The sequence below is a fragment of the Wyeomyia smithii genome, chromosome 3 (genome assembly GCF_029784165.1).
Source record: "Wyeomyia smithii strain HCP4-BCI-WySm-NY-G18 chromosome 3, ASM2978416v1, whole genome shotgun sequence".
NCBI lineage: Eukaryota > Metazoa > Arthropoda > Insecta > Diptera > Culicidae > Wyeomyia > Wyeomyia smithii.
This window is the reverse complement of record NC_073696.1, coordinates 117,057,628-117,201,806: the sequence shown is the minus strand read 5'-3', so window position 1 is coordinate 117,201,806 and position 144,179 is coordinate 117,057,628. Positions and strand designations below refer to the sequence as shown.

General features: G+C 38.7%; 9 protein-coding genes across 13 annotated transcripts in view; 6 read left to right on the top strand and 3 right to left on the bottom strand.

Annotated features, from left to right (window-relative positions):
* LOC129730344 (gastrula zinc finger protein XlCGF48.2-like) overlaps window positions 1–10,604 on the top strand; it is a 15,633-nt gene extending 5,029 nt beyond the window's left edge. The window contains exon 3 of the mRNA XM_055689625.1: window positions 9,203–10,604. The gene's annotated coding sequence lies outside the window, so the exon portion shown is untranslated. The remainder of the gene's footprint in view (window positions 1–9,202) is intronic.
* A 15,654-nt stretch (window positions 10,605–26,258) lies between these two features.
* On the bottom strand, window positions 26,259–31,467 carry LOC129730343 (protein Gawky-like). The gene is made up of 7 exons (XM_055689624.1): window positions 28,896–31,467; window positions 28,370–28,741; window positions 27,775–28,310; window positions 27,574–27,712; window positions 27,058–27,519; window positions 26,638–27,001; window positions 26,259–26,410 (listed from the first exon to the last, which is right to left on the bottom strand). Exons 1-7 carry the CDS (start codon window positions 31,401–31,403, stop codon window positions 26,271–26,273), a joined length of 4,521 nt encoding a protein of 1,506 aa, XP_055545599.1. The 5' UTR covers window positions 31,404–31,467; the 3' UTR covers window positions 26,259–26,270.
* Window positions 31,468–50,095: 18,628 nt separating this feature from the next.
* LOC129730342 (zinc finger protein OZF-like) lies at window positions 50,096–52,212 on the top strand. Of its 2 annotated transcripts, none has more exons than XM_055689622.1 (3): window positions 50,096–50,369; window positions 50,435–50,565; window positions 50,653–52,212. In XM_055689622.1, exons 1-3 carry the CDS (start codon window positions 50,253–50,255, stop codon window positions 52,106–52,108), a joined length of 1,704 nt encoding a protein of 567 aa, XP_055545597.1. In that variant the 5' UTR covers window positions 50,096–50,252; the 3' UTR covers window positions 52,109–52,212. The 2 variants fall into 2 exon arrangements, with proteins under 2 accessions (XP_055545597.1, XP_055545598.1); XM_055689623.1 differs by having other exon boundaries at window positions 50,229–50,369; window positions 50,661–52,212.
* A 4,916-nt stretch (window positions 52,213–57,128) lies between these two features.
* Window positions 57,129–76,298, bottom strand: LOC129730341 (protein Gawky-like). 3 transcript variants are annotated; one of them, XM_055689621.1, is made up of 12 exons: window positions 75,780–76,298; window positions 66,902–67,122; window positions 66,786–66,837; window positions 62,396–63,396; window positions 60,542–62,185; window positions 60,173–60,484; window positions 59,521–60,104; window positions 59,328–59,460; window positions 59,045–59,231; window positions 58,773–58,987; window positions 58,058–58,415; window positions 57,129–57,986 (listed from the first exon to the last, which is right to left on the bottom strand). In XM_055689621.1, exons 4-12 carry the CDS (start codon window positions 63,377–63,379, stop codon window positions 57,835–57,837), a joined length of 4,569 nt encoding a protein of 1,522 aa, XP_055545596.1. In that variant the 5' UTR covers window positions 63,380–63,396; window positions 66,786–66,837; window positions 66,902–67,122; window positions 75,780–76,298; the 3' UTR covers window positions 57,129–57,834. The 3 variants fall into 3 exon arrangements, with proteins under 3 accessions (XP_055545596.1, XP_055545594.1, XP_055545595.1); XM_055689619.1 differs by having other exon boundaries at window positions 58,773–59,231; XM_055689620.1 differs by having other exon boundaries at window positions 58,773–59,231; window positions 59,334–59,460.
* A 3,224-nt stretch (window positions 76,299–79,522) lies between these two features.
* LOC129728506 (uncharacterized) lies at window positions 79,523–80,636 on the top strand. Its single transcript, XM_055686951.1, is given in 3 exon segments — window positions 79,523–80,042; window positions 80,045–80,326; window positions 80,329–80,636. Coding segments are annotated over 3 exon segments (1,110 nt in total).
* Window positions 80,637–87,100: 6,464 nt separating this feature from the next.
* On the bottom strand, window positions 87,101–88,390 carry LOC129730340 (uncharacterized). Its single transcript, XM_055689618.1, has 2 exons — window positions 88,256–88,390; window positions 87,101–88,187 (listed from the first exon to the last, which is right to left on the bottom strand). Exons 1-2 carry the CDS (start codon window positions 88,261–88,263, stop codon window positions 87,881–87,883), a joined length of 315 nt encoding a protein of 104 aa, XP_055545593.1. The 5' UTR covers window positions 88,264–88,390; the 3' UTR covers window positions 87,101–87,880.
* Window positions 88,391–88,887: 497 nt separating this feature from the next.
* Window positions 88,888–121,966, top strand: LOC129730339 (protein Gawky-like). Of its 2 annotated transcripts, none has more exons than XM_055689616.1 (11): window positions 88,888–89,257; window positions 89,696–90,408; window positions 91,722–91,774; window positions 91,840–94,732; window positions 94,787–95,080; window positions 95,150–95,622; window positions 95,688–95,823; window positions 95,884–96,348; window positions 111,550–111,862; window positions 111,932–112,124; window positions 112,202–121,966. In XM_055689616.1, exons 4-10 carry the CDS (start codon window positions 91,922–91,924, stop codon window positions 112,036–112,038), a joined length of 4,599 nt encoding a protein of 1,532 aa, XP_055545591.1. In that variant the 5' UTR covers window positions 88,888–89,257; window positions 89,696–90,408; window positions 91,722–91,774; window positions 91,840–91,921; the 3' UTR covers window positions 112,039–112,124; window positions 112,202–121,966. The 2 variants fall into 2 exon arrangements, with proteins under 2 accessions (XP_055545591.1, XP_055545590.1); XM_055689615.1 differs by having other exon boundaries at window positions 111,926–112,124.
* Window positions 121,967–125,251: 3,285 nt separating this feature from the next.
* LOC129730338 (uncharacterized) lies at window positions 125,252–126,843 on the top strand. The gene is made up of 3 exons (XM_055689614.1): window positions 125,252–125,474; window positions 125,529–126,264; window positions 126,330–126,843. Exons 2-3 carry the CDS (start codon window positions 125,818–125,820, stop codon window positions 126,744–126,746), a joined length of 864 nt encoding a protein of 287 aa, XP_055545589.1. The 5' UTR covers window positions 125,252–125,474; window positions 125,529–125,817; the 3' UTR covers window positions 126,747–126,843.
* Window positions 126,844–135,408: 8,565 nt separating this feature from the next.
* Window positions 135,409–139,417, top strand: LOC129730337 (DDB1- and CUL4-associated factor 11). Its single transcript, XM_055689613.1, has 9 exons — window positions 135,409–135,689; window positions 136,223–136,430; window positions 136,498–136,585; window positions 137,193–137,610; window positions 137,666–137,949; window positions 138,006–138,252; window positions 138,319–138,474; window positions 138,531–138,637; window positions 138,702–139,417. The coding sequence occupies exons 2-9, from the start codon at window positions 136,267–136,269 to the stop codon at window positions 138,876–138,878; spliced, it is 1,641 nt and encodes a 546-aa protein (XP_055545588.1). The 5' UTR covers window positions 135,409–135,689; window positions 136,223–136,266; the 3' UTR covers window positions 138,879–139,417.
* The last annotated feature ends 4,762 nt before the right edge of the window (window positions 139,418–144,179 follow it).

Genomic DNA, 144,179 nt, shown 5'->3' with positions numbered 1-144,179 from the left:
TTTTTTTTTGAAATAGAATACTTCTCTCAGGAAGTTAGGCTACATAGGGATGTGAAATGAAAATTTAAAACCGAAAAAAGTGAAAAATATGTCCAATTTCAAATGCTAATAAATCGGTTAGTATTTGATGGATTTCCTTCGTTCTTATAACAATAGATTGGAAAATCTTCTAAGATTCTTCCCAAAAGAAGATAATTGCAATTTCATTATTCGCACTATTGTACTATTGAAAATAGTCAAGCCTTGTCAAAACGAAAAATTCGATTTCTGATTGGTCGTTATATGATTGCTTCCCAAGCACGGTTGACAGAATCATATACCTTGCAATTGAAAACATGCTATTTGGCCTATATAAGAGCCTGTTTCAGCCGAAGCCACTCATAATAGTTCAAGACAGCGACGACAACAGTCGTCCTCCCTTAGCAGCAGCACTAGCCCTGTGGTTGGTCATCACGTCTCAGGAGCAGCGCGGTTTTTCTCAGCGTGTGTCGCCAGACTGCCATTATTCCCCCCGTATTGGAGCAGCATGAAGATTGCCATCAGGAAATCCAATTTTGAAAATCAAAATGCCTTTTTCAAGGCAAATAAACAAGTCATTAAAAGTTAATAATTTTTGACAACGCAAGCAAGCCATTCTGTTTTGGATCCTAGCAATTTGAATCTGTGGCACCCGTCTAATTTACTGAATGTGAAATAGCTTCCACAGTCCATGTTGTCCGTGTATCTCAATTCCCCCACTGTTGAGGCAGCTCAAAAGTTGCGATCAGCAACCGATTTTGAACCGCAAAATGCCTTTCTCAAGGCAAATAAACAAATAATTGAAGTTTAATAATTTTCTGGCACACAATCAACACAAGCGGACATTCTGTGCGGGATGCAATCAAATTCTGTTGTAGTTGTCTAATTTTTACTTTATTTAGTAAACCCCCCACGGTAGGGGCAGCGCAAAGGCTGCGATCAGCATAACCGACTTTGAATAATGAACTGCCCTGTTAGAACGCAGAAACGGGTTAAAATCGTTGCGTGTGTGAGAGCACCATCGGTGTTTATTAGCTGGATACAAAAATCATATGCGAATTGTGGAATAATTTGTCTGAAGAACATTAGGGAATGGAACAACTGAACTGAAAGGCGTGGCCTATTTCGTAGCACCCTTCGGCTATAAAAGAGTGTTTCTGGGAAAACTAGCTACATTCATTAGTCGGAAGGTAAGCTGGATGGACCGTCCGGGTTGCGCCTGTGGCTGCCTTCAAATTCAACAAATCACTTGCCCTGTGGTTGGTCACCACGTCTCAGGCCTCTGCCTGAGAACGAACGCCAACGCGAGCGATCGGGCGAGATTTTTGCCGTACATCAGCCGGCACTTCCTCTAATGAAAAAGTTGGATCATTTTGTTCAGAAGAATATTACTGTCGGTAATATTACAGAGATGCGATTGCATTATATTCATTATGGAATTGTTCTTTTGAGGACAAATAAAACACTTTATTTGAAAAGTTAATAGTTTTGGGTACCAGTAGCAGTATGGTAACAGCCTCAGCGGTAGGTGCAGCCGGTACTTCCATGAGGCGGATGTTATCAGGAAGTAAATGGAAGCGGCACGGCGAAATAGTTCGGGTGTGCTTAGACGCGCGTCATTTTTCGTTGTTGATATTATTCCCCACATGAAACGACACGCTTTCGTACAATAGCGGCGGTATTAGCGGTAGATGCATTTGCCAACACTTACTCCAGTAAAGCCGTGTCTAATTTTCAATGTGAAAACATCTTTCTATTGTGTTGGCCGTGCGCATTAGGCCCCTGCCAGGCTAAACGCGAAAAGCGGCGTGAACCGATTCGCCCGGCCGTAGGTTAATGTACAGCCGTAAGTAGAGCTGTGAAAAAGTATTCTACTTCAACCTTGCGGTCGTGCACACAACCATCCTGTGATTTTTTTATTTTCGAGGAGTTCAGCTCGACTTCAACCTAATTGATACTTCATCTCACGGATCGGATGTTACCCTTTCGGCGGACCGCCCCATTCGCCCCCCACGATACGCCAGTGTCCAGTACATTCACGGTCTAACACACTCAGATATTCGGGCTACCGGTCAGCTTATCGCAGATCGATTCGTCTGGAAAAGTATGAATCAAGACATCAAGTTCTATGTGCAAGATTACCAACAGTATCAGAGATCGAAAATTCACCAGCTTTTTTTCAAGGTCGTCGGACCACTGCTACCGTTTAATGCGTATCGTTACTTATTGACCATCGTTGATCGTTTTACACGATGGGCCGAGGCAGTGCCGCTGGCGGATATGACGGCTGGCACCGTTGCGCGTGCAATGTGCGAAGTTTGGTTTTCCAGTTTTGGCGCACCTGAAACTATAACCACGGATCAAAGGCGGTAGTTTGAGTCCGAACTATTCCGGGAGTTAGCGAAGATGACTGAGTCCGAGCATATACGAACTACAGCATTCCATCCTCAATCCAACGGTTTGGTTGAAAGGTTCCATAGAACTATGAAGGCAGCGATAATGGTAGGCGACAATGGTGTGAACGATTTCCGAAAATAATACTCGGACTGCGAGCTGTTACCGGCCTGATATAAACTGTTCAGTTGCGGAGTTGGTATACGGGCAAACCGGTTAACCGGGGAATTTTTGAAAACCCCCAAAGAAGTTACCAATAGAACAGATTTTGCAAAGCAATTGCGAGATATCATCAACAGTCTGAAGCCCTGTACAGATCAGACACCTACCATTCGATTTCTGAGACTTTTTTACTCAAAATAAGATATAATTTGACTACCACTTAAAGATATTAGCGAATTAATACTCAGAAATAATCGATATTATTTTGCTTTGTGAAATATACTAAAACTATGCCAAAACCGGTTTCGTAGAATCACCGTTTTGAGCTCAGTTTTTGCCCGATTTTAGATCTGTTTTTTTCAAAAGATGGGTAAAATGATGCTAATATGTGGACAAACTCTTAGAATTTTGATATTTGGCCTTAAAACAAAATGGCGTCGAAAAAACCACAAAAATTACCGGTTTCTCAAAAGTTCAAAATGGCGCCATTGTTGCCCCTTAAATTGAAATATGTTCAAACTCAGGGAAATTTATTTTCGCAACAAACTTCATCAGAAAATCATACATAGGAGCCAAGGCAAAAAATTATTATTGGTTACTACAAAAAACCTGTTGATATAGAACAAAAAATCATGTTTTTCATCACAGTAAATAACTAATTACTTTATTGGGATTATACATAGCTCTGTTTTGTCCTCGGCAAAGTTATTCCACAACAAATTTACCATCTTTTGATAATACTAAACTTAATATAGCTCAATACCCACTTTAAACGATTCAATGCCCAAATGTTCCAAAAAATCAACTAACAACTAACTAAAAATATTAATTCATGTTTGGGACCCTTAATTGATCTGTATGAATCTGGTTCAAAGGTTTGAACTATAAAGAATCGGTTGAGATTTTTCGAACATAAAATTTTATTAAAATTTGGTTCAATGATCCAGGAGTATCCGGAACACAACCGGGACAAGCCTGCTTGTGGTTCTAAGTACTGCATTGATCATGACCATTATATTACAGGAATATGTTCCGACCATAAATTCGAAACCGGTTGACCAATAGCGGTTGTCCTCATCGGCAACGAAAAACCATAACTTCTTGCTTTCGGAGGTTGTTGAGTAAAGCAGGTATAGACGACGCAAACATTTGCTATTTTTGGTACGATTTTTATTTGCACAAAATAAAATCTGTATTAAAAAATAGCAAATATTTGCTTCGTCTAATACCTGCTTAAGAATTGGTTGAAGGAACAACGAGAAAACTGCCAAAAGCGAACTGCCGGGACTTGTACCGTTACAATTTGAACAACCCTGAACCTCCCAAGAAGTAGACATAGATGAGGAGAGATATCCTGTCATTGATGGGTTTTACAATTTCAGTAATGTGTTAGTGTAAAAATATATATTAGAAGAACAAGACATTCATACATACATACATACACATAAAAAGAAACACATATACTATACATAGATATAAACATAAAAACACATATTACCATAAAGGACCAAAATAGTGGTCGCAGTGGTCTTACAAAATCTTACACAATCTTACAAATCATATCTAAGAACTCATATACACACACAAACACATAAGAGTAGGGTGTCGTTACGTGGGAAAAACTAAACTTGATAGCAGAAGGCCAAAACTAAGCTCTCCCCGCTCTATCGCATCGGAAGTCGATCGAATTTATTTGTTCTTACGAAGTTCATGACATTTTCCAATGCGTACTTGGAGTCATGCGAAGTTAAATCTGACTTACTAGAACTGTTCAAATAAAATAAAACATTCGCAGCTGGTTGCCGGGTTTACTGCTTTTCTCTTTGCGCACCGCACCTTACAACACAGACTCTTGTTTCTACTACTACGCTACCGCTCATAGCAAGTCCGTCCCATTTGCGTTTTCGTGCTGATGAGAAAACAGCAATTAAAAATCGCAACGCTTTAGGAGCAATATTGCACTCTTATGCTGTTTTAAACAAGTCCATCAACAGAAATTCTTACTGCAATGTCAATTAAATACTTTAGCGTTATAACCCGTTTATAAACACCAAAATTTGATTAAATTATGTTGCAAACCATAAGCTGGGACCCATATGCGATTACTTTTTTGATGCCTAGCCAGAATGATAGCAAACCAGTCCCATAGCCACCTACGACTGGTGATGAAAAGGAAACTACTGCAAAGCGATTCCGGTGATAGCTTGCATTTGAAACAAATCAGCTGCTGGGCGATCACCTTCTCGCGTGCTTCCACAGAATCATTAAACGATTTTGTAGTGAGAAATGTATTACAATGTGGTTGTATAACTTGCCCACTTGTTTCTTCATCTAATACTATGATTAAATTCTAAATCAGTTCAAGTGAAGGAACTTGTTCTAAAATTTTTCGAAAGCGGTCAATGCAAGACGGCGGCGGACAACTTCCACGCATTAGGCAGGGAAACCAATATAACAAAGACCCTTCTATTACTCATTAAGATTTTACTACGTTGTGAAAAAGCTAAGAAGCGTGCTGAAGTATTCGGTATGACTGTTGACACGTTGTTCAAAAAATAAACCACCGTTTCTCAATTGTTATCCACGGCCCAACATGGATTAAATTCGCGGGTAGTATTATTTTATATTGATTGGATGCTCTAATTAACAGTACAGTGACACACCTAACGGCGATGGCAGAAATGCTGTTCATTCAAAAAAAATAGATAAAAGAAACAACAGCGAGATCCACACGGTCATAAATAGGCGCACGATCATGAAAGGAGACTGAAGGCAATCTTCCAGTTATAAACGCCGAGAAGAAGTATTTTTGGAATAGTCTTCCAGTAAAAACTTAGCAATCATAAATTTTTGTAGCTTTTTCTTTGTATAATTCTAAAAATACAAAGACATTGCCAATCAACTGCCAAACAATGAGGTTTTAATTTTTATCCCATCCTCAAATACACACATATGTAATTAGCTTTGTTCTCTCGTGATTACCTACAACAAGATATCGGCACAACAACTAACGATTTCAACAGATTCTAGAAATCAGGTTTCTCTTATAGGAAACTAAATGTTCTATTTTTCCAATTTTAAATGCGAAACTACGGTAAAATTCGATCGAACCGCCTATTGAATTTTACTTGGTCAACTGGTACATCAAATTATAAACCTGAAGACCATGAACTATGTTGAACATAACATGCTTCATAATTATTTTTGACTGTGGGACTGATGATTGTGATGATTTGTTCTATAGGACCGGCTTGCGATCATTTTTGCTATGGGACAAACCGACTTGCTATTTTTTCATAGTTCCTCAGAACAAAGTATTCAAAATTATCTGTTCTATCGAAAGTAGATGTGAAAAGGTGATGATTCCACCAATAAAGTCAAAATTGATAAAAATGCAATTGGGACGGGCTTGCCATGAGGGGCAGTACGGCTCCCGATCAGAAAACAAAACAAAAATATGACAGAGGCTGTTAGTTTGTTATGTGAAAAACCTTTCAGGTTGTGTTTCAAATTTGATCCCGTTAGGTGTTAAAATAAAAGAAATTATAACAAAAAATATTGGTTTCATCAAAGTTTCATAGCGCTTTTTTGGCTGTATTGAGCGCTATAAAACTTTGATGAAACCAATATTTTTACTTTGGTAATGAGTTATAATGTCTACTAATAAAAGGTTGTGAATTTCGTGAACCGGATTCAGCAGTTAGCAGAACGTGCCGAGTTAAAATCATACACAGCACACACACACAAAACATACCATATCATAGACACACACACACAGACACACACACACATATGATATACAGACACATATACACATCACACCATATCATACACACACAGCAAGCAAACGACCAATCAGAGGACGTTATTTTTATTCCAACAAGGTTTGACGATTTTCAATAGTGCAATAGTTCGTAGATTCAAACAACATTTTTCATTTTTCAACATTTGGGCAGATGCGTGTATAATTTTCCAATCGATTGCTGCAAGAATGAAGAAAATCGGTTGAAAACCAACCGACCTATAAGCATTTGAAAAGGGACAAATTTCGTCCCAGTTTTTCAGTTTGCATCCCTGTGTGGTATGCTAAAGTAAAACGTAGTTCTACGTCAAAAATATTCTACTAATATCAAACCCATATCAAACTTTGTTACTAACGGATCAGTTTTCTAACAAAATTAGATAACATATAGAACACTATAATAACAACCATTGTTATAAACAACAGGTTTTGATAGACGAAAAAAATGTCAGATTTGTCTCAGAACAACATCATTTTAGGATTTGTTTTTATAACTCTTTCAAATACAATTTTGTTATCAAAAGCATATGGGAAAATATACAATCGTATAAAATTATTTTTTCAAGGGGAGAATTTGCTAGTTGCTTAAGTATTTATGATAAATATTAGTAAGTAATGAGTATGTGTGTCCAATCACAAATGGTGACTCCTCAACATTGTTAAAAATTTGTAATTTTAATTGTTAGGATTTGTTTCTTTCGCAATTAGGACTTATCGTTCGTAGGGATTTAAACCTACTTGTCAGAAAGCGGAAAGTAACTTATAACTAACTTAATTGCTAACTTATTGGCTATAAAGAGAGCTTATTGTAGCAATAGAGGATTGCAACGATTTTTTGTCGAAAATTGTTAATAATTTTATTTGACATAGCTTCTAATGGTTCAACACCAGTAGGTCTATGTAATGCGAGTGTACCAAACCAAGAAAGACGCTTCAGAATCATTTTCAGAATTTTATTCTGAATCCTTTGGAGCGTTTTCTTCCTTGTTGAACAGCAACTTGACTAGATCGGTACAGCATAAAGCATTGCTGGTCTTAAAATTTGTTTGTAAATCAAAAGTTTGTTCTTTAAACAAAGTTTAGAATCCCTGTTAATGAGAGGATATAAACATCTCGTATATTTGATGCACTTGGCTTGTATATTCTCAATGTGCTCTTTGAAAATAAGTTTTTTATCGTAAATTAGTCACAAGTACTTAACCTTGTCAGACCAACTTAAAATAACCCCATTCATCTTGACAACGTAATTATTGTTTGGCTTGATGAAAGAAGCCCTAGGCTTATGCGGAAAAATTATCATTTGCGTTTTAGAAGCATTGGGAGACATTTTCCACTTCTGCAGGTAGGAAGAAAAAATATCTAAACTTTTCTGCAATCGACTGCATATGACACGAATACTTTTTCCTTTTACGAAAATGCTTGTGTCATCGCAGAACAATGACTTTGTGCATTCTGGAGGCAAATCAGGAAGATCTGATGTGAATATGTTGTACAGGGCTAGACCCAAGACTAAACCTTGAGGTACACCTGCTCTGACAGGAAATCTATCAGATTTGCAATTCTGATAGACAACCTGCAGAGTTGGATCAGTAAGATAATGTTTTAAAATTTTGACTAGGAAAATTGGAAAATTAAAAGTTCGCAATTTCGCAATCAAACCTTTATGCCAAACACTGTCGAATGCTTTTTCTATGTCTAAAAGAGCAGCTCCAGTGGAATAACCTTCAGATTTGTTAGCTCGTATCATATTAGTAACTCTGAGCAATTAAATTTTAGGTTATTAACCTCACTGAGGTTAAAATGAATTAAATAATTAACAAGGGAAATTCCAGTTCGCTGACTGTTTTCGCCTCGTGGTTTTTGTTTCATTACTTGGGTAGGGGCTATGCCAAGTAATTCTGTTAAAGTTAGTTTGATCTCATCAACGGTTTGATCGTTGGTGAGACCTTTCAATACGACCTTGAACGGCTTGGCGTTCTTGGTGTCATATGTAAAAAATTTGTACATCTTGTCAGTTAAATACTAAACAAGACGATCACGACCCTTTATTGAGTCGGCTTATAAGCGGCATTCACCTCTACGGCCAATTTGATAGGTAACTTTAACGTCAGAAACAAACGTTGAAAGTTCCTTTTTGAAAATATTGAATTCAGAAGAAATAGTTACCACAATAGGTGGAACTTTCTCCTTTTTTAAAGATTTTACATTTTGTATAGTTTCATTACTAATAACTTCCATTTCACCAGCTTCTTGCTCAGGCAAAATATCAAAAGGATTGTCACTACAGACACTCGAAGTATCAGAAAGAGATGCGTGGTTTTTTTTTTCGTCCAGCCATTTCAGGTGATACGAAAAAAGTTAAAACAAATGTTAAATTCAAAAGTAGGTAGTCTTGAGAAAGACTGATGGGAAATAACTTTCAGGTAGTCTTTTAAAGACACACTGACAAAACACAAACTTTGAAGCTATAGGCAGTCAAAGACCAGTCCACAAGCAACCGAAAATACGTCTGATCTGTAGGACAGTTCAAGACGCACTGATCGTATCAAATTATGTAATTTGTATCTCGTGTTGATAGAGTTTTGTAATCTTTCAGTTATGCTCTTCTGATCGGGCTACTACAACTGCACAGAATTAAGAAGTATGGGTTTGTCACTTTCTAGATGAGAACAGAGCTTGCACAATGTGGTCTGGTCCACGTGTGAAGAGAATTCACCAAAACTTTTAACAATTAATATTGTCATGAATCCTCCCTAATAATGGACTGCCGAGATCAGAGTAGGAAGAACTAAAACATAGGTATCTGACTCTCATGATTTCCCTTAGCTCCCATCCGCCACCCGGAAGCACGCGCCCTTAGGTTGTCAAAGCTGAAACTACTTTTTGGCTCTATCTTGAATTTGGTTCTATAAAGCTATAAGATTGGAGCTCAACCACCAAGCCCAGGGGGATTCATCCCATGTAGGTATTTCGGATCTAAAAGAAGTTTTTCAGGTTGGTCTTTAAATGTTTACTTTTATTTAACGAATACAATTACGGTTACACTGATATTCATAATGTTTATTCACTAAGGTTCATATTGTTATCCTTTATAGTTGTGTTTCAATTTTACCTACTATAATCGGTAGAATAATAATTTATCTTTCAAGTATTGTAAACTTACAGATATCTTTCATTCAGTTAATTTTAACACATCACATGGATACTTTTTTCGTTTGTTTTGCGTTTTGCGCTGTATCATGTCAAACTCTTTGTTTTTTTTCGCTCCCATTATTAGCATGTTCTTATCAAATGATTTCTGTGTGTCACCAGTTGCTTCATCGATTGTGTGCACTTCACTCGGTTATACTTCTATTCATAAAGAATTCATCTCAAAATTACTGCTTTGCGCAAATGTTTTGTTTCATCTCTATTCCGATCCCATTCCGTCTTGTAATAGTTAAAGCATTTTTGTGTATGTTTTTTTTTTTATTTCATGTAGTTAGATTGATTCTGTATGTTGAAGACTGTGTCTACAAATGGGTCAAAGTTCAAACATTTGCCGAAAGGCAAAATAAGAAAATATATCGTCTCATCTATACTTATTACACTTAGCTGCTACTTCAATGTTGTTTCATTTTGATTGGTCACATTTGAATGTATTTGCTTGATTTTCATGTTCCATTCCATGTGTAATTGTTTGATATATTGTGTATGAGAAAAAGTTGCCACCTACCCAGCAGTCTAGGTTTTGATCTAATTAATCAAACACACTCATGTATTTGCTGAAACTGAAGTACGTTTAGGATATACCAAGTTCGCGTTAGTGGTAGGTATGATGTGTTTGGCTATTTTTTTTTTTCTTACTGTTGTTGTTGTTATGGAAAATGCATTGATCGGAGTGTCTTGTTCGAAACGCAATCCTTATTTTCAAAAGAAGCGTTCAACATCGTTGAATATAGTAGTATATATATGTACGTGTTTTTATATGTCAGCGTTATAAGGTACAACCATTTAATCAGAACATTGTAGTCTTTCGTATATTAATTTCTTTATTACATCACTACCCATTTTGGCGAAGATTTAAAGTTATGGTGGAAAAGACTGGTTCATTCGTATGCTTAATATCGGTTTCAATGTGAGGGAAGATAAAAGACACGTATAATAAGACGTAGAATAAACGGTTGTCAAGAGGAACATGAAGCAATAGGAGATAAATTGGACAATTTTGTTGCTTTGCAATACATTTCTGTGTCGGAAATCTTAAAATCTCACATCAATATCAATTACTTAGTTTAGTACGGTTGTTTCTGGTTTAATATTTGATGTTCACTATGTTTTTTAAATTCATTTTGTTTTTTTTTTTTTTTGTTTTTAATTGTGTTCAATGCTTTATTGTTTCATCTTATTATATATCTATTGATCTCGGTGTTTAGATGTCTGTTACGTCTAGTAACTTTTAGCAGTATTTGTGGTTTATTCTTATTCGTTCTAAATAAAATACATTACAATTGATTCTAAAATACATCATCAATAAGTTACTTGTCCCATAGAGTTGTTTTCCATAAAAGAATGGCTTACACGTATTGTTGTCCTTTATTCCCTTTTTTCATCGCATGTAAATGATATTTTCTCTATCATTTAGGTGTTTGAATATAGAATGTGTTGTTCATTTGTTTATATTATTTTATTGAGTTTCTCCGCCGACGAAAACGACCGCATTTGGGAACTTCCCTATACCTACTTCACTACTGATTCGCCACCGAATTCAAAACTTCGAGCTTCCACATTTCATCAAATTCCACCATACTTCGCTCAATCGCTGATATTGTTCCACAATTTGGCTATCTTTTTTGTGTGTGTTGGTTTTTTCGTACACAATTTGATTAGTGTTCAAATCAGTCTTAAGGTAATATTTCTGTTCGAATTTTCCTCAACACAATTGAGACTACTTGTCGTAATATTTACTACACTTTTTGTTTCGTGGAACACAATTTAAAGCAGACGACTGAGCGTCATTATCAGCCTTTTTTCACTGCTCGTCGTCTGATTTCTTTTGTTTGCTGATAGAACCCGGATTTCGATTGCTACACAATTTTTACAGTGTTTCCCATCCTCGCACTTGTCTTGCATCGTCCGTTTACTAAGCTGTAAAAATTTAGAATTTCTATCTCCTTGGCCTAATTTTATGCAAGTAACTCTTTGATGGTTTTTAAGTTTAAGTGTAAGGAATCTCCTTTTAGCATTTATTTGGTACTTATCCTATGTCAACGTATGCGTTAATCTGTGCATAAATTCGCCGACGCTCAATTTAGCTAAAATACACGGCATGCTTATTGTTTAAAAACGTCCCTTTTTCAGAAATGACTACCGTTAAAAAGTGTATTGTTTGATTTGTTTTTTTTTCTCGTCGGTTATTACTTCATTTATGAACACACAGTGAATTTTATATCAAATTCTTAAGTATGCACTGTTGAGAATTCTACTCTGCTACACTGTTTCATAATTATACCTGTAAAACTGCAAAGTCACGACTGACTCTTCGTACTTCTACTCAATGAACTATTACATTCCGTTCTGTCGTTACCTTTGCTTCATCCAATTCGACATGATTGATCACCTGAACTTAGTTATTATTGCATTTCATCTAGTAATGTTCTAAGGTTGAGATATTCTTCTCAATACTTATTATATATTTAATAATAAATATTTTTTATTTCATTGTGTCTTGTACTAATAATCATTTTTTCTATATAATTTACGTCTCTGATGAATATCTTTGATATTTAGTTGTTGTGTTCCACTTTTTTTTTGTTTTGGTAGTTATAATCATTAAGGCTAAATTCAAGCAGTTTTATTACTTTTCTTCTGCCTGTTTGTGTGTATGTTTGTTGTGTGTAATATTTATATTATAGTAAATACTGGTTAAAAAATTGTAGGTGGATTTTCATTTTTTTTTTATAAAGTTTATTTGTGTTTGCTTATTTTTTGTAACATATGCGCCGTCACATGTACCCACACATTAGGTGTCGTTAAGATTCGTGTTGAGTTGTGTGCGTATCAACAAGACGTCTCCTGGTGTGCGCTCTGTAGAATAATGGACCGCACGATTTATCACACTAGCTAATTCTACCGTCACTATCACTACCATTCGTATTGGCGACAATGAGGCAGAAAAAGAAGCGATAGCTTTTGTTGTCGTTTTAGTAAACATTCGATTTCAACATTGCAGCAGTCAGTCTGCTCAGTTTTGGTTTGTCTAATTGATCATCTAGTATACAAGTGCGGACACACTACTGGTTAGTGGTGTGTGCGCACAAGATTATGCCTGTCTAGTGTTCATTTTCATTTAATTACATTTCTCTAATCGGTCGTAGCCTCTATAACCAGGTATGGTTAATACACATTTCTCAATAATACACATTTATAGTAAAGTATGCAGTGATAATCATGACTACTACTTGTTTTGACCACTGTTGTCATCCCCTCCTTTTCGGCTAAACTCGGCTATTAAATTATGTTATTACTTATATGTTTCTTACAAAATTTGTTTTAAAAGCAAATTAATCTTAGTCGTAACTTTAGATTTCTTTAGCACCAAATTCTCAATCAACGATATTATGGCAATTTGTTAACGTATAATGTCCATTTACGTTGGCGGAGGGGTTTTTTATCCCATTTTTTTTGCTATTTACCCGCACCCTTGAGAGGACTTTGGATCCTTGTTATTTCGCTTAGTCAGGTTTATCGTGGTTTAGTATTATGCTCAGCCTGGAATAACAAAATGAAAAATTGCTGCAATATTGTAGTTAGCCTACTTTGCCACGCCATAATCTTGACGAGATCGAAGTGTAGACTTGTTTTTTTTTCACCTAAGATTTGATTTATTTCTTCGATTTGCAGGTACTTTTAGAACTCGTTTGCTAGGAGCATTTCCTCAGAATTAAATGTCACACATGTTTTTAATTGATTAGGGCCCTTGATGCTGATCAGCCACGAATGTTGATCGAACGCAATGATTGTAAACCTCGGTTGTTTTACCGCTCACATATATATTGGCAAGTCTGTGGATTGCACATTGTGTTCAACCAGCTCCATTTACGTCTTAATGTATTGGATATCGCGTTGGATAACCAGCTTCTTTATCGTGAGTTGATCACTGTTGTAGTTGAGTCTCTGGAATGATGATAACTACTGGGCAACCCAGGCCATAGATATATTTTGCGATTCGTTTTTATGATGGCACGATACTAGCGATTGCACTCTATTGATGATTTGTATAAGGAGCGGTGCGTTTGCAAAACACCAGTAGAACAAGATCCAACTCGGGTACAAAAAAGTACATATCCAGTTCTATATTAGCCTCATATAAGGACACCCACTTTTTGAAGCATAATTCGTTCAATTAGCTACTTCAAAGGTTAAAGTTAAATTCAATCTTCCATCCATCACTATGGTTGTACTACTGGCATGACTCTAATGTTTTCACTTGGTACCTTAATCATAACACAAATTTGGAAACCCAACCTTCGAATTTCACAAAAGAAATTATAAAAAATGTTTGTTTTATTGAGAATAGCCTCTATACAATTTTCAGCTCAATTTGACAAGCTCACGCAGGCTTGAAAAAAAGTTTTGATCATTTTTCTATGGACTTTAAAATGGCGTTAAAATGGCAGTAAATAAACCCTAACTAACACAGAGAGAATCCTGAGTGAGAATTTTCAGAATACATTTAACTTGGTGACGAAATCGTGAGTGGAATCGTTTTTCAATGTTAGTTGGAGAAGTGTTCTTCAAAATCTCCGGGAACCAGCTAAAGCGAGTCTACTATTAGATCAGCTCAGTTTTTTTTTTTTCATAAGAACTACAGAAGATTACCCAAACATTGAAAACTGGCGGATAATGGAAAAATTTCAAAAATAGTTGATTTTTTGAAAAAAAAAATTTTTTTTTAATTTTTTGCCACTTTGGACACTTCTATAACCATTTTTGGCTGTAAACATGTTTTTAATCTCCAACAGAGCACTCTATGGGGAATTAAAAATATTTTTACAGTCAAAACGATTTGTTTGATTGGCATAGTGTCTTTAGCAAAGTTGTAGATAATAGTTTTGTCCTTTTTAGAAAAAATATGCCCTGTGGATTTTTTTTTTCAAAAGATCATAACTTTTTTTTCTGATTTCTCCATGACCGGACAGTCTCCATTGTTTAGACAATCTTTTTTAGATTTTATAAAAATAAATTAGATTTTTTTAAAAAGTGCTTTTGTAGAAAATTAATTTTAATTTTTTTTTTCAGAAAAACACAAGTTTTTTGGAGTGTATGTTTTTTCGGAAAGACAAAATTATTATCTACTACATTGCCGAAGACGTCAGACCGATCAAACAAACCGGTTTTGGCTCTAAAACATTTGTAATCATCAATACCTTCCCGAAATAGCATTTTTAATTAAAAGTCGTCCACATTCCACGTAGACACACAAATCGTCATTTTAAACACCCCCATCCCCCCTCGTGGACAAGCGTAAACATTCATTAAACCACCTCCCCACCCCTCTTTGTCCACGTGGACATTCAGCCTGAGAGAGTCGAGAAATGCACTAAATATACAGAGAAGGACAAAGCAAACGCCTTTAGGCGACATCCATAAATTACGTAACGCACAAAACCCAAGTTTCAGATCCCCACCCCCCCCTGTGTATCAAAACGTAACGCCAACACCTACCCCCCCTAAAAATTACGTAACGCTGTAGAAAACTTTGCTGGATAAAAATGCTCGTTTTTGGAGTCTCTCCAGAAATTTTTTATTACGTAACGCTGGTCTTACCTCCCCCCCTCCCCTATGTAACAAATCGTAACGCTCAAGGATACTCCCCATCCCTCCTATGACCGTTACGTAATTTATGGATGCTGCCTTATAATTCAGAAGAAACCGAAAGAAATATAATCACAAATTATGGTCCCTATTACAAAAGACAAGGCGAGCGGCAGTTACTCGCCTACCCAATTTTTGTATTGCAGATGGCGAGTCATCTGGATTTTAGACAAGTAGTTCATCTGTCACTCAGCTGTCACCAGCCAAATTTCTCTCGCGTTCCCTAATACAATACTTTGCTCGCCTCGTTTGCTGTAAGAGGGACTTATGCTTTGAATGATTGTAACACGTTTAAACGCCAGGAAAAAAAACCAACACAATAGATTTAAAAATCCACTCTAAAGAGATTTTGATTTCCGCAATTGTTGTAAACTGCTCAAAAAAAAAACAAACAAACCAATAAGTGACGAAAAACAAAACGAATTCAATATGGCAGAAGCTTTTGTAGAAGCTGGAAAGATAAAATCTTTTCTAAAAGGTACAAGAGTTGAAAAAACGCAGCAAACTGATTGAAAACATTTTAACCTGAAAATAGGAAATATAATCGTAATTTCAGGTAAACAGATAAATTTAAAAAAGAAAAAAACAGGAAAACCCAAACAAAGTGACTGAAAACACGTTAAGGAAAACAAAACAAAAATCTTAAAAACGTATGTGAAGGTAAGAAAAAAATTAAAGCTAAAGGAATTATAATTTTCAAACCTTTTCTGAACAAAACAAATATCTAAATGTAGTCCAATAAACGAAAATTACTTTTAAAAACAGTTGAGACCAGAAACGAACATAATAACGAAGAATAAAATTTGCATGTAATTAACAAATGGAAGTCGATTGTCATGTACAAAATTTTCATGCATATAATCGCACGCATATGGCTCCAAACGCGCTACTGACACTAACAGTCTCTCCCGAGTCAAGACTCGAACCTACGACGACTGGCTTGTTGGGCCAGCATCGTACCTCGGGACCAGCTGAGGAGGCGCCAAACGTGGCCTAAGCAGCATGAAAATAAAATCATCTCGAACATATCTCCAATTTCTAGAAGTCAGAACGGTCAGAAATTTACATGATCCAAACTCAGCCGAAATTCCTAAAAATTCATTAGAAAACTGTTCGAATAAGCCGAAAAACACCTCTAAAATAAAAAAAAAAAACAGCTTAGAAATTGATCTCAAACTAGTATCTAATAACTTAAAAGAGCAACTTTAAACCAAAAAATTACCAGATTCAAGGAATACAGTTTTATAGAGTTTAATTTAAAATGCATAAAAACTCTAGTAAATGTAACTTCCTTTAATCTGGAACGCTTCTTTGAAGATGGTTACTGAATTTAGTTCAAAATATCTAAAAAAGGTCACTGGTGCCTAGAAAAAGCCAATAATGGAAATACTGGTTTGAGGCGCTCTACTTTGACAAAAAAGATTAAAATAAATTATGATCATAAATTAACCAAAAAGGGCTGTGAAACGTTGCGCAGGTAAAGAAGAAACAAAAGAAAAAAATCGTCCTAATTCATGTTAAAAAAGCCTTTAGAAAACGGATAAAGCAAATCAGGTATTTCGTACTGACTTAAAATAGTTAGGGACGCTCCTGAAATGCAAAAAAAAAAGAAACTGATACTACACTTTACACTTTTTATTTTTTTTCACTATTTAATTCTATCACTTTTCACTTTTCACTTGCATATACGTATTTCAACACTTACATAGTGCCTTCGTCAGTGCTTATTTGGACTGTGAAGAAAATAGCGAAACCCCAAAAATTTTATACCTAAGTAGGTAAACGAATGGGGCAAATTTTATCTCAGAGAACGTAAACAACGTGAGTTAGGTAGAGAAATGTGCGGCCTGGTGATCCATGCCGTGTCGGGGAGTTTTCGGTAGAAATTTAAAAAGCCCAGAGGTTACCCAGGTCCCTGTTAAGGAGGGTAGCTGGGTTTTGTTTGAAAATTTCTAAACTTTCTGCGACATCTAATTTCCAAGGAGATGTTACTGATCGAACTAGACTAATGTTGTCGTAGCGTGATCTTCATGAAATATATGTTCGGCTATTTTGGATCTGAAATGGTGAGTTATTCCTTTTCTGAGTCTTTTTTAGCCTTTACAAGTTGTGAAGTATGTTCCTTAAACCGGATGTCTAAATTTCTTTTAGTTTGGCCAATGTAAACCTTATCACAATGTGGACATGTAACTTTATAAACACCCGCCCTATGCAATTTGTCAATAGTGTCTTTAGTAGACCCCAACTTTATTTTAATTTGATTATTTCTACTACTGTAGATAATATCGATACCAAATTTTCTAAATTTTTTACGAAGTTGACGTGTAAAATTGACGTCATATTCAACCACTACTCTTTTCCGATCTTCTGTTAGCGGTGTGAGTGTTGTGTGAGATTTCCTATGTTGGATTCGTTTCTTTTTATAATAAATGGCTTGTATGGTTCTTCTATTATATCCATTCTGCTCACCTATATCAAAAATATATTCCATTTCGTTTTTCTTACCTTCATTACTGAGAGGCAAAGATTCCATACGGCGGATCATATGGTAGAAAGAAGCCATTTTATGCTGGGAGGAGGGGTTAGAAGTGTTAGGTATTACCCGCTTAGTATGTGTGGGTTTCCTAAAGATTTCGAATTCAAAGTAGTTGGAGTTTTTAACAACGACTACATCTAAAAATGGAAGCCTGTTGTTTTGTTTAATTTCCAAAGTGAACTGGATATTTTTATGAATACCATTCAAAATTCCCAAAAAACTTTCCAAGTCCTCCTGTTGTAAAATACAAAAAATATCGTCAACATACCTCCACCAACGATCTGGTAAGCAGTCTTTTTCATTTAGTTTATTTTCCAAATGTGCCATAAAAAGCTCACATAAGAAAGGTGAAAGGGGATTCCCCATCGGTGCTCCTTTTGTTTGTTGGTAAAATTTCCCACGAAATGAAAAATAATTGTCTTCCATGCAAAGTCGAGTTAACTTCAAGTAACTGCGTACTTTAGTTTTCCAAGGGTTGTCACATTGTTGGGAGAGAAGCCAATCTTCCAAAAGATTTATAGCTTCTTTCACTGGAACACTCGGAAAAAGTGCTGTGACATCGAAAGAAACCATTATCTCGCCAGTTTTGATGCCCCCCGATGATTTTAACAGATCGACTAGGAAATTTGTTCGGCATTGATTGGAATTCCTTGACTAACCATTTTGCCAATTTTTCTGTTGGTGCCCCCACGGCAGAAACGATTTCTCTCATTTCATTACCAGGTTTATGTACTTTAGGGAGACTCTTTATTCTAGGAAGAGAAGAGTTCGAAACACGAAGATTTTTTAAAGCGTCATCAAAATAGGTTGGCATTCTTTAATAGTTTTTTCTAAATTTTTCACCATATCGGCAAGGGGGTTGACTCTCTGTTGCCTGCATGGGCCATTATTAATTATTAACAGAAGTGAATAAAAAAGAAACTGATGTTAAATTTGGTTAAATTAATAAATTATTTCTATGGAGAGGAAAAGGTCAAAAAGAAAATGATTTAAATTCAGCCAAATGGTTGAATAAGAGAAGTGTTCTGGAAAAAAAGGACAAAGCAGAAAATGATTTCAAATTCAGTGGAAAGTGCATTGACAGATGGATGAAATTAAAGACAAAACTTATTTCAAATTGAGCTTAGTTAAAAGTGCCCCAAAGACCTTTGCTAAGAAAGACAATGATTAGAAAAGAAATATATCTCACAAGCCAAATTTATCACAAATGCAGCTGACAACGACTCTGAAACCAGAACGTTACTAGCGTATCGTGTCCACGTGGACATTATCGTTATCCCCTCCCCCTCCCCTCTACCATGGACAAGCGTAAACATTTGTGTATCCCCTGACACCCCCCTCTCCCCTTCCTCTATGTTGACCACGTGGAATGTGAACAGCCCCATAAATTAAACCATAGCCCCCAAAAAATTAAACCATACACAAAATGGCATCTTCTACCTATAGATACGTCTATGCTAAATTTCTGAATTTCAGCCAAATCAAAAATGACAATTAAAAAAAATATTGAAACTGGGACATTTTTTGTGGAATTGCTTATTAACATAATTTTTCGTCCTATTATAATACTTATAAATTTGGGTAATTGCTGTCACTGTTCGTGTCAAAATCTATTCTGAAAATGCACTTGAATTACATTCACATTTTGCAATGTACACTTCAAAGAATATGATATACAAGCTTTTTTTGTTTTTATTTTCAATGAGTCGAGCCGCCTATGAGTAGATTCCGTAGATGGTGCCCTAGCTGATTACTGTCCGATTGAACTGAAGAGGATTTTAACAAGATCGTAACACAATCATTTTCCATTGGTTTTTTTTTTCTTAACTCAAAAGTACCATTTATACATCACTGTGTGTCAGGTCGCTGACAGGGAATCGATGCTGCACTTTTGTTTCATCGTTTTCCGAAAAAGGCCCTCATAAGGACTCAAATACTATGGTTTAGTAGCTGTTTTTTGGATTCGCTATCTGGTATGTTTTATTAGAAGTGGTAGGATGGATGGTCCTTCTGCCTGAACTTCTCCAAGACTGGTTGGATCTTTCTAATTTAGTAGTATTTTATAAATAAATAAAATCTTTGCAGAAACAAAACAACTAATACAGTAAATAGTGACGCTCCCATATATTTCAAATGTTTTAGTAGTCTGGGGCTAAGTGTATGACTCGAGCAACAGGATAATCATACTCAGAAAAAGATGAGTACAAATCTAGAAACCAATAGATTCCATTTTAGAAATTTTCGTCCCGATGGGTACGTCCTGCCTTCGAGAAGTACACAAACGTTAACTTCCATTATACACCAGTAACAAAGAGACTTAAAAAAAGAAAAATAGCTCAAATTTTCTGCATTCATTGTATAAAGAATTAGGGCGTTCCAGAGATCAACAAAATATGGCCTGTGAATGGAGTATGAAAAGGCAAACTCAAATATAAATTTTGGTACCAAAAATAATAGGTGCTACAAGCCAGTTGAATTTATTCTAGTTAAACATCCACCAGCAGATCCCTTCTTCCGAAGAAAAACAGTTAGAGACAGTTTGTCGCTTTTTCGATCGTTATATTGTTAGTTGCTCTTCCCCTTCTAGATTACTTGGGCTGAATTGTTGTAACGTTTTCCATGTTACACTTCGCCGCTGCTAACGTGCTACCGAAGTACTGAGTATACCTAACTAAACAAATTCTGCAACTTACTTAAATAGAGCATAAAAATAAAACATTTTAGGTGCGCTTATCTTACCTAACTTACCGCCCAACTTTTCATATACCTAATATGTGTTTTATATAAGTAATAATAGTCAGAAGGAAGATGTGATCACAGAAAATTGTTATCTTTTTTTTTCTCAAAACGGGTCATCTTCAGACAAGACTCATTGTCGCGTTGTGCTTCATGGTTTCATACCGGAACAAACTAACAGCTACTGAGCTACAGATGCGATTTAAACTAAATTATCAAAGAAAAACGTCTAGCAAGTGTGCATATCAATGTTGGTAAATTATGTTTCGAATTCAGATCGTTTTTTTTTTCGCTCATTACGTAGATGATTAGTGAGACGACGGACGCTTCACAGCCATCGCTTGGGATTGCATTACGACTATCTCAATTCTAGAGGAAGGATCTACACGCATTTGAACGTTTGTGCACTCGCAGTTTAGGACATAACCAAACACGGTAATAAATATAGAAACACGAAACTATTTACGTTAGCACATACGGTAGTGCGCTGATCACGCCACCTTACGATTTTTTTTGGTAATGTAGGAAGTCTGAAAACAAATGCATTTCGGAGTAAGTGGCAATCAGCAGGATTGTACCTAATTACTGAACAGAAAATAATATTGAAATGGCATTCATGATATGTAAGTATACCGTCATATTTCAGTTTTGTTCTTCCAATGTGCCGATTGATTCATTTTGGTTTATAATTTAATTTTTTTCTGGGATCTAGGCACAATATGTAAACGATATATCTAAAATATGTAATTTATTGAGCTTGAGTTACTCCACGAATTCTTTGGTTTGCTTTATTAAATCGTCATTAGTATATTATTAGGGGAGGCCGGTTCTGTATCAGGAACACCGATTACCGGTTTCTTATAGCTGACTTTGTTTGCTTTTTGTCGGTTGTTTTGATTATTCCTTGTTTGCAGGTATGGGTTTTCTTGACGCTAAACGTAGTAATGCTTATATGTATTATCATTCGTTGTGATTGAAGATGTTCAACTTTGATTTTGTCGTGATACTTAGTGGCTATCAATAAAGTATGATCGAGCAGCATAGTCGTTATATACAAATATCTGTGGGAATTCATTAGTTTGCTTTCAGTGTATACTTGTAAGAGATTTGACAGCAATATTTCCGTGGTAAATTAAAAGAGGTAAATTGAGTAACATCTACTTGTGATTTCTAGCTAACAAAAAATGTCAATTTTCGTTGTGATTTGAAACTACGCCAAATGCGAGAGACTAGACGTTTTGATAAATGGGAAAAAACACTTGTCTGAATAAGTACATTGGATAAAATTTGTTTGCGGATTGACATCTATAACACTGTATCTATTACTTGACATACACTCAATCAATGTCAGTATGAAAATTAGAATTGAAAAGTTCGAAACCTTGACTTTTCATCCATGGCTTAAAGTACATTAATACATTTATTTCAACAGGTTAAGTTTACATTGGAAAGTACATCTTTCCACGTGCCTCAGAACCAAAAATTTATGACATGTTCATGAAAATACAAACAAAACTATTGTTCTTACTATCTCACTAGTTCGTGACCGTACGGTTTTGCGACACAATAATTAATACCGGTTTATGTTTCAAAATTTGAGTTTTTCGACCCATTGTCGTCTAACAAAAAAAACAGCTATGGTGGTAAAGAATAACACCTCAAAATTTGAACCTAACTAAACTGATAATTTGGTTCTTGAGTTTTTCACACAAACAATTGTTCAAACATTTTTCAAAAAACAATCGAGTTTTGAAAAACTTATTTGAAGTTTTTGAACTAGTGTAATTATTACCACAACTGCTACCAAAGCCTTAATGCAAACGATCATCATGGTAAGAGCAGTATAGAAAACAGCCCTAAAAAATTGTTGAATTATTGATGATGCAAATTTCGAACCTAATTCTCTTCAATACAATTTATTTAGATACATCTCATAACATGGAATAATAGTTGAAACTTGTACACAGTTTATATAACAATAACAAAAGAACAATATAGACAATTAGGTGTATGGCAGTACCAAAATAGATACAATGTTACAGTACTTATCACACGTTCTCTAGTGTTAATACAAAAAAAAACAAAAATTGTGTGCTAATAACATTACTAAATAATTCGAAACAATAATAAAACTTATCGGAACTACACTATGCTCCGAAGTGAACGAATAATTTTATAAGTCTTCTTTTGCGAACGCTTTGACAGTGGAGTATCGTTTGTGGTGAATTATTTCGTACAAAGGGGCAACAAAATAAATTATACGGTGTTAGTTCTAATATAACAATTAAACATAATTTAACGAAATAAATTATAACTGTGGGACAGTGTAGTACGGCTTATTACGTATGGAATTTATGGAACTTGCTATTCTAATCATCTATTAAACATACATGTACTTAACTTAAAGAACTTTGTTGATTACTCAAGTCTATTTTACCGCACACTGCGGGAAGTGTGCGCTTTTTTGTAATTCTATCAGGAAAAAATAATATGACTAAAAACCTGCACCATGTTTTTTTCGTATATTCCTAATTTGTCGTTTAGTTTTGTTCTATGAAACTGGTTAAGAGATTTGTTAAATTTTTGGTTACCAAAAATTAATCAAAGTAACACAATATGTATGGCTGGTACATTAATTTATGAAATTTCGACACCAAACACAGTGATTGCCGAATCTCGACTGCTTTTGTTTTATATTACAATTGTCAATAAACAGGAAGGTGTATTATATATGTTTTTACGTTACCTGTCAAATTTAATCATGACTTTGTTCTAACAACAACATGTGACTAAAATGGTAAATTACCTAAACTAAAGCAATTAAGACGTAAGATTTCTATTCATATGTTTTAAAAATAAAAATCGGCATTCACCAGGCTATCTTCTTACGAGAGCACCTTCGATTTTAATTGTAAGCTTCTGATGTTTTGTTTTATTGGTTTTGCACAGTGTTGTTCTGTGTGAATGTTGTGTTTTCTGCATTCGCTAGTAGATGGATCTCACACACCGTCCAAGGCAAGACTACTAATTCAGACGCTGAAGTGGTGTTTGATCACTCGGAAAACCGGTCTCATCGGTTACACATTTCTCAGTTTTTAATTTCAAGTCAACATGAATTACAAAATATGAAATAAACGCACCGCGATGCAGAGAAGAAACATTAGGTTCGAAGTAAAAAGTATGAGGGAAACAGAAACCTAATATTCACGGGAGTAGAGATTCCGACATGTTTTTATGTTCCAGGATAACCTACTGTTCAGCAAATAAAAATACTTGATGGTCGACTAGAATTGCGAATGACGCAACTTATCTTCCCTGCAACGTGGTCCATTGTTTTTCGCTCTTCATTTTGTTTGAACTTATTTCTAATCAATGGCGAAATGATTTGCTTTCCTATCTCAGGTAGTTTAGGTTGCATGTCTACACGAATGCTACCGACAAATGAGATTTGTTAAGTTCCTCTACTGTAGGCAGGTAACTTCCACGCTGAGCGCTATCCTCTACGAAAAGACAACATTTAAATTACCTCAGTCAATCCATGCATGTTGTTCTGCTAGTTAGTTTGTTCCACAAAGTTTCATGAATCAGAATTTATTCATCTGAAACGATTGTATTTTAGAATAAAACATGATTGCATCTGAACGTCTCTACGTTTAATCCACACGTACATCTCGGTGCAGCTAATATCAAATGCATGCTACGTTGAATATTGTCATGACATCCCATCGTCTGCCTTTTTAGCGTTATAAAATATTTCTTCTCAATTTTGTGGATTGAAATGAATAACTGATGATGTCGTTGAAGCGTTTCTAATGTGGAAACGAATTCCCTCCCAATGGCTCTAGCTTTACACTGTTTAATAGTACATTTTTTTCTTCCGATGAAAATTTTAGGGTATTACATTGATTCCACACTTTCACTAAATCTAAAACACTGGAAAAAGTTCTTCTACATATTGGAGATTTTTTAAATAGTTTCATTCATATGGTTCGTGTATATAAATATTTGTGTTATTTGCTTACAAACTAAGAATGTTTGCCTCTATCCAAGTGAATTAACTGCTTTTGTTTTGTATGTATGTTACAATTTTTTGCAAGATAACTTTGTTCATTTCACTTTTGGCTCATCGCGTATCGCTCAACCTTAAATTCTATGGAGATAAATACTTATATAATTCCCGTTCTGGATGTACTTAGCTCCAAATATACATTTACGATTATGATCAATAAAAATATATATATTTTATATAGATATATATACTTTTGATTTTCCCTCTTTAATAGTTATTTGTTCACTTACAACCTAGCTGCATCTCGTATTTACCCAGTTATATTTGAAGTATAGCGAAAGATTGTAATAATTAATGCTTTGATTAGTCACTTTTACTGTGTGTAGAGAGAGGTAAAACAAACGGAAACAATGCTGCATTTTCATGTTTTTAATTATTAATATATATTATTAAACACTAAAGGCTGTTTGAGTGATTGGTTTTCAACCAAGCGTTTTATCACATATTTGGCCAATGATTTATAGATTACTTTTCATTTGTTTTTTTTTATATATATATATACTAAAAATAAATAACATTTCGTTCTTACGCTGTTACACTTAGTATTGATTTTGTTTGTATGTTTTTTTTTATTATTTATATTGCTTTAGGATTATCAATATCGATAAGTAGCTATTAGTTGCGAATGTACAAATATTTGATTTTACATTATTCGCCACTTTGTAATAGTTGACAGAAACACAGTTCAATGGAATGCAATATGCATTGAGTACAAACTAAAAAACAAAACCATACTATTAACCAATCCCAGTTAGAAAATATTCAAGGTAAAACATAATCCTTGATATGAAGATATTTTGCCATCGCACTAATATTTAGTTCGAAACAAATGTAATCTCCATCTTGATATGTGTTATATGTGACTATAAGCGGTAATAAAAAACGAAACGACCCTGTTTCCAGATATCCCACCAGCAAAATTGTGAGTTGGGTTACATCTGTACGATTTACTTCTTGGCTAAAGCTGGTGTTTCATTGTGACTCCAGTTCAAAATCACAACCACAACTCGTATTCACGCGTGGCTTATTATTACAAAAGTGGCCTTCTGTAGGTTTTTTTTTGCTTTGTTTCGGTTGGCCCCTTGACATTGAGATCGCTGTTAATGATTCCCTGTGCTTTCGTGTTCAGTGTTTATTTATGAAAAAATGTAAAAATGCCGAATAAAAACGTAATAATTCTATCATTATGACGATAGTTGCAATCTTCTTTGCTGTTTATGCTTATTCATTCACTTATTCACGAACTAACTAAGCAGATTCATAGGTGAAATAATTATTCAAAAATGCATTCATATAAAACATAAATTACATTACAACAAAAAATAGTTCAGGTAATAAAGTCTCATTCACTATAGCATTATTCATGTCTACGCTAATAGTCTAAGAACTATTGTATTCAAATATTTAGCAAAAAAAAATTGTACAAAATATCTTTCTCTCAGCATCACACAGACTACATATACTATTCCTGATATTGTACACCCTTGGAGCAATGACCTGTGTGTATCTCATGTTGAATCTGCGATGTTGAGCATGTTTTTAAAACACACATTTTCTGTTTAAATTCTAATAGTACGGGCGCACATCAACTCTGGACAATCACGATTAGTATTAGTTTCGCCTTGCATATTAAACGCGTACTGTGTTTCGATAGTTCAATAATGATAAACGAGTTTTACTCACTTGGCTCTGTTTACTCAGTTCAGCTCCCCACCAAGCAGATTTTCCGGCAAAAATGAGTTCAAGTTGGATGGTGTTCCGCGCTCGGTTGGACCATCTAGCGGAGTCCACAAGTTGGAACCACCACCTGATGAAGGCCAGCCAGAGCCCCAGGTATCTGTTAATAACAATAATACATGTTTAAAGTGAAATTAGTGATTGTGAACTGGATATATTAATCTCTTCAAATTAATCATATATTTCTAACTGAAAAGTGAAGTTAGTTTCAATCTTCAATACCAAAACAAATTGAGTTTAAAAATTTTACATAATATTAACAACCACATTTCTTTTAGAAAATTTTAAATGGTTATGGTACTGTTACCCTATTGCACATGCACTTACCTGTCGTACGAACAACTGACTGCTGAGATCCCGGGCGCCAGGTTTGCACATTGCCGTTGTTACCAACGCCAACACCAGAACCGACATTCATATTATTATTGTTGTTGTTGTTGTTGTTATTATTATTATTATTTCCTCCTGGCACACCCAAATGCTGTAAAATGGCATGCACATCACTTTCCGTCGTTGATTCAGCACAGATGGTGGTGTTGCCCAGCACACAGTTGTTCAGTGCTTGTTGAGCTTTGCTAGCCTCCTCACGAGACATATATTTGCACAAAGCGATCGAATGATTCAAGTAGAGATGAAAATTCTGCAAAGGTCCATGTTGCATACACAAGGTACGTAGTGTTGAACCGTCAATCTGAAATAAATGACCGTTAATACTCCCAATAAGTTTTTTATGCTATACTCCTTCACCTGCGCTGTGAGATTCTTCAGAAGGACCCATGTTGAATACCATCCTGGTCCACCTCCACCAGAAGGCCAGTTGCCAGTTTGCCCTGGACGTTGTGTCCACCCATTGGATGCAAAACCTCCAGCATTTTTGCCAGCAGATAACCCTGGAGGAGGACCGCGAGGAGTTTTACCAGTTGCATTACCAGCTCCCAGTCCAGTGCCCCAGAGATCCGATGAAGCCGAGTCAGACCAAGTATTTTTGGTACCCCCAATTTTTGAAATAGAGCCGGAAAAGTTATTATTACTCGGATTAAAGCTCCAGGTTGAAGAAGACAAACTAATGGAATCAGTCGGTGACGGTTTACTGTTTGTAGCAAACAAATCAGAATCTTTGGCAGATCCGATAGAAATAGACGCAATAGGACTACGAGCAATACTGCCGGGTGTAATGGTTGGATCTTCTTCAATTTTCATCTGTGTACCCTATGAACAAAACAACGTTACAACACGACCTTTTGAATGACATACAAATCGTACCTTCCAGGGTTTACCAGGTTCAAATTCTGGTACCAGATCTGTAAACGACTCCTGATTCGACGGCCAATCTTTGGTGGTACTATCTCCAGCTGAGTCTGGCCATCCGTCAGTAATACTACCGCGTCCTGTTGACCAAGTGCTGCATAGTGACAACATAAATTTTAAAATTACTCTGTGTTTCGAAAACATGTTAGTACTCACTTATCGCCTTGCAACCCACCAAGCCCTGCCATAGTCGAACCACTCGTGGATAACGTAGATTTGGCAGTAGTTCCTGGAGCCCTTGAGAAATCGGTCAGCTCATGCATAGTGTCCTTCTCCATAGTAGGCAGCTTCCACTGATTCAAGCGGGATTGTTGACTAGTGGAGCCACCAGTACTACCACCACCAGAACCAACGCCACCAGCAGCACTTCCGGCACCACTGCCGCTACCTCCACCATGATGATAAGGACCAGTTGGTTCCTTACCGAGACCTATTTCTGAGAGACTGTTTTGCAATGTAGTCAAATCGTTCGGCTCCCTGTGGAAATTTCCCCCCAAGTGTCCAATACTGGAAGTGTTTCCTCCATGTTGTTGTTGGTGCTGCTGTTGCTGCTGCTGTTTTACATAAATTGCTTGCTGTGTAGCAATTTGATTTTGTAACCCGGCTATTTGCTGCTTGATCTTAGGTATCACAGACATTTGATTGTTGCCGGCAGCACCACCCCGCAGGTTATTCTGAGTAACTTGAAGTTGCTACATGTGAAATGTTAAACATTTTAGTATGTTCTCAAATGAAAAAAATAATTTATCACCTTTATATTATTCAGCAATTGATTCAATAGGAACAATGTCTGCGGTGCTAATGGTTGATTGAGTATTTGATGATTCAAATAACCGGCTTGCACAGCCATTTGGATTTGTTGAACAAGCATGCGCAACTGTTGGGTAGACGGCTGAGCAGATGGGTTTTGACCAGAACCACCCCCACCAAGCACATTTCCATGTCCTACTCCACCATTACCGCCACCGACACCATTCGGACCTTGATTGAACGGTCCGGGGCCCGACGGTGGAGCTTGATTCAAATAGTTCTGAAGAGGTTTGTTGAGACTATTTATATTAGCCAAGTTCGGATTACCGCCTCCCATAGAACCGGGAATATTGTTAGGTCCATTTTGTGCATTCTAGAAATGAAGAAACATATCAGATACAACCATTAGTTTATTGAATAAATCTTCACTTCTTCATAATATGTAGTGGGTACATAACAAAATTACGTAAATTTTTGACAAAATAAGCAATATGCGATAAACAATTGTTAAAATAATCAGAACTAACCTGCTGAAATGGCATGGATGGGCCTGAATTAACGCCACTGCCTCCACCGCCACCTGGGTAGCGTCCCCCGGAAAACGGTGGCTCGAAATTTACCGGATGTTCATCGTGGCGCCTCCAGTCCGGCATGTTATTGTTGCCGTTATTACGCTGCAACATTTCCATCGCTTCCTCCAAACTCATATTGGCCTGGCGAAGAGCCTGCTCAATGTCCTCTTTTTTGAATCCCATTTCATACAAAATACGGAACTGTTTGCTGCTGCGAATTAGATCCTGTGGATTGTGTTTATTAGGTTGTTTTCCTACACCGACACCAGTGGTCCAGTCTCCTGCACCCATTATGTCTGACGATTCAGGCCAAACATTAGAGCCTCCAATAATTGGCTTCTTCGCATTCCATGTCGCAGGATTATTAGGTCCCTCATTCCATGATGATCCACCTCCACCTGCTGCTGTCCCTAGCGGGCCAGGTCCTTTTTCCTCCCAATTGCTAATATTTCCTGAATCATCCCAGGAAGCATTTCGAGACATTGCACCAGGCCCACCGTGTCCCCACATATTATCCGCTTTCATTTGATTTCCGCCAGGTCCGCCTAGACGTGGACCTCCAAGACCACCTGGTCCACCGATTGGCCCTGAATTTGCTGCAAGAGGATTTCTAGCACTGCGAATCATAGGATCGGGACCATTGGAACGATTAGGATTACCTGATCCACCCCATAGTGTTGTTCCATCGTCCAAATTGGACATATTTCGGCGACTTGCTGGAGGTGATGATTCATCCCACCCAGTTTGAGGCTTAGTTGGGGGAATATTTTGTGGCCCACCCGCGCCAACTGGCCATTGATTACCAGTAGCTGCGTTTAGTATTGGTGCTTGTGGAGGCATCTTATTCAGCGGTGTGTTGGGTATTTGGTGTTGATCCCACATTCCTGAACTACCATTCAATCGACCTGAAATTCCACGAGGATCTCCTCTAAACTCACGACTAGGTTCTATATTACCCGGTGGGCGCATATTTCGCAAATCAACGTTGCTCATATCTATCTGAGGAGTTGGTATATGTGGCGGCGGCGGAGCTGCAGCTCCACGATTTTCCCAGTTATTTCCACTCGATCCACTAACGCCAACATTATTTGTCCATTCGGGTTCTTTTTTCGGTGGAGCATTAGCAACATTTGGTGGCCATATAGTATTGTTATTTTGATTCCAACCAGGTTGTCCGGATACCGGAGGATTTGCTCCCCCAGTGGCACCACCTGTCCAGACGCTATTATTTTCGGCATTACTGTCGTCATCGACACCCCATGTTCCGCCTATGTTACTAGAGGGACCCCATGGTGTCTTTTGGGTAGGTTGTTGTGTCGGTTGCCCACCGTTACGCAAATTAGTTTCCCAAAGTTCAGTTCCATTGTTCATATTGATTTTGAGCGCATCCTTAACTGGTTCTGGCGAAGCCGGAACGTCCCATTGAGTGTCTTGGTTAACATGCTGACAACCCCAGCCATCTTGACTAAATAATGCTTCACGCATGGAGTTAAGATGTTCGAGTTTTGACGAAGAACTTTGTGCAGTAATACCTTGTTGTGACACCAGCTGAGAATTGTTGCCCGGTCCGGGCATTGGTTGTTGCTGCTGTTGTGCTTGTTGTTGAGGTGTAGGAGGTTGATTTGTGCTATTACCTGGATTTCCTAATGGGAGTGGCTGATTTGGCTGTTGTTGTGGTGGTGGTTGTTGCTGTTGTTGTTGCTGCTGCTGCTGTTGCTGAGGTGGCGGTTGAAGTGGTGGTTTATTTGGGTTGACAACCTGATTCCAGCTGTTATTTCCAGTGTTGTTCGGGCCTACCAGAGGACCACCACCGGATCCTGCTACTTGAGAAGACTGCATTGCTTTGTTCAAATCCGGTCTTTGGTTTACATTCGGTGCCGCATTACCCCATCCTTGCTGTTGTTGAGGAGCAACTGCACCCCAAGAGCCTGCATTAGGGTTACTCGGGGGCGAACCCCAAGCGCTTGTTCCATTATTCAATGAACCTTCGCCTCCACCACAAAGACGAAGTAAGTGAGAAACAGTTTTGCCTGATGCTTCCAGCTGTTGCTGCCGTTCAGTTAATCTCAAAAGCTCGTCAAACGATGTGTATTCAGATGATTTGCGCTTATCGCTAAGTGTAACAGTAATTGTAGCTGGTACATTCGTCACAAGTTGGTTATCGCTTTCGGTTAAATGGAGTATGGCCTTATCAACTATGTTTTGGTCATTTGTTGTGTGTTGTTTTTGATGATGTAATAAAACGATTCTTTCTACACTTAAGCTATGATCAACATTAAGTTTAATCAGGTAATCAATAAAATCACATATCATATTCACAGTGTAATAATTATTCACTTTCATCGCTTTATGGCTGTTGTTGTTTTTGTTGTTGTTGTTACTGTTATTGTTGTAGTTGTTTATGATAATGATGGTATATTCAGACGACTGGCGATCATTGATCGCTTTTATTATTGCACCCATGATGATGTTTTGATAGAAAATTCTCCACACGTTGTACTAAACTTGTTTCACAACTGCAATTTTGTCAGTTGAGTTTGTTCTCCATTTGAAAAAAACACAATTGTCTACACATTTGTCTATTATTCTTTTAACTTCACACTATTCCTCTTGAAGCGTAATCAGACTTGTTCGTGAATCAGATTGAGTAATTGCGAACTGACATTGTGATATCCTTTCTCGATAATCCTTCTTTAGGTTTTAACTCACGCAAAAGCTGCACCCGTGTGTGTTCTTTGCTTATATTGTAGTCGATTATTTGGAATGTTTTCAAACCACACAAAATTGGTATCTAGGAACAGTTCTGCTTCTTCACATTAAATCACCTCTTCTGGGAGCTCGTTAAACAATAACTGAATGTCTGATTGATTTTAACGTCTACAAAAATATCCGCAATCCTTTTTAACCGGAAACAGTCTTTTCTTCTCGCGACGCCGAAGAGAATCCTTCTTTCAGACGCTGCGATGTAAAGTAGTATTAATTAAGTCTGAGTTTTGTTTTTACATCAAACACTTCTCTAAAGCTTTTTCTTCTTTATTTTCTGATGATGTGGAACACAATAATGATTAAAGTCATTTTTTTCTCCTCTCCAAAGTCACATTGTTCAAAATTGAAATTATTATCATTCACATGCTTCACTTACATTGTTACTGTACTTATAGCTCTAGATTACGCTTAAACCACAGATAAAAGCAGACGAAACGTTGATAACACACTCATCTAACCGCTGCTGTTAGTAGTGAATAGTTGGAATCGAAACACTTTTTACGCTAAACTAATTCATTTCACTCACAGATATTTGCATTTATGCCTTCCACAGAAAAATGACTTGATCCGGTGACTGTAAATTTTACTTCGTTTCTTCTTTGAAGATATATAGATTCTTGGTACTTGGTATGCACTTTGCTGGCGGTTGGAATTTAAAGTTTAATGTAGATTTTCACGTGGGATAGATTATATCGTCCTTCACTTACAAGTAAGTAATATTTGTGTCCACACTATTTGTATTAAAACTGACAATTTCATTTAAATATTTCGGTAGATTATTGCATTTCTGTTATATATATATATTCAAACTGTGATTGTAGTTTACGTGTTCTAACTTCAGTGTTCAAACTTTGTCAGTCATGCATGTGGAAGATGACCATTTGCTGGCACAAGGTTCGATTCTAATATTCCTAGTTCATACACATGAGCACACACTGGTAAATATGCTGCATTCCGCAACGCACTGCCGTCGATACTAACAAATGTGAAGCCCTAGGCTGTTGTCACTCATGCTGTTGTTATATTGTTCATCTGGTTACAACAAACAGGACACGTTCCTGTTCCTCCAACTTGGCGTATTACGAACTTAACTTCAACTATCTCGCTGTGTTGACTGTTGGCCGAAGAGGGATATAGCACCTTCACCCTATAGGATTATTGGAGAAGAAAAAAGTATTAATTAGTGCTATTCACGTAAGGTAAGCAAAAAACTAAATCATAATCAATGAATAAATAAAATAAATTAATCAATTGAGTTCAAACTTGTTTTGCTGTGTATTTTTTTCAATAAACTGACAACGCTTCAACAGAACACATCCCTGGTGATCCTTTCTAGCATAAATTTGTTTATTCTACGATATTAGTGTCAACTTTCATTATAAATTTTGAATCAAAACACCGTTCAAAATACCGTACTCAGTGTCTTTAATACTATTAAGGAGGAGCCCTACTCTAGGAGGTCGAAAAATAATGAATTTTTCGTGATTTTATTTCGGTGGTTTAGAGTAAAGTGGGTATTCTGGCTATTGATTAATTCAAATTTGGTATTGTACTATTTGAACGTTCCTGATATTGCTCGTGAATAAAGTGTTTGAATAAGGAGTTTTTATCTATGTCGCTATCTCTTTAGCACAAATATTACGTCAAATTTCACCGGGTTCAATTTGGCAATTTAGGGATGCTTTCCTTTCGGTTTCTAGTCACAAAATCGGGTTTCAAAATGAAGCATAGAGTTGACTCCCGGCCTCTGAGCATTATCCCGATTCCAGAAAAAATTTCATTGGGTAATGTTTGTCCTTTTTAGGCCGTAAACCAAAAGCTACTATCTAGAAATTAGAAATGGCGTCTGAAGTTGATTTTGGCCCTTTGGTGTAATACTGTTCCACAAATACTTATACTGGATAATATTTAATCACTTTAGGCTGTTGTTCAGAAACTGAATGTTGCCATCGAAATACCCAGATTAGGCAATAGTTGCCCATTTTAAGATGTATTCAGGCAACCAGAAGTAGTCATCTTGATTTAAAATGGTGTTTGAGTTTGAAAATATTTTACCTTTACTTTTGTTTTATTTTTTTAAACAAATAATTCGAATGAGAAAAGCTGGGCCTCCCGCGAGGTGGATTAATTTGAGTTTTTTTTTCTCTTCTGAATTCCAATAGGATTCTTTACATCTATGGCGTTTCTGGTCTAAGTGATTTTAAGCTGATCTGAAACTATTTTCGCCACAAACGTTTTTCAATTTTTCGTTGTAAAGAAATGTTCATATGGAAAAAGAGGGGAGGCGGAGGTTGTTTTATCAATGTCCACGGTTATCGTATAAAATTTTACACATGTTGGGAACTCAGCTTGGACGTCTGTTGGCGTTATGTAATTTTAGGGGGGGGGCGAATCATTTCAACGTTATTTATTGTTATATAAATGAGGGGAGGGGATTGAAATTGAGATTTTGAGCGTTACATAATTTGTGTAAGACGCCTGAATATAGTATAATTTCGACGAATATGTGGGGAGTTTATGAATTTTACAATCTTTTACGTATATTCTTTACTTTTTTATATTCTTATTCAGAAGTAGAGCCGAGTTGGCAGTAATTTGCCGGCAATCGTAAACACGGCAGTCATTTTTTGCGAAACACCATTCTGTGATAATCGCGTATAAAGTTTCAAGTTTAGCTTATGGAGCACGCTTCAAATCACATTAAGGTAAAACGGAATTGAATCTACAAACGGCCGACTGCGAGTCACCACTTCGAATTTTCAGAAGCAAAACACTCAGACATAGATAATGTGTTCCCTGTGAAAACGCTATTTTATGTTTACTTCACCACAGCAAACATAAAATAGCGTTTTCACGGGTGACGCATTAACTGTTATTGAGTCTTGTTCTTCTGAAAATTCGAAGTGGTGGCTCGAAATCGGCCATTTGTGAATTCAATACCGTGTGGCTTTAACTTTCTCCCTATTGCTCGTATCTCTATGAAAATTTGGGAAAATTTGTGAATTCAATACCGTGTGGCTTTAACTTTCTCCCTATTGCTCGTATCTCTATGAAAATTTGGGGAAATATTTCAGGAAATTGTACTCCAAGATAGAGCAATAGAAGCAATTTGATTTTTGAAAAAAGGTATAGAACCCCATAAGGTAACTGTGAGCCACAAATTACCGAGTTCGAATTTACAAAGGCACAATACCCGGAAATACTTAATGCTTACACGCAAAAGTTGGAATGTGCGTAACCAGATCACTTATGAGCGAAATTAGCGCATTTACTGATTAAGTTTGGAACCAGTACAACAAATGTGTGCTGGGCATAACGCATTTCATGCTCTAGCGTATTTTGAATATATTTAGCACTTCCAAATCACTATACTCCAAAAGTTTCAACCGGTGTTGGTATCGTCATGATGATTTGTACTGCTATTGGTAATGTTCTTTAGAAGCCTGCTATCATTAAAGTAGTGCAACCAACAACAAACACTGATGATTTTGGTCATGAATGAATTGATGAAAATATTAACTGATTGTTTCTTTTTCTTGAATCCGGACATTTAAAAACATCATCGAATCAATAACAAACAAAAAGACATTGGGTTTGTTCAAAACATTTCGAATTTCATCACGACGGTTTATTTCATATGCATTCAGTTCCACGTTACTGGCACCAGCGCTGCAGCGTCAGTAAATCCTGTTGCAATAAGGCTCGCTATTGGCTGTTTCATTTGCTGATAGTGATTAGGGATGCACTAGCCTTTGATACGCACCGGTTCGCGAAAGTAAGCAGCGGTTTTTGAGCGCCTCAAAACAGATCGTTAGGCCAAAGACGAAGTTTACCGATCACGATACCATCACAATTTTGTGTGTATGATACATATTCTGATTCTGAGCTTCGGCCATGTATTCATTGTACAACTGATGCGTTATGCATTTCACACATTTTTTGTACGAAATCAGAGCAATCATTGTGCGTTTTGAAAGGACTCATTTGAAGATTAAAGCTTGAACTTTTGCGTGTACCTATGAAAAAACTACTTCATCTTGCTGTAGTAATACAAACATAACAGTTCGGTCCTGTCTATTCTGCGCTTCTCCCTTCGATGAGGGATTCGAAAACATTCTCTTGCATAGAACTTTCATGATGGAATAGTCAACAAACTACAAACTTATGAGAAGTGACTTTCAATACGGCAATGGTTGTTTTTACTCAATTTTAGCTTAAATAGTGACTCGAGTGACCATTCCACCATAATAACCATAAAGTAGTAATTTATAGCGTCCATAGTGATTTTTAAGTACCTCAGAATAACGACTAAGTTACTGAAAAGTGGCTCGCTACTAGTCCTGCTATAATAAAAAGTTATATGTCACCCACCCGTTTGACAACTCTGCATACGTCGGTTACCAGCCTTTTGGACAACAATACATTTGGTAATATTTGCGTTGCCAAATGGTGCCCATACCACGTACACGCATGATAGTGACCGCCATCATGGGGCGAAAAAACTGCATATAATTCGAAAAAAAACGCAATTACCTTTGAGGACGGAGTCAAATCCCTCGTATGAATACTCGTTACGTCAAATGAATCGAGTAACAATATCACAGATAAATTAGATGATAACAACGACAACAGCCTGTTTCAGACGCCACACGACTACCTTAATTGGCCAGTATCGGAACCTGCTTCACGATGAAATGCTCAAGACCTGCAAAACAAACAAAAAAAAACAAAACAAAAAAGGTTGAGATTATTTTGATAGTAATATAATATACAATATTTTTTTAAATGGGTAAATTTATAAACAACAAGTCTAATAATTATCTGTACAAAACCTTACATACATAAGTGAGAGATCCTGATATCGTTATCTTGCAAACAAAAATATATAGGAGAGTAATAATATTTCAATAAATACATTCCAAAATGTATATATTGGAACTCATATACTAGTTTCAATTATGTGAGAAATTACACCTCAAAAAATCACACATCATACCAGGTTTTCAAAATATTTTTTTCTCTTCATACATTAATGTTCGTTTGGAGGAACATTCTTCAAAAAAAAAATAAAATAAAATAAAAAATAAAATAAATTAGTCATTCGTCAGGCGCAGTGAAAGCATGTTCGTTTAGTATTCACTGTTTCAAATCTTCAGAGAATTTTTTATTCTAAGTTTCATTATGTAAACTGTAATGTTGTAAACTCGGTTTGTGTACTGTACAGTAACATTACGCGACCACAATAGATCTACTACCTATGGTCGCAGTGGTTCAGTCTCCTACAGGAACATTACGCGACTAGTGATGGATAAGAGAAATGCTGACGTTGATAACTTCATTTTCGTTTTACCAAAGGAACGGTGAATATCATTTGTTTGGATTTTCATAAGATTTTATTTCGAAGTGTGACAACTCGTTTCGATGATGAAATTCTAGTATATTCGGAGGGGCGCTGCGTTCATTGGAAGTGAAGATTGAAAAAGATTGGCTGTAATTTCCACAGAATTCCCGTAGTGAAAATGATTTTTATCAGCCCTAATCCGGATACACAGTACGTTACCCATTTACTAAATTTATTTGGAATATGTACTACAAATAAGAGTTAATTTTTTTTTTCAAACAAAATCAAACACTTTATTGACAGCTTACAAATGAATTCTTAAAACCAGCAAAGGTTTGGAATAAAGTCGATCTTTGATTCGACTTTGTGGTGTTTCAAAACAACGGTTAATGCGAAACCACCATGAGAAGTATCCCTCTAGAAATGATACAACCATAACCCGTAGATTTGATCAGACCGAGCAAATTTCACGTTTCGCGTTCACTTCGCATCATTACTCTTTTTCCGGGTTAACCAAAACCCTCTAACAGAAAACTTGCCCACTACTCGAGAATGTAGATGACCGAAACTCTTCTTGCACTTCTTACATAACAGTTTATTGAACCGTTTGTTTATTTTTATTTTCGCGTGCCTCCACCGGGGAGCTGCTGCTATATAACTATTGCAGCGAACCTTTAAACAGGAGCAACAATAGACGAAGCAGCACTGCATGAAGAAAAAAAAGTGGTTGGCATTCGCGCTCACCATTTGGTTGCTTTTCAGCCTCTACCGGAGTCCGGTTGGCTCGTGTTAGTTTACATTCAATGTAGGAACTAGATACACACATACTTCGGTGGCAAATGTGGATCAAGTGGCCAAACTACATGTACAACACTTCATACCGCGCAGTTAATACACCCGTCCCATGAAAACTTGCGAGTTTGCATTCCATGAGACTGGAAATATTCGAAAACTGTACTATTTTAATGCAACCTGAAAATGTTGAAATTTCAAGCGTTGGCTGTCTTTGCGGATACTTGAGACCTTATATTAGATGAATTTCAACAGTCTATCATCAACAACATTCGAACATACGATGATTTGCTCGTTAGACCAGTAAAATTTGGTGCTACCAAGACTTTCTCAGATTTGCTAAAACTTCTTGAAAAATTTGACGGGAAAAGCATGCTAAATATGTAGATATGCTGAATACAAACTTGAAATAACTGTTTTAATCAATATATCTTTCCCAATACTCAAAAGAAAACTTGCAAAAATACTAGCACTGAATTAAACAACGACATTCCAGATGATTAATGAACATCAACATGAAAAGAAAGTGTATGAAACCTAACTGCTATTTCCACTTGCGTACAGTTCGTTTTGGCTTCGCAATCACATCTAGCAACGATATCAGCAGCAGTCCAAAAGCATTCCTACATGCAATTCGAAAAATACTGTACAACACGATCATTAGCATCGTGCATAGCATGTTTGATCGTACACCAAACTGTGTAAAAAAATTATATGTGTTTAATCTGTGTATGGTAGCCTGGTTGCATCGTTTTGATACTGAATATTGTACCTGTATATATCATAAAAATAATCAAAATAAACATATACATGCAAGCCACACAAGGTAAGAGCAAGGGTTGTACTTCGTAGTGACATATTAGACCGCGAACGCTCGGTGCAATAGGGAACATTATGCATGGTTAATCCATAATTGAACATATGGCACATCGTACGTAAGTCCTTCAGGATGAATTATAAGAGCAAACGCTGTTACAGTTGCATTTTGATTAGCCCATACACATTTTAAATGGTGGAAGCGGCTACCTGAACTAAATGATCGAGTTCTCTGTAAGTGCAGGCTATAGACTGACCGAAAATTATAAATACATCTTCTCTCTTGAATAAAAAAAAATACAGGATTTTTCGAGTCATTTTATTCTGAAATATAGATAATAAGTGTTTCCTTTCCTGTTTCAATTCAAGTTGGGATTATTTTTCGTAGGATACGCGAGTTCTCTAACTTTTCTCTTAACACTTCTCATAAGCTTTTGCACAGTGTGTTCTACGACCATTTTTACCACTTTAAGCCAATCTTTTTTAAATTTTTCAATATTGTCCGCTGGTTTGACATATTTCCTCAACTTTGCCTTGGTCAAAGCCCAAAAAGTTTCAATAGGGCGAATTTCAGGGCAGTTTGGAGGATTCATCTCCTTTGGGACACATGTGACATTATTTGTTTTATACCACCCTAGTGCATCCTTAGAGTAATGGCAGGAAGCAAGATCGGGCCAAAAGATTGGAGGATTGTTATGCTGCTTAACCATGGGTAACATGATAACACACCCCATTTTTTGGTCAGAAGTTTGTCATAAAGCTTCCGAGCTCTCGGTTTCACAGATTCAGATTGTTTTGGCTGCTTCTGCTTCCGACGGGTCTGCAGACCCATTCTTCCCTTGGCACGCATAACGTTACTCGCCGAGGTTCCAAGCTTTCTCGCCACATCTCGTACTGATACTGAAGGATGCCGCTTGTAGTATTCCTTAACCTTTTTGTCCATTGTGGGATCAACAGGCCCGGGTTTTCTACCACGTCTTGGGCCATCAGTAAATGTGCACTCTTCACAATACTTCCGCAATGCGGTTTAAACTGCTCCGACACTTATACCTTCTTCTCTGGCTAATTTTCTTATAGAAAGACCACTTACGGTGCCCCATTTGTGCACAATTCGCTTTCTTTGCTCGGGAGAAAGGCCACGCATTTTCAAAATTTCGCACTAAATGTTAGAAAAAATGACAGCATCTGTTTCTTTTGGATGTAAACAACAGGACGCAGCCAACGTTTGGTTGAGTACTGCACGTTATTTGAAATGACGGTTGATCGTAAGTGTATTTATAATTATCGGAACGGTCTATATTGCCGTCAACATTCCATTTTCTGCGTTAGTGAAAATATCATCAGGAACTTAGAGGAAGATATTCTTTGGGAATTTGTTGTACATTCTCATGGAGAAACCCCGGTTATCTACCATCCACGAGTGCCTTTGCTTATTGGTTAGGAGCATTCTAACAAGTTGTTATAATTACCCAGTTATTTTTCCAACTGCATTCCCCTTTTACCCACTACGTCACCAGCGTTTATTCTGAGACCGATGTTATACAGAAGGCGGTGCGGTGCGATAGGCGCCATTTCTTATGAGGATAATGATATTAACAATGAGAAATGACGCGCGTCAAAACACATGCCGAACTGTTTCGCCGCATGAACGCTTTCATTCGCTTTCTGTATAGCACCGGCCTTAGAAATCAACGCACACCACAGCAACTGCGACCTGCATGAATCTTAAATGACACTGGATTACCATTTCCGCAATAAAAACTTTGATTTTTAGTTTTAAATTAGTGTACATTTTGTGTGTGAAACCTATGAATTTGATTAAAAGGCTATAGCACAGACAAACAGATGTGCCTCTTCGAAGAAAAATCTTGAAAAATCTTCGTCCTTATTCGAAACGTTTGTTTGATCGGTGTGATGTCTTCGGCAAAGAGTAATAAAAGATTACCTAAACAATGCAACCGGTCCGATCATGGAGAAATCAGGAAAGAAAGTTGATTTTGGAAAAAAAATTTTTTGAGGGGCATATTTTATTTGGAAGGACAAAATTGTTGTTCACAACTTTGCCGAAGACACTATGCCAATCATTGAAACCGTTTTGGCTGTAGAAATATTTCCCATAGAGCATTCTATGGGAATTCAAAATATTTTTACAGTCAAAACGGTTTGTTTGATTGGCATAGTCATCTTCGTCCTTATTCGAAACGTTACACTCATGCGCCACCATGTGAGCTTTTTGCCTACTAACTTATTTTCGTGGAATGGTTCTTGTCTTCGCTAATGGGTGTGCACGCTTGCTTAAATCAACACTAGCGGCATTACTGACGGTTTTTGTCTTTGATAATAAATGTACACGCTTGCTTCACTAGCTGCAACACTAGCGGCATTACTGCCCACTAAGTAAAATTTCAAAATAATTGTTATTTTTCTGGTAGATGAAATCGTCATCGAGTGGCACGTCTGTTTGTCTGTGGCTCTAGGTTTGCTGTTTTTTAAAGGTTTATATGTAATGTAGAGCTACCTAAATACCAAAATCATCAAGAAATAATATAAATCCATGAGAATTTAGGGTACATAAACTATAGTCGACATATTTTTTTCAAGACTGAATGAATCGCAATATTGATAGCAATTAACAACATTTAGTCATGATTTTTTTATTCCTTTATGTAAAATGTACAGAACGCGTTTTTGAGCGTCTGTTAAAATTACCAAATGACAAAAATGTTGTTGATGAATTTTCGACATTAGTATGGGCCTAGAACGGCTCTGTCAAGTACTTTCAGGCAATAATATTAATATTTTCGTATTTTGTAATCTGTATAAGACCCTATCCAGCAAATTTTTTCGATGTGTCCTCCATTTTTAGCAATGACAGCCATTTTGGGCTATTGGTTTAAGTTTTTTTTGAACACGACTCATTTTCGAGAGGCTCTTGAAAAATGCTGAAATTTTCGGAAGGTATTGATGATTACAAGGTCGGGCAGGAGAACTTCTTCCGCCCCGTGATTGGTAGAGAAAGCCTCCACTCTACTATTAACGACAACGGCCTGAGGCTTGTCAATTTCGCTGCAGCCAGAGTTATGGCTATCTGAAGCACTTATTTTGCGCGCCGGAATATACGTAAGCACACCTGGAGACACTCAAATGGAGAGGCATGTTCCCAGATCGACCATGTTCTGATAGATGGTCGGCACTTTTCAGACGTTACAGACGTGAGGTCGTTTAGAGGACCAAACGTTGACTCGGATCATTATCTCGAGTATACAGTTGAACATCCAGCGGCTATCAACTGGAGAAGTGGCTACAGAGTACCTGCGAAAGGTTGATGAGCGGATCGAGGATCAAGTTGAAGGTAGCCTGAATGAACAGTGGAGGCATATTCACAGTGCAATCAGCACCACTGCGGGAGAAGTGTTGGGTACATCTGCGACAGCCACGTCCAATGAGTGGTTTGACGCTGAGTGTCAGTGAGCGACGGATGAAAAGAACCGCGCTAGAGTTCACATGTTAGCCACGGCTGTGACTCGTCAGAGCGTAGGAAGATACCGGGAAGTTAGAGCTGCTGAAAAACAGACTCCATCGCCGGAAAAAAACGACAGCATTGGGAGTAGGGTTTGCAATATTCCCGGGAATCGATTTCCCGGGAAACGGGAATGAAAAATCGCATTTCCCGGGAATTCCCGGGAACCAGGAACTGACAAATTCTTTAGCAAAATGATATTTTAAATGAAGTTCATCAGTAAAAGGTAACAAAAAATTGTTTAAAATTTCATTCTCAATCCGCATGAAAAACAAAAAAAAAAAACAAATCAAATACAAAACATTTTCAAGTTAACATAAAAATTCGTGATCGATTTTTGTAGCATATAATTGCAGAAGAGGAGAGTTAAGGGTATTCATGTCGTCAGACAATCGCTTCAGATCCGCTGACAATTTTCCGTTAAGCTCAAAAATTTTATTTCCTTCTGTAAAACTTTGCTCAAGTCTGCTGAATCACCGCTAATGTTTCAATTCTAGGATACTTTCAAATCACCGAATACAGCTTTTGCTACACTTAAATGAAAACTGGTGTCCAATTCTTTCAGTTTGTTGAAGAGAAAACTGAGTGTTAAGGCCTAAACACAATGGATACGTTGCGGCTGCGTTTGAGGCAATTTGACAGTTAGCCCATACATTTTCTGTCAAATTAACGTCAACGCAACGCAAACGTATCTATTGTGTTTGGGACTTTGGGCAGGCATTAGACGCAGAAAATATTTACTATATTCGGTACGGACTTTTAGGGAAAATTGTTTTTTACACTACAGTAAATATTTACTGTTTATTTGAGCGGTAGCAAACCTATTCGCTTTTTTTTTTTCATTTTAATATATTCGCTATGCCATTGAGATTTATTTTAAATAAACTGCGTCTCAAATCTAGTTTTCATTGACAGAACAACATTTTAAACCTTTTTTGAGTTTATATCATTATTGATTTCAACGCAAGATTCCAAGGAAGATTTTTGGTTAATAACTGCGTTATTTCGTTATTCCGCCGTTTTCTGTGACCGAGACAAACCGGAAGGAAACGATAGAATACTAAATAATCAGTTCAATACGACTCAAAATAAGTCAGTCTTAGAGCATTTGAAGGCTTACCAATTAACATACAAAGATGATTTTTACGTTGAAATACTATACTGACTTTGAGTTTTATTGAATGATTTTTTTCAGGTCGCACCAGTTTGACGTATTTAATTTTATTGCAATATTGCATATGAAACTATAGTGGATCATACAAAATTTTTCGCGGAGCTCGGGAATCCCGGGAATCAATATTTCTGTTCCCGGGATCCGGGAATCCCGGGAAATGGTATTTCCCGGGAAATCGTTCCCGGGATTGCAAACCGTAATTGGGAGCGGATTCTCGCGGAGGCGGAAGGTTTTAACACTGTTTACAAAATTCTCTCCCGTATTCTGTTCCATAGACTGAGGCCGTTGTCGGAGACCGTTGTTGGCGATTACCAATGTGGTTTTCGAGGGGGACGCTCCACTACGGACCAAATGTTTACCCTGCGTCAGATCCTCGATAAATTTCGAGAATTTAATCTGCAGACGCACCATCTGTTCGTTGACTTCAAGGCAGCGTACGATACAGTGAAGAGAAATGAGTTATGGCGAATTATGGTCGAACATGGTTTCCCAACAAAACGAGTTAGGCTGATACGCGCCACCCTTGAAGGCTCCACATCATGCGTCAGGATAGCCGGTGAGATATCGGACTCCTTCGTGACGTTAGATGGTTTGAAGCAGGGACGCGGGCTGTCAAACTTATTGTTCAATTTCGCATTGGAGGGTGCCATACGGAGGGCCGGCGTGGAAAGAAGCGGCATAATCATTACGAAGTCTCACATGCTTCTCGGTTTTGCGGACGATATCGACATTATTGGTATCAACCGTAGAGCTGTGGAAGAGGCCTTCGGACCTCTCAGGAGGGAAGCTGCGAGAGTAGGGCTCATCATTAACTCTGCCAAAACGAAATACATGGTGGCTGGTATAGAGCGTGGTAGTCCGACGGATGTTGGTGCTGAGGTGGTGTTAGATGGGGAAACTTTTTTTTGTGACAACGAGGTTAGCCGTGAGATGAAAAGGCGGATAGCAGCTGCAAACAGGGCCTTCTACGGATTGCGTAACCAGCTGAGGTCCCGTAGTCTGCAAACCCGTACTAAACTTGCACTCTACAAAACACTTATTCTTCCCGTGGCCCTCTACGGCCATGAAGCATGGACGTTGAAAGAGGCCGATCGGCGAGCTTTTGGTGTTTTTGAGCGTAGGGTTTTGCGTTCAATCCTTGGCGGCAAACTAGAAAATGGTGTTTGGCGCAGACGCATTAACCATGAAGTGTACTAGGTGTACGAATCGGCGGATATAGTTAAGCGGATAAAACACGGCAGGTTGCAGTGGGCTGGACATGTAGCTAGAATGCCGGAAGAACGACCAGCGAAGACTATATTTAGCAGAAATCCCGATAGAGGCCGTCGACTTTGAGGTAGGCCTCGCACCCGTTGGATGCTTGCTGTCGACGAGGATGCCCGCGAAATGGGTGTTAGGGGAGATTGGAGGATAGCAGCCCAAGGCCGAGTGACATGGCGACGTATTCTGGATTCGGCATTGGATCGATAATCGGTCTGTCGCCATAAAAGTAAAGTAAAGTAAGTAATTGATGATTACAAATATTATTAGAGCCAAAACTGTTTGTTTGATCGGTGTGATGTCTTCGGCAAAGTTGTAGATAATATTTTTGTCAGGCAAACTAGAATCAGGCAATCAGGAAAAAAGTTGATTTTGAAAAAAAAATTTTTTTTTTGAGGGGCTTATTTTATTTGGAAGGACAAAATTGTTGTTTACAACTTTGCCGAAGACCCTATCCCAATCATTCAAACCGTTTTGGCTGTAGAAATATTTCTAATTGCCCATAGAGCATTCTATGGGAATTAAAAATATTTTTACAGTCGAAACGGTTTGTTTGATTGGCATAGTCTCTTTGGCAAAGTTGTAGATAATAATTTTGTCCTTTCATCAAAAAATGTACCCTGTGAAAAAAAAAAATTTTTTTTAAATCTTAATTTTTTTTCTTGATTTCTCCATGATCGGATCGGTTGTATTGTTTAGTTGGTAATCTTTTGTAGTTTTTATACAAAAATTATATTTTTTTAAAATGAGCTTTTTTAGATAATTAATTTTAAATTTTTCTTTTACCTTTTTTTTTCAAAACATAAATAATTTTTTTTGGAGTGTATATTTTCTCAGAAATACAAAATTATTATCTACAACTTTGCCGAAGGCGTCACACCGATCAAACAAACCGTTTATGTCCTATAAATATTTTTAATCATCAATACCTTCCCAATACACTCGCTTTTTACGCGGGGGATACGTGCCGCGTAAAAAGAAACCGCGTAAAAAAACCGCGTAAATTCCGGAATCCGCGTAAAAAAAACCGCGTAAATTCCGGAATCCGCGTAAAAAAATCATCGTTAATTTTGCATTCCGAGTGAAGGGGAACCGAAATCCGGGCAAAAAAAAATACCGCGTAAATTCCGGAATCCGCGAAAAAAAACGGGGAAAATCCCGAAATCCGCGTAAAAAAAGCCGCGTAAAAAAACCCGCGTAAAAAAACCGCGTAAAAAGCGACCTTAGTGTATAGCATTTTTCAAAAGCTTCTCAAAAAAGTCATGTTCCAAAAAATTAAACCAATAGTACAAAATGGCATCTTTCGCCTATAGAAACGTCTTTGCAAAGTTTTAACCAAATCAGAAATGACAATTTAAAAAAAAATATTAAAACTGGGACATTTTTTGTGGAACTGCTCCGACATCAACTGCGCGCTATGTTAGACTTATTGTTTCTTAGGTTAAATGAACCGGTCTGTGCGGCTGTTGGACACAGCATCGATGCTGAACTGCTTTTCGTTGGAGAAATGGATTACCATTTTTTTCTTTTGCAGCAAACAAAGCAATTTCTTCAAACGAGCCACGAACGAGTGAGTAGTTCTTTTAGCCGCTCCGTGATCAAGTGGCGTTCCACCCTAGCTCTGGAACATGCGTGCAAGTCTTTTTTGATGATTCTTCGGATTTCATACATGTCAGGAAGCATCAGTCCCGTCCATTGGTCTTGGCAATAACGCGGCGACAGTAGCTGAATAAGATGGTCGTGTCGATTCACAAGTCTTGAATCAAGACTTAGCAGTGGTGATGAACGACGAGAACTGGATACCCCGTTAAAGGCAAACATAACCGAAAACTGAGAGAAGTGAATAACTCTCCAGTAGTATTTTGGCCATATGCGTAGACGGATTTTGACGTAGAACTACGTTTTACTTTAGCATACCACACAGGGATGCAAACTGAAAAACTGGGACGAAATTTGTCCCTTTTCAAATGCTTATAGGGCAGTTGGTTTTCAACCGATTTTCTTCATTCTTGCAGCAATCGATTGGAAAATTATACACGCATCTGCTCAAATGCAGAAAAATGTTGTTTGAATCTACGAACTATTGCACTATTGAAAATTGTCAAGCCTTGTTGAAATAAAAATAACGTCCTCTGATTGGTCGCTTGCTTGCTGTGAGTGTATGATATGGTATGATGTGTGTATGTGTGTATGATATGGTATGATGTGTGTATGGTGTGATGATATGGTATGATGTGTGTGTATATGATATGTGTGTGTGTGTGTGTGTGTGTGTGTGTGTGTGTGTGTGTGTGTGTGTGTGTGTGTGTGTCTGTATGATATGGTATGATGTGTACTACTTTTCCAAGCATAGTTGTCCTAGCGTGCATAAGGTTTGTGTAGAACATGGGACTACTATGATTGGAACGGCAGTGTATGTGTCTGTATGATATGGTATGATGTGCGTGTGTCTATGATATAGTATGATTTGTGTGTGTGTGCCTGTGCTGTGTATGGTTTTTAACTCGGCACGTTCTGCTAACTGCTGAATCCGGTTCACGAAATTCACAACCCTTCATTAGTAGACATTATAACTCATTACCCAAGTAAAAATATTGATTTTATCAAAGTTTTATAGCGCTCAATGCAGCCAAAAAAGCGCTATAAAACTTCGATAAAACCAGTTGTGTTACTAGGGTAATGAAACACTCAATGCATTTTATAATAGTGTACGTAGTTCAACGTCATTTATGTGGTCGTGTCTTGGATACAACCTCCTACTTTTTTTTCATCAAATAGGGTCCTCTATCAGGATTTAAAGGATTTGAAGACAGTTCCCTAACACCATGTAGTCGATGATAATTCGATAATAAGCATAGAATAAAATGTTGCGCAATCATATAAAATGTGGTAAATATTTTCGGTTACGGCGCATCTCTCAGATTTGTTGTATCCTCCCAAGGGTAATATATGAGCCGTTGCGGAACAGAGTGGTCTAAAGAGCATTTTTTTCGAAAATGAGTTTTTTGCATAAACTGCATCTACTCTGAAACTGAAGGGAGATCAAGAAAATTTCGAAAAATCGAACTTTAAAGCTGATTTATATCGTGTTGAAATCAGCTGTGGAGTGGTCTATGTACATTGGTGAGATAAAATCACCGATTTCGCAAATAAACTGTTAATTTTTTGTACCCCAATGTTAAACCACTTCATAACCTTTATATTAGAACATTTTGTTTGAAAGAATCCGTTGAACAGAATTTTATTCAGAGATTTTTCGAAAATTGCTTCTCCTGAACAATTTGCTCGATGGCGTATAGACCACTCTGTTCCGCAACGGCTCATATTGCGTGAGCACCCAGATTCATTTCTTTAAACCACGGTTTATTTGAGATATATTTTGCGTGTTCGTAATGGAACATCCCTTGTTCTAATGAATTGCGCGAGTATTAGTCTTATTACTTGGTAAGTACATGTTTCATTTTTAAATATGTTTAAAGTGTTTTTGATGAAAATTAGAGTCTGAAATTGTAGTTTTAGTTGTTACTAATTTTGTTACCGAGTCTGCTTTACCATTTGCGGTGTGTAGTATTATGGTATTCATTGTGTTCTAATTTCCGCTTTATTTGTTTCATATAAATATTTCATTCAAGAGTTTAATCTTTAGCTCATTGTCATGTCTATAGCAATTCGTTAGTAACGTACAGGCACTTTTTGAGTCCGTGAATATTGCTAGTTTTTGTATATCTTGAGTTTTTGCATACAGGATTGCTTCTCTAATGATTTTTATTCCTGCATTCATCAAACCTGCTTTTACTTTTTCACTATACGCCATTTTTTCTTGAGCGTCGCAAAAGCCGAACGCTGCATTTTTTTCCAATTATTGATCCATCTGTGAATATTTTATAAAAAGTTGTATATTTGTTCTCAATTAGTTCATTAACAGATGGTTAAATTTTAAACTAATTGGTAAATTTTAAACAAAAACTTGCATTTAAAATGATTTAAAACTCCTGTATCATTTTAAGGCCAGAATAAGATTCTTTTCAGGGTTATTTTTTTCTTTATTCTTGCTTCATTGTTCATCTTTCCTAGACTCCTAAAGCATTTTCAGAATTTTATCTAAAATCCACAAGTATATAAGTCAATATTTTGGTCGTAATTTTGTAGGAAAACCTATCTATACAAGCAGTAGAAAATAGGCGAATGGGTAGTTATCACGAATCAAAAACTATTAGACAGTCATGCTGTGTATCAACAGTCTTGGTTCGAAGCGCACTGCCATTATTTACTCTTTTCAGGTGTTACAACTAATCTATGTAAAACACAATCTTCCGGTGCACGAAATGAACAGTAATGTTTTGGTCGCTACGATATTGACATTTGCAAAATGACACTGTGTGTGTAACTTGTTTTGCTACAGATTCATATACCATTCGCACACTTTCGAAAATGAATAAACCAACACAGCCTCACGGGCGAATGAAAGGTGTACGAAAAGAATCCATTTATATTTTTTTTTGCTTTCAATCTCTGCTGCGAATGAAAATTTACACGCAAAAAAAACTAGCTTACCTTTCCCATTAACGTAAAGAAAATCCAACGAGATGTTTTCACCACTAGGATTTTCTATCGAATTCGACAAAAACCCTTATGGGAAACTTAACTTGTTGCCAACGGTAATAAAAACTTGCTGGCACTTCTCCACCCAACGCAATCGAGGTGCGATGCCGTGTTTTCTGCCGTGGCAAAAAAAACTGCTGATGTGGATCGATTGAGACACGAAAATTTTTTGTTCCGTTCACTACTGAAAATTCAGCAATTTGACACAGAATACGTTTTCAGAATTTGGCAAGACCTAATCTAGCTCGTTTTTTATCACTCAGCAATTTTTCATTCGTGCCTCGAAAACCAGAATATTCGCGTTCCATCAAAACTGGTTCGATGCCATTTCTCACACACCGCTGTTACTGCTGCCCACCATTGCTTCATGAAGTAGAGGTATCAGACATGCGAATTTAAGGACATTTTGTTCTTTTCAACACGCAGCAGAGCTGAAAAATGTAGAAGCTTAACTTTTCACTCACTTTTCAGCACTTTTTCACACGATTTTCGATTGTATTCCTAGGTCCTTCGATTGTTGCATTCAATTTCTTCCCTTTGGATTAGTCGATTTCACCGTAAAAGCCACTTTTCACTTGTCCCGAGAGGCTAGAAATGCATTGCAGAACGGCGTATAAGAATCTCGCTCTTCGACTGACGACTGCGATTTTTCCACCTGCAAGACTCGAATATGAATGAAATTAATTGTGCAGAGCTGCTCCCACTCATACATCCGCACGTTTATTCCAGTTTCGCTGCTTCGTTTCGTTCGCTTTCACAATTTTATTCTCGTTATGCGCGTTATTCTGTGGTTCATGTAAAGGATAACTTATCTAGATGAATTTTTAAACCAGTAATGTAACGAATGTCACTAGTGTAACCAGTGTGACTCTTTAATCTAGCTGACATTTTATTAAGGCCAGATAATCCTTAGGGCAACGTAAACAATAAACATTGGGTGAATTTTTACAGCAAGACCTTTTTTAAACTGCCGTCCAAACGATACAAATAAAAACTCAAATTTGTTTCCGTTTCTGTGCTGATGCTAGAGAATTGGTAGATATGCCTTCAAAAGAGTGCCGCCTTTGTCTGCGGCATGAAGAAAATTGCGTTTCCTTGTTTAAGCAGCGACGCGGTACCAAGCTTGCTGAAATTGTAAAATTTTGTGCAAGAATCGAGGTGAATATACATAATGGCTTTTATATCAAAGCTTTCGAGTTGTAAAATAAAACTACACGTTATAGATTTCGGAAGATGACGGTTTACCGAGTGATGCATGTCCGCGATGCATTGATGAAGCACTTAACGCATATTTATTCGTTAACAAATGTCGCAGATCTGACGCAGAGCTGCGAACAGCTCAAACATACTACAGGTATGACCGGACATTCAAATTATTATGATTACTATCCATTATTTTCATCATGTTTTTTTTTTGTTTTTTCTTTATATCTTCAATTAGTAATAAAGATGAAACACCAAGCAAAACGATAGATTATGACACGAAAGAGAATGCAAATCAGGCATACAAGACAAGTGAAAATATTGAATTTCACTCGAAATCTATAATCGATCCATCTATGCAATCTACTTTGGTTGAACCAAATCGATCGGCTGGATCCGACGCCTGTGTAACCAATGAAGTCGAGCCTGTAATTTTCGATCCTGCGATTACAACAAAACCGCACCATTTATCGAACGATGACATTACCTGCGAGATAAGAACCGATGTGAAACTAGAACTAATGCAGCATTCGGATGAAGAAGACGACGGTTTTTTCGTTGAATACTTGGACGATGATTTCAGAACAGATGTACTGGGAGATGAAAGCATAAGCGAAGACCATCTACTGGAATTCAATCAGGATAAACAAGCAATTGAGCCTTCAGCTTCTACGATTAACACCGAACTAAAGAAGGTTTTTATTTGTTGTGGAACTCGTTGCAGAGCCGTCATGGACACCGAACAACAACTAGCCGATCACACAGTTCAAGTACATCTACCCCATCGAGAGTCAACCTGCCAGGCAAAACCCTTCGAATGTAACCGGTGCTACGCGCGATTCCAGTCAGAAAAGAGTTTATCATTACACACGAGAAAATCCTCACATTGCCCAGTTTGTCTAGCAGTATGTTTCTCCCAAAGCGAAAAACGGTTACACATGCACCAGGTTCACGGTCATATAAGCTCAACCAAGATGGTAAAAACATCGGAAAAAATTTGCTGCGGCTGTTACAAATCATTCGCCAACGAGGCAGATCTTCGTGCACATAGTCTAGAACAACATGAAATCCGCAAGAATGCAGTAGATGAATCCCGTCCCCTGCAGTGTGACATATGTTTCAAACTGTTTAGAACACTGGAAAGCCTTCGCATCCATCAGCGTTTTGTGTACAGACCGAAAAATTTCGTTTGTTCGACGTGCAACAGAGCCTTCGATACACGTTCTAAATTAGTAAATCATTCATTAGTGCACTCAGAGCAACGCAGCTATCAGTGCGATAAATGTGACAAAGCTTTCAAAAAGGCAGTCGATCTTAAAAGTCACCAGTTGTTGCACAACGAAAAGCAAGAAGAATGTACAATTTGTGGACTTCGGTTCCATCGAAAATCCAATCTGAAAATGCACATGCGAAAACATAAAAATACTTTCTTCTACGCATGTCCCGATTGTCCAAAACAGTTCAAGAACAATTCGCACCTCAAAGAACATTACAAGGTGCATACCAAGCAAAAACCATATAATTGCCGTTTCTGTGAGCGAAGGTTTGCCTACTGTAGCGATCGAAAACGGCACGAAATGACTCACACTGGAGACTACCCATTCGAATGCCAGTGCTTGAAAAAGTTTGCCCGCAAAACAACTTACGATAAGCATGTTTCGGTTTGTCTCGAACGAGCGGAAAACAGCATGTAAGGTTTCTCAGTACACCAAATGAATTACGTGACTTTGTACAAATGATAGCAATAATTTACGGCGATTTAAAATATAATAAATTGTTTTAGGTACTCAACAGGCCACCAGAGAAATATTTTAAGTTACGGTCCGAACATATGTTAGCTGCCCTTATTCTGATTATAATCACTTTTCTAATCCGAAAGCTGCATTAATGTCTTCTCTGGCAAAGTTGTACACGTACTTATTTTACTTTGTTAGCTAACGGTTCGTTCACCGGCCTGGGGCCGAACGAATTAGAGATGTCCAGCTTCTTCTGTCTTGGGTAACCGTTCTCCAGTCTCATCGTACACCAGCAGATCGTGCATCTTCTTCCACCGCGTGCGAGGCCAAGCAATTGAGCCTTCAGCTTCTACGATTAAAACCGAACTAAAGAAGGTTTTTATTTGTTGTGGAACTCGTTGCAGAGCCGTCATGGACACCGAACAACAACTAGCCGATCACACAGTTCAAGTACATCTACCCCATCGAGAGTCAACCTGCCAGGCAAAACCCTTCGAATGTAACCGGTGCTACGCGCGATTCCAGTCAGAAAAGAGTTTATCATTACACACGAGAAAATCCTCACATTGCCCAGTTTGTCTAGCAGTATGTTTCTCCCAAAGCGAAAAACGGTTACACATGCACCAGGTTCACGGTCATATAAGCTCAACCAAGATGGTAAAAACATCGGAAAAAATTTGCTGCGGCTGTTACAAATCATTCGCCAACGAGGCAGATCTTCGTGCACATAGTCTAGAACAACATGAAATCCGCAAGAATGCAGTAGATGAATCCCGTCCGAATCCCACGGAGTCGACGACCTCTTCCTGGTTCTCTGCTGAAGATAGTTTTTACGGCTCTCTCATCAGGCATTCTGGCTACATGTCCAGCCCACTGAAGCCCGCCCCGTTGTATTACATTCACTATATAAACATGTTTGTATACCTGGTACAACTCGTGATTCATGCGTCTGCGCCACACTCCATCTTCCAATTCACCGCCAAGTATCGATCGCAGAGTTTTACGCTCAAAAACTCCGAGCACTCGCGGATCAGCTTCTTTCAGCGTTCATGCTTCATGTTCGTAAAGGGCCACCAGAGGTATCAGCGTCCTATACAGTTTTGTTTTGTAGTTTTATGCGAGTTTGCAAACTACGGGACCTTAGTTGGTCCTGTTTGCAGCTGCAACTCGTCGTTTCACTTCACGGCTCATATCGTAGTCCCATGTCACACGCGTACCAAGATAAACGAATTCGTCAACCACTTCAAATCGTTCCCCATCCATCTCCACCTCCCACCAACTCCCTGCCAGCTACCAGGTACTTCGTTTTAGCAGAGTTAAAGACAAGTCCCAATCTCGTTGCTTTCCTCTTACGAAGGCCTCCTCCACGGCCCTACGATCGATACCGTGGATATCGATGTCACCCGCAAAACCGAGAAGTATTTCGTGATGATCGTACCGTTTCTTTGCACGTTTGCTCTTCGTACTGCACCTTCAAGGGCGATGTTGAATAGTATGTTAGAGAGCGCATCTCCCTGCTTCAGTGCATCCAACGTTACGAATGAGGCTGATATCTCGCCAGCTATACGCACGCATGATTTCGATCTTTCCAGCGTCATACGACTCAGCTTGATTAGTTTCGTTGGAAAACCGTGTTCCAGCATGATCTGCCTCAGCTCGTTTCTTTTCACTCAGTCGTATGCCGCCTTGAAATCCACAAACAGATGGTGCGTCTGCAGGTTATATTCCAGGAACTTATCGAGGATCTGTCGCAGGGTGAAGATTTGATCCGTCGTGGAACGCCCCAAAGGATTCCGTTCTCAATCTGAAGAACAGGATACGGGATTGCACTTTATATGCGGAGTTGAGCAACGTAATGCCTCGATAGTTGCAACAATCCAATCGACGACCCTTCTTATAGATAGGGCATATGAGGCCTTCCAACCAATCGTATTTGGCTTTGGCTTTGGTATAATCGCTTTCCAACCAAACGTATTTGGCTTATTAAAAGAAGCGTTTTCTATGGGTGAAAAATAATTGTGAGATTTAGAAGTTGTTTTCTAGAAGAGTGTTTTATTACAAATTCAAAGTAAACATCACATTTTAAATAACAAAACGCAACTTACCTTACCCAACAGTCCCAAGCCGTGGTGTGGCCTTTGCTGTACGTAAGAGTCGTCTACATTCCACTCGGTCCATGACTGCAGTTCGCCAGCTCTGCAGTCTGCGTAGGGTCCGCAGGTCGTCTTCCACCTGATCGATCCACCTTGCCCGCTGTGCACCTCTCCGTCTCGTCCCTGACGGATTGGTTTCTAGAATTATCTTTACCGGGATGTCGTCTGACATCCTTACAACATGCCCAGCTCACCGCAACCTGCCTATCTTAGCGGTGTGGACGGTAGATGGCTCCCCAAGCAGCTCCTGCAGTTCGTGGTTCATTCACCTTCTCCACACTCCGTTCTCCATCTGCAGTCCACCGAAGATGGTACGCAACACCTTCCGCTCGAAGACCGCAAGGGCGCGTTGGTCCTCCACAAGCATAGTCCCTGTCTCATGCCTGTAGAGGACAACCGGTCTGATCAGCGTCTTGTAGATGGTTAACATGGTGCGGCGACGAATTCTACTCGATCGGACCCAGCAAACCAGAAGTCGTATAAGGATGTTAATTTCAAGTCGCTCAAATGTGCATGTCAGGTTTGAAATTACATAAAATGCAAAATTAAATTTGTTTATATCGTTTAAAACTTAAATCCTATAAAACGCAATATTAGGTTATATATGAAGCCATTTAACGTGTCATACGAAATTGTAAAATGCGTCAATCCTCTAAGTCGTATAGAATGCAATTTAAAGTTACGAATGAGGCCATTTAAGAGAGCATGCGAAGTTATAAAAAATCGTAACCAATTTTTTCTTACAATGTACGTATATGGCCTCCAGATTTGTACACATAGACGCATTTCATGCATCTTATATGGTCATTTTTTACCAAATAAGGGTTCACTTAACAGAGTTGAGCGCGAGTTATATGAACCAATTTGTTTGCTGGGGAGCGTCCTCCGGAGACCAAAGTATGCACGATTTCCTGCCATAATGCGCCGTTGAATTTCTCTGCTGGTATCGTTGTCGGCAGTTACCAGTGAGCCCAGATTCACGAACTCATCAACCACCTCGATTTCATCACCACTAATTTGAACTGGAGGTAGGAGGTTAGCACTGTCCTCTCGTAAACCCCTTCCTTTCATGTACTTCGTCTTCGATGCATTGATGACCAGTCCAATCCGTTTGGCTTCAGCCTTTAGTCCGATATACGTATCCGCCATCTTCACAAAGGTCCGAGCCACAATGTCAATATCGTCGGCGAAACCAAACAGTTGAACCGACTTTTGGAATATCGTGCCACTCGTGTTAATCCCCGCTCTTCTAATGACACCTTCCAGGGCAATGTTAAACGGTAGGCACGAGAGACCATCACCTTGCCTTAGACCTCTTCGGGTTTCGAAGGGGTTCGAGAGTGCCCCCGAAACTCGAACTACACACATCACTCGATCCATCGTCGCTTTGACCAACCGCGTCAGTTTGTCTGGAAATTTTAACAAAACGCAAACGCATAACTTTACCGAAGACGTCACACCGATCAAACAATCCGTTTTGGCTCTAAAAATATTTGTAATCATCAATACCTTCCCAACATAGGGACCTTTTCTAAACCACGTGGTCAAGAAGAGGGGGACGGGGGGGTTTTTCAAAAGACAACGAAAGACCAAGCACGGTGGTGGAAGGGTTAACGAAATGACCACGTGGTCTTTTTTCCTTACTTATTGCTGCCACCAAATCAAGAATGAAGCTTTTGCACTTTAGAAATATAGAATGTACTGAAAGTTCAATAATGAAAATGTAAAAATTTAAGTGAATTTTTGGCACTTGACAAATGAAAAGACCACGTGGTTAAAGTCGCAAGGAGGGGGATGGGATTGGCCAAAAGGCCACGAGAGGGTACGGAGGGTATGAAAAGTGAGTAAAATATGACCACGTGGTTTAGGAACGGCCCCATAGCATTTTGAAATAACTTCACAACAATAAGTCGTTTTTCAAAAAATAAAACCAATAGCACCGAATGGCATCTTTTGCCCATAAGAACGTTTATGCAATGTTTTAGCCAAGTCAAAAATAATTGAAATATAAAAGAAACTAGGATATTTTTAGCTAAGTAAAGCTGTTCAACACCTACTTCACAGTCAAAACTCGAATCGACAGAAGGTGGAAAAAGATTCAACACGGAATTGTCAGTGCCTCCGGCAATAGGAGAGGGAAAAAAGGCATCACAAAAAAGCCGTCGTGTGGAATGGAGAGCACGATGCGTTTACACGGAAGGCGATCAAGTGCGCAGTAGGAGGCTTCTTCGCTGGAAGGTGAAGTTGAAAGGTTCAGGTTAGTAGTCGTCCCATCGGAAAATGCCTTTTAACTGTATTGCCGTGTGTGTATCTGGGCCTTTACAACGTCAACGTTTACAATCACAACGTTTACGACAAAGAAAGTCCTTCGCAATTGCGCGGTGCTACCAGTAAGACACAAAATACAATACTACTTTGAATCTCTATCCTTGCAAGAACTGGCTTTAATAAAGTCCATTAAAACTTCTACGTGTGTCTTAATCCGACCTTTCATTTATCAATACATAACCCAAAGCTGTATCGTAAAGTAAAGTAGTAGAAAAAAATATGTCTAGTTTTTTGCTTTTTTATATCTAGTTTTTTGTTTTATATCTGTCATACTCGCACATAAGCATACGGGGTCCTAGTCCTCGGACAAACATGCCTTTGCTCAGGTTTCGGAACTGAGTCGATTGACATATGTGATACTAAAAGATGATCACAAAGGACTATCGTAACCAAAGCCTTCACAATAATTAAGAATTGGAATAGAACAAATCTTCAATAACATTTTAAGACACCGACAGACATACAGAATACATCTTCTTTCCAGCGAAACATGAACCTTTAATGCTTAATTATGCTTGTTTATTCCGATATCTAAATAATTTTTAAAAATAATTCAATAATAACATTTATGTATATTTCTCATATACATACAGTAAATTTAATGTTCTTGCCTTGATGTATATTAAAATTAATAAATATAGATCAAATTTTCTTATATACTTCAAATTTCTATACCTCTGTTGTCGTTCACTACTAGTTTGTCTTAAAATCTAAAAAACTGACTTAGACAGCTATTATATCCGTTAATACTAGGTTTTATGTCTCATTGTTTGCATTATTATAATCAATCATCTCAAACTGCTTTTGCTCTAATAAAGTTAAAACGTTTGTTTCTATTCATACAAAATTATCTTCCACTTGTTGTACAGTTTCATGCCGGAACTTGGCAATTGATGCGCCCCTCTTTCGAACTGTTCAATGCCGAGCAAAAACTCTTTCCAGTTGTTCAAACACAGGTGCGTAGGAGATGTCTGTTTTTCGATTACCAACTAAGGTTTGTAGCATTCAATTAAAACGAAATTGCATAGCGTTTACTTGATAACGTTTCTTTTGTTATTTTATTTCAGCAAGAGAAGAAAAACAATAAATAGTACTCTTTAAAAATATATATGTAAAACACAACCTTTTATCAAAAGAGGATAAGTAAGTTAACGAAAACTGTTATAGCTTTATCAGTGCTCGAGACCATGCGGAGTTGCTACTCTAATTTAGCTCAGGGCCTAGTAAGCTTTCTGGCAAAAATGAGTTCAAATTGGAAGGAGTGCCTCGCTCAGCTCCTCCCTCAAGTGGAGCCCACAAGTTGCCTGCACCGCCTGTATTGGAAGGTGGCCACCCAGAACCCCAAGTGTCTGCCCCTGCAAAAAAGAACACAAATGCTGTTGTTAGTAATATGTTTTCAGTAACAGCACCATGTGTCAACACTAACCAGACCCTCTTGGGGTTTGACGCCAGGATTGCGCAACACTAGTCACGCTGCCACTGCTGCTTGGTGGAACGACGCTACCACTGCTGTTGATTCCACCACCAGTGTTACCTATACCAATAGGAATATTGCCTGTCGGCGCACCTAGTTGTTGCAAATATGTTTGAACTTCCGCTTCGCTAGGGCACTCTGCCCCGATGGTAGTGCTGCCTAATGGGCAATTGTTCAGTGCCTGTTGGGCTTTATTTGCTTCATCACGGGAAGAGTATTTACACAGTGCTAAACCATGATTCAAATATAACTGCAAATTTTGTAACGGTCCGTGTTGCATGCATAGAGTACGTAGCGTGGCACCATCAATCTAAAATAGAGACGATAATGGTAAGATACCTACTTCACTTTTATTCGCACACTCTAATGTTGAAATTTTTAGTGTAGTGTGGAGCAATTTCAGTTAAATTATTAAAATCAGCACATCATACAGTACAAATCATTAGGTACAATGTAACAGAAATATAAAATATATAAAATTCAAAGTAAATCATAAATTGAAGTGGGTAGATCCAAACAGTTATCTATGCTACGAAAACTTCGTTAGTCAATTTTAGAAAAAAAAAAATATTAGCAAAAAAATGAAGTGACATTTTCAAGCTTCGTAGGGAATGATACAAGAATATTTCCGCAGAAGAATGTTCTTCAAGGATTACGGCACACGTACCTGTGAAGTAAGATTTTTCAACAAAAGCCACGATGATCCCCAGTTATTGCCACCTGACCAATTGCCACCTGCTCCGGGACGCTGGGTTCCGCTGCCTCCACCAGTCCAACCATTAGCTGCTGCAGCTGTATTTTTACTAGCACCTAGCCCAGGTGGTGGCCCCCGGGTAGTTTTTCCCATTGTGGTTCCCCAAAGATCCGAGCCCGTACTGGCAGCTGTGGATGAAATACTTTCTGGCCATACATTTTTTCCTGCGTTGGTAACCATCTTACCGGTTGCTCCTGGCTGTGATGGATTGAAGCTCCACGTTGAAGACGTCAAGCCCATTGTATCAGTTGGAGACGATTTACCACCTGTACCAAACAAATCAGCCTCTTTGACTGCCGAAATCGACAATGGACTACGTGCCACACTGCCTGGTGTAATACTGGGATCTTCATCAATTTTCATCTGTGCTCCCTAGGCGTTTGCGATAAATATTATGAAATAAGATACATTATCAATAATTCTACAAAGCGAAAGACAAATTTGCGATTTCACACGCATTGTGATCACCTTTACCTTCCATGGCTTGCCTGGTTCGAACTCAGGGACCAAAGTTCCCCAGTCTTTATTTTCCGGTTCAACACCAGCAGAAGATGGGTCTGGCCACCCATCGGCTAAATTCGATCGTCCTGATGACCAAGTTCTGTAACATGAGAAATATGTTTAGCCTATCAATTAAACATAGTCGACGTTTTCATCCTACCCATCTTGCAGACCGAGGGAACTAATGTTGGAGCTTACGGTCGATAGCGTCGGTTTGGCGGTCGTGCCTGGTGCACGAGAGAAGTCGGTGAGATCATTGGCACCACCAACACCTCCATCTTTATCGATCGATGGCAGTTTCCACTGATTCAAGCGAGACTGTTGACTAGTAACACCAGCGGTGTTGGCTGTCATGCCGGCATTAACTGGATTGTTGCTATTAACAGTAGCATTTGGAGGAAAGCCAACACCTGGAGTAACAGGATCTTTATTAAGCCCCATATCCGCGAAGTTATTTTGCAGTGACACCAATTCCTGCTGGCGCAAAAAATCTGCCGTTCCTAAACCGGGATTCATCGATCCAGGTGTTCCAGGAGGTTGGTGAGGACCGCCTGGCTGGTGTGGTTGTTGCTGCTGCTGTTGCTGTTGCTGCTGTTTTACATAAATAGCTTGCTGTGCTGCAATTTGCTGCTGAAGTTGCGAGATCTGTTGCTTGTGTTTATTAATTTGCATTGTCAGCTGTACGGTGCTAACACCAGTTGCCCCACCGCTTCGAGCCAAGTTACTTTGAATGTGTTGCATTTGCTAAAAAACGCCAAAAAATAAGAAAAAAACGTTCACATTTTTTTGCGTTGTTCTATGATAAAACTTACTCTAATATGGTTGAGCAACTGATTCAACAATAACAAAGTTTGCGGAGCTAACGGTTGATTTAATATTTGATGATTGAGGAACCCAGCATGAACAGCCATTTGGATCTGCTGGACGAGCATTCGCAGTTGTTGAGTGGAAGGTTGTGCTTGCGGATTCTGTTGATTGCCAGCAACAGCTGCGGCTGCCAATGGATTTGGGCCTTGAGTGAAAGATGAATGCGCTGTTGCTGGACCTTGAGAAAGATATTTCAAAGCCGCATGATTCGGGTTGGCACCGCCAACCCCAGGTAAGCTGTTAAGCAAATTTTGGTTCTGTAAAATAAGAAATCGATAAGCTTATTCGTAGATACTAAGTAATCAAACTACAACCTGCGAAAACGGCATTCCAGTTCCAGGACCTGCCGGAAATCTACTTGAAAACTGAGCTTCAAAAGCAGTTCCCGGATGCTCGTCAGGACGTCTCCAATCTCCCAAACCGCCTACAGCGCTATGTCGCTGCAATATGTCCAAAGATTCTTCAAAGTTCATATTTGTGTTACGCAGAGCATACTCCACATCCTCCTTCTTAAAACCGTTTTCACACAGCATGCGGTAATGTTTGCTACTGCGTATGAACTCTGCTGGACTCATTTTGTTCGGTGGCTTATTCATTGTCCAATCGGCTCCAGAACCTCCGGCAATTAAATCATTCGGATCCGGCCATCCTCCTGTTTGCTTGCCTTTATTCCACATAGTATTTTGTCCGAAATCATTCCAAGGGGCATTATTACTCATGCTCTTATCGTCCCAGCCACCACTAGCGCTACATTCATCCCATGAACTATTCAACGGTAGACCTTGATTTTGACCCCACAAACTATTATCCGTTTTTATTCCAGAATTAATTCCTCTTAATCCAACACCTCTAGTGGCTGGTCCAAGTGGTAAATTGGCGCCTCCTGCAAGAGGAGCGCGCGGAATTGGGTTTCGAATTATGTTATCCGGTATATCCTTCCAGTTTGAAACATTGGAATTTTGACGAGATAGAGTTCCCTGGTTCCAAATTGTGCCAGAATTTTCTTCTAGTGTCGGACGTGTATTCATTGGTGACGACGGATCATCCCAGCTACTGGGTAGTTTGTTTGGAACCTGTGCATTCCATTGACTATTAACTCCGGCAACCGCTGCTGGAAGTGTGCCTTGTACAATTTTTGTAGCGGCGGAAAGATTCTGGACATTGGGCTGATCCCACATACCAACATTGCCGTTCAACCGTCCTGATATTCCTCGAGGATCTCCTCGAATTTCACGGGTTGCCTCGACGGGTACTGACTGCCCTATAGGACCAGATAAATTCACAGCAGGTGCTGTTCCTCCCCTATTTTCCCAACCCGCAACAGCCGGCGGGACGTTAACCGCAGCCCCAGTACTATTACCAATAACTCCAGACCAATCGCTCTCCTTCTTTACAGCAACTGGATTGGGACCTGCTGCTGTTCCCGGAGGCCACATAGCGGGATTGTTTTGACCCCAAGCAGGTGGCGCAGCAGCTGGTTGATTTGCACCGGCAGCACTGCCATTCCAAACACTTGCTTCGACAGAATCATCGTCTTCACCCCAAGTTCCACCGATATTGGTGGACGGTCCCCATGGAGCTTTCTGAACCGGTTGTGGTGGCGGTGGAGCGCCCCCATTACGAAGATTAGCCTCCCACAGTTCTGTGCCATTATTTTGATTACATGGTTTCCACCCGGAAGCAGCAGGATTAGGTGCACCACCACCTCCTGCTCCACCTTGTCCTTGCCCTTGTCCTCCTCCAGCCGCTCCACCGGTTGCATTATTATTATTGGGAGTATCCATTTTTCCTGGCTCAGGCGATCCTGGTACTTCCCAATTAGTGTCCTGGTTAACATGTTGATAGCCCCAGCCATCTTGACTAAACAAAGCCTCACGCATGTTGCTCAGCATTTCTAACTGACTTTTGGTAGCAACAGTTCCATTGTTTCCCATCACCAGTTGCTGTTGTGGAGGTTGCTGGTAGATAGAATAACGATACATTTCATTACTTTTTGTAAACCAACAAAAAAGATTTAATTCACTATCTCTCGTTACTCAACATGATCAACATGATATGTTGAAATGTGGAGAAGTTATTTTGCTAACATAACTAAATTGAAACAAATTGAACAAACAAATACTTTACATACCTATGTAGTCTAAAGATTATCTAGCATTGTTTCTTACCTGTTGCTGCTGCGATTGAGCTTGCTGTTGATTATTGTTGGCAATGTTCGGATTGGGACCAGATGGTTGCGATGGATTACGATTCCAGGCATTCGGGGTGCCACCGTTGCTACTGCTGTTGTTTACATTGGGAATCTGTTGTGGTGCTTTATTTGCGTTCTGGTCTTGCGGTTGTGATGGTTGACGTTGTGGTTGACTCGTTGCCGCTTGATTATTGTTGTTTACAGTGTTACCGCCATTAGCCGCAGCCGCTGCCCACGCCTGTGGTGGTTGTTGGTTAGCTAAACCCCAAGCACTAGTGCCGTTTGTAGCACCGGGAGGTGTTCCCCAAGCACTGGTACCATTATTGATAGAATCTTCTCCACCCCCGCACAACCGCAAACGTGGCAGTGACCATCCTGGAGATTCAAAAAAGGCACGCTTCATCAGCGTTCTTTCATTAGCAACCATCACCAACAGGTCATCAAATTTCGTATACGAGCTCTGCCGACGACTGGATGTCTCGTCGATAGTTTGGCGCTCGTTGACTACTTGCACCGGACCTTGGTTTAAAGTAGTGCATGCGTGTAGGGCTAGATTACGACTAATACTAACATTATTCAGGTAAGCATTAAAATCACATTTCAAAGTCACAGTATTAGTGTTTCGCATCAACTCAGTAATATGGCTAAAGAGCGCCCGAGTGGCGTCCAAGTCATCCAATGGAAATCTTATTGAGATCAGCATTTCTCTGCTGTCGCAGCTGCTGCCAATTGATTGTGTCAAGTAGATATAGTCAGACTTGTTTGCGTAAGGGATAGTTGCTTCCGTGATTTGTCGTGGTTCGGAAGGAACGCAGCTCCAAACGATGGTAGTAGCATGCTTCACCAACGATTTTTCACCGTTTAATTGACGGTGTAACACTATTGGAATGTAGCAGCCGAGCATTTTTTGATCCGATCGTAATCGGAACACTGTGATGGTAGGACTTTTATTCGTTATCATTATAGCAGACTCAGTATCTGAAAGTAAAATCGTTACAAAATCTTTTAAAAACATCATTCGGAAAGGTTTCAGTTACTATTTCTAAATCCTTAACCCTCTCTCTACCATGGTTACTCTAGAGCACCACAGGTTTGGATGCAAAAAACCTGTCGAAATATTGACCAATACTACTCAAAATGCATAAATATATTCTTGAACAATTATTATTTCGTTCAAGAATATATTTATGCATTCTGAGTAGCATTGGTAAATATTTCGAAAGGCTTTTGCGCTTCCAAACCTGTGGTGCTCTAGAGTAACCATGGTAAAGAGAGGGTTAAACCAATGGAACTTTATTTGATATTAAAATTTAGTTCTAATTAGACGACTACTAAATGTGAAAACACCGAATCAAATTCCTTGTTGTTTTATTTTCGCAAAACAATAGCAGAACCTAAAGCAAAACAGTATTCAATAATAACGTATCCAAGCTTCAGGCTATTTCGGTTGAAATAAATAAATGTTTATAAAATGTTCTCAATAAAACAGCTGTGATTTGGTCATCTACATTTCAATTCTCAGAAAAAAAATACAGCTTGATATTCCTGTAGCACAGACTAACAGACATAACACGTCGAACAAACTTCCAATAAAATCATCGTTTGGATGATTCTAGTACTTTACGTTAGTAACACTAGCACCATCTGCTGTCGTGTTCGCGCTGCACCATGTATTTCGACATCAGCGCCAGCGTTACTGCATGTGTCAAATGGGGTATGAGATTGCATGACAGCGCCCCAGACGACGTTTTCGCGCGATAACTGTTATTCGATTGAAAATTTTAATTGAACGTTTTTTGTGGCGATGGAGCTAGGTTCCAGTGTTACGTCTGTTAGTCTGTGCCTGTAGCATTTATTTTCCGCTCCAAATAATATTCTTTGACAGCCAGCAGCGCAACTGTATCAAACGTTTACAATTAGAATTGTCCGATTGGTTATACAAACGACCATACATATTTTTATTCACTAGTTGTCAATTCCAGAATGAGTAACTTTTCTTTAAAAATATATTTTTGCAGGTCAAGAAATCAATTTTCCACAAATTATCCATATACAAAACTTTGGTAGATATTGAAAATATTTAGAAGCAATTTTTCAAAGATTTGACCTGCTAAAACTCATACGTCCTTATCTCATAAAAATATCGCTTCACTCGGACAAACACATACGATTCACATAGATTCTCTAGTATTCCTCACATTGGATTCGTGAGCGTCTTTGAAAAGGATTCCTGAAAAAGAAATCCTCAGGAATGCCCTGTATATGGCTCTAGGATTCTTGAATGAGAACCCTGAGTGGGAATCCTCCGGATCGTGTTTGCGATTCCGTTACCGAGTTAAAGGTATCCTGGAGATTCTTACTCAGGATTCTCTGCGTGTTAGTAAGGGTAGTCAAAATGATCCGAATACCTATTAAAAAGTTATCTGTCTCCTAGTCGAAAACATTTACAAAGTTGCGTTTAAATCAAAAAGACCATTTTTTTATAGTAATACTAGCACCATCTGCTGCCGTGTTCGCGCTGCGTCTTGTTTTTCGACATCAGCGCTAGCGTACGTGCATGTGTCACATTAGGAACCACAAAACATGTATGAGATTGCAAGACAGCGCCCCAGACGGTGTTACCGCGCAATGATTGTTATTCGATTGGAAATTTAAAATGATCGTTTTTTGTGGCGATGGAGCTAGGTTCCAGTGCTACGTCTGTTAGTATGTATGTATAGAGTCACTTTTTGAGTAAAGTAATTTTGAAACATATGATTTTACAGGAATTTTTATTACGTTTTTCCTCGCAACTTTGTTTTTCTAGTAATTTCATTGGTTGAAAGTAGAGATGCTGGATGTATTTGAAAAATGTCTGCAACTGCTCGAAGATCCGGAAAAATTTACTCGGAATTTCAAAAAAAATGTATCCGTGATTCTAAAAAAAAATCACTCGCGCAGGCAAGTTTGCAAAAATCTGCACACATTTTAAGAAATCCTACGCAAACATAAGAAGACTCTGACAAAAATCTGCAGATTCAATAGTTGCGGTTATGAAGAAACGTGCTTACGAGAATTGCTTTATTCATTGGATTAGCAAGAGGTGAAGAAGCACGTGTAACTGACCCAAGAGTACTGCCTATAATGGCATACCAGTCCCTAATGGATTTTCATCGTTTTTGAGTTAAATATCAGATTCCATCTATTTCTTGCTTCACTATCGAATAAGAAAACAAAAAAGTATGTTTTATTTGAAAAGGTCAGAAAAAAATGTGAGGTCAAATTGTCTTTATCTTAAGAATAATCGCATATCAGTCCCACCAAATGTTTGTTTCTGAGTATGGGCAATTTTTTCCTCAATCCATATAACAAATACTTGGTGCTGTGTTTCAAGCTTTTTACTGTTAAAAAAACATCAAATAAATAATAAATGCAAGGTTGTTTTAAATAAATTCTACGCAAAAATAATTTTAAATAGACACTGAAACTGCAACTTTTTCCGAAAGTTCGTTCCCGAAAGGTTATTGGTTTCGTCAATCAGAGGGATAATAACCTTGAGCAATGCTGCTTTTTGTTAGGGGTTAAATTCCTGTGGATGATCTGCTCACTTCAAATGATCATTCAAGTTGAAAGTGGCAGAACTCAGAAGAAATAGTCGCTTAGCTTAAAACAGCTTGTATCTCTTTTCAAATTGGAAACTTCCCTTTCTCAATACCACTTTTTCAATGCACGGGCTAATGCGGAATAATACTATTCAGCACGTATTGCGAAACACTGAAGACGTAAGGAAGGAAATTATTCAGTAGCAAATCCAAGACTTCAACCTCATATTTTGCTTTTTCAACGACGACCTTAAAATCGGGGTGAGTAATGGGTGGACGTCTCTATCAGTCTCTTCCTTATTTTTCATTGAAATTTTCACGAAAAGGCAATTCTTTAATGAAGAAGTTATGATTAAGGTCTTTTTCATTACATTATGTCGAAAAAATAAGAATAACCCATCCCAAACAGGTGAAATACCCAAAACGAGAAAAATATCTTCAAGCGCTGTTTTCTCAACTTGTTGATTTTCCAGATGGGACTGATATGCGATTATAGGCAGAGTAGGCCTATCAAATCCCATGAGCCGATGGCCATGTAGAAATCCAACCACAGTGTTTTACTGTATGCTAGCGCAGAAACTTTAGACATTCGAACGTTTGCATCATGTTCGAAAGTCAAGCAGCTTAAAATGTTTTAAAACTTGTGACGTGTACAAGAAAAAATGTTTGGTATTGTGTTCAATTACTTTAAAAACTGGCTTGGGAAAAAAATCTTCACTGTTTGCGATATTGTATTAAATAGTATACCGTATTTAAATAGTAATAATATTATTCTAAATCACAAACCTTAACAACATTCGGTCTCGCCAATAATCCAGGGAAATAGAGCACTGACGCTCTGTGAAGAAAGAGAAACATACGTTGGAGCTTGTTTTAAGTTTTAGTTTAAAGTGCAGTAATACCTTATCTTTCTCGGTGGACGGACTTCAAATTTTCCAGACGATGAACATCAGGATGTTACTTAGCCGAAATATCACAGATTGAACACTAGGCTGTGTAAAGTTGTGTGTTGAGAATAATATCCTGTATCCGGTGGATATGACTGCCTTTTCGCAGCTCCGAAAGCTTGCAACTTTGTTATACTTAAACGTATACGACAAACGTTCACTTCAGCACTTTTCGTCTGTAAATAAAAATCATAGTTTTAAGGAGTCATTGGCGAGGGATTTAAAATAAATAAATGCAGAGAACTTCGTTTTTTTGCGCAAGTATGCACTGCCCTAAAATGGCGAACTTCTTGGAAACCTGTAGTAATTTAGATTGGGATTTTTTGCATAGTCACTAAACATGTTTATTATTTGTAGTTGTTCAACTGTTGAGGTTCAACGAACGGTCTTTGCCATATTTCTTTCTTCATGTTGTCTTATTGCAGGAGAGTCATTGGATGTCATTTAGCGAATCGTTTTCCTCCAGCTGATTACATATGGCGAAGCAAGTCTTGTGAGAAAAGTGCTGTTATTTGATAAATATTTGTAGTTTTTCGCGACGTTTCATCAGAATGATCTTGAAGAATGACGCAGCATTCAAAAATGTGGAAAAATAACACATGCCACATTGGGGTGGGACAAAAAATAAATGTTAGCTCCCATGCACTTTTCGTGTTCCTTATGGGTCCCATAACAACTGTGTAACTTTTCAGATCGATCGGTGAAACGCCCGATTTGCGCCCGATTTTCAAAGTTTCCATACGATTTTATATGGGAAAATCCACTTTTTAAATACTTATTCTCTAGAGATGTCTAGTTGGCTGTTGTCCTAGCAAAAACTCTTCTGAAAACCGTAAGGCGCTACGATGCTTGTAGAAACAGCTATTCACCCCAAACTGATTGAATGTCTGACGGACGGCTCACCATTGAAATTTTCCAGCAACACTGCTACAGCATGCTGCTATTTCAAACTTGCTTAAGTATGAGAAATAATTTCGCGTGGAATTAATTTTAAAAGTGTGATTTTTGCTCATAGTATCTTCGAAGAAGCCTCTAAGATAAATTTAAGCGATATCATTACTTATCACATGGTTGAATTTGCTACAGCAGCACGCCGCAGCAGTATTGCTAGTAAAATTCAATGGTGAGCCGTTCGTCAGGTATTCATTCAGTCTGGGGTCAATATCTTTTTTCACAAGCAAAGTAGCGCCTTGCGGTCTTCGCAAGAGTTTTTCCCAGGAAAATTTCCTATAAATATCATGCCTATTGATATATTTTTAGGAGCCAACTGGACATCTCTATAGAAAAAGTATTGAAAAAGTGGTCTTTCCCATATAAAATCGTATGGAAGCTTCAAAAATCGGGCGCAAATCGGGCGTTGCACCGATCAATCTGAAAAAAGTTACACAGTCATTATAGGACCCATAAGGAACACGAAAAGTGCATGGGAGCGAAAAAATAACACCATCGCTTTTTTCCCATATAACCGTGTCCCAGTCTAATGCCATATGCTGTGCTTTTTGTTTGTTAGGCATTTTTATCTTGACTAATTCACAATATTTCATAAGAATCACTCGAAAAGTTATTAACAATTTGTTTCAAAATTTAAGTAGAGTGAGTCGTTACTCACCAGTCCAGTCCTTCATTTATAGACCATTGAAAATATTCCCACACATGAACATAAATCTTTATATTATTACCGAAAGAATTTTCTCTTACATTACAACATTATTCACTTAAAAAAAATATAAAATCGGATTATTCTGCAGTTTCTTCGTGAATTCACGCAAAAGCATGATCCCTAAATTGAAAGATAATTCTATTTATAGTATTTTTGTAGAACATTCTGACTTTCCAAAAAATGACTTTTTTAAGCTACTAAAGCACTCTTTTGCACTTTTTGTAGTTCTGTTCGATTCCCAATTTTTTCCATATATTTTTTTATTTTCGTATGGTTAATTCTGAATATTTCACGTGGTTTGGTTCAGCATCGCATTCAGTTATTTGAGCCCATTAAACGTCGCAAACAAGTTGATTTTTATCATAATTTTCAGAAAAAAAAAACTCTTGAAAACACATACAAAAAAAATTTCAGTCAGGACTGAAATTTTTACTGGAAAGCGGGAATGCTTAGTTTTCCATCACATGTAAAAATGTCAACATCTCAGCTCCCCGATAAGATATCAAGAATCATTTTTTATGTAAATTTTGGTCATAAATCCCGCTTTCCAGTAAAAATTTCGGTTCCCGATTGATTTTTTGTACGTGTTTTAAAGGTTTTTTTAAGAAAATATGAGAAAAATTCCCTTTTTTGAAATTTTTAATGGGTTCTGTGAGTCAAATAACTGAATGGGATGTTAAACCAAACCACGTAATAAAAAAATATATGGAAGAATGCGGGAATCGAACAGAATTGCAAATAGTGCAAGAGTGGTTCAGTAGCCTAAACATTCATTTCTTTATAAATCATATTTGGGTCAGAATTCGTAAGACGGATCACTAAAAATCGCGATGTCTGATTTTTTCAAATAAGTATTAAAAACTTCAAGAGTTTCACTCGGGAAGTTGATTTTCATATTTATATTGAATTTGAGTAAGTTTTCAAGTTGTTATTGTCATTTGAAATTCAGATCAAAACTGTTTTTAAATAGACATAGCTTTGAAAATATTGCATCGAATTTGATGACATTTTCACAGCAGATGCATCCTAAGTTATAGTTTAGGAAAATATTATTTTTGGAGAAAAAATATTTTTTTAATAGTAACTATTTAAAACAATATGTTGAAAATCTATGTTCTGGGGCACTGAAAAATCTGAAAAAAAAAGTATTTCTGACGAAATTTCGAAACTTCCCTGAAAATTTCGCGGTGGTGTTATTTTTTGATCAAAAGATATGGGCTTTCAAAGTTGATACCGCAACGCATTTCAAGTTTGTAAAATACCATTTCGAAACGGTGCACAGTGCGTTGAATGTAGGGTAAGACGGGATAAAAATCAAAACTACACGATTTTGTCGATAAAACATGTTGATGCAACAAGGAAAGTTGTTCGTTACCTTCAGAGCTACTAAATGCATAAAGGTCTTATGTGATACACTAAATCACAAAACTGTCCCAAACGCCAAAGCACTCATCCTATACCAGAAACCGTTAATCTCTTTGTAAAAGTTGTACATTGTAACGAAAACTGCGGATTTTATGTTTTACTTACTTTTACATAATTGCAAAAGTGACTTATGCGCAATTATAACGAAAAAAAAAGATTTTTTTGGGTATTCTTTTACGTATAATTTTTATAATTTTTTATATATTTAATTACCAGAGTAACAAACAATTTAAAATTCTTCATGATGCATATTATATTATCAAGTCAAGTTTTGATCCGTTTCTCTTGAATTTCCAGCAGGATGGTTTTTTTTTCATTTGAAGCAAAAAAATGGCCGGTACTGGTTTTGTACGACTCTGAAGAATTCATGGCTGTCAAATTTGGCATTGTGAAGTTGAAAATACGATATACTGAAGGAATTGAGTGTTGATTATATATTTGATAAAATTGTAGCGAAGGTACCTCATGAAAATTTTCTAAAAATTTCTGACAATTTATTGTTAAGTTTTCAAAGATAAATAAAGGTTCTAACTGTATAAAGTATTATTGGCTCCCCACATAAGACTGGGCCCGGGCCATCACAATCGTAAATTTGACTCTGGTAGTGTATATTACTCAGTTGTTTAATTATTGCTAGTAACTGAGTGGGGACTTTGACTTTAGATCTATTCACAAATTACGTAAAGCAAAAAATCATATCTTTGACCCCTTTTCTCTTCATTCACATTGTTTATTCCTATACAAAATTTATGAAAAATAGAGCAGCTTCACACACCCTCTCTCCCCGTAGATCATTGCGTACTCTCGTGCCTAAGCGGCTGATTAGAGAAGCACAACTAGCTTATCTATTTTTGGTACTAATTAGAACAACAAACAGGGAGAATGCTGTTGGGGCTGCGCACAAGTGTGTGTAGTTTATTGCACTACAGCACAAAACAGTGTGAAATCCTGAATCCTGGCAAAATACAGGTGTGTGTGGTACATTTCAGTGAAATGCAGAATGCTGCACGATGTGGATTCGATTCAAACTAACATATCGTAGGAAGGACGTTGGGGTCACGTGCGAATGTGTAGGGTTTACTTGGAAGAAACGCAGAAGTTTTATTTTTATTGTTGAACGTGATCGAACCAACAAACAACACTGATATTGTTGGGACCATGTACGAGCACGAGTGTGCGTGTTTTGTTTAGTAAATATCAAAAGTTAATATATTTCATGATTTGTCTGAACTCGTGTGGTGTTAAACGAAATTTCGTTCAAAAAACCATCAAAAGGTACAACGAGACATCCTCTTTGGGGGACCGTAGAAGATCCGGTCGGCCACGATCTGAAAGCATGCTTGTCTTTTCTCCTTAGAAAACCTCTAGACTGCAGGAGAACATCTTGCACTGCGAAAACAACTGTTCTCACACTAAAGAGCAAATCAACACACATGCTAGAAGAGAGCGACAGACGATTTTTATCTGCTGAATTTCCTGAAGGCACCGCGGTGAAATCTGAAATCTCTATCTTGCGAGACAATGAACTATGGTGTCCTTTCTCACACGTATGGACATCACGCACAATAATTACACAGCAGAGCTATCTGCGGTGCGTTTTACAGTTTGTTTGTTGAGCGTGGTAGAAGTGGAAAAGAGATTGGAAGAGAAAAAATAGACTGCGTTGCTCGTGCCAGTCGACTTTACTATGGTCGAATTTGTTTTCGCGGTGTAGCTATACGAGGACTACACTTTTGCCCGCTAGGTTTTTTTTCACTTTCCAGACAACTCGCCAGTGGACTCTGCGGTGTATTTCTGCGTTTTCCCTTTAGAGTGATTCACCCCTCTTGTTTCTATCAGATGTGGGATGAGCTGGAATTGTGTTTGTCTCTCTGTAAGTTGGTTGAGACTCTTTGAAGTGGAGGAAGAAGCAGTGTGGTGAAAGCATTTGCTACACGCAGGCACATACTGAAAGGGAAGTGCGCGGTGAATTTTTTCTCCGCTCTTCCCACATACTGAGGAGAATGACAAGCATGTCTGAAAGGACATCACAAGTCGTTAAAGTTATGGAAGAGCATATCCATTACGACCAATCTGAATATATCTACTGGATCTATCCAAAATATTTCGGCAACTGACCTTGGATGTGAGGAATACAACCAGTGTAAAGTTTACGCCGTTTCCGAGTTCTTTCAGAAAAAAAAAATCGATAAAACGAAAATAATACTTTTACGGCATGCTGGTCACTAGACTGGGACACGGTTATATGGGAAAAAAGCGATGGTGTTATTTTTTCGCTCTCATGCACTTTTCGTGTTCCTTATGGGTCCCATAACAACTGTGTAACTTTTCAGATCGATCGGTGAAACGCCCGATTTGCGCCCGATTTTTGAAGCTTCCATACGATTTTATATGGGAAAGACCACTTTTTCAAAACTTGTTCTATAGATATGTCCAGTTGGCTCCTAGAAATATATCAATACATGATACTTATAGGAAATTTTCCTGGGAAAAACTCTTCTGAAGACCGCAACGCGCTACCTTGCTTGTGAAAAAAGATACCCCAGACTGATTGAATATCTGACGAACGGCTCACCATTGAATTTTACTAGCAATACTGCTGCAGCATGTTGCTGTTGCAAATTCAACCATGTGATGAGAAATGATATCGCTTGAATTTATCTTGGAGGCTTTCCCGAAGAAACTATGAGCAAAAATCACACTTTGAAAATTAATTCCACGCGAAATTATTTCTCATACTTAAGCAAGTTTGCAATAGCAGCATGCTGTAGCAGTGTTGCTGTAAAATTTCAATGGTGAGCCGTCCGTCAGACATTCAATCAGTTTGGGGTGAATAGCTGTTTCTACAAGCATCGTAGCGCCTTACGGTTTTCAGAAGAGTTTTTCCCAGGAAAATTTCCTATAAGTATCATGTATTGATATATTTCTAGGAGCCAACTGGACATTTGTATAGAAAAAGTTTTGAAAAAGTGGATTTTCCCATATAAAATCGTATGGAACACGAAAAGTGCATGGGAGCTAACATTTATTTTTTGTCCCACCCTACTGGTCACGTGATCAATTTTCTGATGAGAAACTATTTATACTAGAGCAGTCACACAATACACAAAATGATCGATTGTGAGCAGCAGCAAGAGACAATATTGAGGAGTCCTAAAAAAGTGTTCCTCGTTTTTAAAGTGCAGCTTCAGTGATGTTACGGAAAGCAGTTTGTAAGCGAGATAAACTTCCACTTCTTTTCGTCAACAAAGACATCAAAGTCAATGCTGTTAATTGTAAAAAAAATAAAGAAAATCGTTGCCCTGATTCTTAAAAAATCCCTTCGAAACCCAGATTTGAACCAAATGCTCTTTTCTGTCTGGTTCTACATGATATTGAGATCTCCAGCTTGAAGCAGTTTCAAGCGGGTTACTGCCGTGGATAGCTTCGAAAAGCGTTTGAAGTTGATGCAACTAACTAAGAGAGACATAATTCCAAAACATTTGCTATAAATGTTCACTATGAAAAAAAACTTTCAATAAAGAATACTTAGAAATTTATGTGTTATATTTACATATTTATATTTATATTTGTGTCCGAATTTCTTGATCACGGTGTAGAACACAATGCGAGTTAGTTTGAAAATTATATGCAATGTCATTTGAATTTAGTTGATTCTGCGTAAACCACGATTTTCTTTGGAAATTAGTGCAATATCATTTAAATTTGTGCGGAATATTATGGAATTTTCTATCATAAGCGATGGATCCTTTACATGCGATTCGACATAGTTTTCTTACTGTGTAGTTGGTATTGTTGTCAAATCAACTAACTTGATTGCTAACTGACTATAAAAAGAGCTTAACGTAGCAACTAAGACTTGTAACGATTTTCGTCGAAAGTAGATGATAATTTCATTCGTCCGAGCTTCTAATGTTTCGACACCTCTGAAGTCTATGTAATTCAAATGTTCAGAATCAAGGAGGGCACTTCAAAATAATTTTCAAAATTTTATTTTAAATTCTTTGACATGTTTTCTTCCTTGTTAAACAACAGCTGATTCAGATCGGCACATTGCTTATTCTTTTAATAATAGGTTATGAAGCTTTTAATAAAAGGTTATAAACGTTACAATGTGCTCTTCGAAAACAAGTATTGTCGTTGTAAATTAATCTCGAGTGCTTAATCTTGTTTTACCAAATAAAAATAACTCTATTCATCTACATAATGTGATTATTATTTGGCTTGAGAGAAGCTCTAGGCTCATGAGAAAAAAAAATAAAAAATTAAAATTAAAAAAAAACGCACATCACCTCTTCACCAGGTGTTATAATTTTTCTGATTCCTCTATTGATTGATCTAATCTTTTAAGTTAGTTTCAATTACTTATTTAGGCGAAATTTGTTTTATGGATATTTCAATATTTTGACGAATGACTTCATCTTCAACGGGACTCACGAAACATAATTTTGAATTATGAACACTCTCAAACTACTCTAGCAAGCTTCTTGCACTGAAATATTATCTTACTACGTTAATAACGAACATTAAAAAAGAGACGAAGAAAATCGGTTAAGATTTCTTCCGGTAATCGATAACACGGCTGTAATTTTTCGAGAAGCTTTATTCCGAGATAATCGCGTATAAAGTATCAGGTTTAGCTTATGAGGCCATAGCTAGGAGCGCCCCAAAGTGCTCTAACCTTTTCTCTACTACTCAAAGGTCTATTCAAATTTGAAAAAATGTTTTCAAATAATTGTACTTCAGTAGACAATAGATACGCAATAAATTGGGACACTATTCTATGTACTGTGTTGTTTATTGCGCTATTAGTAATGAAAAACAGTGTAAACAATTAGTAATGAAAAACAGTGTAAAAGTGTAGTGAAATACATTGAGATTTTCTAGTTACACTAAAAAAGAGAAAAAAGTACTTTAAATTAGATTTCCCTCCCTGCTGGTGACTGAAGGACTCGGATCGTAACGCTAGTCCTGTACATTAGTAGTTGGCCGCGAACAGTGTCAAATGCACAGAACAGCGTGAGCTACATCGCTACTAAACCTAGATAAAAAGAAGAAGACCTTTGAAATTAATTTGCACTGAATACCTCTATTCACGTTTTGTTTTTTTTTTTTTATTGTTTGAGGGTAAAAGTTTAATTAGGCAATTTAAAATGACACTACTAAAATATTATACCATATTTTTCAATTATTCATACAAAAAAATTGCAAACAGTCTCAAGGCTTCAATTGAAATTTTGTGCTTTTACATGTATACACAATTCAGTATACAAACATTGCACTTAACTTGTTTTGCTAAAATTTTAAAATCATAGACCACACCATATGAATTTTATTTAAGTGACCGAATATGCGATCCACTAAATATTATTATTAACCAAATAATGCTACTCGTGGCAACTATAGTTAATAAAAAACATTCGTATGCACTATACCTAATCAAATGTATAAACACGGTAACATGTAGTGTCTCAAAATGTTTGCGTGATAGGTACACAATAAAACCTATACTAAAAGTGCTGTAATCGATACATATTTTTATATATATTTTAAATAAAGCGAATAAGTTTTCTGTCGTTTTGGAGCCTCGCCAGAGAACTGTAAATATATGTACAATAAAACAAGTGGTTTAATTTTTATCCTTCCAAGATAATTCAAAATACTTCTTAGACCCCCGGAACCCTGCAAGCCATTGCGGAACGCTGCCGGACAACAAACTATACCGCAAAATTAGGTTATTTAGCTTACCTTTGGCAGAAAACTGTATTTTCGTGCGGTAGAAAAACAGCTTGACGACGTCAATTTTTACTGCTACCATTTTGTGGAAGTGGTTCTCGATGCCCGAACATCACTTTGCACAACACCGAGATACTCAATCTTAATGAAAACACTGTCTTGCGGCACTTGTACTGGAAGATCTTAATCCCTTCCAGGGCACAGATAGCGAAAACCACTCTAGTCCACTTAGGGTTGTCGCCAATCGTGTACCGAAAAATAGGATTTTCTTATAAGGTCATTTCGTTCACGACGAAAATCCTTCACTTTCTTCTGCACAGAGTATTCCTTTTTTCAGTTTAAAAATGCAACATCAATACGGACACTACCTATTCAGTTTTGACAATATCCAATTGCACGTTGGTAAAAGACTTTCAGAAATCACTTTTTATCTGTTTTATAGAATGAAAAATAACTTTTCGATCAAAAATTGACAAAAATATGTGACATCAAATGATATTCCAGACTCGCCATTGTGTAGCTTTTTTCATGCACTTTGTGTGTGTGTGTATTTTCGTTGCGCTCCTATCGGAAGCAAATAAGCTTTTTATCGTGTTTGTCGAGAAAGCTTTAGAATGGCTGTTTATATTTCGTTTGCCTTGACATGTATCAAACAAGGTTTTACATGCTCTTCAATTTTGTCGTCAAGCTTGAGTAATGTCAATTTCGTTCCGGCGGTGATGCTACACATTTTTACTACACAAAGCAAAGCTACTAACATTTCGTTGTCGAAACACATCAGGACAATTGCGGGGCTACACAATTAATTTATCTCAGCAAACTTCCCAACAACTTTACCGAGCTCGGCGAAGTTTTTACCAAATGGCAGCAATATATTTTGACGAACATTCAGCAAATGTATCGATCTACCGTAAACCAGCAAGTATTGACATTTCGTTTGCCGAAGTTCTTAAAAGTTCTGCCGAAAACTTGCAGATCATTTCGCTGAATTTATCAGTTGTTGAGTTCTCGGCAATAAAGTCTAAGTGTGTACACAATTATTCTCGTTTTAATTGTTCAGTAAATTTTATTACGGTCATGTTCAGTAAATTTGAAAAAATACTTAAAAATAACTGATGTCGGTTAAAGTTTTTACCGAATTACCGTTATACAAAAGGCACTTGACGAGCTCAGCAAAAAACATTGCTGACCTTTTTTGTAAACTAAAGTATGTTCGCAATTTCATAAAGTTCAGTTAATATTTGACGATCTGTCAGCACCTACCTAGGTGTTGCTGAAAACCCTTCAATTCATTTACTGAACTCTTGATGTTTGTTACTATACTGTTCGGCAGTTTTTCAAAGAGTTTCGAAGCTGAGTTCGTTAAGTGTTTCCTGTGGTGGAAATTTTTCCACCACAGGAGAGCAGTTTACTAGAAGCCTGCAATAAAAAACCTATATTCATCATAACATTGAACGTAATATCAAGTTTTTACTTGAATATGCTAGGAAAACCAGTATAATCGATCCAAACAATCCGAAATACCTTTATAAAATTATTCAACGGTTGTAATAGCACTTTTCACAATGGTCGTATTTATTTTTCTCTTTCCGCTGTACGTTTACAGAACGCTCGGTAATTTTTGACGAATTGTCAGCTTTGTAAATTTTCAAAACGCTCGGTAATTCGCGACGAATAGTCAGCATTGTAAATACCGACTTATGCAGCAATTTTTGATGAACACTTTGTAAATTTTTACTGAGCTATCTTCTATGTTTGACGTTACAGCGAGAATGGAAAATTACCGAACACTCGTCTAGCAAATAAATTACAGAACAGATTGCTGATGGCTCAACTGTTGAGAACTCGTTAAAAAAATTGCTGAGTTCGGTAAAAGAAACTAAGTGTGTAGCGCTAGCGCTATTCTCGTTTTAATTGTTCAGTAATTTTTATTAAGGTCATGTATACGACCCTCTTGGTACTAACAGTCTTCCAGGGCCGAAATTCGAACATACGACGACTGGCTTGTTAGGCCAGCATTATACCTGAAGTGAAGACCTCTGAAAACCAGCTTGGTTGGAAGGCGTACAACAGAAAACAGACTTTCATGTCCATATAGACCTATTTACGTACGAATGTGTTAGTGCCACTCATTGAGAAAAATATTTACAAATCGCTGTTTTGTTTGCAATGCTATGTTTTTAGCAGCTGGACAAATAATTAGTTGAACACTTATTATAAGTTCTAAACCTGTTTCTGAATAAATTGTTCATCCGTGATCATGAATCGGAAGAAGCTGCTAAACATAACCGACAAAAAATGGTAAAAAGCAGTGGTGGGCATCATTCCGCTAATTCGCTAATTCGCTAATTAGCGACGCTAAAATTCAGATAGCGATTTCGCTAGTCTATGAGCTGGTTAGCGAAACTGTTAGCGTCGCTAAAATTTTGGCCTTCGAAACGCTAATCGCTAATTCGATAAATTTTGTAGAGAAGCGACAATAGAAATATTTAGAAAAACTGTGAATTGCTGATGGCGTACTTAAATTGCTTCGAAAGAATGGAGCTCCAGTTATCGTACAAGCCACAGCATTTTGAAGAACAAGCACAAGGTCTAGATTGAATTTTTGGCACACCAAGAACTTTGGTAAATTGCAATGCGCTTGAAATTATGGCAACTTTGGTTCTACTTTTTCGATTCAGATAACAATTGAATTTTAATAAAAACATTCCTAAGAGTATCTATTTTCAATGCAAGCTAAATAACTTTTGTTATTTTACGAAATCAAATATGAATACCGTTTCGTGAACCTCTTACTGTAAATAGCTGTAAAAAGTAATTGTTTTCGTTTGTTTAACCAAAACAGATCAAAGTGGTCCAAATCTTACAAAACACGAGCAACAAATAGGGTTTAGCGTTTAGCGTTTGCAACGAAGAAGCAATGCAACGATAAATACTTTGTAATATTGAATATTGGAAATATTTCGCAATATACCAATAGTGTCTTGCCCCAAAGTCAGACCCCTGCATTATCGTTGAAGGATGTCAATTGACAGATATCAGTTATATCAAAATATATCTACCAATATCGTGTAATATTATCAAAATATTTTTCATGAAAATAAAGGTGTCTACACATTTAATTTATCTCGGCAAACTTCCAAACAGCTGATCGAGCTCGGCAAAGTTTTTAACAAATGTCAGCAATATATTTTGACGAACATTCAGCAAATATATCGATTTACTGTAAACGAGCATGTATTGACATTTTGTTTGCCGAAGTACTGAAAAGTTCTGCCTAAAACTTGTAGAACATTACGCTGAATTTATCAGCTGTTGAGTTTCGGCAATAAAATCTAAGTGTGTAGCCCCTAGCTTCCAGATCTTGATAGGTTAATTGATGCCTGGAAATCATCATCATCGTTTCTGCTGCAGTGTCAGCTGTCAGTCGAACAGCCATTTTAATCGCCTATATAGTGAAATATTACCGAAATATATTACATGAAAATAAAGGTGTCTAGCCCCTGGATGTGGAGCCCAATAAATTTCACGATAGTTTTAAATATTGTCTTCGCAGCACTAAATCAAAATCGCAGCTTTGACTAGCGATGCGACGTTTCACTGGCGAACTAACTGTCAGTAAAGGTCAATCGCGAGAATAAAAAAAAAAACAAACAAACCACGAATTTGAATTTCCGCTTGAGCATTTTTATTAATTTATTTCTTGTAACTGTGACCATCTTTTTATCGAATTTTTTGCAATTCTATTCACAGCGATGGATAATATTATCTTCTGCAACGTTCGTCGAAAACATGCTTCTTCAAACACGGTATACTATGCATTATATGGGTATTATTTTCTCGGAATGTCCTGGAAGGAGTTGACAAGGGTGTATAGAAAAGCTCATTCAACCATTTGCGAATGGATTTCGAAATATGAAAAGAACGGATTCTTCTCGCGGAAGCAGCGTGCTCAAGTGTATTAAAAGTTTGGAACTGAAATGCGACAGTGGATCGTTGAATTGTACCGGACGGACCCCGTACTTTTCCTCGACGAAGCCCAGCATAAATTTCAGCTTCATTTCCATCAGACGATCAGTGTATCGTCTATTTGTATAATTTTACATGAAGCGGGCTTGTCATGGAAAACCATAGAACGTAGGGTGATACAGATTCGAGACGACGAAATAATTCGTTTTGTTAGAGAATTATTGGCAATACCATGGGATGTTTTTAACCTCATCTTTCTCGATGAAATTTCCGTCGATAGCCGAGATGTTTTGAGAAAGAAAGGTTATGAGTCATCGGGAAAAAGGTTATTTTCCGTGGTGAATTTTGTCGACAGCCTCGGGTTTAATTCCTTTGCCTCCTTGGGTTAAACGGTATTATTGAAAGTTTCTGGACCGATGGAACGTTTAACAGGGCGAAATTTTTTGACTGCTGAGAAAAATTTGCTCTTAATAATCCAAAAGTGCAAATGTATCCTGGTTTCCATTCAGTGTGGATACTGGATGGAGCCAGAATACATTGCGACCCTAACATAATTCGTTATCTCCGATCCCTCGGAATCATCCCCATTTTCCTCCCCCCTATTGTCCCTTCTTTAATCCAATTGAAATTATTTTTTGGTTGGTGAAGAAGTTTTTATCAAGAATTCATAGAAAATCCGCTTCTATCCTGAGCAAAGTAGTCACAGCAATCAACCATTTTAGACATTTCCCGGCAAAAGGGATCTTCGAACATTGTGGTTACTTTGCGGGGGGAACTATTCTTCCGGAAAAAGGTCAAGACCCAAAAACTTTGGACTTCGATACTGTTCCGGCATTATGTACAAATTTGATTATACAAATTACTCATTATTGTATAAAGTTTGCTCTCTTTCACATTTGAAAACAAATACATTGTAAACACTACAAATAAATATCTTTAAACATAACTTTTTCTTGTATTTTTATTTCTTGCGTATTATTCATACACCAAGATATCAACTGTTTAAAAAAACTAATCGGTAAAATATAACTAATGCACACCTCAAATTGTTTGTAAAGAGAGAAGTAGAAATTTCTACGCATGGTCTCTCGGCAATTGATCACCCTAGACGACAGACTCCGGCCTAATGGCGACTCTTCAGGTTGTACAGCAGACTCCATAGCACCGAGTAGTCCAGATTCAGCAGCTCCTTTCAGTTTCATCGCATTTAGTCTGTATGAGACTCCTTAGAGAATGTTTAAAGCAAGTGAAACATCCTTCTCTAGTTCCACCACTTCTCTCGTCCAACCATCGTTGACAACATTTGTCACAACCATCCCACGATGCACAGCCTGTAATCTTGCTGGTTCAGACACAGCCACCCACCGGAAATATTTTGCCAGCTCCAATGGCGGTGAACTGCACTGTTTCAGCTGCTCTTTCTCGTGTGCTGGTGCCGAATTGATGAAGTTCGCCCAGAGCAACCATGAGCTGTAGTGGCCCTCAATGTCTGAATGATTGGAACGCAATTCTTCTGCTAATGCTGCATCGTCACGTGTTGAATGTGCTCCGGATCTATCAGGATTTTGAGGAGAAATCAGTGTTCGTTGCAACTTTTGGTACTGCGAATTTGACTCAACATTTAGTGAGTACACGTAGATAAAAACATTTATATTTCGTCCTCGCCACGATCGAAGCAATCTGGGTGTGATGCTTGCCACCGAGTAGAGCTTTTTCTTGGTTTGATCCTGCAGCATTAAGAACTGATCGATGTCTTCAAATCCAGATTGTTGCTCTTCACTCCAGGCAGGTGTTTCATCGATAAAGATTACTGTCGACTTCAGGAGTTTATCAAGGAGAACGTCTTTCTAGTAAAAGGGTTAGATTCCTCGGGTTATCTTAACCGGTGTGCAAAGGTCCTTTTCGCATTCGAAAGGCTTAAACACACAAGGGACAACCTCTGAAATCTAGCGTTCGGATTTAGAAAGATCTATGCGAGTTCGTATTTGCTAGTGGTATGATTTTATTTGGTAGCAAATCGGGTTTATATACAAAAATTTACAAATTGTAATCTTACGAACTATGCCTACGTATGGAAAAGAAAATGAGAGAGAAGATTCTCCGAATCTTCGTAAGGGAACAAATAAGAACGCGACAGAATTTCCATTCGCCTAGTCAGGTCAAATTTGCCTTCCCCTAATCCGGTACCTGAACGGGAAAAAGGTTTCGAACGTTATCGGCTTTCTTTACACGCGCCTACGACAACATTCATTCAGGTAGTTACAATGTTTTACAAAGCACCGGATTTGCATTCCCTATTTCCCTACTTAAGATGATAATGCGTACGCAGACGCGCCGGCTGATAATAGGACTTATCGCCCTTTTCTTTGAGCATTGTCCGGCCATAATTCACATAGTCATTGACGCTGGCTAAACCTAACAGACTGAGAAAATAGACCGCTTACGATCAGTGCACTCGCACGGATCTAGATATTCTATACCTGCTTCTAATCTAGCACCCGCACGAAGGGTCGGTCGGGGATTATCTATGTAGCAATCTCCTCTATGAAGGGAACCTATTGCGATTATTAAATCTATTCTAATTCCTTTTATAAGAACAATATTAAATGAGTTGCTGAATGACTATATTGTCAAGTTCTAAGTAATGCGTTTGCTACATTCTGGACCCCATAAATCTACTAAGATTTATCAAAACTATTACGCATTATTACAAAATTATACATCTTTTCAAAATAAACATATTGCATTTACGGTTCAAATAAATTACTAACATATTACTACACTTCATCTTCTGTGGTGTGTTTCGCAGCCGTGTAGCGTCTTCTGGCGGTCTCCTTAATTCACGATTAGCCATGACTGTATCTAACGTAGATATACATTGCTGCTATCGCTATTTTCAGTGGCAGTATCGTAGGCTTCCCAATCGAGACAAATAGTTGAATGTTGTGGACAGTTTTTTCTGCCATCTCTATGTTGATCGCATCACGCCGAATTCGTCAAAAAACGGATTCAACCTAATTGGGAAGGATCCTTCCTGTACAATGTATTTCGATGTACCTCAGATGAGCGGCTTTGAAATTTATTCTCTTCTGCCATAATCTGATGATAAATTTGGTAGTGTAGTCTCCGCCAATCGGAGAAATCGTTTTTATTTACGAGGTCACACTCGCCGTTGAATAAGGTTTCTTCTATTTCAGTAACAGGTTGATTACCGGGTAACGTTCAACCGTCGAACCGTAATTCGAAGTGTTTTGGCTCATTATACCATTTAATTTCTCCGACATATTCTATAGTAACCTCATCTGCCGTATTGTTTTCAGACTATACCCAACGCCATTGATCTTACAGCTCATCCGGAACAAGTATATCCCATTGTTTGGAATATTTGTGTAGTTCCTGCATTAGTATCTTACCATGCACAACTAAATGAGAAATTAGACCCAGTGGATCGTAAATACTCATAAGCAAGGATAATACTTGTTTCTTCGTAGGTATTTCGTTAATATTGAAGATTCCTGCTCCTTTATCGTTATGATTAAATCGGTAACTTAGCATGTCTCTACTGGTGTTCCAATACACACCTAATACCTTCTCAATTTGAGATTTCTTATCCTCGAACGGTTTTATATCAGCGCATAACCGTCTTATTACAGGTATACTTCTCAGCAATTCAGTATTATTCGAAGAGAAGTTTCTAATATGGAAGCCTCCTTACTGATGAATTTCGGTTACCTTTTGTACAAGCTCCTTTGCCTTTTTTTGGATCCCAAAAACTATCAACGTAATCGTCGACGTAATGTTGTTTTATTATTGCATTTAGGGCTTCAGGAAACTGTTCCAAGTATCTCTCTGCGTTATGGTTTTTTACAGCTTGCGCGCAGTACGGTGAACAAGTCGAGCCAAAAGTCATGACTTGCATGACGTAAATATCCGGTTTTTTACTACTGTTGCAGTCGCGCCATAAGAAACGTTGCGCATTTGTCTTCACGGCGTATTTTCACTTGATGGAACATCTCCACATACAGGTATTTTTCCTTCTCGAATTCATAGAAGAGTCCCAAGTAATGAAGTCAGTTGATCTGGACCGGGCAGCAACATTGAGTTCAAAAATACTCCATTTACTTTTGCAGCTGCGTCGAAAACTTATCTTGGCTTCGGTGGCAACTTGTTTTGTTGAAAACGATGAAGTGCGGAAGATAATTTAAAGTTGGAAGTTTCGTAGCAATTCCTGTTGATTGAGCTTACGAATATATCTTTCTTCTTCTTCTTAGATTTTTACCCACGGAAGAACTGTTTAAGAGGCTGACCAAAATACTGTTCTAATAACGTTCAATCGTATTTCGGCCTCAATAGCGTTTACTGTCTTCAAAGCGTGTTGTTGCAATTCCGATGGGTCGAGTTTATCTATAGAATACTTTAGTTTTATAATCATTGAAGGTATTGGCTTAACTTCATACAGTTCAACCTTTCAACATGTAATCACTAGCACTTTTTATATTTGTGGATATCTTCTTATAATTTCACTGCCTTTAATTCACAGGCAGACTTCGGTTACTTCTGACAATTTTACTTCAAATTCTCCGCAGATGAGAAGCTTTTTGTTGTCGCTTTCAATTCTTCTTAATGTACTACGGCGATAGAATCATTTTTTTCGCTTAATAATTTTTTCTATAACTTCTATGTTGAAGATTTTAACTTTTATTGATGTCTCATCGTTTCTCCAATTTAAAAAAACGAAACGCTTGCAAAGTTTGTTGACAGGTTGATGAATTTTTGATGTATTAGGGTTTGTTCTTTATTTTCCTTCAAACATCCAAATTTGCAACCTTTACGAAAGGTTGCATAAGTATTCCTTTAGCATTCAAATTAGCAACCGTTGACCTTTAACGGTTCCACCAATTTATTCCATTCACTTCGTTATTTTGCCGAAGATTTCAAATTTATACGTCTTCGATTCAAAAAAGTTAACTCTTGAACCTTTTTCCAACGAGTTTTAACAAGTTTGAGAATCCTCGATTTATTATGCCATGTAAGTTTTTTAATAACCTTCTTCGTAGTTTCATCGACTGAACTTGCATTGCATTGTATCCAGCGCCTTTCTTCGATGTCTTCCTGAATTCCATCAACTTTAACATTTATTAGCGATATGACGTTCTTGCTAACATCTTCATCCTGCGTTGAACATGTTTTAAATTTAGTGGATTCTAGCATCATTTTTTTCCTTGTTGATATTCTATTGCAGCTGAATATTCCAATATGTTCATCCTTTTGGCCAATTCGTCGTATCGTGTTCCAAAGCATGTCTGGAAACTTTCCAAATTGTTTCACCTTGTCGTTAGGTGATTCTGCAATTTCCGACGAATATTTTGGGCTTGAGATACATCCTAGCATTTCAATATTATTCGATAGGAATTTGCTTTTACTATTGAACCCATTTTCATAGAGGCTCTTGACAGCCGCGCTCAAAAGATGATTCTCGAGTTTTATATCCGCATTATGATGTTTAACTATTGCATTCTCTGCGTAGGAAAATTCCTCAGGACATTTAAAACCATTGCAGCTCCAAAATTTCATTGCTGCATCAAAGAATACATTGTCCTTCATGACAATTGTAAAATTTCGACGAAAATTCAATATCAAATGATCTTTTATCAATTCCACTGATCGTTGCTTCCGAGTAACGTAGTTATTCAAAACATCATTTCTGGCCACACACTGCTTTATAGTGTCTAAGTTGTTTTCAGCGTAGTTGTAGCTTACTATCGGTTTGTTGCGCCTAATTTTCCATGGTGATCCTGGAGCATATCTTCCGTTTTTGGAATTGATGGCATCTGCAGGTGATACTCTCGGTTTAATAATGTTACCAGGTCTTCGTTTTAAAACCGAAGGACATCTCAACAATTTATTATTATTCGATGAGAGTTTTATGCCCTTATGTTCATTTACTTGATGAATTTTAGGGTCTTTCTTTTTACTTTTGAGCTTCCCTTTTTGAGAGCTTATCTCTGATTTTTGGCAATCTTGATAGCCTTGTTTTACTGGACATACTTTAGTGGCATTAGCTCGTGCAGGTTTCTTTTCCACAATCTTTGGGGAATTAACAAGAACCTTTCGCGGTTCTATTGATTCTTCAGAAATGTTTATTCTTTTAACTGCTTTGAATATTTCTTCATTTCCTTTTAAAGGCTTTGGATTAGATTCGTGGTGATCAACTCTTTGGCGATTCCCGAAAATTACAACAGATGTTGTATCCTTGTCTTTGAGTGACTGTTCATCTTGTGCGCTTTTCCTGGCACACATAGGAATTCCTGGCGGTTGTCTTGATCTCCGCCTCATTGCATGCGCTTCAACATGTGGTTTCAGCCAGTCGTTTAATTCATCTAAGTCTTTGACTTGAGACTTTTCCTTAGTCCAACAGATTTGTATGCCGAAAGAAAACTTTCCAATAATATCCTCCATCAGCTGAGGATTATTTAATAGGCGAATTTCATTCATGGCCTTTATACTAGACACAAATTTTTCTAGTGCATTGGAGCAACCCGTTAGATTCGAAGTCTTACGGATGTCATTGAGCAGGTTTTTATATTCCAACTCATCCTCGTACCGGGTGAGTTGATCCAAACATTCTGGATCTGCTAGCCTGTTCTCTGCTGGAACATGATTTGCTTCTTCACTAAAGCGAATCTGTGATGATTCAGTCTTCGTTTGATAAACTGAATTCATCTTTCTTGCCATAGTTTCTCCATGGTCTTTAAATCTTTGCGATATCGTATCGCTGGTCTTTAAACATTGCATTATTGCAAGACCCATTTCGATGTTTGTGCATTTAACACAAATCCATCGTTCCTCAGGTAATGGTAGCCTTCTAAGGTGTCCACAGTTTAAATGAAATCTGCGATCGCACTCATCACATGCGACCATGTTTTCCTTAGAATCTTTCTCCTTGCACAAGCGGCAACTACCGTTAGGATTGTTAACAAAATAACTCATCGTTGAGTAATGAGGGCGGTAGCGGCTTTCTGATGATTTTTTCTGTGGCTTCGTAGGGTTGATCGTCCTGATGACTTCCAAGGTTGATCGCCGTAGAAAGAATCGTCGCAAGGTTGAAAGAAAGGACCGATACCAACTAGCTCCTCTCTGGAGCCACCAAATGTCGACTTCAGGAGTTTATCAAGGAGAACGTCTTTCTAGTAAAAGGGTTAGATTCCTCGGGTTATCTTAACCGGTGTGCAAAGGTCCTTTTCGCATTCGAAAGGCTTAAGCACACAAGGGACAACCTCTGAAATCTAGCGTTCGGATTTAGAAAGATCTATGCGAGTTCGTATTTGCTAGTGGTATGATTTTATTTGGTAGCAAATCGGGTTTATATACAAAAATTTACAAATTGTAATCTTACGAACTATGCCTACGTATGGAAAAGAAAATGAGAGAGAAGATTCTCCGAATCTTCGTAAGGGAACAAATAAGAACGCGACAGAATTTCCATTCGCCTAGTCAGGTCAAATTTGCCTTCCCCTAATCCGGTACCTGAACGGGAAAAAGGTTTCGAACGTTATCGGCTTTCTTTACACGCGCCTACGACAACATTCATTCAGGTAGTTACAATGTTTTACAAAGCACCGGATTTGCATTCCCTATTTCCCTACTTAAGATGATAATGCGTACGCAGACGCGCCGGCTGATAATAGGACTTATCGCCCTTTTCTTTGAGCATTGTCCGGCCATAATTCACATAGTCATTGACGCTGGCTAAACCTAACAGACTGAGAAAATAGACCGCTTACGATCAGTGCACTCGCACGGATCTAGATATTCTATACCTGCTTCTAATCTAGCACCCGCACGAAGGGTCGGTCGGGGATTATCTATGTAGCAATCTCCTCTATGAAGGGAACCTATTGCGATTATTAAATCTATTCTAATTCCTTTTATAAGAACAATATTAAATGAGTTGCTGAATGACTATATTGTCAAGTTCTAAGTAATGCGTTTGCTACAATTACCTTCCTATTGATCTGATGTTTTGCCGTGTTCCAGATGCAGCGGAGAACACTTTCCACCGAATTTCCTGCGACATCTTCTGAAGTGATCTGTTTCGGGCGTAATTGACTTCGAAAGAATTTCCGACAAAAATCCGCTTTAAACTAAAACACACTTTCGGTCAAATCAGCAGCGAAAGACTCGTCGTCAGGAGTATTGTTAAGAGCTGATGCGTCCGGGATAATTTCGTTCATACCGAGGTCCATATCAATTTGGTTTTGGTTTAGATCGAATCGGCTACTTTCAAGCTCCAAAGGATCAGCCAAAAGGCTACGCAGAGGATCAGAAACATTGCTGAATGCCTTGAATGATCCCGGGCACGCTTCCGCATATTCGGTTTGTTTATTTTCAGATTCTTCAGGTCCCGCGGAATCATCACTATCGTTCAAAAATTCTACGTTTAAATAGGTGCTGAAATTTATTTTAAAGCGTATTACTTCTATCCGTGGTGTTTACACAGTTTAAAGTTTAATACTTACCTACTCATTGTGTAGTTATAGCACCAGAAAAATGCTCAACAGCAAGATAGTTGCGAGAATTTTCAAAAACAATTCCTTTTGAAACAGTAAACAATTTTTTTGTCGATGGAGCCGTGACGATCGGAAACAACAACAACAGCACGAAAAGGCAACACGATCAATGAGAACACCTCAATTTGTCTACCTTCATAAAACTTTCATTTGTTAATTTGCTCGTTTCTTAAGTTGTAATCTATATATATTTAAATGTGTTGGTATACACGTATAAAATATATATTTATTATAAACAATGTGAAACACACGAACATGACTTGAAATATTTCATTAAAATGGAGTAAGATGAGTATAACATTAAATGCGTAAATTTTTTTGCAAACCGGGTAATATTTTTTAAGCGTTTCAAGTAAGTCGCTAGTCAAATGTCATTGGAATCGACTTGCGATCGCATTTTGATTTTTATCTCAAATAGCAATATTGAAATTAGTTATTATTGATTTTAGCAGGCCGATAACTTTCACGATAATTCTGCTGGGTATTCCAGAGTTCGGCCCTGGGTGTGATGTTCCCCGAATTAATTTTACTGGGAAATGAAAAATTCTGCTCAATAACGATATAAACGATATTTGCAAATGGCCATCGGGTGAGAAATGGCTCCAGTATGTGTCAAGTATTTTTCTATCAGTAAATTTGGCGTTAAATGATAGCTGCGATCATCGAAAACATTCGCAAGTGATTTCGGAAGACTTCGTGCATGAGTGAAAAGTGTTAATTAACTCGATAGTGAGTCGGAAAGTGCGGAAAAACGCAACTTAGTGAACTCTAAATTGTTCGTTTTTTCTTCGATATTGCTGTGTGTAGCCCGCAAGACACGACGGTAGTACCATTGGCTAAAGCGAGATAGACGTTAGCGTATAGAAAGAGAAAATCGTTTGTTTCTGTCTCGCAGTCGCATCAGTTGCAGGTTTCGGAATAGTCACAGCAGGAGAAACATCGAGTAATACGGTACGATACATACGTTTTCCCTTATACATAGACAAGATGATCACTCTTCTGTGAATGAAATTGCGATTAAGCTCAGTGTGCCCGTTGTAATAGCTGTATGAGCCTACGATTGTTTTGGTTTGTGTAAATGCATATGCGTATTTGATCCGTGCAGATATATTTGCAGGAAACATCCCATATCTTCAATTAAAAACATCCTAAATTAGACCGCAGATAACTGCATGGCTGATTTTTTTACCTTAATCAATCAAATGACTTGTGACTTGTTAATAATTTGGGCCTCCTAATAATTATGCTCAATACGGGTTTTGATTTGGTTTGTGTCATATGTTTCAGACAATGTCCTGATTTTTTGTATTTGTAGCGTTTCGTTAATATTCATAGCATTGAAGATGATTCCTGAAAATATTTATAATTCAATACAGATTTGTTTTGCAGGTCTGGCAGCGCTGTCGGCGTGATCACACCAATTCAGTGTCGTCGCTGTCTTGAGCGGTGTGCAGGCGATTTTTTCGCATTGCTCTTCTTTTCTCGTGTCCCCAAAATAGAAATTTTAATATGTGATTTATATTAGTATTTAAAAAGGAGAAAAGTGTAAAATCGAGTGTGAAAGATTGATTTTATGTACGTAGCATTGAAGTTAAATAATTTGGCGTTGCAGTGTGCTGCGTTGCAATGTTTTAAGATAGTAATCAACGAGCGTGTAATGACGCAAGTGTTGTACTGGAAGAAAAAATAACTGTTCACTACTAAGAACTACGTTGTTGGTGATTTTATTCCTGCCAGTTCCCACAGACCACCTTCAAAAAGTGTTCTGTCTTGCCAGGTGCGTGATTGTAAACAGCCGAAGATTGAAAAGTGGTTATTTTTCTCCTAGTGCACACAGTGAAAGACGGTCACACCATTGCATAATTGCATGAGTACGACAAGCAATAAAAGGTGGTGTTCCTGTCTCGTCGTCATTACCGTGCGGATGCATTTGAACATCGATCTGCACAACATAGTTGGCTGATAGTGAAATCGGCAAATTTGAGGAAGCTGGTAGAACAACGTTGCACAAGAAAAATAGGAAACGCAAGCTTATCTTGAAATCGACCGTGAAAACAGAGGGCGCGAGTGGATTGGAAGATAACGAAACAATCTAAGGCACGGTAAGCATTAGTACATAATTGGCGGTTTATCCTTTGTGTCTTTTAGTAGCAAAACTGTCTTAAACAAAAAAAGAAAGTAGGTAAAAGAATCAAAATCCTATTTGAAAAGTAAAGACTAAGCATTTTTTTACGATGTTCATAAATTTGAAGAACATATACAGTCAAGTTGCTGTTTCTTGGATTATGCTCTGGAACAACCAAATTTTGCATAAATATATTTCAGACATCTTCAAGTCATGGCCGAGCATGTTTTTTGATTACTAAAGATGCTTTTTATATTGACCCGCTGATAGCAGTAATACGGTAATAGTCTATTAATATTTTTACTGATCACTCGCATTTTATTGCTTTGCGATATTTACCTCAATTAGAAGAAACAACCTTTAAATAATGAACTGTTAATAGCTGAGATACAAGTAATCTTAGTGATGAATTAAGAGTTAGTTGAGTTGGCTGCAGATCAACTGAAAAATGTGGGAAAACAATCAGTTTTTAAATGTGTAGTTCAAGAAGTTTGAAGTCACCAAGAGATCAACTTTTCGTGTCGTGCAATAAAACTTAAGTTGAAATGTCTGCTCATGAGTTCATTAACAGTGGCTCAACGTAGGACTCCGAAAAGATGTATTGGACATAAGACTGACCTAAAATTCATAATGAATTGTATTGGACATAAGAATAATATTAATTCCTAAGTCCAAATCTTTCTTACATGCGCCGCAATGCGAAAACGCATTTATACTCTTGACCGTACACAACTGTGCGACGCCAATTGTCGACATTTTCGTTAAGAAGGTGCTTTTATACCTACCATTGACCATACAGGACTGTACGGGCCGAAATGAAAAGGCCCACTGCATCAGGTATTGATTTTTATCTCATTTGTACTGCGGGTCTGCTGTAAGTAGATCCAGCGATGATGCGTTACCTCGTAAATAAAATAAGATAATTATTATTTATTTGTAAATGAATAGCTCACCCAATTCATTTCTCATTTAAACTAAACGAATAAACGAAATCTTTTAAACAGTTTATTATGGTATTAAAATATGAAGTCTCTTTGGTATGTTGCAGAAAATACACGGGGTTATTAAACTTTAAATGTCAATTGCTAAAAATAAATAAAAAATATTGATTTCAAGCCAAAATTTTACTTTGTATAAACTAAGTTTTCAAGAAATAATTCTGTCAACGGAGATTAATACCACCAAACACCCCCTAATTATTATCTTTCTGATGGTCTTATTGTTTTCTTATAATTGTCTAAAACATACAACACAAACATTTAAAATATATTTTTTCTCCTTTCTTGACAGTTTTAACACATTTCACCTGCACATAGCACACATACCAGTGAACGGGATCTGAGGTGAGACAAACATTATTATTTTCGCAAATAACCTTTATTACCTTTTGATTGTTACGATTTTGCAGGATAGTGATTTTTTGTTTCTCAGAGAGAAATGCAATAGTGTACATAAATACGCTACAAACAAAATAGAGCAAATTACGGAAAATGCAAAACTTTATCTCTAGTATCGAAAATCATACAAAGAATTTAGACGTATTAATGACCCTTAACATTAAGAAATCCGATAAAAATATCACAAACACTGTTACTACTACCGCTGCTAAATCTTCTATTACTACTTTTTCTATTACTTCAACTACTCAAAACAACACGAACAAGTCTGAATACGCTTTTAAGAAATCACTTAATAGTTTGCTAAGTTCAATCGGAAAAAAGGCAAGTCAAAAGCTGGAGCTGTCGAATGACGAAGAGGGCGAGTTGCATCTACTAATTCGAAAACCACTGTTACTACAATCGATCGATGAGTCTGAGCAACAATCAGGGATTGTATCCAATATTATACTTACTGTTAATAGCAATTCAATAATTCGCCAAACAACTGCAGCAAAAATTAACATCGATTGCATTGCCCTTGTGGTCTTCGAAGAGGAACAGTTGCACTCGCAGTTTGAGCAACCATCGAAGCTGACTCTCGCTGGACAATACTATGCACGAAGTAAGCGCCAGTTTAAATTAAACATAGGTGGCTACATGTTTCAAACAAATCATAAAAACGGGAATTTGACACATTTCGATCATCTGTTCCAAAACATGATGAATGAGAATGACACTGTGAATATGATATGTGATTTAATTGATTACCTGATAACAGTAAATACTAATCATAGTATAATAACAGATGGATGTAGTAGCTTGATCTGTAATGACCAAAACGTAGATTTTAAGAACGACAACAATGATAAAGCCATGGCAAATAATGCAAACGATGCTAATACTTCCGAACAAGCCAAACCAACCTCGAAACTAGTATCAACGTACGTTAAGTTTGATGAGCTGCTGCGTCTTTCTGAACGAGAAAAGACTGTGCGAAAGGCAGGCCTGAGGCCGCGCATGAGACTGTGTGGAGGAGGGGAAGACTCAATCAATAGTGGAACTACTGCCTGGGGAACACCAGGTACTGCTGGCAATCCGGGGAATTCATGGGGTTCTCTAAATCCTCAACAACCAGGTTCGTGGAGTAACAATCCACAGGCAGGAGCAGCGGGAGCTGTTGGAGGTGCTAGCGCAAATATGAAGCAACAGCAACCACAACAACCGAACATTACTGGTCCGCCAGGGCATTCTGGTGGCGAAAATATAGACCCGAATGCGTGGGTCGCAGGGAACTCAGTAAACACTAATTCGAATGCTTCTAATGCACAAAATCAACCAAGTGGTGCTAGTAATGTAGCCAATACAATTAACAGTGCCAATCCCGTACAACAACCGCAACAATCTGAAATACCAGCAGCACAACCGAATCCCAAGTTGGAACGTTTGAATACTATGATCGAAGCTCTTCATGCAATTGATGGGTGGGGTTCAGAGAATGTAAATCAGGACACTCGATGGGATGTACCTGCTTCCCCAGAACCAGGCTCGAAACCAGATCCAAACAGTGCAATCACTGGTCCCACCGCTGGTATCCCAATGTGGAAAACCAACACCGGTACTGAGATTTGGGAAGCGAATCTTCGTAATGGTGGACAAATGCCTCAACAACAACCAGTTCAAAAAACACCATGGGGTCCATCAACCAACATTGGAGGAACATGGGGTGAGGATGACGATGCCAATGAGCCGAACAGTGTTTGGACCGGAGTTACAGGCAGCAACCAGACTGCAGTTCCACCGCAAGGTGGACCATCGCAACAACCGCCCTGGAATGCTGCAGCAAACGCTGGCATGTGGGGTCCTGGGGGTGTTGCTCCTGGAGCCATTAAAAAGGAATCCGACTGGACTGGTTCGTCGGGTCCTGCAGCTGGATGGGATCAACGCAATGTACCTCCAGCAGTGACGCCTAACGTTGCTGGAATGGAACCAACAAACATTGATATGCGTAATATGCGTATCTCAGGAGGAATAGATGGAAACAGGGAAATTCGTGGTGATCCTAGAGGTATCTCTGGTCGATTGAATGGCAATGTTAATCTTTGGGAACAACATCAGTTGCCAGGAATACCACCGAATAAAATGACGCCTGTATCAACTACTGGAACACCGGCAGGAAATGCTCAATGGCCTAACAATCAACTTCCCGGTCACAATAAGATGCCTTCTGGTTGGGATGATACATCAACCCCTGGTGTAAGACGTACTGTTGATGATGGTACTGCAGTATGGGGTCAAAATGTACTTAGTCGTCAAAACTCAAATGTCGCCAACTGGAAAGAAGGACAGGAAGGACTGCAACGAAATTCCGTTCAAAGAAATTCTATTGTTGGTGGAAATTTACCAGGTGTCACGAGTGGTCGACTTGGAAATTCTGGTCCCGTCAAGCCGGATATGTGGGGTCAAAACAATGTGAACCCGCGTGGTACTGCTGGATGGGAAGAGAATAGTGGCAATAATTGGGAGGAGAAAACTCCAGGCTCATTATGGACCGAAAATGTGTCAGCAGGAAATTGGAATAAGAATAAACAGTTGGGTTCCAACTGGAATGATGCAGGTGGTGATATGGGTCCAGATTGGGGAATGCATGGTGGTGGTTTGAACAAGCCACCAAACAAAATTAATCCACTTGAATTCATCAGAAGTAGTAAGCACTATCGCATGTTATGCGAAATGGGTTTCAAAAAGGAAGATGTGGAGACAGTTCTTCGTATATCCAATATGAATCTCGAAGAATCAATCGAAATGCTGCAGAGAAACGGATCTTCCGATTGGCGGCGCGGGGACGACCATGGTCCAGCATTTGGCAATCAATTTAATGATCGATTTTCAACGGCTAGCAACACATCACTTCCCTTTCCACAGGTAAATCGATAACTGACTTGTATGATCCTTACAATAATTCTGTTCGTTTTTCAGAATAACCAAAACCTACTCAATGCGTTCGGGGGTAACCCGAATCTTACTTCGTTGCATAACATGAAGTACGGTGCAGGGCATGGTGGTCCTAACGGAGCAACACCCGCCCAATTTGGCCAACCTTCGGTGCTCAATCAAAATGCACAATCGCAACCTTCCACCCAGCAACTGCGCATGCTAGTTCAACAAATACAAATGGCCGTACAACATGGTTATTTGAATCAGCAAATTCTTAACCAACCTCTGGCACCGCAAACATTGTTACTGTTAAATCAATTGTTGAATCATATCAAGGTATTGATATAAAGCCATACTGTACATTAGAGCTGTATAAATCTAAATCATACTTTTTTTATTCTCCAGCAATTACAAGTTATGCAAAGCAATTTAAATCGCAGTGGCGGTGGCGGCGTTAGTGCTGTTCAAATTTCCCTTGCAATTAACAAGCTCAAATCACAAATTGGTAACCTACAAAATCAGATCACTGCACAGCAGACGATCTATATGAAACAACAACAGCAACAACATCAACAGCAGCAGCAGCAGCAACCGAACAATCCGAATGCGCTGTCGGCCAGTGGCCACCCAGGAAACGATTTATTCCGTACTCCGAATGAACTACCCGGGCTTCCGGATAACTTCTCCGATTTATCCTTGAAGGATATTAATAACCCGTTCCCATCGTCAGGTGGTACTAGTCAACAATCTCGATTAACCCAGTGGAAGCTACCATCAACATCAGCTACAGATAAAGATACAGATCTTTCAGATTTTCCTCGAGCTCCAGGGACTACCTCAAAACCATCTGCTTCGGGACTTGGTGGAATTGATGATGGGTATGTCATACAGAAATTGATATCGTTTGAATAAATTATTGAGAATACCTATTTTTTGTTTACAGAACTTGGTCTAATGGCCGTTCTAATATGGGTGATGGATGGCCGGATTCCAATGCTCAAGATAACAAAGACTGGGCTGCTAATGCGGACACATTTACCGATTTGGTTCCAGAATTTGAGCCAGGAAAACCGTGGAAGGTATGCTTCATAAGATCAAATCCAAATAAAAATATTCTATAAAACCTCTTAATTTTCTAGGGTACCCTACCCACTCGCATCGAAGATGATCCCACTATTACGCCAGGAAGCGTTGCACGCTCCCCATTATCCATAGTCTCTGCCAAAGAATCGAATTTATTTGCCAATAGCAATAGTACTAGTAACAATAATAATAACGCTACCAACAGCAAATCCTCGCCGACTGAATCGATTACGTCCTCAACCTGGAGCTATAACCCAAACAGCACACATGGTGGCTTCGGGGACTCAAAGCTGTCGAAAAATTCCTGGCCAGAAAGTATTGTTCCTTCGGCCGATTTATGGGATAATCCTCTTAACAAGGGTGGCCGTGAAGCTCCACCTGGACTTAAGACAGCAGGGGGTGGCAAACTAGATGCGAATGGGTGGAATCCTCCCAATCTTTCAGGCGTTGGACCCGGCTGGAACGGAGGTGCAGCGTCATGGCCTTCAACATGGATTTTGCTGAAGAATTTAACTGCACAGGTATGTTCTGCAAAAATAATATTCGCATCATTGATTTTATAAATACATACCGGTTCATTGGGGCTTTTTGGCGAGACTACTGCAGGCGATTTAATCTATCTACATTTCAAAATGCAAAGGATAGCCTAAAAATACAATTAAAACATTATTGTACTAGTTGGCTAAGCACCATTTTTATAAAAAAAAAACTGAGTTATTAACACCAGTGGGTGTGATGATTGATAATCTATCTTTCATAAAAAAAAACGAAATCATTGGAACAAAAAAAATTCTCTGTAGCAGCCTTTGGAAAACATACCGGGTGGTTAAAATTTGAACGCCGATTTCGAGAAATAATGTTTTGGCGCTCGGTTCGGTTTAGCAGCACGCCGACCATTTCTGCCAATAAACGCATAAGAGTCAAACTACCCACAACTAGCCCTAATTAAATCTTATATACTTTGAGAGGCGGTAACATCATTGTTGTTCCGGTTAATACACTTTAATTAGTCTTTTGATGATAATTGATATAATGTTCAACTAGTTATTTTTATCTCTAAGCCTGTTTTGCGTTTCTTTGTAACGTGGGACCGGCAAAAATTTATATTTTTTTCATCGTTCTACCAACAAACATAGCTGTTTCCTGTGATTTTCTGAGAGCACTCGTATTATCAAGAGATATCTTAGGTTTATCTCAAAAGTGTTGAGGACTGTTATGTATTCATGGTCCATATACCAGAGCTACACTTTTTTAAAAAGTCGTTTAACTGCACTAAAGCTGTTTTTTACGCTTTAAAATATGTAGAATGAAATGTTTTAGTGCTGTCACAAAAACAAAGTCGACATTATAGGGAAAAAGTATAGTTCTGATGTGGGAACACCGCAAAAACGAAAACGGCATTACTCACGAATTTGTGTTTGCACTAAAGTTGTTGCCCTGTGTTTTTCAAGCTACACCAAAACTACACTCCAGCGATTGATAAAATATAGCATGCGAGTGGAACAGAGTTAGTTCAAAAACACCAGTAACAGGTACAAATACTGTCAAATGCCATGCAAACGAATGATAGCTAAGGTCGAACTCGTTCTTGCGCTATAAGCTATACACGAGGACTACATTTTTCTCCTGTAGCTGTTCTTCAACTTTCCGGACTACACCAAAACTACACTTTTTCTGTCCCGGTGTTTCGGTTTCGAGTGTGGGTGTGAAAGCGAAGACCCTACACGCGTCCGACTAGCAGATCGAAATGCCCAAAAATGAATGAAGTACGACAATGAGTTTAGTATTAACCTTTCATGTTGCCCAATTTTTCGATTACAGAGTCTTACATAAATATTCGTTACATGCGGTGTATTCTAGCTCCTACAGTTGTTTCCCTATACTACTTATTCATATTACTCACGGTACCGTGGCTACCAGACCCCGGGCATAGCTGCGCACGCAATTCCCAGGGTGCCGCAGTGGACACCGTTGCAAGGTTCTCCTTCGCCCTCGAGCCTTCCGCGCGGTTGTGCTATCTGCCACTGAGCCTTCCGTTCCCGGCTTAATTGAAGAACGGTTTTCACGATCGCTGAATCCGCGACCCGATGCGATCTCCGTAGCTTCCGTTCCCGTTCACTCAGACCAGCGTGTCTCTCAGACTCGCTAGGCGATCTTCTGCCAAGCGGTGGTTCCTAGAACCGCACCAGTTCTGTGTCGACGAGTTCAGCACTGTGAATTAAATGTACAACCAGAAAAAAAGCCTTCGCGAACGAAGGCTTTCTCGCTTGTAAGATTGCGCTCTAGTTGGACAGCAGAGTCCGTCTTGCCTTCGGTGCAGTCTAAAGGTGTTTCCAGTGCGTCAAAGCACATGTGCGAAGCTAATGATGGCGCGTGTTATCCGTCCCCAAACTGGCCACGCTTTTCACGCACGAATCCTGGGACCACCGACGCTTCGCGAGTCCAAGGGGTGCTGATTGCGTTCTCTGTGCGCTATCCGAATTGGTTTTAGTTGCAATTCCCTGCCACGAGATCCACCAGTTCGCAATGGCGGCCTCGCTATCGCTCGTACGAACAGTGATGGTTTCGCGAAGTTTGCACCAAAATATTTGTTTATTTGTTTATTTGTTCATCGTCTTCGATCATATCGTACAGACTGGTTTGTCTTATGCTATATTTTTAATTCTATTTTTAAAACTATTTTTGGTTAAGTTAAAGTCAAAGAAATCACTGACGTCATTGAATCCCCTTAGGCAGGAACTGAGCGGATTGTTATAACCATAGCTTGTCCTGTGCCCGGGTATGGAGATCATTGTCCAGTATCGCAACCGGCGCTGAGGAACATTTATTTGAATTAGCAGGAGAAGGTCTGAGCAGTCAATATTGTTCGTTAGGACGTCGAAAACAAACAATCGTTGAAGTTTTATTCGTCTTGTTGACAGCAATTCCAGGTCAATCAAACGACATCGTTGCGAGTAGTCGGGCAGATGTACAGGGTCATTCCACGGTAGGTGACGAAGAGCAAAACGTAAAAAACATTTTTGAACTCGCTCAATGCGAATAACTTGAGAGGTATGGTACGGGGCCCATATGGGAGCAGCGTACTCCAGAACACTGCGTACTAAAGCACAGTATAGTGCCTTAAGCGCGTACACGTCAGTAAACTGTGAAGCATTGCGGCGAATGAATCCGAGGATCGAAAAAGCTTTAGCGGTAATGGCGGAGATGTGTTGGTTGAAGCGGAGCTTAGAATCGATAATGACGCCCAAGTCACGGACAGACTGCACACGGTCCAGTGGAGTTGTGTCGATGTTGTACTGATGACTAATCAAATTATGACAGCGACTGAAAGTGATCACCTTGCATTTGTTGATGTTCACACGCATCCCGTTCTCTTTGCACCAACGTGAAAGTATATCGATGTCTTTTTGCAAGCAAATACAATCCAACATGGACTTAATTATTCGGAAAATTTTCAGGTCATCGGCGAAAAGCAGCTTTGCAGAAGAAATTCGTTGACACAAGTCGTTAATGAAAAGCACGAAAATCAGCGGTCCCAGTACACTACCCTGTGGAACTCCAGACGGGATGTCGAACTTTCTAGAGCGTGTAGAGTTCACCTGGACGAATGCGCTTCTACCGGTCAAGTACGACATTAACTAGTCGGATATCCAATCGGGGAAGCCCATATGCCTCAGCTTCTCAATTGCGAAGGTGTGCGGAACGGTATCGAATGCTTTTGAGAAGTCGATGTATACCGAGTCCACTTGATTTCGACATTCAATTTCCCGAAATAATACGCTGGTGTAACATAGCAAGTTAGTTGTTTTAGAGCGACGCGGGACGAAACCGTGCTGATTGTTCGATATTATCGATTTAACTGCGGATAGCATGACCTCATGCATCAGAGATTCCAGAAGCTTCCCTAGACAGCAGAGAATAGATATTCCGCGGTAGTTTTCAACTTTTCGTGTGCTCCCTGATTTGTGAACGGGTATCATTTTGGCCGTCTTCCATAAAGTCGGGAAAGTTTGTTCATCCAGCGATCGATTAAACAACAATGTTACCGGACCAACTAGCGACTCGGCGCACTTTTTCAATACTATAGGAGCTAATCCATCAGTGATAGCCCCTTTCGATTCATCAAGCTTAGTAAGCGCTATGAATACATCCTCACGAGAGAAATTGAAAAACGGTAGACGAATGTCGTGGGAAAGTACGTGCTGAAAACAATTAGGATGGAGCTGGGGCGGCACAGTGTTAAACACGCTTTCAAAGAAGCACGAAAAAAGATTTGCGGCTTCTTCGTGTGTGTTGGCAGTGGCTTCTCCGTAAAACACACCGTCCGGCACGAGATTACTAGCTTTTTGCTCTTTAACGAATTTCCAAAACTCAGTAGGATTATGCTTCAGGTTCGACTGTAGTTTATTTAAATAGGCTCGATAGCATGTCGTAACTAGTTCCTTATAGGCTGTTTCTGCAAGGCGAAGTAATTCACGGTGCTCATTGGATTTATTAAGAAAAAATCGTTTCCGCGCCTTGCGCAATTTGTTGCGCATATTCTGAGCTCGGCATTCCACCATGGTTTCCTAATGGCTCCACGAACAGCGCGACGACGCCGTGACACCTTCGAATTGAGTATTTCGAACAGCTTGTCGTAGAACGAAAGAACAGCGTTGTCGACAGTTAGACCTTCAATCAGCTGTACCCAGTTAACAGTTGAAAATTCAGCATTAAGAGAGCTGAAGTCACAGCTCCTAAAGTCAAAATCGAGTAAATCTGGCTGGCTGTTTCCGAGTTCAACATGCGTCGAACTACGCACATCAACTTGCAACTCAAACGGTGGATGGTGAAGGTCGATTGGTAAGATCGGAAGCACGGGTGGCGAAATTTCAAAATCGACCGGGGAACTCGTGAATGCTAGATCGAGTGTTCTACCATTCGTGTTCGAAAAAGAATTCAATTGCACCAACCCGCATGTAGAAATGGATTCACAAAAAGCGAGTTCTTGCTCGCTAGAGGCGTTAACTGTTATGCATCCATTGATATCATCATCAAAATTCCATTGAAGCTGGGGAAGATTGTAATCACCGAGAATTAAAACGATATCGCTTGCTGACGATTCATCGCAAACAGACTGAACGGCGGCTGTGTGGGAGCAATATAGTGTTGTGTCAGAATTCGGTCGTAGGTAGATACCGAAGATGTGCAGAGAACGGTCTGGTAGCTTTATACACACAGCCACTTGCTCGAGCTGGCTACAGTCGGTTAGCAAAATCTCGGTACAGCGTAGTGTAGATTTAACTGCAATAAGCACACCACCGCCTCTCGTAAGGGTGCTTGTAGATTCATTGCGATCACATCGAAAGAGCGAGTAATCTGATGTTAGTTCCGAATCGCTTATGTCGGACCGAAGCCATGTTTCGGTGAGTATTACCACGTCGTATTCACAGTTTGACAATCCTAGCTTCAACTCAGACGTTTTTGTGCGCAGGCCCCTAACGTTCTGGTAGTAGATGGTCAAAAAGCGATGCCTTGACGATGCGATATTGTCGGAAGCACTATTGCTGGATGAGCGCGTGGTACGCTGATTGTCGGGTTCAGTGGTAGTTTACCTATTTGATGTCTCAGCAGGAATCGCAGCGGCACATTCCGCATTGGAGTTAGTAAGCGTAGCACTGTAAGGCGAACATACATCAGGCAGAGTATTAGCCGGTGTTTGAGAGTACTTGCCTGATAATTGCAGTTGGAAGACCCCCTCCCCTTCCCTATCAGGACCGGGACGACTCGGATGAACGGGCTCAGCAAAAGGCACGACTGATTCGGGTGGCCTGGGGGCTTCCATAATGCGGTTGGAATTGCGTCCCGGGAACGTCACGTTTAAAATGGGTTTGATGTGGTGGGTGTTGCTGTTGGGGCTGATATTGACTGTGTGGTGATCGACGGAATAACTGTTCCTGGGATGATGCTCGTCGGTAACGGTCTGGGAAATTTTTGGCTGCCATAATCTAAAAACTCACGAAACATAATACCTTCCGGCCATGTAGAACGGTCGAGTGCCGTAGCTTTGAATGCGGGACCCAATCCAATTTTAAAAGAGATAAATGTTAAAGTTGATTCATCTCTTCCTTTCGGCACTAGTTTGAATATGTCTGGGTCTTCAGTGAGATTTAGGTTAGCCTTTACCATTTCTAATACAGACTCTTTTGTCACATCGGGTCGGATACGCGATATATAGAGCCAGAATTTGATCGGTTCTACGTAGGTTGGTACTGATATAACGGCTTGATCCGGTTCCTTAAACCCGTAAAAACATTGACCGACATCGGGAGGCGCGGCCGCTTGTACTCTTCGTCTTTTGGGCGGGCGCGCAGATTCAAGCGAGGGCCATATTTTTGGTGCCATTGGCGTTGCGACATTGATGGTGCTGGATGCCAATTGCTTAATTTCGGCCCGCAGCTCACTGATAGCTTTGGTAACTGAATCAAGTGGAGCAGTATCGTTTGGTTTTGTTGCAATTGAACGAAAGTGAGAGTTTTCGAACAATTCAACGCACTTATCACATAGCCAGTACAGGTTGTTACGATGGGAAGTGAAGTATCCTAATAGCGCACGAGACACTCCAGTGCATCCCATATGAAAAACACCGCCACAGAATCCACGACAGACTACATGTTCGATGCCGATGATTCCGTTGTCACATTTCGAGCAATTTTTCTCCATTTTTAAGATAAGCCCGGTACGCAAATCGTCCAAAATATTGCTCCGGCAAACGTAAGCAAATAGACGGCAAAAATGTATGCGATGGACGCGGCGAGATCAGCGATGTAAACAAACACAGTGGTCAGATAGCGGGAAAAAACACCACATGAATTCACGTACTTTGGACTATAATTTGTAACGAATTTCACTATATCCACGATATTTACATATAAAAGCACGCATAAATAAAGAACACGATGAATAAAACACCAAATAACACGAGAAATCGACGGAATAAAATTGGATCAAAACAACTTGTCCGCGAGCGGTAACAGTGCTGCCAGTATCACCAGATTAATCGCCTTCTTTTCCCCGAGTTGATCCAAGCGTCGCACGAGTTTTTCCCACTGTCTGCCACTGACGCAGAACGCACCTTCTCCTGGGATGGTCTGATGGCAACTCCACTTGCTGAATGTAAGGCTCTTCTGCTAATTCTGTCTGGCTGGCTGTTTATTCGTGTGCGTGTTCTCGCGCGGCGGAAGGCGATCGGCAATTTAATTTGTTGGTCGGTTTTATATGCAAGCTAGTGCCCATGCGGCGTAATTGGGTGTTACGATTCAGCGTCACTTGTTGGGTTGCACGTTCGGTCAATACTACTCATATCAAATTATATTTCAGTTGATGACTTTGTCAGACGAGCTGCTAATCATAGCTACAACACAAATGTAACATAAACCTACCGAAGCGAAAGAATTTTTTATGAATCGGTGATCAACGATTCATAAAAAAATCAAAAAACTCATTCCTCGGAATAATGATCAGAGACAAGTCGGTCAGCTTACATCTCTTGAGCAGACCTCAAATTTTAAAATCGACTGATCGAAAACATTACATAATATATGCGCAAGTCACAGCTACTTGCCAAATCCTAATCCCCCTTAATTGCGCGATATCCTTTATCTCAAATGACCTAATTAGCCAGCATGTTCTGGCAGAAGTACTAAGACCTCTCAAATAGTCTCTGATCAAAATCCTGTTCAAGCTTTCATGAATCCGTGTAGTTACGGCGAACATTAAAGTGGATTCTAGCCTATAATATGATTATGATAGGCGCAATCGCACACAAAACGAAAATTAAGCATAAATGGTACAATTTACATTTTTACAACGAACTAAGTTTGTTTTTAATGGTTTGTGCGGTTCTGAGAAAAGTTGCATTGCCGCGACTTAATCGACGTGAGCCCAAAGTGGGGTTTTACCGCGCCCCGATTCGCGTTGCTTTTGGATGCTTGTTTCACGCCGACCCTCAGAAGGTTCTAGCCGTTTAGAAGCGCATTTGAAAATTTGGATCCACCTGATGAAATCAGTGAGTGGTGGTTGATTCTATTTGGCTGAATTCTTGATGTTGTGCTCGATTTATCTCGATCGGCTAACGGTATTAGGTATTAACGGTGTGAGGTTTTCCTACGTAGTTGGCACTTGACTGCGGACATAGCTTGTTGAAGGAGTATTGTGTCATTGGTCTAAACGTTTCTCAATCGAAGTGGAGAGGTAGTTTATTACAGTTGTTGCTCATCACACTTGATTGGACTGTCTTTTTCCCGCTTGATGATTATTTGTTAGCCTATAGCTCGTTGTTGGCAGGTTATACCTGCGGACTTAGCTGGTTGATCGGTTCTTAGTCCGCCTTGATGTCTTTGGCATGATAGCGGCCTTGTTTGCCGTCAGTGACATCCTCCAAAAGGTAGACGTTTTTTCCCAAAATTTGTTTCACTAACGCTGGAACGAACTTGTGGTCAAGTTTTTTATTTACTGGTCTGCCTTGGACGATTGTGTGAAGGTTCGTCTCCAAACGATGTCGCCAATCTTGAAGTCTACCTGACGGGTACGGAGATTGTATCGCTGCTTGGTTTTCTCGTGGTTGTTCCGTATCCTCTGTAACACAAATTCGTGAATGCGCCGTATTGTCGACAACCTCAGATTCTGCGCCCCCTTCGGGTCTTCTGGCGTGTTTAAGTCTTGCTGTGTGCATAAATCCGTGTGAAGTAGCAGGTTCCTACCAAAGTTCGCCTCGTGCGGACTGATTCCGGTAGCTTCATGCTTGGCGGAGTTGATCGCTGCGGTGATAGCTGCTAAGTTCTCATCCCATTCCCGATGGTCTCCGTCTAACAACGCACGAATGCAGGTGACCACAACACGGTTGACCCGCTCTGCGTTATTGACCTGTGGGCAGTAATACGCTGTCTTTATGTGACCGATGTTGTGCCGTGCCAGCCAGGACTTGAACAGTAACGATTCGAACTGCTTTCCGTTGTCGGAGAGTATGAGCCGAGGCCGGGTAAACTTTAGGCACACTTCCTCTTCCAGGAATTCTACCATTTTCTTCGAGTCCGCTGTGCGCATGGGCTTGACAAGTACGTACTTGCTGACCCAATCCACTATTACCAGTAGGACCGTGTTTCCTCTCTTAGAGCGTGTTAGAGGTCCGACGAAGTCGACAGATATCATTTCCCAGGGTAGCTTCGCTGGTTCGAGATTTCCCATCTGTGGCATCAATCTGGTTCCCGGAGCCTTGCATGCTTTGCACGTCGTACAACCCTTTACGAAGTCTCTGATGTCCTGCTGCATACGTGGCCAATAATAATAGGACTGCAACTTCCGCCATGTTTTGTAGAATCCTAGGTGTGCGGCGGATGGTGAGTTGTGGAAACGTGCGATTACTTCTGCGCGTTCTTCACGTGGGACCACCTTCTTCCAGCGATGGGTTACGACGCCAATTTCGTCCTTGCACTTGCAGTTCTTGTAGAGCTCCTCCTTCACTACACGAAAATCAGGAAAGTTGTCGCCATTCGTCTCCACCTTCTCCATCATTGCTTTATACCACAGATCAGACGAGCTTTTCACGCTGAACACAAGCGTCGCCACGATCCTCGATAACGCATCAGGTACCACGTTGGAGGTTCCCTTCCTATATTTAATTCGAAATCGAATGCATTCAAACGCAGGAGCCAGCGGCACATCAGGGCCGTGGGGTTTTTCATGGATCGTAGATAGCTGAGTGCGGCGTGGTCACAGTGAACAGTAAAGCGAGTCCCTTCGATGTACCCTCGAAAATGCTCAATAGCTCGGATCACCGCAAGGCACTCCCGCTCGGTAACTGAGTATTTTCTCTCTGACGCCGAGAGTTTTTGTGAGAAGTAGCATATCGGATGCTCCTCTCCATCTATCTCTTGTGTCAGGACCGCCCCTATCGCTAGGTCGCTGGCGTCACTCGCCACTGAGAAAGGTTTATCATAGTCCGGCATGATCAGTACGGGAGCGGACACCAGAGCCGCCTTCAACTTGAGAAACGCTTCTTCCGCTGCTGCTGTCCATCTAAACTTCGTCTTCACACGAGTTAGATCCGTTAGCGGCGCTGCAATCTGCGAGAATCCTACGATGAAGCGCCGGTACCAATTGCAGACACCAATGAATCGCTGAACTTCCTTCCTTGTCGTTGTCGTTAGAAACTGCGCAATTGCTTCAATTTTTCCTTCGTCAACTCTCCACCCTTGTTCGTCGATGACATAGCCGAGGTATATCATGCTCTTCCTGCAGAACAGCGACTTCTCCGACGATATCGTGAAGTTTGCTTGCCGCAGCCGATATGCTACCTCCTCCAGCATCGCGATGTGCTCTTCGAAGGTTTCCGAGCAAATTATAATGTCGTCTAGATAATGGAATACTCTTGGCTCCAGATCGGCGAACAGGCGGGTCATGAGTCTCGCTAGCGCTTGGCTGGCCGTGCAGAGGCCAAACGGTACCACTTTGAACTGGAAGTGGCCTCTGGATGGAACTCTGGATGCTGTTAGTGGCCTTGATGCTGGATGGAGCGGTAGTTGCCAGAACGCGTCCTTCAGGTCAATCGAAGAAATATAATTGCTGCTGCGCAAGTTGTTTGTTATCGAAGCTATTTGCGGAATCGGGTAGCCCTCATTCACCATTATAGAGTTAAGATGCCGGGCGTCCAAGCATACCCGATATTGGCCCGTCTTCATTTTCACCGCTACTAGGGGATTATTCCATGGAGAAAATCGCGCTTCCTCTATGACAGCGGTTCTCAACCTGGGGTACGCGTACCCCTGGGGGTACTCGAAAGCCTTCAGGGGGTACGCGAAAGAAAAATCAGTAATGGCGGACAAAGCAATTTTTCTCTAAAATACTTCATTTGTTTTTCAATCTTGCTCTTAGAACATTACTGTAGCAATCAACCGAACCATAGATTAATTTGAAACCTAAACAAGACTAACGCAACATGATCTATCACTACTCTCTCCCACTCTGCGAAAACATTCCAAGCCAGGGGGTACAATCGATATGAAAAATATCGCCAAGGGGTACGCGAACAAAAAAAGGTTGAGAACCGCTGCTCTATGACGTCTAAGGCTAACATGCGGTCTGTCTCCCGGTTGACTTTTTTCAAGACATATGGCGACATGGAGTAATGCCGTTGCTTCCGTGGTTGCACATCTCCAATCTCGATACGATGTTCATACATTTTTGTTCGCCCTAGATGCCATCCTCTGCTCGAGGGAATTTCGCCACCGTTTTCTCTAATTGCTTCTTCTTGTCCAGTGAAAGCTCTTTCATGTCTTGGTCGTCGCTAGCTGCTTCGTTGTCTTGTGCCTCGACCGAACAGCAGATCGGGTTCACCCCGAACTTTCCCCAAAAATCCATTCCCATGATTACGCAATCTGGAATCGATGGAACTAGAAGAACCGGTAATATTTCGTTGTGGTTATTGTAAACGATGGGGAGAGAGACAAACTCGGTGATGTGGTGTTGTGTTCCGTCCGTTGTTTTTATTCCGCCGTTTACGCTCTTCTTCTGCAATCTTTATTCATCTGCTAAATGCACCTGTTTTCCTCCCAGCAAGGAGCAGGTTGCGCCACTGTCCAACAAGGCGGTGATCTCTTTACCTAATATTGATATAACAGCGTGCGGACGGTTGTCGCTTCCAGGATTAATGATTATAGAGTCTATGTTCTTGAAGGTTGGAATGTCCAAGAGGTCGTCGAAAGTTTGCGAAGAGCTGCTCCCCTTTATTGCCCGTTCCCCGCCGAGTAGTTTACCGAATCTGTTAGGCAAGTGAAGCAACTGCGCAGAGTAGCCTTTTCTGCCACAACGATAGCAGAATAATACTGCCTGCGGTTTCGGACAGTCCATAAATCCGTGCCCTTCTTCGTCGCAAGTCCAGCAAACCATGGTTATGCGCTGGCTTGTTGTTCTTTGTTGCTGTTGTTCCTCTTGCGTAGAACGGCCTCCCTGCTGCTGCGGGTTGTTTCTTCCGGTTTCTAATAGTTGCTCGTCTGACGCCTGACTCCAATACTGACTACGATTAGCTTGTGGTTCATGTTGTCGAGCTATTTGTTGCTGAATTGGTGGCGGCTGCTGCTGTTGCTGTATAGGAAACGCTGATGTACAACTGCCTTGTTGCCGTTCTTGGTGTCTATTATCTTCCCCGGGTCGGTTGAATCTGTTCTGCCGCTGACCATGTGCTGCTTCCGCTCGCCAGTTTTTCTTCTCGAACCTGTTCCATGAGCTCCCCAATCTTGTGCTGCCATCCGCCTTCATCTACCTCTGCTGATAATTGATGTTCCATTTGCGACGTAGAGGCTTCTTCCCTATACGCATCCATCTCCATCGCGTTAACCCTATTGAAACGATGCACCGTCTGCGTTGGTGGTAGCGGCGGCCGGTTGCTAGGGGCTGGCGTTGCAAAGTTTGGCTCCAGAAGCGAACTGTGTGGCGCTGGAATTCTACGTTGTCGGTTTAAAAGCATCCTGGTCTCGTCGTAGCTAGTACAGACCTCCACTATCTTCTTGCAGCTTCTTGCTATCTTGCAGTGTTCGTGGTCTCGCGGCTGTTAGGATCGCTGCGTAATCAGCGTTCATATTTTTCTTCACGATAAAGCACTTATCTTCTTCGGAAATTGCAGGTTCTACAAATCGAAAAAGTGCTGAGATATCTCGGTAGAACTTTGCGAATGCTTCATTTGTGCCTTGGAATCTGAAACTGGCCTCTAGACGCAGAATCTGGGAATATTCGCTTGGCAAGAACTCCTTCCTTATTTCCCGCTTGAAGGCGTCGCATGTTCTCAGCAACCGCTGCGAGGTAGCCCGCGCGTACCAATTCAACGCATCCTCTTGCAATAAATGTTTGATCGACAGTAGCAATGTGTCGTCGTTCATACCTTCCGACCTTGCGAAGCTTTCCACCCAATCGAGGAATACATTGAGTGACGTCGTGTCCTTTTCGCCACGGAATTTAAAGGGCCAGTTGTGAACTGCCTTCAGTGCCCTTCTCCCGTCTCGTGCTGGCTGTGCTCGTTCGTGTTGAAGAAGACGATTTAACAGATCATCTCTTATTCTGTGGTAGTCCTGCCTCGCCCGCTCTTCTCGTTCTCCCGCTTGCCTAATCTGCGCTTCCCGTTCTGCCTCTCTTGCCCGTGCTTCCATATCTTGTTCCATTTGCTCTAAACTGATTCTTGCTTGCTCTCTTAATCTTCTCGTTTGCTGTTCCTGCGCTTGTATCTCTCTTTGCCGCCTCTCTCTGTCTTCATCTACGTTGTTCTCGTATGCTGGGGGTGGTGTTCCATACCTGGGAGGGAATGCCAAAGATCGCCGGGCATTAATTGCGCTATCCAGTTCTTGCCGTGGGTTTGACAACAGTAGACCTCGACCTCGGCCTCCAGAAAACGACAGAAGTCTTGGCTGCCAAGGTGGTGGAGATGTATCCTCTTGATGATTGCTGTGCTCCAGCTCTACTTGGCTGTTACTTCCACCCACTGCTCCTTCCTCCTCACTATTTACTGATCTTCGCCCTACCCCGGTTGGGTTGCTTTGATGGTTCGCTGTGGACTCACTTGATTGCACACCATTGACAGAAAATTTAAGCTTACCCACAACCTTGTTGAACATAATGTTCATTTGCATCAGCACCTGTGTGTGTGCTTGTTGCAGATCATCCGGGGGATTGATCAAATTAAGTCGATTTCTATAATGACTAAGACGCGACTGAAGGCACGATAAATCGTTAGCGTTGTCCCTGTCGCAGGCTTCTTCTACTGATATGTGGAGTGCCTCAAGCTGTGCTTGGCATTCATGGATGTTGGCTTGAGCACTCATGACATGTTCTGAGCTGGTAGGCTTCCTGTCCGTTAACATTTCCTCTTGAATTAGAGCCTTAAGGCGAATAACTTTTCCCCTGTGTGTAGTTGGCCCTAAGTTCACTACGTGGCGCAAAACCAGTTCATAATTAATTTCATCATCAGTTAAATGTGTGTAGTCCATTTTCAAGTATTGCGCGAGGCTGAAAACTTATAGCTTCAATAACTGGAAACGCACAAACCAAAAACTTAAAAATAAAAATGTTGCTTACGGTAGTTATAGTGGATTATTCAGTTGGGCGCCAATGTTTCGGTTTCGAGTGTGGGTGTGAAAGCGAAGACCCTACACGCGTCCGACTAGCAGATCGAAATGCCCAAAAACGAATGAAGTACGACAATGAGTGTAGTATTAACCTTTCATGTTGCCCAATTTTTCGATTACAGAGTCTTACATAAATATTCGTTACATGCGGTGTATTCTAGCTCCTACAGTTCCCTATACTACTTATTCATATTACTCACGGTACCGTGGCTACCAGACCCCGAGTATAGCTGCGCACGCAATTCCCAGGGTGCCGCAGTGGACACCGTTGCAAGGTTCTCCTTCGCCCTCGAGCCTTTCGAGCGGTTGTGCTATCTGCCACTGAGCCTTCCGCTTCCGGCTTAATTGAAGAACGGTGTTCACGATCGCTGAATCCGCGACCCGATGCGATCTCCGTAGCTTCCGTTCCCGTTCACTCAGACCAGCGTGTCTCTCAGACTCGCTAGGCGATCTTCTGCCAAGCGGTGGTTCCTAGAACCGCACCAGTTCTGTGTCGACGAGTTCAGCACTGTGAATTAAATGTACAAGCAGAAAAAAAAGCCTTCGCGAACGAAGGCTTTCTCGCTTGTAAGATTGCGCTCTAGTTGGACAGCAGATTCCGTCTTGCCTTCGGTGCAGTCTAAAGGTGTTTCCAGTGCGTCAAAGCACATGTGCGAAGCTAATGATGGCGCGTGTTATCCGTCCCCAAACTGGCCACGCTTTTCGCGCACGAATCCTGGGACCACCGACGCTTCGCGAGTCCAAGGGGTGCTGATTGCGTTCTCTGTGCGCTTTCCGAATTGGTTTTAGTTGCAATTCCCTGCCACGAGATCCACCAGTTCGCAATGGCGGCCTCGCTATCGCTCGTACGAATATCACCAGATTAATCGCCTTCTTTTCCCCGAGTTGATCCAAGCGTCGCACAAGTTTTTCCCACTGTCTGCCACTGACGCAGAACGCACCTTCTCCTGGGATGGTCTGATGGCAACTCCACTTGCTGAATGTAAGGCTCTTCTGCTAATTCTGTCTGGCTGGCTGTTTATTCGTGTGCGTGTTCTCGCGCGGCGGAAGGCGATTGATTTAATTTGTTGGTCGGTTTTATATGCAAGCTAGTGCCCATGCGGCGTAATTGGGTGTTACGATTCAGCGTCACTTGTTGGGTTGCACGTTCGGTCAATACTACTCATATCAAATTATATTTCAATTGATGACTTTGCCATGACGAGCTGATAATCATAGCTACAACACAAATGTAACACCGGGCTACACCCGAAAGCAGCAGATTGTAGTTTAAAAACAACAACAAAAACATGATGTCAAATACCGTACGAAGAAAATGACAGCTGAGTCTAGTTTCGGTGTAGCACCGTCGCAAAAACAAACTCGGCATAAGTGTGGTAACGTTTATATCCGGACTATTTCTAGATAAGCGCGAATCGTTGCCTTGTTTATTTTTCTACTTTTGCCCTAATCACGAAATAGGCCGGATATGTTTGTTGCAGTTCAGTTGCAGAAACGGTGTGATATCGCTACAAAATCGTATTCGATATAATGTTAGAGGACATCGAATTATAGAAAATGTTTTATCTCCAGATTGACGGATCCACGCTACGTACGCTATGCATGCAGCACGGTCCATTGCTCGCATTTCACGTGTATCTCAATCATGGCATTGCCCTTTGTAAATACTCATCACGTGAAGAAGCAAACAAGGCTCAATTAGCGCTCAATAATTGCATGCTGGGAAATACTACAATTTGTGCCGAAACCACTACCGAAAGCGATGTTCAGAATATTCTTCAGCATCTGGGCCCTCCAAATGGCTCTAATGGTATGACAGGAGGGTCTGGGGGACAAAATTGGAGGTTGAGTGCCGCTGCTCAATCGCAATCCGTGCGCAATCCAGGTTATTTTCTTTCGTTCAACACGTCGGAGCTGTTTTCATCATAATGTTATCTCTTTTGTGTAGGTGCAGATGCTTGGAATTCTGCTTGGCCTAGCACTGGTGCAGGATCTGGCCTGTTTGGCCCTACATCGCCCAAAAACTCATTTTTAATCGACAGCTTGCTAAGTCTGCACTGAACTAAGCCAAACGAAAAGATACAAAAACACATAAACGTTCATAGAGAATAAGCGATCAAAGTGAGCAAAATTTATAGGATAAAGAGGTAAGTGCAACATTATGACAATCGGTTGATATATTTGTACTGATAGATGAAATAAATAAATTTGAACTACGATGCAGATTTTGTTGGACGTCAATGAACGAAGGTAGCTGATGGCCTGGGGTTATAAATGAAGTGTCTTTTCACAGTCAGCGGTTTCGTCTGGCGTAGTATTAAGGTGTTGTGAATGTTTTTATCATTTTTTAAATAAAACGATATACAATTAATATATATTTGAAACAGACTAAAAATAAAAAAAAACTCAAAGCGCGGAAACCAACACAAACAAACACACACAAAACATTTCAAGTCAAAGAAAAGTCTAGTTATATGTTTCACATGTTAAGTTTTACAATAAATTATAAAATTATTTCATGAGTGAGAGGATTCGACCCCTCAAGAAAACAAAGCATGCGAATCCTATTAAATTTAGGTTGCTTTAGGCATATAAGTCAGAAAATTTCGATTTGTTTCCTATCCTATTGTTTTGTACTAGCAGCATTCGTTTCTACCATTTCGTCCTCTTCAAGACGGACCGTGCATGATGACACACGCATACATATTTCAGTCAAAGATGAAAAAGTCACAAACAATTATGCACATTTTGCAGTAGGTGAAAGCAATTTATAAGAAAATCAAATGTGGTATTAGAATATATTTCGATATAAGGAAATCTATATAAATCATCAAAAAACGAATATGTTACTGCTGTTAGAAAAGACCGTTTGCATGAAAATCGTTGGCCACTTTAGGCAGCAACAATAAGTAATATAGAAAGGCAACCAACAACAATACGGGGACTTTGTCATTGTACTATAAAACCCCAACTGATTCGTTTGAACCTGAAAACGCTTTTCAACGAACGCCATTTACAAGAAAGCTTTGAAATTTAAGAGTATTGTAATGATTACATTACACGCTAGCCCTGAATAATTTACTTGCAAAAATGTTGTGGTGTAAGAACGAAACAATATATTTAAAGTAAGTAAGGTAAACTCTAAATACAAGGACTAATCACAACGTCTCAGCACGAGGCAAACAATTATTTTTATTTATCATTTCCACCGAACGGTAGAAACCTATTGTTTTTTTTTGTTTTTCTTCAATCTTTAACGTCTTGGATGCTTTGAATGCGCAACGTTGTTTTGAAAACAGCAAAACGGAAACTTTTCAACGTTACAACAACTACAACATCGTACATATGAATACGTTCTACACCGTGCGCATTTAAACAGCTTGCTTAGAACCACTAGTTAACCAGTTTTCGCTACTATTTGATGTTATAGTATTGCAAAGATCAATAAATGTTTCGAGCTCGTACAGTAGCCAAATGAAAGACACATCCATTGGCTGACCGATATTAACATTGCTAGTAAAATTGCCATGCTGCTTTTGATTACAATGATATTTGTCTATCCAATTTTTTGAAGTTTGTTTGAACAGAAAGTGAAGGTCTGAAGTGTAGCTCAAAAGCTTTTATGACTGAGGCAATCAAAAATCGACATCGACATACGTGGAGGTCATCCCCTACGTTTTATCTACACTACGGAATAAAAATAAACATTCGAATGGTGTATGTCACAACTTTTTGAATTTTTGTTAAAAGGAATTCAAAATTTGTTCTCGAAAAAAGCATTAACTCAATAGCAAGATGTGATAATGTACTTAGTTAGACAAATTGCAAACTTAATGTAAAGATTTCATAGCACAGGTTTGATGAGTGGTTGTGGGATTGAATTTCAATACAAGTGGATCTTTTATAAGTTTCGTTAATGCGTCAATCAAGAATTTCTGCCACAAAATCGGTTCCAATACAAGATTTGTTAGAAATAGACAAATACAAGCACACGATTATACAATGTTTCGATTCTGCGCCATTTGCAAAACATGATTGGAACAAAACCTGATCTGAGGGGAAGAATGCAACGTGTGTGGAAACGTGTAAATCACTTTTCTTGAATCTGGGAATCGCTAGAGTGTCAACGCACAACCATTTTTATTTTTTTTTTTTTGTTGGATTAAACTTTTATATGTAAATGTGAAACATTTACTAAATTTTGTGTTTTTCTATAGACCGAATCCTAAACAAGTGATTGAGGCTTTAAATTTATAAGTAGCTCGCTTACTTCAAATATTTCACAATCACTGTCCTGTTCAATCGACTTCGTTTTTAACGGTCAGCTGATGGAATTTGGCAATGTTGTCCCAAAGGCATATTCTTAACGATTCTAACGTTCGAACAAACAATGATTACCCTTAATTTTTAGCTTGCATTAACAGCAATCTTAGCGTTAGATCAAAGAACTGCAAACCTGCTGAAGAATCCATGTAGTCCAGTTTGAAGAGTCCCTATGTACGATTTAGTTTACTTATTTGTGATAATATTAAAAATCTAGGTTTCAAACCATTCTCCAAAGTTGATTTTCAAATCTACCTTAAGCAAACAATGCCACATAACGCTTCGTGTAAACAGTGAAAGAAATATCAGCACACATCTTCTGTGAGAACTCCTACTATAAACAGCAATCGAGATTGCTTGTGTTACATTTAAATATAATTACGTTCTTTCCAGTGTGCCGCTTACGTTAATTAAAGAGTTTTTAGCATAAGTTATATCTTAACCTTGCCCTATCTTCCAAACACACATACATATGTTAATTATGTTGATTGCTCACAATTTATTGTTATTATTCCCATTTCTATTTATTAGAATAGAGATACTCCAGTTTACGAGAAATGTAACTTTAAGAAATAATACCCTAAATAGGTACACAAACGAATGCAAGAGAAAACAACGTCAAATCGGTATCGATGATATTTTTTGGCCAAATCAAAATATTGACACAGTGTGTTAAAGTATTAATATCCGACACTAAACACTGGGACAGAGTTTATTTGCCGTAAAATTTACTGATCAACATAATGTGATTGTCTGCCGTGCTTAATCAGGACGACTTTCTGGTTTCCGTGACAGCATTTAATTTTTATTCGTTCAAATGGCGACGTGGAGCTTCAGTTCGGAATAACGAGTAGTTTAGTGAAAATTGTTGAAACGCGACCGGGATACACCAATAAAGTTCTGGTTCCCGAACAAAAAACTTATGTAAGCTGAAGATTATTTTCCACTCGTCACTGAAGTGCTTACAATATTTCTGAATTTATACCACCGAGAAACCGAAAAAGTTATACTAATTGGGCCTAAAAGGAAAATGAAAGATAGATAAAGCTCTAAATCATGTTCCATGTTTATTAGACGTTTTAACGTGTATTTTGCAAAAACGTTCCAAATTTCATTTTTAGAATCGCTACTCTTAACTATGATGCCTAATCAACAAGACATGCTACCAGTGGTAGCCTAATTCTCGACCTCGCCAAAGGATAAGATTGCAATCGGGAAGATATTTCGTTCAAAGAGTACGGATAGAAAAAAAAAAAAAAGATTACTTGGGAATAGACGGGAGTGAAAACTATCAGCATGCACTTTTGTAAAACAGAATTATAGAATCTAGATTGATGGAGGCGCAAGTCATCTAACTAACATTGACGAACGGTACTGATGAATTACACCATGTTGCAGCATCATCCGATAATTTGGGTTGAGCCGGAATCTACAATATTACAATGGTGGCAAATTTTTTTTTTGTTCACACAACATTTATTTGACACGGCACAATACAAATTAATGTTTTACGGAGCCAATGGTGGCAAATTGAACAAGCCCATTCTATTTATTTTCATACTTATCTTCTCGTTACGATTTCTTGAAAAAAACATATGATACTTTTTGACGTTTCTTTGGTATCAAAGACTTGAAAAATCGTCAATTTTGTTCTTTTTCAGTTTAGTTCAACTGTTTATTTTTGTTCACTGTCGTTTTCTTTATATCCAAGAAGCGATTGCATTTTCCGATAATACTTTTCTGCAGATTTCATCTATATTCAGTGCCGGCAATCAAAGTTTCATGTTTGGTGATATCAAGATCAGAATTGTTTCGCACTAACTTTCAAAACAAGAGCATAAATTTCAATTTTGCTTTAGACACAAATAACTAATAACGAATTGGATGTTTCCCGATAGTTTGAACAACATTACGCATGGCGTTGAATGCACACACTGCATAATTTATATAGCTGGTGCTACTGATTTTATATACTCTTAAGCAATAGGAGAATTTTTTGCAGATATAATTGATTATTCTGAGGCTTTAAACATATCCACACGATACCGTACTGAGCAAATAGCAAGGGCAATACAGATGAGTTTAAAATTATGGAATATATCGTTACGCATACATGCCAGCTTACATTTACACATTGAAAGTGGCTTGAATGAACACGCAAAACAAACAATCTCAATGAGACTGAAATGCCAAATTGATCACACTTCCTAAACAATGAACAGTTGAGAAGTGGTCACTTGTTATTTATTTGAAAAAAAATAATCAAATATTGAACAATCCGGATACTAGGAAACTAGAAAACTTTCGTAAAACGCACGTCAACTAAACTTATAAACGTTGTTTCGAACGATTAGTGTTTAGGGGGTGTTAAACAAAGGTCGTATCAACAGAGCATTGGAAAGGTTGGACAAATAAGCTCAAATTATGGCTTATCTGCTGTGGGCTATGGTAGTCTAAAGTACTACAATTTTATGTGCAATAATTAATACATTACCGAGCGCAGTAAGAAAATATCGGATGAATTACTGTGATGCATGCTCATTTACATCGAATCGGTAGAAGTGGAACTCGCTACCTTCGCCAAAATCTAAATTAAGCCGAAATCGTGTGATATTTGTGAGATATTCCATCGTTATATGTAATACAAATCAAAATTTGCCATATTTATTATCATAGTCAAAGATTGCGCGAACATTGTGAGTCTATACTACCTGTGAGACATAGATTGCGATACGATCAAATTCAGAACGCGGCACACCCTCTTAGAAAGTTATTTTTCGTTCTCAATTAACAGTTCAAAACATCGATGCTCAAGGGCTCCCCGAACATGTGAAACAAAAACCTTTTTGCTAGTTACCATGATTAATTCTTAATTAGTTAATTCGATGCGAAACTTAACATCACTCGAAATAAAGACTCTACTGAAACTAAATTAAAGGAAAAAAATACACAAACATAAACAGAGACCTTGATGATTCTTATTACCACATGACTTATTGATATCAACATTCATAAACAATAGTAGTAGCTGCTAGTAGATGAATAATTACTAGGGACGTAAATCTCATCATTGCCCAGGCACAATGATCCTCGTTTTTTTTTTTAATAATTTAAAACCTTCACTACGTTACATCTGCTGTCAAAACCTATGAAAACCAATGGTTGTTGCTATTAAAGCTAAATTAGGTTAGAAAACTAACAATTACTAAACAGAATTTCCACGCTTTTTCATTCCTTACAAAAGTGAAAAGTAAAATGAGAGTAAATTACAAACGCCAGTGGCCGTTCTAAACACACTAGGAAACGACATAATTGCTTTATTTTCCTTTTTATATTTATTTGAGAAGCAACAAACACCGAAGTCAATTGTTGACTAAAAATATCCGTTAAGTGATGCACACAACCAACTGTAATTTCCAAGTCTGTGAAATAAATATGGTGCAAAGAATGTAATCCTGAATATTGCCATTGTGAAACGCAAAAAAAACACGATTATTATTTGTACTGCGAAGCTATATCATTTCTCTAGCATATTTCCATAACTTGTAAGGCACATTGAAATAAAAACCAATAGCACAGTACACAAAAATGTGTAGCACGCTGTATTGCAACTAGAAGGACACCGAAGATTGATTGCAAACTATTATCACTCTAGAAACAAAATCATATTTTTCACCATAAAACTGGAACCTAAACCAGACAAGGAATGTTAAATTTACTTGCATTGAATGAATTTTTACTAACAATAATTAAATCTAAAATGGTGAAGTGTTCATTTAAATAATTGTGCAGAAAAAAAAAAACAAAACAATTGTAGTCTTATTTTCTTGTTTTAAGAAAGCTAAAACAGCGCGAAACAGTTCGCCTATTTGGTTCACAAAATGAAACAAAAACAAAATATAATAATAATACAAGACTGATTCAACTATAATGGTTAATGAAAATGAACATTGTAATAATTACAATCACATATGAACAACAAGATATACATACGTATCATGATTTATTCTACCTATTATATTGATGTGCGAGGGAATAAATGAAACACAAAACAAAACAACAAGTAAGATCCTTTAAAATTTCTTATGGTCTTGCACACTTGATTCCAGAGCTCTAATCGCATAGCATGTACAATGTTATGTCGCACATACGGGTTGTGCAAACCAGTGGCATTAATTTCCTGCATAAAATATTCAAGTCACTTGTACGATAATGTTATATTAGAACAAACTGAGCTCGTTCACTCGAGTAGAAGTCAAGCAAAGATCACACATCCCAAGAGCGAGCCATAGGTAGAAGTCGAACTTGTACCGTAGCAAAAAAAAAACGTTTTAGGTCAAACCACAATCAGAACAGAGTATCATTAAAATAGATCAATCATTTGGTAAAAAACTAAAATGGTACCGTACTCCTGTAAGATCTGCCTACGTCATTACAAAACTAAAACAAGCTGATAATTTGTTTTTGAACGTCATGTTATTTTAAACGGTTCGATTGTTTCTGTTGAAAAGAAAATTTGGTATTTATGTTGCACTGTACTCGACGAAATTGCAGTAAAGTTCCAGCAACATGGAATTTTACGCCAGCATTCATGGCACCTCTATTCCGGAGACATTTTGTTTTGAGATATTATTCCGTTCTCGGTGTAAAGCAAATCATCGACGACGAAAAAAAGCACACATTTTTCAAATATGAAGGATTATTCCGGATTAACCGCTATAGGCTGTAGTTATCTTATGTTTATTTTAAATGTAGAGAATTACAGAATGACCTCAATGTATCATATCACTTAACCGGCACCTATACATATGGACTTCACTATTCGAAGAAGTATTTAGCAGATACACTACGAGTATTCAAGATTTGTTTTTAACAAAATAAACACACATTATTGACGCTTAGTATTTCATTTATCATGTAGAGCTAAATTTATTGGTCACCAAACTATTTTTGTAAAAGCGGATCGTCTATGGCAGTGATATCAATTCTACGAATTATTTCCAGTTAAGAGCGAGATTTGTCCAATTCTTCATATTATTACCTTCAGTCGGAACAAAAATTCATCGTATACCCAAGTGTATACCAGATTTTTGTATCCTCAATTTATCAAACATAAAAAGGAGCAGCCTGCAAAAATCTAAAATCCTTTGTTTTATAACATTTTAAGAAATAAAAAAAACTTAACAAATCTTTTTTAATTTAATCAAACCTTCAACGAGTTGTAACATTCTATCAAATTTGACACAACAATGCGTTGATATGACCTCAATCGAGGATAGTGATTTATTCTGGAGAATTTATTTTTTCACAACTCTGATTCGCTACAAAAGTTACACGTTGAATCCTCCCAGTAGCGTTTGAATTAAACGATCGCAGCATAAAGATGAAATGGACTAGTCAAATAAAATTGGAAACCAATTCTGACGATTATCGTGTGCCAGTTTAGTTTTCTGAACGTGATTGTTAGTGAACCGTGAGAATTTTGCTTAAATGTTATGAGGAAAAGATCTTTGCACTTTGATTAAATGAGCATAACGAAAGTTGGAAATTTCTTTGCCATGATTGTTAGTTGCTGAGATGAAAACAACACCAATAAATACGTATGATTCGTGAAATAAACTTTCATTTAAAAAAAATTACCGGTTATCCGAGATATTTCCTTCATATATTCGCTAATTGTGCATCTAATCGGAGTATAATGATTAAACAGGGTAACGCACAAATTTGACTACATGTGCTGAGCACTGCTTGTCGCGTACCACTGAAGGAATTACAATTCCGAACATTTTATTGGCAGATAAAAGATTAATCACTCTTGAACAGGTGCTGTGTAGAAATTTATACCTTATTAAGCGTACTTAGACCACTAATGCCACCACCTCTTAGGCTTACTCTTGAAAACATCAGATAAAAAATAACCATAAAAACCAAGAATAATCCATAATGGTGCGTCCTCTAATGACAAAACAAATGAAGTAAAATTAAAACCGTTGTATTGTGGGAGTAATAGATTGTGATAAATTTGTATCTTGAGGTCTTACAATAACACAACAACGTACAGTTATCGCTGAGTTGCGTACTAGTGAGCCATTCCCTTCTGATAGTGAATTAACAACGATAGGTTATTTTGTTGATTGTTTTGTCATTTCGATTTGAATTTCTGGTTTCGCGAAGCAATACTTACCAAACAATTCGTTTTCATCACTAACCCAAACATACCAAACGCTCTCAATTACCTAAAATATATATATACATGAAGTGAACACTGCAAACAAATGATAAGAGAAGCCACTCAACAAAACAACAATAAAACAAAACTACCAAACGAATGAGCAAACACAAACCTAATTTCTAAGTGGACATTTTGAAGCAAAAAATATGTCTGTAGAAGATCTTGGTGCAAGGAGGAACGCTCCAGTTCAGTTTTAGACATAAACAACAGTGTGAATAAAGGACAAAACATACACAACAATCAAATTGTATTTTACCAAAACCGACAACAAATTCTAATGAAATATATTAGGAAAACCACAAAAGGCGTAAGAAATGATAATTGAAAATACAATAAAAGAAAATCGTGAGAAATGTTTTGCCTTTATAAAATACTACTTTTTATAAGAACAATAGCATCTAAATCAATGTAGCCAAAAAGTATAAGTAAACATACTAATGTAATCATAATGATATTGAAAATATCAATAAAACGATGATTCTTTGAGCAGATTGGTGTCCATTAATTGTCTACTCCTTAAAACACGCAGGAAGTGAGAAAAATCTGAGTTTTTTAAAAAATTTTATATTTATGAAACCAATAAAAAGACATAAGGCAACATACGAAACTCAAAGTGCTCTGGTAAAAAAGGATGTGTGTTTTGAGATAGAAAAACTTCACCACGTGCAAATTTGTGTTCTAAACAGTGCTCAACCGCAAGTGGACTAAACTGAACCCATTTATCTCAACCTTCATTATCAAATGGGCAATCTAGTGGAAGTGTGTTACTGTAGTAAGACGAGCAAATCAGTAAAAAAACCCACCCAGTAGTCTGGTCATCGAACTAGGTTCATTCGGAAATATGCGACACCGATGGAGGTGAAATTTATGACTGTATAAATTGTATTCAAAATAAAATAGTCACGTACTGGAAAGAAACGAACAAGTCAGCTTCATTGAGTTTAGTAAAATACTGAAGTCTGTTGAATGTGGTCATAATGTACGGAAAAAACATAGAATAATAGCAAAAAAGGAAACTGGCAACGGAATGTACTTTGTGATTATTATAATATTTTGACACAAAATGAATCAACATTGAAAAAAATACAAAGCAAACATAATTTGTAGATATAGTTTCCATTAAAAAGAATATTTTAGACCAATATTAGTTCTAAACAATAAGCAAAAAAAAATGGAAAAAACGAAAAGTAAAAAAAAATAAAAAAAGAGAAAACACAAAAAAAGAAACCACAATTCATGATAATATTCTAGCCTTATTTAAAAAATAATGAAGGAGAAATGAAACTATATATTACGAAGTGAGGAAAAGCAAGAAAAACAGAAACCTATGAAAGTGATTAATATTGAACATTAATTTACGAACATATATAAATGATAAGAGTCATTGATTATATAATATTTCAAATGTAAAAAATAAATTATGTATATGCAAAATTCTTGTTGTTTAAATTGTCAATTAACAACCAACTCCAATCCATTCCTCGTACACGATTTGAAATGAACAACTTTGATCTACTGACAAGTAGGTTTAAATCCCTACGAATGATAAGTCCTAATTGCGAAAGCAAACAAATCCTAACAATTAAAATTACAAATTTCTAACAGTGTTGAGAAGTCACCATTTGTGATAGGACACACATACTCATTATTTACTAATATTTATCATAAATACTTAAGCTACTAACGAATCCCCCCCTTTAAAAAAAAAAATAAAAAAAAAACAACTTTGATCTTACAATATGTGACCGAATCTGTTTCGCTCGAGTTAGTCGCTCATTCGCTGGTGTATTGATGGTTTCCCTCGCTATTCGATCGATAAACTGATGCTCACAGAACAGTTTTTCACGCAGTCTGAAATAGTGCAGTTTCTTTCGGTGTCAAAAGCATTAAGTTTTCACATTCTCCAGATATAACACAGCCACCCAGTGCATGTGATGGATGTATCACGCCTCAATTGTAGTACTAACTTTACTTATAGTAACACCGATTACAAAGTGAAGTGACTCCCGTAATAAGCCTCAGTATTTGATCCAGAACTTTATAATACTATTTATTTTTGCTCGAAACACTACTTTGAACGTTATTTCCTCTTTTCAACAACTTATATATTTTTCGTAGATCCCTTGAAACTATGTAAAAATAGTTTTTTCGTTGGATGTGAAAAATCCTGTAACAGGACGTGGGTTGAAATTTGGTTTCAAATTTTGTTGAAGTTGGAAGTTGTAATCATAGTAGGTAATCCTAGTAACAAGTTTGTAAGATTCTATCAATAAGTGAAAATTTCAATCATTCGTTAATAAACTCTCGTCCTATAAAGACGCAAGTTCTTCCCAATTCAAACCACTGTTTCATTTCTACCACATACCAAGAGGTTATGGGCCCAGCACGCTTCCACTGCGCCACTCTGCAACGTTTGCTTCCCCGTGGATCTTGCTGCGACAGTCCTTGGTCATGTGTCCTTTCTTGTTGCACCGATTACATTTACCTGAGAACTTCCGGGGTTTTTGTTTGGCTCCAATAAACGCCGACGGTTTTACTCTATGCACATCGGTCATCCGGTCAGATTTCTTCATATCTTCTGCCAGCAACCTTTCTCGAATGATATCAAGGGTCAATTTGTCCTCTTCAAGGTTTTCTAAAGCGGTGACTAACGGGTCGTATGATTCCGGGAGCGTTACGAAGAGCTGCGAAACGAGATCGCCTTCTTCCAGCTTCGCCCCGGCTGACTTGACTAGTTTTCGGATGAGCTCGTCGAAAGCGTCGGTTGGAGGATTATTTACTGCGTATACATCCCCTGTAGATCTCAGATTTCGTGCTTCGTGCTCTGAATGTAAATCAAGCTCCGTTGAAACCTCTACAAGGCCTAGCGAACGGTAGCGCCCGTTTCGCGGTAAGTCGAAATCAATGTTAACTGAGATGGAAACGGTGTCTGCCGCCAAATCTCTTTGTGCTCTAGATGTCCCAACTACGTTCGATGAAATCCTCAGTCGATCAGATGAAGCGTCCTGGTTGAAAGCTGTTGACGATGAGCTGGATTCCTTGTACTCCATTAAAGTTTGGCGACTGGTAAAGCGTCCAGGAGGAACAAAGTTGTTACAATCGAAATGGGTATTTCGAGTAAAAGAAGACGCATTGGGAAACCCTATCCGCTACAAGGCTCGTTTGATCGCTAACAGAAGGCTGGCGTGGACTATGATGAAATGTATGCTCCTGTGGCGAAGCTGAGCACCATAAGGACAGCACTGGCAGTGTCAATCCAGAAACAATTCCATGTTCATCAACTAGATGTTAAAACCACTTTCTTGTATGGAGACCTGAAAGAAGATGTGTATATGGCAGTTCCAGAAGGAGTGAAAGCCCCGACCAACGTAGTATGCAAACTAGAAAAGTCGCTGTACGGACTCAAGCAGAGCCCTAGATGCTGGAATGAAAAGCTCAACCGACTGCTGTTGGAGAACAAGTTCGTTTGTTCCAAACATGATTACTGTTTGTACACTAGTATCAGCAAAGATGGAGTACTCCACGTCATTGTGTACGTTGACGATATACTCGTGATGGGAAACAACATCAGTATTATTGAGCTAAAAAAACCCTGTCGTTGAAATTTGAGATGTCAGATTGCGGAGAAGTTAGGCATTTCCTTGGCATTCGAATCGAATATAACCGAGATGAAGGCTTTTTGCCACTTTCAATGGAAGCAGCCATTGACAAGCTTTTGGCGAAATTTGGAATGGAGGAGTGCAACTTTGTGAAGATACCTATTGAAAACGGTTTCGTGTTTCCTGAGTCAAGCTGTGACACGAATCAACCCTATCGTGAACTGTTGGGTAGCATGATGTTGTGCGTCAGACCCGAAATTTGTTATGCTATTGGTCAAATGGGAAGGCAACATCCCACTGATAATCACTGGCAAGCTCTGAAGAAAATCGTTAGATACATGAAAAGGACCAAATCGCTGCAACTGAAGTTTTGTCGCACACCGGGCACATCAGTGTTGACTGGATATGCAAACGCAGACTGGGCCTCCGATAGTGCAGATCGCAAACCGATAAGCGGCTTTCTTTTCAAAGTCTACGGTTGCACTGTCAGTTGGGCAAGCAGAAAACAACAAACTGTGGCTTTGTCATCAAGTGAAGCAGAGTATGTGGCTTTAAGCGCAGTGGCATCCGAAGGAATCTGGCTGAAAGGCATTTTGGTGGATCTAGGTGTACTGCAAGCTGATGAACCATTTACCTTGTTCGAGAACAACCATGGATGCATTGCCATGTCAAATAAGGCCGTTACAAATTTTATTTTCATTTTATGTCATGCACTAAAAATACGTCACAGCGTTAAATTTTACTCAAAGCACCTATTTTGCAAATTTTCAAAACGACGAATTAGTATTTATTTCGTAAACAAACACTTTTGTTTCTTACGACCTTTTGATTTTCGTAGGTCGAATGTGCATTTGTCGATCATAGCAACCATATTTTCTCTTGCGTAATTTGGTGTTTTACGGAAAACGAAGTTTTTTGCAGTTGAAATAAGTTAGCGCGTGAAACAAATAGGCTAGAAAAATGGAATTTGCCCGATTTGAAGCATTGCTGGGTAAGGATTTACTGTATGAATGACTAATATTTTAGTGGTAAGTTATGATTATTTTCTAGCTGCTGCCGATGCGCTTCTGAATTTTTCTGGTTCAAGCACACAATCTCCCGTTTTGGAGAAGGTACCTACTGTAGCTTGTTACGAGGAAGTGGCAACAGACTTTGAGTCGACTAGATCACTTTCGGGTCATTCGGAAAACCTTTCGTTACCCAGCCTACCTTTACGTTTATCCAATTGTTCCCAGCTGCGTATCAGCGGAACTCAAACGTAACTCAAACTGTAAACACCGCTAACGGTAAAGATACTTGTTCCGCGCTGTCTTCTTTAAGTAATAAAAAACGTTCGTTGGCAGGTAGTATTCATTTTTCAGCTTGTCTACTTATTCTAATCATTGGTAATTTTTTAGATCGAGCACCTCCACAACAAATTTTAAATAGCACAAACTGCGATCGTCCGATGAACTGTTGTGAAAATTGCAATTATCTATCTGGCCATGAAGAGCCGATTAAAAAAAAGAAGGTTGTAACATCGACTCCCATCCGCAAAGAAACTATAGATTTGTCATTTGCCAGTACATTGGATTTTTCTGCAAGCCTCCTAGTGGATGGAAACAATTTAGAACTCGAGCCCAAGGACGATAAATGTGGTTGCAATGAACCCATAGATTTGTGTAGAAACAAACAGCTCCTGTAACAATGGAAGAGGCTTACAATATACATTCTGATGATGGAATGATTGATGATGATAGCGTTGAAGATGGTGATACTATATTATTAAACGATTTTTCTATTTTTGAATATTTTGAGCCATATAAGATTAGTGATGATAAAGAAGCAAATATTAGTGCTCATTGCTTGGATGATCTAGACAAGGAAGCGATTGTACTTAAGACCCGCACTGGCAATCCTAAAGTGACGAACAGGGACAGAAAGGGAAAGGGAATGGAATACACCCGCAAAGATGGTACTGTTGTACCAGAAAGACGCATACGACCGGCTTGTAGATGTCGACTGAAATGCAGCGAAAAATATAATGTCGAAACCCGTAACCTTCTTTTAAAACATTTACTTCGATTAAAACTCTCTGGACAGAACCAATTTTTGGCGAACCACATAACGGTTACTGAAACAAAGAGACCCAAGGTATGAATAGTTGAATATTTTGTATTTAATGTTTTGAGACTACTACGGCTCAATCTTATTCACAGATCATCAACTCTCGGCGCAGATACAGCCGTACTTATTCGTTGCCAGCAGTTAATGGAACCGTCAAAGTTTGCAAATATATGTTCGGTGCAACGTTTGATATTGGCGATCAAAAAATACGTGGTCTGGCACGTAAAACTTCCTGTCAAATGATTGCAAGCGATGACCAACGAGTGAACAACCGAAACAGAACTCCGATTGATGAGGACCATGTTAACTTTATCAAAAACCACATTCGCTCTTTTTCAGCTTATTCAATTCATTATTCTCGTGATTGCTCCAATCGGCTATATCTTTCTAATGACCTAAACGTTCAAATCATGTACGAGATGTATGTGGGAAAGTGTGCGGATTTTTGCCTAAATACTGTTTCTTATAACACATCGCTTGATATTCAAAACGATGAATTTAGGGTTTAGGACTCCTAAAGTCGACACCTGTGGAGAATGTTATCGTCTAACGATGCTTATAAAAACAGCAAGTAACGAACAGGAAAAAAGTAACGCAAGAAAAATATACGAGCAACATTAGACTGCCGCAAAGCGTGTATATGATGAGAAAAAAAGAGATATTGCGTTATCTAAGTATCATTCGATCTGCAAAAGCAGCTGCCGACACCTAGTTTGACGTGTGGCCAAGCATTTTATGCCAGACAATTGTACACACTCAACCTAACGATGTTTGAGACACATTGTGGAGTGAACTCTGCAACGTGCTTTCTTTGGGATGAAACCAAAGCGCGTCGTGGCTCTCAAGAAGTTGGATCTTGTTTATTACTAGATTTGGAGGCAGTACTGTGTAAAAACAATCAATTATTACAGCGATCGCTGTGGTGGCCAAAATTTAAATAAAAACATCGTATTTATGTTTTGCTACCATATCGAAATGTTAGCCCTGAAAGGCAGGAAAATTATCATAAATCACAAGCTGATGAACACTGGACATTCCCACGTGGAAGTTGATACAGTGCACTGTGCCTGACTAGAAATAAAAGGTCGCAAGTAACATTTTCCTTCAATTTACAGCTAAAAACTAATAAATACTCAATTCTGTCGAAGCGCACCCATTCTGCAACTCATTCGTGTTCATTTTTTAAAGTATATTCATTAAAAGAATGAAAAGTTTTTAAATAAGATTTGATTCCATCATCCCAATTTTCAATGTTTATTTTCTCGAAATGCAGTGAATGTTACTTACGACCTTTTGACATGTTGCTCGTGAATTTCTTTTTTTTTTTCGTGTTATCTATTTTTTGCCACCCCCTTTGCTAACTTTGATAACCTTGGACATAAAAAAAATTCGAAATTTGTATCAGCCTAATACAGAATGTAAACGTGCCAAACAGATGGATATAAAGCACCACTTTTTACGGGACCATGTGATGGCTGGAACATTCCAAGTAAAAGCAATAGGAACTCACGGACAATTAGCAGATACATTCACGAAGGCACTCGAAGCTGGACGATTCCGTGAGATGAGGTCGTCGATAGGATTGGCTGATTAAGAGGGGGTGTTGAAGTTGGAAGTTGTAATCATAGTAGGTAGTCCTAGTAACAAGTTTGTTAGATTCTATAAACAAGTGAAAATTTCAATCATTCGTCAATAAACTCTCGTCTCATAAAGACGCAAGTTCTTCCCAATTCAAACCACTGTATCAATTCTACCACATACCAAGAAATTTTTATACCCAGCATAGATTAACATCAAAGATTACATACTTAGTTCGAAGGTTTTAATCTGCCTTTTATGTATGTAAAAGGCAAGTGAATCGACATTTTCTGGTATTTTAGACACAAAACTGGTTGATAAACGGCTGGGCAGTGAGTACCAGCAGTACACCCGTACTATTTGGCATAAAATAGACCCCAGGGTGGTCCATGAAATAATGCTCAGCAACTTCTATCCCTACCTCCACGTGGTATCGACTGGAATACAAGTAACCAAGGGAAGATCGGTAAACCGGGGAGAACTTGGTCGTTTGCTGACCGGGAAAGGGGAGTTGTTCTCCTTGGAGAGCAGCTTGCCCGAGCGTCTGTTCCCCAGGTTAGGGGCGGCTCAAACAGTGACTGATCCGGAGCGGACGGCTGAACTGCGGTGTTTCGCCAGCTACACCCAAGACGGCAACCCTAGGCATCGCAGCCCTAGTAAGGCAGCATGCTGAAATAAATATACTACGAACAATCCAGAGAAAGATACGAATCGGAACAATCTGTAGCGACCTAGGCATATGAAAATAGACAACGATTGCAGGGCTGGTTGCAGATCTCTTTTAAGAGACTTGGTCTTTATTTCAAAGCTAGTCTCTAAAAAAATAGTCTAAAAGTGTCTTTTTTCTTTTAAAATGGCCTCTTTTTTACATGAAGTCTCTTTTCCCATTTCTCGTTTAAATTCTCATGCGATGTTGGAAAAAGTATCTGATACAAGAAATGACATCACAAAAAAGTACGGCCGACACAATACAAGAAACCATCCTGAAAAATAAAAACTCTCTCATCCCAAGTTATTTTTTTGAAGCGACCAAAAAGAAGTTACCAATGGGCTAGAAATGCGTTGCTTTTATGATTCAAAAGCAAATCCCAGGTACATACCGTTTCGGAATTTGACCTTTTGTTTTTATTTGACACAGATTTCGCAGCCCACCGTTACAGTGTACAGGACAATTGCGGGATTAGCACTACGTCACTTAAAGTTTCTCTCCCGAACTGGGATTCAAACCTGCGCGACTGGCTTGTTAGAACAGCAACGTACCTCGAGACCAGCTGGGAGCCTTTTATGATGCAATTCTGACAAATTAAACACTCAAACAATTTAAAAATGCAGTAGTTATCATGCGACAAAAGTGATAATTTACAGGGTTGCCACTCTCTTCAGCTTCATTTGTTGAACCTTTGTTCTGAGGAAATATCAACTTGAAAACCTGTAAGCCAATTGGCTTGATTCTTTCTGTGCTGGAAAAGCTGGTTGTTGGTTTCAATCAAACTAGACAGCGGTTGAGTAGCAAGACCTGCGAAATCAAACTAGGGTGGTTTACCGGTAAAACAAAAACCGGTAAAACCGATATTTTTTTCAATACCGAAATACCGGTATTGGAGAGGCGAAAAAACCGGTATTTTCGGTATTTTTCTTAAAATGGAAAAAAAACTTCCCACAATATTCATGAATCTTTGTTAGGCTAATGAATGCTTCTCACTTAGGTAGTCGTTACAAATCACATGATGATGTATACAGGGTGTAAGGTAGCTCACTTTTAATCAAATCCTTTAAGGGGTGATAGAGGACCCTACTTGATGAAAAAAATTCTGCGCATATGGTCAAAATTCAACTACTGCAGAGTTATTCTCTTCTTCTAGTTTTCGGTTATGTATATTTTCAACGAGGTCTATCACAAGAAGTATGATAGCTAGCTCAATTCTGTTGGTTTCCTTGAAAAGCTGAGAAAATTTCGTAATCAATACTGTCTCAAAAATGTCGAAATAGGAAGAACAAGAAGCCTTTAGAAAGGAACAAATATGAAATCAAATGTTTTTGAGAAATTAACAGCAATTTTCTCTCCGAAATGTGTGATAAACATGGAGTTTGTTGTTAACCAAATTAAACATTGGAGTCTGCTCTACTAGTTGTTCTCTGACACCAAGCACCTAACTCTTTTAGTTTAGATACTATTTCACTTTAAAAGCAATCAGCCGCGCCTTCGTTTAGTATTAGAAGAATTCACAATTTTCTGCTCGTTTAAGGCAAACATAACCAAAAACTGAAATTAGTGAATAACTCTGCAGTAGTTGACTTTTGACCATATGCGTAGAAGGATTTTTTCATCAAACATGGTCCTCTATCGCCCCTTGAAGGATTTTAAGTGAGCTCCCTAACACCCTGTATAATAAATACATTTAGACAGAAGCAACATTATATATTAATTTACCCTCACCTATTTACCAATTTTTGTTATCTTTTTGTTTTTTCTGCTCGGATTCAGACAATGTGTTTGTGTGTATCGATAATATGTCAAAAAACTTCATATCAATAAAGCATTTATTTTTTAAATAGAACAGCTTATCTCTACACACACTCATACTCACAGAGGCAACGCGTGGGTAGGTTCAAAACCTACCAGTTTAACTACAAATTATGAGGCAGTAATTACAATCATGTCATCGAAAAAACGCAAGTCATTATTCATTTTGTGCTATTTAAAAGTAAAACTAAAAAAAATTATTAAATATAAATTTGGATTAGGAATTTATTTATTGTTGAGACAAAGTGTTTACAGGATGAAATAATCAACCAACAAAGATTTTATCCTAAAAATTACTGCTCCCTGAAAAAGTGAAATTTAAATAGCTGTAGCATGGTCAAAGCTTCGTTGCCCGTACCGCAGCGGGCTTTTACTAGCAACTAGCTGAATGTACCCGGCCTCACTCGTGTACAAGTTTCTGCTTTTTCTATAATTTTCTATATTTTTCTATATATTTTATTAACCTCTCATTTCAAATTTTTATTTCTATTTCAGTTACAAACTTGTTCATATGCCACATTTTTCGTTTCTCCATTAGAAGCTAAAGTTAATAAAATAATAATAATAATAATAAATAATTTGGACGAATTGTTTAAAGAGCATCGAACAGAATAAAGAAGTATTTACCTTCGATTCATTCGGATTCGTAAAAAGTAAATTCTGGTCTGATCGTGGTTTCCTTTTTTTTTATTTCATTCATATACTCTTCTCAACAGTTTCAAATATTGTTTTTCTACAAAATTTAATGTTGTTGACTAATTTGAAACTAAGTTTTACGATGTGAAAGAAAATTTAAATAAAAATCTGCATGTTTTTTTTTCGTTATTACATTAGTTTCGAAATTATGTTCTTCGCAATCATATCACTAGATTCATTCATTGGAGTTTTTCAAACACTGTTATCCAGTGTTGTATCTGGATAGTATACCACAAAAGATCAAAATAATGATCGCAGAGGTCCTAATCATAGAAAAAAATCTGGATCGTAATGAAGCAGAGGTACTCATAAATGCAAAATCATAATCAAGCAGCGACATGTCCATACATTGATGCAACCTGAGACGCTAAGCAAAAAATAAATTTCAAATCCAAATTTATGTAGGTAACGTTTTCGGCAGTGGCTTACTTCGGCAAGTTTTTGCATAAGACTGCGGCAGAAAACCACTACCGAAGACGTTCGACACCCCATATCTTTAATTATAAATAGTACAGGGAAAATGACTTGCGTTTTTTTTTCGCGGACAATCATCATTACTTCCCCGAACTATGATTTTAAGAACTTTTTAGTTGAAAAAGTAGGTTTAAAGACCACGAGTCACCCCTGGTTTGTGTTAATCCGAAAGAAATAAAAATACCGGTTTTACCTGTTTTTATTTCTGTGAATACCGAAATACCGGTTTTTCGAAAAGTCGGTACTACCGACAACCCTAAATCAAACTCAATTAGCCGGATGAGCATATTTTGCTGTTTCTTAACAGCTGTAAGCATCGACGGAAGTTGGGGACACTAAGCACTTTTTCAAATATTTGTCTAAACTTTAACTAAGCTTTCTGGTTATCGAAAAAAAGATTTACCTTGTAGTTTCGAGCTTCGTCAATATTTTTTAATTTCATTTCAACTTCGACTCATTTCAACTTGCCTCTTAAGGTGTGGCAGGTTGAAACACTAAATTTTGAAGTGTTAAACGTCCGTCCATGCCTGTGTTACTACAAATTTTCGATTGCGTGGAGTTGACTTACCCAATGGTGCATCATATACTGAAGCCATAGACAAACAGACGTGCAACAAATTTTCGTAAATATGGCTTTTGCTTTTGCTAATCAGTGGCATTACTGCCCATCAAACAAAACTTCTAAATAATCGTTATTTTTCAGGACGAAGAGATCGTCATCGAGTCGTCTGTTTGCTAAAAATGAAGCCAGAAATTTATACCGGGGAGGCCCTGCCTTTGCAGAAACGACAAATATTAGAGTCTATTTTACTTAGTGCCACAGAAATCTCGGTGGTATCCGGGTATTTACTGCCTTTCTTTAACGGACCATGATGAATTCTACATGACAATAACCAATTTCGATGTAGAAATAATCGATTTGAATCTTCGTTCCAAATTGTCCCAGAGGCGAAAATGTAGGGGCAAGCTGATATGATAAAAAATCTTGCTGCAATTTTCATGTACAAATGTTTGTACTGAATTGAAGAAGAGCGGACATGAAACAAAAGCACAGCTTGCGCATAGTAACTCCAACGATGCGTTTAATGATACTATTGAAATATAATAATAGCAGTACATCACCAACGACCGAAGTGATGGCTCTTGTTTCATCTTGTTGCAAAATTCATCTAAAAAAAGTTTTTTCCTTCAGTAGAATTTTGGGCTAATAAATTGTCTATTTGAAAAAACTTATTTGGTTAAAGGCTGAGAGGACCGATTGTTTTAATATCATTTTACATTATTAAAATATTTTTTTTAGTATAGAAACTCAAATCAATTTTTTCAATATTTTTCATTAGAAGTTTAGTCATCCCTTCGCAACTTTCCTCTATCTCGTGTTATTATGAAGAATGCTTGCAAAGAGCTGAAGAACCACAAAGCCGCTGTGAAGGATGGCTTACCGGCCGAACTTTTCAAAGTCGGGAGCGAGCGGCTGTGTAGTGGCCTGAGAAACAACTACCTACGGACTGGTTGGAAGGACTCATATGCCCTATCTACAAGAAGGGACATAGACTCGACTGTAGTAATTATCGAGGCACAACCCTCATCAATTCCGCTTATGAAATTCTCTCAAGTATTCTGTTCCAGCGACTGAGGCCGTTGCAAGAAGCCCTTGTTGAAGAATACGGCGTCAAGACAGCGGGTGAGTTTTCGGACGCGTTTGTGACGTTAGATGGTTTCAAGCAAGGTGACGGGCTCTCGAACTTGCTATTCAACATAACTTCAGAAGGTGCAATACGAAGGACAAGTGTGCAGAGGAGCGGCACTATCATCACGAAATCTCACATGCTTCTGAGCTTCGCGGACGACATTGATATAATTGGTGTTAACCGTAGAGCTTCTGAGGAGGCCTTTACGGCTCTCTGAAAGGAACCTGCGAGAATTGGACACACCATAAACACTATCAAAATGAAGTACATGGTAGCTGGCAGAGCCATTGGTTCTGTCCCCGTGGTTCTGTGGTTAGCAATGTCGGTCGGCTAGCTCTCCCACATGGTTGTGATGTCGGGTTCGATTCCCGATCAGTTCGAGTATCTTTTCGAGCTGGAAATTTTCTCCGCACTGGGGTACGGTGTATCGTTGTACTTATCCTACAAGTACTTATCCTACAATATGCAAAAGGGTAGTTCTGCGGGTGTTGGTGCTGCGGTGGAGATGGAGCGGGATACTTTCGAAGTGATCGGAGAATTTGTTTATCAAGGTATTCACATGACATGTGACAACTAGGTGAGCCACGAGGTGTAGAGACGGATTGCGGCAGCGAATAGGGCTTATTACGGATTGCGTAACCAGCTTAGGTCCCGCAGCCTACAGATCCGTACGAAATTTGCGCTCTATAGGACTCCCGGTGGCGCTGACATGAATCGTGGACGTGGAAGCAGGCCGTTCGAAGTACGCGAATCCTGCGATCAATACTCGGAGGCAAACTAGAAAATATGGTGTGGGGCAAACTGTAAGAAGCAGTGGGTGCGAGAGGAGACTGGAGATAAGCAGCCCAAGACCGTGTTTTGTGGAGGCGTATTCTACATAGGTGCCAAATTTGGGGGGCAAGGCACCTTTTGCACACACCCCCCCCCAACATTTCTTCCGAAGGGCAACGTATCATTTTGCCCCCCTCTATAATTCTACAATGTTGGTGTGTCTCTTTTCGGTTTTCTCAATAGTTTTATTTGCAATTTTTAAACTTTTCAACACTCGCGCTATTTTGCAAAACCTTGGTTTTTTCAAAACTCTTGCCTCCCCCCCCAATAAATCTATGAAGTCGGCGCCCTTGGTATTCTGGAGCATAAGATCTCAATGATATTCCGCCATACACATAAAGTAAAAAGTAAGTAATAAAATTTTAGACAGACGTTCAAGCAAGAACAACATTGAACTAAAATTACGTATAAGTTTTCAAACAAACATACGTTATAAATCACTTGTACACTAATGACGCTTATTGCTAAAATATTTTTTTTCGTGGGTGTATGAGACTTGCGTCGCTCTCAGTGCTATCAGGTTACTTATTTCTAGTACTATGAAACTTTACATATGTTTGGAAACCAGCTTGGACGTCTATCTGCGAGAAAATTAAACGAGCATTGATGTTAATCCATTAATTTACGCTATTTACGGATTTCCGATTCTCATATATCAACTAAAAGAGTGTAATTTTCTGAGCAAAACGTGATTTTTTCCATTTTATATCGTTGCCCTTCGATTTTTAAAATGAAGAATAAAAATCGCTTCAATGACAGTTGGTATGAAAAACTGGTGTAGCTAGAAAACCGAATTGATCCAATTTTTAGTAAAAAAGGTTTTGCGGCGTTTTTTTAAATGTAACAAATTTCCAATTATGAGTTTAGTAATAAATTGCTGGATGAAATTCAAAATTTTTCCATCGAAGTCATCAAATTCAGAATTGGGTAAGAATCACTATCAACTAGTTCAAAAGAACTGCTCATCCGAAGAGTTCATACATACCTTCAGCATCTTACTGAAACGATGCCTCACACACCTTTTCGTCATTAAGGTAAGGACAAACACGATTAAATTTATCGATAATACTATTTTAGAATACTCAGAAAACGCATCTATAAGCTAATATATAAAAGCTGGTAGAGCTAAACGACCCAATTATAGTGAAACTCTTCATGAACATTGTTACTAAAATTAGGGCACTCAATAGTATTTGTCATTTTATTTCCGCATTTAACTGACATGCAAAGAAAATTGTTTGTTGAGTCCTAGGTTGAATTTCATATCATTTTCGTTCCATTTTATATTTAAGTTAAAAAAAGAAGCAGACATATTTCTTCAAGACGTCTGGCATCTGTGCGCACCATGGAACGTTAGGAAACGAAACACGCCTAATGTCAAATATTAACAGATAGGTTTCGTCATTGTTGTTTTCCTTTCCTCGTTTTGTCTCCTTGAGTAGTGATAAAACAAGAAAATTCAGTGGCAAACCGTTATTTTGTCGTAATAAACTATCACTGATCGCATCTGTAATATATTTGATATAGACTAGAAGTGAAATTGATTTGCGTTAAACTCAAAGCTTATCATAGTATATAGTGGAAATTGACCTATTAGTTGCGTAGAAAATAATTGGTACTACATTGGTGTGAGTGAGACAACAAACTCAATTCCATTGGTGAGTTAAGTACAAGAAGAGGAAAGGCTTATTTCCTTAGGCAAATCGACATAGAATCGAAGTGTGGTCATGAGAAGTTCAATTTTGATTCCAAACAGTGCCAGCAGGATGTTAGAATGTAGAGGTTGAATCAAATAAGTTGAATCAAAAGACTTCTTACTTTTACATTGTACATTGAATTGATATTTTACCTTAAGCAAAATACTGTCTTGGTTGCATTGAGTATAAATACACAAACCTAGAGCTATGCAAGGAAGAACTTTCCAATATCACCTTCTTGACCTGCTAAACAGTTTTGAATTATATATAGTTTGTTGTACGTACGACAGCTTGTAAGAAAATATGTTAATATATCAGCTTAACGGGATGTCTCAATCAAAAGAATTTATTTGACGCATCACGAAGGTTAACAGGATATGTTCGTGTTTCAAATACACAGTAGGAATATTAATCGAACTACATATCTGTTTTCAAACATGCAGAACATCTGCTCTAGGTATATTAGTTGCCGTTTCATTGATTACCTATTCCAGACACCTAAAATTTTCCCATCTACCGAGGCTACTGCGGTCGTTTTATGGGAAATATTGTTTTACGGAGTCGTGCTTTGTCGAACATGAGTGACGTTGAGTTCGAAGAGGATGTTGATATTGAGGATGATCTGTACGACGAGCCACAAAATGCGGATGAAGCACTGAGCGAGCATCACCTGGTTTCAATCCTTAGACAGCTCATTAGTAGGTATGCTATCATTGTATAATTTATCATCAGCGTGTGTACAATGACTAATGATTTTATGTTTTTACAGTGGTGAAATTCAAATCCTCAACCAGGATCATTATTATTCAATGTCATTACCTGTTATCAAAAGACGTCCCAATCTGGAACTACTCAAGGTATTCATGCATTGTCATAAGTTACTTCCTTTACAGTACACCAGAGACTTGTAACTGTATTGTTTTTGTATCAATCTGTTCTATTATCGATGAACAGCATGCTGGTAAATTATGAATAAGTTTATTTCAGAGTGAATATTAGGAAATATATATTGGGTTTAATGTGATTATATCCAAGTCATCCTGCTAAGATGTTTTCTTGATTCTTTTCCAAGAAATTTTCAAACCCACCAATACCATCATATTTTTTTCTTCGATGTTCGATTTACAATAAAATCTCATGGATGCATTATTTATTTGTAACAGGAAATAATTTATAATAAAAAAAAAACAGAAAGATTTGTAACTTAAGATTGTTAGATTATTGTAGATATATTTTTTATCTGCAACATAGGTGAACCCACAAATTAAAACAGCAGCCCACCAGCTGGTTTCGAGATGCGATGCTGGTCTAATGAAGCAGTCGTCGTGTGTTCGAATTTGAGCTTTAGATAAAATATTAAGATCGTAGCGCTAGCCCCGCAATTAGATGTTGATAGTAACTCGTTTTTTACCCTTTTAAAAGAGTTTTTATCTGTACCATTGTTTCATTGTTTTCATCCGTTAGAAAAGCGCCATCTATCAAAGTATTAAGCAAGCTTCTGGATATGGAGCGGATGCAAGCAGCCCCACAGAGAAGTTTTCGTTGATGGAAATGCTGACCAAGCGACAGAGTGGATTCGGAACCAAGGGTGGACCATTTGCATCGAGCGACAAGTGCAAGATTAGCAATTTATACGTTCCAAATCGTACCAAGCGAACGATATGTGACTGCGGCTCAAAGGTGTTCTGCGGGAGATTTTCACGCGATGGCTCTCAATTTATCAGTGCCAGTCAAGATACGCAAATCCGGGTCTTCGATTCCACAAGTAGTCTTTATCCGTTGAAGCGACAAATTGAGGCAAAAAATGTTTCTTGGTCAATTTTGGACATCGATTTTAGTCCTAATGGAGAATACTTTGTGTATTCGACTTGGGCGGACGCATGTAAGTAAGCACGAAATGTAATGCTGCACAAAATGGATTACACGTTTTTTTGTAGTATTTGTATCGCGTATGAATGAGATGGCAACTGACGATATCCACATTTGTTTTCTTAATTCGGATAACCAAAAGTTTGGTGTGTTCACTGTGGCTTATTCCAATTGTGGCAAACAAATATTAGCAGGTGCCAACGATGGTTGTTTGTACGCGTATGATCTAATTGATAGTCGGCAAGTGTTGAAAGTGCCAGTTGCTGAAGAAAAGCACGACGTCAATGCGGTTGGATTTGTCGACGAAACGTCTAACATTTTCTTTAGCGGAACTGATAACGGAATTATCAAGGTAGTGTATTGACATGGCCAATAAGTCCATATAGTCTGTTTACTTTTCTCTTATAGTTATGGGACCGTCGATGCCTTAATGAGGAGAACCCAGAACCCGCAGGTGTATTGGTGGGACACTACGATGGCATTACTTACATAGATTCACGAAACGATGGCAGGTATATCATTTCCAATTCCAAAGACCAGAGTATCAAACTATGGGACTTGCGCGTTTTTTCACCGTCTGACGCAGAAACTAAAATCAGGGATCTTCTAAGTTATGGTAGTTGGGATTACCGGTGGGATGAAGTACCGAAGCGATGTAAGTTTGTTGTATACGTATAATTTATTGTTCAGGTTATCTTAAAATATATAAATGTGCTTGCAGTTTACAACCCGACTAAGCCGCTTGAAGGTGACACAAGCGTAATGACTTACCGTGGACATCGCGTACAAAAGAGCCTAATTAGAGCCAAATTTTCGCCAGCCTCTACGACTGGTCAGCGTTTTATTTATACTGGCTGTGGAACAGGACGCCTAATAAGTGAGTTTCCCTATAGATTGAACTGCACTAAATTATTATTCTATGCTTGTCCGCAGTTTATGATGCGTTGACCGGAAAAATTGTCCAAGCAATCGAAAGCCACAAGGATGCCGTTCGGGACGTGGCATGGCATCCATATCGGTCAGAAGTGCTTACTTGTTCGGTATGTTTGTTGTAACATTTGTTTCATTTTATGAACAATCCTTATAGTTACGTCCATTCCACAGTGGGATTATCATGTAAACCTGCAAACCTACCAATGCGCCGATAACATGGAAAAGAAGACTTTCTCCAAAACACGCCGGCTCGAAGATACTGAAAACGAGAGTGAGAACGAAAGTCCTCCGCTTCGACGATCGCGTAGAATTGCTGCGTTGCGACAAGCTCAGTCTAATTTCGATTAGGCTGCATTAGTTCACCGCCTATAATTGCAAGTCTAAAAAACATTCATGCCTCACAATGAAACGAAACCGTAATAAGGGCGATACACATTCGACATTATTCAGTAAAACAGCAAGTGTGAGTTCAAACTGAGAAGCGTGCAACGGCATTTTGTTGTCGAGATCACATAAAGCTTCGTGATTGTAAAATGTGGCTATGTTCTCGTTTTCATAATTTTTGACTATTTTGACAATAGTTTTTTTTTGTCAGTGATACCACAGTCTTGCTCAAAAAATCTAATTTTCTCTAAACTTCTAATTAATATATGCATGAAGGAAGAGAACTGTAAAATATATAACCGGGTTTTTACATATTTCAGTAAATGTTTTCTTTGGAAATGCAACAGGATCTGATCGAAGAAAATTCAGTTAGTGAAAGAAGAGATATATTAATTCAGCTAAATTATTGCTGCTACCCTTGTAGGGTAGTTATGCTAAGTAAGCACTACAACGGTAAACGGTAAGTGTCATTGAATAAAAAAAACTTGGTTAAGATTGTTCAACAGTCATGTTTTCCCACGAAAGAAACTCAATGTTAGGTCTAAGTCTTAATTAGAAGTGCCGTCAATGTCGTCGGCGAAGCCAAGTAACTGGTCGGACTTTCTGAAGATCGGACCACTCGTGTCTCTTCCCGCTCTTCTAATAACACCTTTTAATGTTCAAAAGCAGACATGAAAACCCATCACCCTGCCACAACCCTCTTCGGGATTCGGAAGGACTCGAGAGTGTACCCGAAACTCGCACTGTACCGACCACACCACTCTATCCATCGTCGCTCTGACCAATCGCGTAATTTTGTCTGGAAACCCGTGTTCGTGCAAAATTTGCCATAGCTGATTACGATTACGACTAATTTAGCCGAATTCTCTTCAACTTGCTTGAGAAACATGAGTAACAACGGTGCTCAAATAGATGCAGTATACACCGATCTGAAAGCGGCGTTCGATCGAGTAGACCACAGGATACTTTTGGCTAAACTTGGAAAACTTGGAGTTTCATCTACTCTCGTGCAATGGCTTGGTTCCTACTTGATGACTCGAACACTCTGTGTGAAGATAGTAAGTGAGTTTTCTGCACAGTTCACGAATGTCTCTGGAGTCCCGCAAGGTAGCAACCTAGGACCGCTACTCTTCATGATATTCATCAATGATATTTCCTTGCTACTTCCGGAAGGTTGCCGTAAATTGTACGCCGATGACGTTAAACTCTTTAAAGTCGTGAGTAGTTATGCGGACTGCGTTGAGCTCCAGCAACTGATGAATATTTTCAGCCTATGGTGCTCTAGAAACTTTCTTTCTGTAAGCGTTCAGAAGTGCAGTGTCATCTCCTTCTATCGGACAAGGAAGCCAATCTTATTTGATTATACTATGTCCGGTCAGCCTCTATCTAGAGTGACACAAATTCGAGACCTAGGAGTTATTTTGGATACTGCGCTATCTTTCAAACTGCACTACAACGAGGTCATCGCTAAAGCTAATCGACAACTCGGATTCATGTTTAAGATAGCCAACGAGTTTCGTGATCCGTTTTGTCTCAGATCGCTGTATTTCTCTCTAGTGCGGTTTATCTTAGAATTCTGCTCCGTTGTATGGTGTCCATTCCACAACTCCTTGATTGCCAGAATTGAATCCGTGCAACGTAAATTTGTACGATATGCGCTGAGATTCCTCCCTCGGCGCAATTCCTCAAATCTGCAAGCCTACACTGATCGCTGTCGGCTTTTAGGAATGCAAACTCTTGAGCAGAGACGATTCGAGGCGCAAGCTGTATTCATTGGTAAAGTTCTTTTAAATGAAATCGATGCCCCGGAAATCCTCGGCCACCCGGATATATATGCCCCCGAACGATCTCTCAGACCAAGATCCCTGTTTAACCTGCCTCAACGCAACGCAAAATATGGTCAATTTGACCCAATACGCTTTATGTCGGCCAGCTTTAACACAGTAGCAGATGCGTTCGATTTTAATATAACTGGCACAGCTTTTAAAAATAGAATTCGCGTTAGGTAACCTTTTGTGATTATTTATTGACATTGTTCTAGTATCAAGTTTTTCATTAAGACACACACTCTGTCAGATGAATTCAGATTGAAGGAAACGTAATTGGTGGGGAGCCCGAGAACAAACTCATGCAAAAATCCTTTGACAACCACGAATAGTTGGATTCTACTAAGATTCGAACCCATGACCACCCGCTTATCAAAGCGGACTCTTTAACCGAGCTCCCCAACACACCGGCTCATACCGGCCTGTGGTATGTACGCAGCCTCTGCGCGAGTTGTTCAGTTACTCATAGAACTTACGAGTGTCGCTAACGTAGTACAGGTGTTCTATCGCTTTGGTGGCCGTGGATTCGAATCTTAGTTTTGGTTGTCAAAGGACTTTAACATGGGTTTATTTTCAGGCTCTTCACTACATACCCTTCTTAGATTACGCGGGGAACATTAAGATTAACATGCGCTAGAATACGAGCTGAATCTATACTTCCAATTATCAGTTTTTGTATGAATAATACTTTTTCGAGTTTACGCCTCCTTTCCAACGTGTCCATTCTCAGAAGACGGCAACGATTTTTATAGGGAGGCAGTTCATTGGGATTGCTCCATGGAAGAAACCTAAGTGCACAACATACAAAACGTGACGCGGTCTTGGCTGGAGGAACGAGGCTCCGGTTGAACTATTTCCTCTTGACAAAGTATAAGTCCTGCTTATAATAAAACCGACCAGAGGTGAAGCATTCAGTGCCTCTTCAGGGAATTGTGATTGTGACGCGGTGTTGGTAGGAGGAACGAGGTTTCGATAAGACTTCTTCCTCTTGATAAAGTCCCTCTTAGAACTAACATAGCCAGAGAGGAACGTTAGGTGTAGTCTCACTCCAGGGAATTGTAATTTGGCGATATTGGTATAGAAAGAGGCTCGGTATAGCAGAGCAGTAAGCTTGAAACGAAAGAGTAAACTCTTCAGCGGGGGCCTAGTGTGGTTGGTAACGTCTCCGCAACCACGCTCGACGCCTGGATTCAAATCCCACACACATCCCACATAGGTGTCGATGGCTGTGAGGTGGCGTGATCCACTCACAACCAACCCAACTGGTCTAGATTCAATCCTAGCCGACACCAGGAGGTTTTCTGAGGCGAAAAATCTCTGGGATCACGCCTTCCATCGCATGAGGAAGTAAAGCCGTTGGCGCCGGTCCGTTAATAAACGGGTCGTGAGTTAGGGACCTGGGTGTGGAGTCGCCTCCCTGGACGTCGGTAATTGGCCACAACAGTGGCGGAAATAGACCGACGGAAAATAAGCGTTCTCGCGCAGTAAACTCTCACACACAAGCACGGATATAAATGAAAAAGCGTATCATTTACTTCAACAGTGATACTGCCAATAATATGAAGTGCGGAGTACAGAAAACACCTGGGCTCACAATAGATTAAATATCTCTGGTCGCAGTGATGAGTCCACACAGAGAAAAAAAAAAACTACGGCGCTTCATACGCTGGTTACGAAAATTGAAGTCACTTTCCAGCTAAAGAAATTACTCTGTGCTCTTTCTTGGATATTGAAGGTGCTTTTGATAACGCGTCCTATTCTCCAGTGTCTACCCAGCAAACAAATTGGTTCATATAACTCGCGCGCAACTTTGTTAAGTAAACCCTTATTTGGTAAAAAATGACCATATAAGATGCATGAAATGCGCCTATGTGTACAAATCTGGAGGCCATATACGTACATTGTAAGCAAAAATTAGTTACGATTTTTTATAACTTCGCATGCTCTCTTAAATGGCCTCATTCGAAACTTTAAATTGCATTCTATACGACTTAGAGGATTTACGCATTTTACAATTTTGTATGACACGTTAAATAGCTTCAACCTGATATTGCGTTTTATAGGATAAAACGCAATATCAGGTTGAGTTTTATACGATATAAACAAATTTAATTTTGCATCTTATAAAATTTCAAACCTGACATGCACATTTGAGCGATTTAAAATTAACATCCTTATACGACTTCTGGTTTGCTGGGTAGTGCAATGAGGAAAAAACGATTTCACACGAGTACTGTTGACTGGATTCATACTATGTTGGCAAAAAGAGAAATCACATCTGAGTTGGAAGGTTTGTCTATCACGGTAGGGGCAACGAAAGGATGTCCGCAAGGAGGTGTTTATTCGCCACTTGTTTGGTCTTTGGTAGTGCTTCTCAGAAACTTAGAAGCGAAAGGTTTCGAGGTTGTGGTAGAGGAAAGTTTGACAAACAGTCTTGACGTATGAAGGAGGGTCTCAGCATTGATCCGACATTGACAGTGAAGTGAAATTAAGAATAGGACAAGTGAAATAAGATTGTTTCCCAGCTCAAAAATGTCTAAGTCCCAGACAGTCGTTTTTTCCCGTTTTTCTAGATAACACCAGATCTCGACGTGTTCTGCATTTCTAAAACATTCGACATAAAAAAAATGTTTTTTTTTTCGGTATCGAAAATTTCCTGAACTAGTTTGCATTTTTTTCATCGGGCAAAAAAATGAAAAATTGACCGCTTTAAGGCACGGATCAAACTCTGATTCGCTTCGTTACTGAAGAATAAATCCAATATTTACCATTAGATCACAAATCAATCAACTTTAAGACTTATGGCATCTTCGTGGAATCATTCCACCGTTCAAAATGGTCGTGAAATAATTCCACGCGGAACGTCGCTTTTTCCGTTCTCACTTCACTGATATGACACTCATAATGGTGCTTATTACGGGAGTCACTTCACAGTGAAATCAGAGTGAAGTGAACAAAATCCTATTACGGGACTCACGTAAGTGAGAAAAACGTCGCAAAGTGACATCTGCCGCGGAATTTGGGTTATTATGGGTGTCATATCAGTGAAGTGAGAACGGAAAAAGCGACGTTTCGCGTGGAATTATTTCACGACCATTTTGCACGGTGAAATGATTCCACGAAGCTGCCATAAGTCTTAAAATTGATTGATTTGTGATCTAATGGTAAATATTGGATTTGTTCTTCAGTAACAAAGCGAATCAGAGTTTGATCCGTGCCTTAAAGCGGTCAATTTTTAATTTTTTTGCCCGATGAAAAAAATGCAAACTAGTTCAGGAAATTTTCGATGCCGAAAAAAACATTTTTTTATGCCGAATGTTTTAGAAATGCAGAACACGTCAAGATCTGGTGTTATCTAAAAAAACGGAAATACGACTTTCTGGGACTTAGGTGCTTATTACGGGAGTCACTCACGGTGAAATATATTTCACTTTCACGC

Bases quoted from the DNA above. Each gene is read 5' to 3' on its own strand.
- LOC129730343 (XM_055689624.1), bottom strand. From the start codon at position 31,403: ATGGGTGCAATAATAAAAGCGATCAATGATCGCCAGTCGTCTGAATAT. The intron at 27,713-27,774 runs GTGAGTACTAAC...GTCACTATGCAG, and splicing joins GGTGGGTTGCAAGGCGATAA to CACTTGGTCAACAGGACGCG. The intron at 27,520-27,573 runs GTACGATTTGTA...TTTTGTTCATAG, and splicing joins AACCTGGTAAACCCTGGAAG to GGTACACAGATGAAAATTGA.
- LOC129730342 (XM_055689622.1), top strand. From the start codon at position 50,253: ATGCCTTCAAAAGAGTGCCGCCTTTGTCTGCGGCATGAAGAAAATTGC. The intron at 50,370-50,434 runs GTGAATATACAT...TACACGTTATAG, and splicing joins AATTTTGTGCAAGAATCGAG to ATTTCGGAAGATGACGGTTT. The intron at 50,566-50,652 runs GTATGACCGGAC...ATCTTCAATTAG, and splicing joins ACAGCTCAAACATACTACAG to TAATAAAGATGAAACACCAA.
- LOC129730341 (XM_055689619.1), bottom strand. From the start codon at position 63,379: ATGATAACGAATAAAAGTCCTACCATCACAGTGTTCCGATTACGATCG. The intron at 60,485-60,541 runs GTTGTAGTTTGA...CTTATTTTACAG, and splicing joins CTGGAATGCCGTTTTCGCAG to AACCAAAATTTGCTTAACAG. The intron at 60,105-60,172 runs GTAAGTTTTATC...GGCGTTTTTTAG, and splicing joins AGTTGCTCAACCATATTAGA to CAAATGCAACACATTCAAAG.
- LOC129730339 (XM_055689615.1), top strand. From the start codon at position 91,922: ATGCAAAACTTTATCTCTAGTATCGAAAATCATACAAAGAATTTAGAC. The intron at 95,623-95,687 runs GTATGTCATACA...TTTTGTTTACAG, and splicing joins CTTGGTGGAATTGATGATGG to AACTTGGTCTAATGGCCGTT. The intron at 96,349-111,549 runs GTATGTTCTGCA...TTTTATCTCCAG, and splicing joins TGAAGAATTTAACTGCACAG to ATTGACGGATCCACGCTACG.
- LOC129730338 (XM_055689614.1), top strand. From the start codon at position 125,818: ATGGAAGAGGCTTACAATATACATTCTGATGATGGAATGATTGATGAT. The intron at 126,265-126,329 runs GTATGAATAGTT...TCTTATTCACAG, and splicing joins CTGAAACAAAGAGACCCAAG to ATCATCAACTCTCGGCGCAG.
- LOC129730337 (XM_055689613.1), top strand. From the start codon at position 136,267: ATGGGAAATATTGTTTTACGGAGTCGTGCTTTGTCGAACATGAGTGAC. The intron at 137,611-137,665 runs GTAAGTAAGCAC...GTTTTTTTGTAG, and splicing joins TTCGACTTGGGCGGACGCAT to TATTTGTATCGCGTATGAAT. The intron at 138,638-138,701 runs GTATGTTTGTTG...TCCATTCCACAG, and splicing joins CAGAAGTGCTTACTTGTTCG to TGGGATTATCATGTAAACCT.